General features: G+C 39.1%; 2 protein-coding genes across 8 annotated transcripts; both read right to left on the bottom strand.

Annotated features, from left to right (window-relative positions):
- Positions 1 to 32,476: 32,476 nt before the first annotated feature.
- Positions 32,477 to 55,481, bottom strand: LOC118247965 (Y+L amino acid transporter 2-like). 7 transcript variants are annotated; one of them, XM_035546437.2, is made up of 12 exons: positions 54,889 to 55,188; positions 54,725 to 54,811; positions 51,239 to 51,310; positions 47,377 to 47,894; positions 44,259 to 44,384; positions 41,658 to 41,802; positions 40,590 to 40,713; positions 39,674 to 39,777; positions 39,233 to 39,329; positions 37,742 to 37,891; positions 35,963 to 36,146; positions 32,491 to 35,251 (listed from the first exon to the last, which is right to left on the bottom strand). In XM_035546437.2, the coding sequence occupies exons 4-12, from the start codon at positions 47,876 to 47,878 to the stop codon at positions 35,160 to 35,162; spliced, it is 1,524 nt and encodes a 507-aa protein (XP_035402330.1). In that variant the 5' UTR covers positions 47,879 to 47,894; positions 51,239 to 51,310; positions 54,725 to 54,811; positions 54,889 to 55,188; the 3' UTR covers positions 32,491 to 35,159. The 7 variants fall into 7 exon arrangements, with proteins under 7 accessions (XP_035402329.1, XP_035402328.1, XP_035402327.1 ...); XM_035546438.2 differs by having other exon boundaries at positions 54,725 to 54,768; XM_035546436.2 differs by lacking the exon at positions 54,725 to 54,811 and having other exon boundaries at positions 32,477 to 35,251; positions 51,239 to 51,313.
- A 6,385-nt stretch (positions 55,482 to 61,866) lies between these two features.
- On the bottom strand, positions 61,867 to 84,675 carry RIPK2 (receptor interacting serine/threonine kinase 2). The gene is made up of 11 exons (XM_035546238.2): positions 84,376 to 84,675; positions 81,269 to 81,422; positions 79,561 to 79,716; positions 77,172 to 77,329; positions 73,827 to 73,876; positions 73,331 to 73,492; positions 70,134 to 70,219; positions 69,887 to 69,976; positions 69,145 to 69,250; positions 63,833 to 64,012; positions 61,867 to 62,671 (listed from the first exon to the last, which is right to left on the bottom strand). Exons 1-11 carry the CDS (start codon positions 84,561 to 84,563, stop codon positions 62,346 to 62,348), a joined length of 1,656 nt encoding a protein of 551 aa, XP_035402131.1. The 5' UTR covers positions 84,564 to 84,675; the 3' UTR covers positions 61,867 to 62,345.
- Between the last annotated feature and the right edge of the window lie 26,032 nt (positions 84,676 to 110,707).

Raw genomic sequence — 110,707 nt, 5'->3', positions numbered from 1 at the left:
CATGGAGTTTCTCTGGAAATAGTATTCTGCATAGACTGCTGGAGTTATAATTGATTAGATACTTCTCCCGGAAATAAAATGTTATGTTCCCTTGAAATTCTACATGTTAGTCTGGTTTTCTCAAATGTCTTAGTTAGATTGTTTGCTTATGTTTGTTTGTTTTATGGGGACTTATTTTGAGTCCATGATTGTATCAGGATAAATTATGTTTTCTTCAGATGTAACTTTGTCAGTAAAAAGGGATTTAACGCTAAGGAAACAACTAGAGAGAGGGGAATAAAACGTACCAATCCATAGCAAACATTTCCTCCCATATAGAATCAGTAAGCATATTTTAAAGGGATTTATTTACATTTCCTGTTCTGTTCACTTCTATTACAGATTCAGGCAGTTATTGGGTGCTAGGTATATTCCAGTTCTTTACATTTTAAATCATACTAACCAATTAGCCAGTTTAAAGTTCCTGTATTTCACTAAAACCCATTATTCTACAATTGGTAATAAAATTACACATTTGTGCATAATTTTTAAAGTCAATTGAATTTAAAATATCTTTTCCCAAGTATTAAGTGATACTGGAAAATATGTGGAACACCACTTTTTTGTTAATCACAAAGTTATTTTTAACAACATTTTTACCATCATTTTCCTCGTGATCAACTCGAGTGATAATTTAGTATGTTTAGTACCAGCTTGACACTGCAGAATTCCTGAAAATCCTGTGGGCGTATAGGATGGAAGCATCAGAGCAGGGGACTGGTGTCCCAAGCCATGATACATGACATGGAACAAAAGGTCTGTGTCCTCTTCAGCAGATGCAGAATGATCAGTGAGTAACTGAAGAAGGCAACAAATGCACAGAAGGCAACGTGCAACCTGCACATTGTAATGTGGCATGAGAAACAAGGAAAATGCCTGCAACATGTTGGTAAGATTCCTGTGCTTCCACCCACTGCAATATGAGATTAAAGTTCAACCTGGGTAGCAAATAGAGCTGGAAAGCTTCAGATGTCACTACAGGAGTATGATCAACTCTCTGTCCTGATAAATAATGCAGTATCTCAGTGCTGGAGCTCACCCAGTCCAGTTGTCTCATTGATAACAAACTTGTTCCTTGTAACATTAAATGACTGAAAAATGTATGAACTGCAAGGCCCGGTAAGCTACAGTGTAGTGAAACTACAAGATGAGCAAAGTTTGCTGGAAGCCTGTGGCACTGTGCCTAAAGTACTGAAGAAAGACAAAGAGAGATTAGGAAGGCCTGAGGTTATTTGCTGTTAAGCAAATTTATTTGCTTGTTAAGCAAGATGGCAACTAGGAAATCTAACTGTAAAACAAGTCTCTGCCTTTCCGAGGAGAAAAAATAAAGACAGAGGAATCTCAATCAAGAACTTCTGTTCGGATGCAACAGATCCTGCCAAAAAGTTGAGATTCTTGCCAAGAGGGACAAAGAAAAGGCACTGGAACAAGCTTAAAGGAGGGGGTGTGACAGGTTTCTGGGGTCTTTTAGTCTCCTGTTGAATAAGTCTTTTAAATGGTTTTCTTCAGAAGTTTCAAAGTGCTGATAAAGTAATACTTGCTTGGAGAATAAAGATGCAGCAAGGTCTGTGCCAAAGATTTCTTTTAATAGTACAGAGGAATTGACGGGAGGGTCTTACTGCCTTTTTTCTTTTCAGAGAGAAATTTGCCTGAATATCTCAAAAGGGGTCAACATAGTGTTCTGGGCTGTCAGGAAATGAGAAGAATGGTGCAAGGTCAAAACTCTCAGCCAGTGATAGACTACATAGCTGTGATAACATCATTAGCACACAGAAGAAAATATTACTGAATGCAGACTGCTTTGACAGATGGAGAAAGCCTGGAAGATATGACATGACAGACAGATAGAGGCATAAATGATCTCTGGAAAATGCCACACTTGGAAGAGATTAACCACCCGGAGTCTGCTGGTGATGTCAGTCTTCCAGGCATTTAGGATGAGAGCTCATAGATCTAACCCTCCATGCAAGCATGTAATGTTTTATGCTGTGTATTACTGGAAAAAAGTCAATCAAGATAATATTTTGCAAGACAATTTGCTACTTAGGTAGGCATTAGATGGTAGCAAGGTAATTAGGGTTTTTGCTACTTGACTTTAGATAAACTGGAAGAATTGTTGCAGAACCTTCTCCCAAGTTGGTTGACTGTTAGGGAGTTTGGGGACACCAGTTTCCTAAGACAGGAACGCTGGCATGAAAACCTGCTAGTATAGATACTTGTAAAAACCTGTTAAATTAGAAGAAAAATAATCAAATTACAAGTACCCAGAGAGAAGGATGAATAAAAATGCAGAGAAAGCACTTGCACTTAATTGTGAATATAACTCCAGATGTTTCAATTATAGATGTTACAGCTTTGTCAGTCTCCTGTGCAGAACCAAGTGGCAGCTATTGCGTTGTTCTCATGACCACGGCTAAAATGCATGGGGACAGCTGGCTGCAGTTGTACCCAGCAGGGTGGAGAGGAGCCAGTCTGCTCCAGACTGCCAAATCACCTACGGTCAGACTCTGCACCAATTGTCGCAGAAGGATGGGTATTCCTTATCGTCTTTCGATATTTGGAGGGCTTTGTTAATTGTTTTGCCACAATGGGAAGTACATCTCACATATGTTTGAAAGATAATATTGTTGGGAGGGAGAATAGCTAGCAGGGATTTAATTACCAGTGAGTGGGACTGGGAAGGGGCTAGATGTCAGAAAAGAATTACGGAAAGGAGCAGGTATCATCCAGTGCTTGAAAGATTAGTGAGAAGTGGTCAGGCCAGAATTTACAGACTGTGGAAACTGTAATAGTTGATGGTTCAAACAAATGTGTGGAATTAAGCATCTTGCAAGGTGTGTATCAAATTTTGTGACATAACCCTGAGTAAGGCAAAAGACATATATTCAAAACTGCCATAGATTTGTTTGCAAGAATAATTTTTCGGGGTGGGGGGGCATATCTGTGTCAAGACAGATGTTATGGCGTGTTCTAGACCTGGTCCATAAACTTGACCAATTTAATCCCTAAGGCCCTAAGGCAACTGTTTCAGTAGCAGAACAAGTGAATCTTTTGGACAGGTTGTATTGCACTTTGGGTTTGTGAGCTGCTCTGCTGTTAGTATATATAGAAAAATATATTAGTATAATATAATTATATATTAGTATATATAGAAAAATAGTAGTATATAGTTAGTATAAAAATAGTATATAAATAAAAATAAAAAATATAGAAAAATAAAAAATATAGAAAAATAGTATATATAGAAAAATACACTTGGGAAGTATGTGGAAGTTATTTTAGATTGCTCTACGAAAGACATTGTCAGTTGCATACTGTGGCATCTCTGTTTTATTTGACCAAGACCAGACCAACTGTATGTTCTAAGACTAAATTAGAATAAATTACCAGTTCATGCAAGTCTACCTTTGTTCTTGTAACTATCACCTTCGTTTGTCCTCTGTGTTTATTATGTGCATTATTGTGCCTAGATATATTTAATCTATGTTTTTATTAGTTCTAACATAAAACTAAGCCTAGCTGGCTAAAGAATTCATAGAAAATATTCAATATATGGATTATTCTACTAATACAAGCACACTGTTTCTGTCCAAGCAGTCAGAGAGCTATGAGTCTTTTCTAGATGTAACTGTAACTTTAATCATCTTTGGTAACAAGCACAAGACGCTTGCTGTATGCTTTCTGTTTGTAAGTTAAAAAAAAGAGTCATTTCAGTGTTGATGTACACAGATGAACATTTGCCCTTCCAATTTTAGGTTATTTTTTGTATTGTGTTAAGGAAAAAGAGCAATGACAAAACATTCTGCACAGAAACATGAATTATTCAAACATATTCTGTGGCTGATCTGAAATACAAAATGCTGCAGTGCAGGAGCAGGTTCAGAAACAATAGAGTGAAAGTGACTGTAGACTCCTGTTACTTAAAACTTGGACCAGTGACTTTCTTTTAATCATTTTGCTATCAAACAGTCTCTAAAATATGCTTGCAACTATGCCAAAATTGTGACACTTCTAGGTCACAGAAGCAAGGTGAAGCAGTTCTCTTGTGGTATTATCCCCCTGATACATTTGCAATCGTGTTCTTCAGATAGGCATTATGGAGAATGTATATTTGCTCCTCATTTGATATTTACCCTTCACCTTTGTGGTAGCGCACAGTATGTTTTACTTTGCTATAAGAGCAATGTGATACTGAATGTCCATTCTGTAAAAACTAGATTCTCCATGAAAAGAACAGAACATTTAACAGACTTGACCCTCAGCACTGGAAAATGCCCTCACAGAGCCTGCTGGTGGAATTCTGGTGTAATGTCCATGCCTGCTGTGGGGCCCTGCCCATCTCTGTAGGCTCCACGATGGATGTTGCTCAGCACCTGGCCTGCATGAAGTGCAAGCATGCTTCCACTCTGTGACAACATTCCAGTAAAGATACATTCCTCACACAACTAATAGTTTAATAGTTCTCATCTCTCTCTTTTTTTATTTTTTTTTTCAAAAGTCTTATTCTGTAATCCCATCAAAGCTTAATGATAATCTTAATGTTAACAACTAATAGTGCTACTTTCTATCATATATCCCTGTCTATCATGTATCCAGATGCATATTTGTTTTGAGGGAAGCAATTCTGTAATTGTTTATTAGGAAAGGCTTCCTGTTACCTGAGACCTTTTCTTATAAAAAAATATGTTAGGACATGGGTTTTCATTTGTAAATCAATATTTATTTTTTTTAAGGAGTAGAACTTCCCTACTGCCAGTTCTGCTAGGTCTTTCTCTGTGTTTGTTATTTTATCAAAGTCCACCTCCTGAAGGCAAATTATTTTCTGTCCTCTTTCCTGAAAAAAATCTGAAAAATATGATTCAATCACATATCTGATGCACAAAAACTCTGTCAAATGTAACTCCTTACATAAAAATGATTTTCAGCTGCATATGTGGTGTTCCTCATAATTTCTTAAATACTTAGGCTAGCTCTATTGTGTTGCTGTAATTTCTCTTAGACATAACACCAGGATGCAAAGAGCATTTTCAATAAAGGCAACAACGTACTGCTTGCTCCTGACAGTGTCCAGTGCAGGCTTCATGCCACCTTCTCAGAGTCAGCTCTGCACACTGCATAGAGGGCTGAGGCTTGTCATGGGGCAAGCTGGAAAAAGAATAACATGCTTGTAAAGATGTCACAATTGCGGTTGAATTCATCATGAACCTAATGTTTTTCCATTCTTCTTTTATGAAACAGAGTGTGCCCAGTCGCTCCTGAGCCTGCCTGTTATGGAAGTCAGGTTGCACCTCTCAGGAACAGTGGCAAATCCCTGGGGTGGCATGATGCTCTACAAGGGCAAGGGGAAGATTGTGAGAGAAGCAAACTGGTCAAGGCTAGCATGTATCAAACTGTGAGGGATCTGGAGATTATAAAGGGAGTTACCAATGGTTTTCAAATGAGGACAGAAACCCAGCTGAAATTCTTCAGTTATGATAGGCTACAGCATAATGTCCTCCAACTTTTTATTTTTTTTTGCTGTGACTTCTGTATTCCTCCCTCCTTTAATCTATTCCAAATGCAGCTGTCATCAGCATCCTAATGCATTTGCTGTTTCACACATTTCTTTGAATCACACTTTTCTTGTGTTGCCCAAATGGGAAGTGAAGGAGAGTGGGAGAGAAACATCAAAACAATGGTGTCAAGTACTGAAAGATCTTGCATTCAGAAATAGCTCTTAAAGGTAGTTAGTTGAAAAGGAAAGCATAAGACTTCAGTCACTGAATGGGGCAATGTAATTACTTACAGGGTCTCAGAGTCATGGTTGGTTTTCTTTTCTGTTTTTCCTGTTATCTGCCACAGCTATTTGTAGCATTTTATTTCTGACTGCATTCTTACAAGAACAATGCGTGCCAGCGTGTTTGGGCAGCTCCTACCATCCTGGAGCCTTGGTTCTGATTAGGCCTTTCGACTTGTTCTGTAAACCAAATTCAGTGAGAATGTGAAAAAGAAAAAGAAGACTGTATGATCAAAATATTTTGGTGAGAAGTACAATTGCTGCTGATACGGCATTTCACTAATCCTCGTAACCACTTACATGGCAGTAAATCTCACTTTTAGTGTAGCTGAGACTGGCAGTGCGTTTTTGATTCCGTTGCAAGATGGTCATAATGTCAGTCTCTATTTTTAATCTGACACTCTCATTTCCGAAGCTAACCGATAATAATTAAAAGTGACAAATGCATTTTTCTTTCACTCTGTTCAGTGACTTACAGCTATGTCACCAAATGGGAAATGCAATTGCTGAAAATTAGTGGAAGTCATTTTTCATCCTACCCAAAACCCGTCATATATTTATTTCAAACCTTCTGCCTTTCCTTCGTTCTGGCATCAAAGAAAACCCATCAAAAGAACCATACAAAAGGTTTTATCCCTTTAAATGTTAGATTTCTAAAATTTAAGAATAGCACAGTACCCACTGACAATTCAATTATAGCTACACCCCCTTAGCAACAACACTTTGACCACACTTTACGGTGGTATATGAATGTGCCTTATTAAGTCACACTGTTTTAATTGTCACAGCTTTTAACTGCTTCATATCTGTAACAGACAAAATACTGCAAGAATTGTGGAGTTTGTGTAGTGAAACAAAAGGTGGGGCCAGGCCACAGTGGAATATATGAATAGCAGAGCCAGAAGGGAATTCATATAATTTATGCAAGTATGAGTTTAAAAAATGACAAAATCCGGTCAAAAAAATCAAACCAGTGAAAAACTATTGCAGAAACTTTAGGAAAGACAAGAGGGGTTTCTGTTGCATCCCAAATTTATTGTCAGGCTTTTCATAAGACTCCTAGACATTACTTTTTTCATTCTGTTTGTCACACCGGCTTTTGCTTTGTGTCCTGTCTTGGACCACAGAAATGGTGTGCAGTTTGCACTTAGTTTTACATGTGTTTGAAGACAGAATGGGATCTGATCTGCGAGGTGACTTGGCAACATTTTTTGAAGCAGATGCCAGTAATAACTGTACTTGTAGCTAGTTTGTTTTCCTAAAGAAAGTATGTAGTGTGCTAGATGGGCATTTTTAAGGACCAATTTGAGAAAACATGTAGCTAAAAGCACATAAATAAGTAAGTACTGACTATATGTTTTCCTATCTGAGAATAAATGGATTATTCCACAATCCACTGAGGTACAGTTTACCTTTCTCTTTTTTTTTCTTTCTTTTTTTTTTTTTTTCCCCTAAGCTCTCTTTCTCTCACTCTGTTTGACTTCCTTGCATGTGGGGTAAAGGATTATTTCTCTGAGTGTGTGATTATTCTTCTCTCATTACTGTAAATAGAATGGGAGTTTGTATAAGACGTGTTGTATTTCCCGGATTCAAATGCAATTGTTTCTCTTTACCTCACATTAGACAAAAGACATAATGTGTTATAGCTTCAAGCACAGATTTTGAGAGTAAACACAGATCTTTTGGTGGGAACTGCTCAGGGCCACAACGTCCTTCCTGCTGTCACATGAAAGAAGGAGCTATAACAAGGTAAAATTTGGGTCCATATATTGTCTGGTTCCCTCTTTAGATCCACACAGTAAAAAGTTCCATCAGAATTTCTCACAGAAGAGTCCTACATACTTTTTTTTTTTAAAGTCATGAGTATGTCTGATGTATTTTTAATATTTTTGTTTTTTATTTGCACTAAATCCTTCAAATCTCAAAGCAGCATGACATGGCCTGTTAAAACCAAACAAATTGCCTGTCCCAATATTGTTATCATATTCAGTATCAGACATGAGAAGTGGTGAATGCACCTAAACCACATTATCAGTAAGACAAAGGAAACTCAGTAGACAGTATTCACTCAGCTCACATGTTTTTGAAACAGAAGTCAGACCAGGGCACCAGGCCATCTGCAATAGCTGTGATCAGTCACAGACAGAAAGCTTAGAAAAAGCGGGTCCTTAGAAACTTTCAGGTCAGTAATACATAAGGACACCAGTCTGTCAAAATTAGCTGTTTCACCACTGAAAATCTTGATTTTTGTTGGCAGATTGTAGAGCAAAATTAAACATTTGGCCACCTCCTACTCATGACTGAAATCTGTGCTTTCATTTATGTAGTTTTTCTGTCTTTAGAGTCTTCAGCTGTGGAAGTGCAAACAATTTTGAAAAAAAGTGGAAGAGAAATAAGAAACCCTGCCCTGAATGGACGATATGATTTTTGCATTAAATCTGCATGAGTAATACAGTGAGGGTAAAATTAGATGTAAAAATCAAAACTGGCAAAATGAATCCACCGAACAGTAAGGCTTGCTTCACCTCAACAGCTATGTCTGAAGGCAAACTAACAATTATTTTGTTGGAAAAAAATGGGGAATTCAAGTGTAATAGATATTTAATAATAAAGCTTCTAAAAGGCTTATGTATTGTTAATACATAAGATGTTATGTATTGTCCCAGTATCTTCATCACTCTGTTCTTTGTCTTGTCACTTGACTACTGAATTATGCTGGCTTTGAAGGAGGGGGTCGTGTTTTCTTCTTTCTTTGTAGGGCATCTAGTACCACTACACCTTAGTTTGGATTGTAATCCTGGGGAATACTACAATATGAAGACGTATTTATAATACTTTTCTAAATGAATAAGCAGCATTCAGTACCAGATAAAAGCAGATGCTGTCACACCCCCCAGACTGTATTTATCTCAGTAGTCAAATACAGTTTGCTAGTGACCAGACATACTGATTTTCATCTTCAAATAATATTTTTGGATGAATGCATGATGAAAATAAAATCATCCAGCTCCTCATTGGGATTGTGTGAAAATCTATCGGGACAAGTTAACGTGAATAATCGGCACAGAAGCAGACATGGCTTGTAATTTGGCATGTTCTTAAGTGGCTTAGTTTCTCTGCTACAACTTTGTTTGGGGATCAGTGCTCAGTAATACGTATAGGGCTCTGCATTTGCTTGAAAAGCCCCATGTTACATTACTGAAACAACAGGCAAAAGGCTGATAATAGCTTTATTCAACCTTGCTGAAAATGTTAAGACTAGTAACAATAAAGGATTAACTGTTCTACACGCTGGCCAACTGGCCTTTGCTTATTACAGAAAACAATTGCAAGTATTTAGCATTTCAGGACATATAAACCAGAATTACTCAGGGATGCAGGATATGAATATATAGTCCTGGTGCTTCCACACTGTTTGTGGAATGGCAGAAATGCACATTCTTTTAGTCAATTTTGGTAACCTCACCTTGGAAAATTAGACATTATAGAAATTTCTATTTTGCTTTCATGCATTCAGGTGAAACTGATGAAATGGTTTGAAATTTTCTGAAACTCCAGGTACTCTTAGGCAGGATTTAGTCTTGCTTGTTTTGAACTGGCCTGGCAGGGTAAGGAAGGTCCAAGGTTCTGCAGCTGGTGTTGCCCACCTGAGACAGGACTCAGGGATGACTTCCAGCTGTTGCTTGCAGAACCCAATTAGGCTGAATGTGCATCCATGGAGCTGGATCCATGGCTGGTTTGCTTACTGCAGGTATATCAGCTGGTTTAATTAAAAAAAAATAAAAATGAGTGTTGCCTTATGCAGCTCTTCTGTGGAGCACATGCATTGGTAAGTGAGCAAAGGACTTGTAGCACATTGTAATATGAAGAACACAGAGGCTGTTTATTTGTACCTGTAGTCGTTGTGGATTCCTGAACAGCTCATGCTTGTAAATTCTACGTTTAAAATAAGACGTAAAATAAATCATGGCCTGGAGAAGGAAAAAAAACCAACCAAACAAAAAAAAACAACAATGCTTTTTTTTTCTTTAGTTTCATTTTCGTGATTTTTTTTTCTGAGCTTGAATCCTTAGTTACAATTAAAATCACTTATTTTGTTATTTCTTAATATGAAAAGCAGATTTCCTGTTGTGTTTAGTTGATTGATTATATGTATTTGTGTATTTATCTCCCAAAAATTGCTTTATCTAATCTGATCTAATTTGTTGTTGCTCTTAAGCTATGTTCTTTATTTAAAAAAAAAAAAGAAGTTTCCACTCACTCTCAGCTGTTCATGACTTTGGTTTAAATACTTGAAGAAAATTATACATGATACTGTTTTAATTTTAGAAGTCAAGTATAGTCTCCCCCTCTCTTCTGCTTTTAAACTTCTTTTTTTTTTAAAAAAATCTCTCCAGTCCCCTTCTCTGACCCTTCTTCCCTTAGACTGTGAGCATGTGAAAAGTTGTGTTCAGGTCACTTCTATTAAATTCTTTTTTTTTTTTTTCTATTAAATTATTTCCTGCAGAACTTCTTTTTACTAATACCTTTCCTTTATTTGCTGTTATTCATCCTGATTTATCTAACATACAATTTAGAAATACTTCAGTTGAGAACAAGAAAACTTCGACAAGTTAGGAAATTATTTCTTTTCTCTTAGCAGAATGGAATTGTGCATGTCATTTCAGGTACAAGGAAAACCTACAGGACTCTTCATTTCTGATGAAACTCTTCCTGCAAGGTTTAAAAAACAATCCTTGCAGATCCACCAGCCAAAATGTTGCCTCTTCTCCTATGGCATTACCAATGTCAGCAATGGATTATCATCCTCACAAGGACAGAACGGTCTTGTCACAAATAGTGGCAGATGATGACAGAGCTTTTTGAGGAAAAAAAACATAGGTTTTCATACAGGAAAAGCAATATATTTCCATAACTTTCATCTCAGAAGTTGCTGAGATATAATCTATATATCTGGCATCCATGTATATAATCTATTGACTTCATAATTTCTTGGGATTGCTTACAGACTGAAGAGCTGAGGGCTTGGCTTTCTATTATATCCACAGTGCCTGATACCCACTCCCTGGAAGCCAGAGAGCTGTGCTCATAGCACTTCTGGTATTTGCAGACTAGCAGTTCCGAAGTTATTTTAACAAGTATTCAGTTGTGATACTGGGATAGCGTTACGCCAGCAAGTAGTTGGTATGATTGCCTGTAGAATCATTTCTGAATATCTCTTTCTGGAGTATGTGGCTCTTTTTTCTTTGAGCTATACAAATGCTCTGTTGTCTACGTTTAGGATCTTCAGAGTTTTCAGGGGGTCTCTTTCTCTATTTTTGATTTGAGAAAACCAGTAGGGCTCCTGTTACTAGCTTGCATTGCAAGCACTGCAATATTCTGATTAAAAGCTTTCTATCATGTGAGAGGAGGAAAAAAAAAAAAAAGTACTGCAGATGCCCAGGCTAAATTCATCAAATCTATGAGGAAAAGAGAAAGAATGCTTTGCTGAGGCTGGGATCACATGTCCTGTACTGCCAGTGTCCTAATCCAAGGCAAACTGAAATGTTTCATAGCATCAATGAAAGCCATCACAGTGCTTGGGGCAATGAGGCATCAAGCCAACACCTTCTGAATCACTTTTTCTATGGCAATCCGTTTGTGCTATAATAACAGCACTTCCCCATTTAGAGGGACACAGCAATATTTTTACAGATGTCCTCACTGGTCATTTTATTTTTGAAAATTGAGCTGCAGACTGCAACAGCAAGTGCACCAAAAATATTCCCTTATATACCACCCATTCCTGGTGTTTGGGACTCAGCCCCAAACAGCTCAGCTGCCTTGTCACATCAGATCATCAGAAGGCATTTTGACATCATTTAGCCTCTGACCTTTGATTTCACTCTCAATAAGCAGAAAACCAAACATACCCCACAGAACACTGAGGAAAATAGAAGCTGCGACTGTGTCATTCTAAAACGAATCCCTATCTACAGATGAGACATTTCCCTGCTTTCACACAATAGATGCTTTTATTTATTACTATCGAGATTGGAGCCAAACAGAACAATCTCTCTCTGTATACAGATACTCTTTTAAATTGTTAGTGGGTTTTAAAATTGTTAATTAGCTGATCTGTGATTAATATGACTCAAATAACTGGAAAATCTCATAGTCTCATGATCACAGGGCTTTTCAACTGACTGGTCTACAAGTGCTGCTCACCCACCTCATAAGTACAATGGTGTTTTGCACAGAAAGAAAAAAGTAAAATAAGACGTACTGGTCAAATTGACAGTGCTTGCTTATACTTGCTGTTTAAACCAAATTACCATACTTGCTAATTAAAACACTCCCTTAGCTTCTTCAGCCAAAAAATATACTAATTGCAAAACTGAATAGATTATTTTAAAGCAGCAGAGATTTCTATTTCATTTCCAAGTTTCTCAGGTCATACTGAAGCACCTTGCTCGCAATGGAGGTCCTGCTCCAGAACATACATTATTGTCTGTATTTTGTGTATGTTTTGTTACATGAGAAAGTCCTTCAGCTCCCTGGTGTCAGTCAACATACCTTTGTTTTCAACATGTAGTCATTGTTATTAAAATTAGGTTCATATGTATTCTCTGTAACAACATACAAATGACAGTAGCATGTCTTGCTCCAGTCACTCTGTATGTCAAATCCCTGTTTTCCCTTCAGAGGCTTGTGCTGAACTGCTAACACTCCTCCTTTTCCTTCCCTCTCCTTCCTCTGAAGAAACAAAGCCAACCCTTGACCCCAGCTGAGCTGCTAAGCTGGCCAGCTGGGGAGCAGGCCGCTGTGAGAAGCCTTTCTTACCAGTCAGTCAATTTGTTGTTTCATGCAAGTCAGCTGAGTCCAGCTTAAATCACCAAATCTGTGGTTGGTAGTAACTGGTGTTAAGCAAACACTTTTTTAAAAACGTGAATCCAGACCTTCGTTTGGTAAAAACAGTTGGTGTCTGATTGATTCCTTGAAACATCATCCACTGAGAATAGGTATCAAGCTGGGGACAGAGGGCAGTGGAAAATCTGATGTGCAAATACAGCTGAGACACCGAGTGGTAAATTACAGTTTCATAACAGAACTACCAACTACCACTAGGATACAACTTAATCTGTTTAATTAAATCAGCTGACAAGTATAATAATACAAAATATGTGCTTAAGGTGATAAAAGTCACCTTTGCTAGAAAGATCATGTGAGAAATACTGCCAAAACTTCATTTATATATGTAGAACTGAGGGGTGTTATAAAAATTATGTCCAGATCAGATTTGTTGGTCTAAGCAGCTTCATTTTTGTAAGGATTCTCAGTATGAGCAGCCTCTGAGTCTTACTCTCTATCAGGCTTGCAAAACATGCTGTTGTTGAATTTGCTACAATATTACTTTACTGATTCTCAATTTTAATGCTTTGCCAAATACCTGGAAAGAAAGCATGCGTGTGGCTAAGACATCTTCTGTCATTACAGAAAAATAAAATGATATATCCAGACAGACAACTGGAAATTGGTGTATTTTTGCTCTCCTCATAGTCTGTGGTGGCCAGACTTTATGTCTGGTCTGGTCTGAAAGCAGGGTAACCATGTAAGTGAAGTGCCTTGTCTGTGCAACGCCCTCCAGAAGACCTTACTTGCAGGAGCACCACACTGCTGTAATGAAAAAGTTTCCCACAGCCAGGTAGGAACCTGATACCAACGAATTGTCTGCATTCATCAACAGAGCCTGACCATAAGTTGTATTTGAAACAAGCAATATAATTTAACTGATGGATGCACCGTTGCACAATCTGCTCATGGCCAGAAGCAGGAATGAGATGGCAACTGCACAAATACCAATAGCTAAAGCTGTTAAGGTACAAATGTTTTCAGATTTTAGTCCACTGGGCTTATTTCAGTAGAATTTGTGTTGATACCAACAGACTCATTAAAATTAAGGTAGCAGAAGGTGTAACACAGAAGGTTGTTCTGCAATTATTACTGCTAATTCATTATAAAACAGAAAAATGATGAATTTTGAGACTGGGGCCACATTCCACTGCAGGCCCTCTTTTTATTGTATCAGCAGTAGGTTTCCACCAAGGTCTCAGACCGGGTTTAACATTCCTGTCATCAGGTGCCACGTTATGACACAACAGTCTGAACAGCCTCTGCTTGAAAAAAAGCAAAAACGTTAATCTTGTTTTTGTCAAAAGCCAGAGGGAATTCATTATTGTGGCTTGGTTACATAAGAGAGAGCAGCACAGTTGTGTTATTATAAGTGCATTGCAATGGGCAAGGAGAAATTACCTTGTACATTAATTGTTTTAATGCATGTCATTTAAGAGAGCTTGTATATAAACAGATTTTAGCTAATAAAGGAGAGAGAAATTTTGTCATGTTGCCTGGCCTGAATTAGATTATTTATCATGGTTTAAATATATAAATGGTCATAAAACTTAATGATACACAGTAAAAGTTTATTACATTATAAAATTATGAATTAATTTTATTTCTATAACTATTAAACGACTGTTCACCTTGTGGATGTTCAGTATTAAGAATGTAATTTTGAGATACTAAAAAGCAAAAATATTGATATTTTGTTAGTTTATTTTTTTAAGAGCATCTATAATCAAATCTTTGTTGAGAATTATATAAATTTTAACACAAAATTTACCAAAATAGTTTTGAATTGAAATTTTACATCTGCAGACTTTCCATTACTGTAATGAGTTGATTTGATTCCTTCATTCTGGATGTCATTTTGAATACAAGATTTTGGAATTTTAATGCATTATTTTATAGGTCTGGTTGCTAAGTGGGCATATTTCAGATTACAAATGAACTCAGTTGACACTTCATTCTTGTGAAGGAAAGCTGTTACCAAAATAATTTGTTAAGATGATTACATGAACAGAGAATGAAAAACATAAGCAGAAAATCCAACAGGAATTCTTCAGAAAAAAAAAAAAAAAAAAGAGTTTGAATTTTCCAGAGGTCACATCTGCTGCCCACAGACTGGTCAATGAATTGGCTAAAAATATTTTTATTATTTTTTTAACGGATCTGACCTTTCTGCTTTCTTAAATATGGTGAAATAAGGTCATGTCTTCTATCTGTCTGATTTGATGCTGGATTCCTTGGTCCAGAAGAGGCCCTGCTGAAGCCTGTGGTAGCTTTGTCCATGACATGCTACCAAGGGATGCCAGTAAGGGCTACCAAAGGGCACCTTCTAAACTGAAATCAAGTCCATAGACATTTAAAGCAGGAGTCTGCTTTTAAAAAATATTTTGATACATTTTCATACCAATATAGATATTTTTTAAGCTTTAGCTTTCTAAAGTTTAAGGAACCATAAAATGTTTCAAGATGACATTTCTTGAGTTTCTTTGGAAGATTCAGAAATGTACAGCACTCCGGTTGTTCTCTGTTAATAGGAAGACATTTAGGATGGAGTTTTCAGGAGCACATAAATGACTTCTTTTTTTTTACTCTGAGCCAGTTATTTGCTTAGGCACCTCTGAGGACACTCCATGGTGACTGTGGTTTTGTACATGCTTTCTTATGCCATTGTGCAGCTTTAAGAGTGACGTGTAAATGACCTCTGGATATGTGTATTCACATAGTACACCATTCAAAAACAGTCTTATTTAGGTAACTTATAAATGACCAAAATCTGTAATTCACAAAATATGCATCAGTAGAGAAATAGGCAAAAAAGCAAGAAATAGCAGTGTTATTTTAAGAAATCAGAAGGCTTTTCTTGTAACATGCTCGTGACTTTAGCAGTTCTTGATCCTCTTGAGAAATGCCGAGTAGTTTATATGAACCCGCTGGTGCAGTTAGCTCAGTACTCTGTGAGAATATGTGAGAGCTACTAATAGGTGCAGAAAGAATGGCTGTACGTGCAGAGAGGTCAACAGGCCCTCTGCTGATGGTTATCCAAGGGGGAACAGAGCACAGGTTCAGTAGCCATAGAGGCTGCTGAGGCTACATGAGGCAAGACTGTGGTTAAATTTCATAGTTTTATACAAACAACCATACTTAAATGTTTCAAATCCACTAAGTTAGATTCTGGGGAACTCTCACTATACGTTTTTTGGGTGAGGTAGACATTCCAGTTGTTTGTAGATGGTGTGAACATTGGAGAGCGGAAAGAAAAGCGTGGTGGTTAAATTATAGATATTTAAGATTTGAGGCATCTATCTAAGAAGTCTATCATAACTAAAAGAACATTCCTTTCAACTGAAAGCCAGCAAACTGTAATCATTTTCAACTCCCAATTTCTGAGCTAAGATAATACTTGATATACCTCTCCTAATGGCTCCACTAAAACTCATCTCCCCACATTGTCCCACTATCCACCATTTGGTTCCCTCTTAGACTTCTGGCAGGTAACAAACTAGTTAAGGAGTCTGTCCCTCCCAGGGATGTATAACTGTTAACTTGTTAACATTAAAATTATTGTTTTCCTTCACTTTTTTTTTTTTTTTTTTTTTTTCCTGAAACAGTGTACAGGTCTTTGCAACCACTTGGGAGAGAACATGGGATCAGATGTTTTTAATGTAGTTCTTTTTTCAGGAGAACCGTAAAGTCTGAAAAAATAAATGAGACGCTAGAGATTTAGCAAGCATGGGTGTGGTGGAGCCTATAAACAACTTTGAAACAAAAATGGGAAATGAAAATGAGCTCCTTACAGTTCAGAGTATTATGTAAAGAGGAACATGATCAACAACAGAGGTTACTGTACCTGAAGAAGAGAAAAGAAACCCCTAGAGGGAAACTAAAGGCAGCTATTCTGTGGAGGAAAACTAATGCACAAAACATTGTGAGCTTTCTCACTGATCAGTTCTCTGTCTTTTCAGGACTGCTCAGACTGTGTTTGGGAGCTCAGGACTCATGTCTTAAATACCCTGAAAAAAAGAATGAAATAGTCTTTCAAATACAGTAGGCAATGCACATCTCAAAAGCTTTTCTTTTAAGCTCCCTGCCTTTTTGTAGTGTATCACTGAAACAAGTGTTTTTGATCCTTTAGACAAATCCTCTCCTTATACCTCTGACAAACCCATGAATTGCTTCTCCCTCCACTGCTGAGTACAACTACACCTGTGCAGAAGGTGACACTTAGCAGCTGCGCATTTATGCTGGAATTCAGTTGTCTACTTGTTATGACTGTCCTTTAAAGAAGGGTGAAGAATGAATGTGTGGATAAAACCCTGATGGATTCAAATGGATGTTTGAAAATATGTGTGAAGATCATCCCCCACATACCTCTTTAAATAGGCCCCACATGCCTCTCTAAATAGGCAGTTTAGTCAAGGAAATAGACACTTGAGGAACAGTTCTCCATTACTCATTAAAGGTATTTTAGCAAACATCAATGAAATAAATTTGACATGGTAGTGTCAGCTGTACCTTTAGCAGGTCAAGCATTTAACAAAATAAACTAATCTGCATGTGTGAAAAAGTCATCAGGTCCAGAAGCAACTGAAGTTTATAACATATGCTGAAACGTGAAATTAAATTTATACATTTTATAACAGAAATTATGTGAAAACAGTGGTTAAAAATAAACTTTTAAAAATTTCTGTTCCTGATCCATAATTAGTAAGACTATTATTATTATTATTTTCTGTACGATCTTGGATGGAGGTTCTAATGCTGCCCCAGAAATCTCTCTCACTGACCAAGCCATGAGGCATTTCCTTCCATCTCCTTCACCAGATCCCTTTGATCTGCATCGGGTTTCTAAGACCCACTCATTTTTTTCTTCACGTACCTCTAGCCAAAATATTTGCATGCCTTTTATTTCCTTCCTTTTCCCTTCCCCCACAGTGTACTTATTCAAGCACTCCCAAGAGGCAGCCTCTCTTGGCAGCCTTATTTTGCTCATGTCCTTTTTCACTCTATGCTTGTGTTCTCCCCTGTCTTTGTTTGTCAAATGATCTCCTCTTGTTACAGACAAGTTTTCTTTCTCTTCTGTTTTCTCATCAAAAAGATACTCCTGGCAGATGCCAACCCTTGAAAGCAGAAGTAAAAAGAAACCTGGACGCCAATGTGTTCAACTGTATATCCTCTCTGTTTGGTTAAGTTTGGTATTCAAATTAATTGAACATTTTTCCACAAGTAATTCCAGTTTAATTCAAGAGTTTATTTGCCATTTTGGTGCCATTGGTTGAATATATCTCTCTGTTCTTGCCTTACTCTGAATTTAATTTTTCAATTTCTGAATTTAATTTTTTAATTCAGTTGGTTGTATATGTCTTCTGAAACCACAAATTCACCCACCCCTGCCCCACTCACTGCCTCCTCCACTTTCTGTCTGAGTTACAGCTCGGCTGGCTGGAGTACGATTTGGAGTGCTCTCTTCTGCTCTCTCTGAGCCATTTATCTAAAATAAAAAAGCCCACAGTTCTTGGTTTATTTTAGATTTATGCACCGCTTATAGAAAGACAAAAAATATGTACTGATTGACTGTGTCACATGGAGAATAACGATGGTGGTGCTGTTGTTATGACAGCCTACAACCACAATCAAGACAAAGTTTGCTGGTGGAGGAAGAATTATCTTTTATTAGATCAGCTTGTATCACAGGGAAAATTCAACAAGTTTTTCAGCAAAGCTAAGTACAAGTTGAGATCGTTGTCTTCTAGTATATTAGCTGTGTCTCAGACCATTTCAAAGACAAAGTAGCTGACGTTTTTGAGAGAAAGAGGGAGGAAGAAACAGAGAGGAAGAGGAGACTGAGGAGACATCAGGAGGGGAAGGGAGATTTTAATCTAACAAAATCCCTGTCTCTGAGTCCATAGTGTTTGTTATCAAGCAGATTTGTGAAAGCACCCATTTTTTTCTTTAGAAAGAAATGTTGTAGGATTCCTTGAGGAGCAGGACCAAGACACCCAAAATAAAATGCAGTGACTATTTTCTTAGAAGTACTCCGTCCTTGATAACTGGTTGCTTCTGTACTTTACAGCTTGTAAATGCTAGCTGTTTCTGGTGCACAGTAGTTGCTTCGTTTCACCTGTGTAGCTGAGAGCGTTTGATGCAGTTGATGAAACGTGAAAATCCCCAGAAGTACAGGTATAGGATCGAGGGCTGGTGGTTGTTCTTTGTTAAGTGGTTTTTAATATGGTAGTGGAGAGATGTTGGTTACATTTTGTACTCAGGAAGGGCCTAAATATGTTTAGTTTGTTTTGGCCACAGGCAGCTTGCCTTTCATAATGTGAAAGTGAGGTTGGGGCCTATGTAATTAGAAGGGTTGTTCTGGAGAGCAGAATTTCAAAATCGGATTGCCTTCTAATAAATCTTTCAATGATTGCCTGCATGTAATTTCCAGTATGTGGAATTGCAAGTGAGAAGGATGTGTAAGAGTTTGATGATATTCTGCTCCCACTACATTATTTCAACATTGTGTGTACCCAACAGTTTATCTTGTTTTACTTCTTGTATATATTAATACATACTAACAAAAAGGACCTGTCCTTGCCTTTTAAAAAACAGGCCCTAACAGCAAGAAAAGAGAATAAATGATGCTAACATTAGCTTTTGTAAGGCCTGCGTCATCATGCATTGAGTATGTTGATTGCACTATAGTTAAAACATTTATGCAACTGGATTGAATCACTCTGTGGGGGAGGATTTGCTAATACTGTTGCATTTAACCTACTCCCTTAATCTTTCTGTTTAGTTATGATCCTGACATGATGTTTAGTGTATGATTGTTGTTAACATTGGTTAACCTCATCTACATCTTGACTTTTTTTACTTGTTACTTATGGACATTCTTGGTGACTACTGTCAATGTTGAAATACAATGTCTGAACTGTTTAAGTTAACAGCCCACACTATCCTATTCACCGTAAGGAATCCAATCTGTGTCTAAATAACCAGAGAATTGTACATAGTGCTTTGGCCTTTTCCAAGAAAGTCATTGTTGATTTGGATAATGATTTATAACTCAGTTATCTTTGGTTTATCTTAAGCTGTCCCATGATGTCGCTTGCTGTTGCAGCCAAAAATATTCCCTAAATTCTCATTTTTCAAACCTCCAGATATGTATCCTGCCCTTATGGGATCAAATTATCCGCAAGAGGGGAGTCTTTATAGTTTCATTTTACACATAGTAAAGGTGGGTGGCTTACCTTTGTGATGCTTTTAACATCAGTATTAAACTGAGTAATTGTAAAAATACTAGTACTAAACCATGGAGGATTTATTGAAGTGATGCTATAGTTACTTTTTCTTTGGTTTGTGTGATCTCAAAACTTCTTCCTGCTCTCCTTTGATGTTGCTTACTACATTACGGAGAACATTATTTATTTGACTTGACAAAAGTCAGTGCATGGCAGAAAATACCTTACACCTTTTTTGTAGTTTTTGTGAACAATCCACATGCCAACAGTGAATAGAAGATGCACAGAACTGTGTGTGCACATAGTCACAGAATCACTGATGTCAGCAGGGATCTCTGGAGATCATCTAGCCCACCTTTGTAGTTCTTACATTTTCCTTGCTCTGAATATTGAACTCCTTATTATACTCCATTTTTGTACAGGATGTTTCACACCAGTTTCATGCACTGTGTTTATTGTGTAGCATCCCTTGCCCAGCTCATGCTTCCCCTTGCACCTTAATGGTCTGGCTGGAAAATGACAGTTACTCTAGTTCTGCGCTGGGTGGTAACTTCTGGTGCAACTTTGAAAGCCATTAATTTTATTTTCTCATTTTGTCTATCTTTAAAATGAGATCACCACTGTTGTATTGTTTAACATTTCTGTTGCTATGATATGGTTAACCTTAAAATTATAAATACTGCAAGCACCGTTGCATTTCTTCAAATTTTATTGTCATGTGTTTTTATTTTTATTTTTAAGAGACATATTATTATGAATCTCAGATAAATTAAAATGCTTGAAGAAAAAAAAAAAAAAAAGAAAACAACTTCCAAACACGAGTTATTGGCTCAGGAAAATAAAACTAATAGAAAATACTGTAAATCTTAGCCTTTGAAGCCACTACTTAAGTCCAGGTTTTGGAGGCTTGAATGGAGGCGTAATTCTTCAATGTTTGGGGATGACAGTGTTTTATAAGAGAACTTCTACAAAGCTCTAGTATCCCATAATGGAACATAGAGAAAAGATCTAGCAGTTATGTCACAAATGACAGTGAAACTCGGACCCATTGTGTGACATCTCAGGGAAGGACCTTGGGAACCTCTGGTTTCTGATCCCAGGAACTTCCAGCTTGGGGCTGAGTTTGGGCAGCACTTTTTCCAGAGGATATATTGGTTAAAAATTTAGAGTGGTAAAGAGGATCTAAGTCACAGGACAGACCATGGATTTGGGAAGATGAAGAAATAACTTATTCACAGGGAAATAATATAAGAATAATAACAGTAAAGAAGCATGGGAAATCGTAGCAGTTCTTAATCTGTAGTACTTCCTGACCTTGAAACTGGATCACTCTGCTTCTCACCAGAAGTTAGCCACATCCAAATCAACTCATGCCCTGGAATTTTCATATCTTGTACAGGGGCAGTATGTTCTCCAAAATCTTTCCTTTATTTATTTATTTTTTTTTTCATCCTACACTAATGTAAGAAATATAGAAAAGCCTGAGGAATTTAGCAATGGTATTGTAGTGTGCAAGTATTCTCAGCAGTTAGGGAACACTAATATAAGAATAAAAGCTCTTATGACATGTGCTTTATAGTCTGATTTCAAAATACGGAGCAGATTTTTTGGTGGTTTTTGTTTGTTTGTTTGTTTCCCAAATTGCTTCTTGTGTCATCACAAAGCTTCACATAGCATTTTCTATATTTTCCATCTGGCTCTGTCCAGAGTTCTTTCATTCCTTCCAAGTGGAGACATACATTTTTTGAAAACCATCTGTAAAGATAATGCTGTATATTTAACACAGCATATAACATGACAGTAATTCATAACGCTTTTTGGAAGACTAAACAGTCTCTAGAAATCAGCAGCCCCTGAGCTTATAGATGTAGAGTCCATCCCAAGTGCCCAACAGTGTGAGACTTTTGAGGGTCCTCTTTATCCTCTGAAAGCACAGAGCTCAGGGCTTGGGCTCCCGCTGCAGGCATTGCTTAGGCATTGCCAGATGCCAGCCTTGCCAAATATCCCAGACCATGTGGGATTTCCCATATGGCATAGCCAGGTCCCGTGCAGGACACAGCTCCTGAACCCACCCATCCAGCACTCTCCGGAGGACATGGGGCTCAGTACGTGGGACATGCAGCTGCCCCGTGGAGCTGCTGGGAAGGACCGCTGTGGTTTGTCCATCTGCCCTGCACCGGCCCTCTGCCAGCATTGTGCCCAAAAGCGCTGTGATGGCCCTTCCCAGGACAACACAGGGCTGTTTCTGCTGAGAGTTTGGCTGCCCGTGCAGGAATATCTTCTCTAGCAAGTTGTCACATGCAATTGCCATGGGCCCCAGAGCACTGCTGCACTGGTGAGGCTTTTTCTTGCACTGATGTAGTGAAATGGCTGGTGCAGGTACATCAGTCAGGGGTTCAAACTCTTCAGCAACCCTGATTGGTGCAGCTGCATTGATGGTTATTGTCTGAGATTTACAGGTAGAAAATAGTAGGGCAAACACTTAATCTTGTTCTTTTGCCAATAGTTTTTTTTAATGCATCATTTAGCTTAGTGACAAGGTACAATTTCTTGTACCTTGTACAAGATTTTTTTTTTCCCCTCTTCCTGATTTATATTTTTCTTTGGGCTCTGGAAGTCATTTCTGAGTATGTCTGAGTGATTATTTCCTACCTCATATATATTAAAAAAAAAAAAAGTTTAACTCCAGTTGACCCATATAGTGCTATAAAGTATTTGGATTTTTAATTTATAAAAGAACTTTTGTTCCATGTTTAAAAATAATGGAATATATAGATTTGTTGTTATCTGAGTAACTGAGTACTGTCCAATTCTTCTCTAGTAAAGCAAAAGCTAAAAGCTATTTATTTTAGTGGGAGTTACACTAGTATTTCCTTTATTAAAAGGGGAAATTAGTAATAACGATTAATTAGAAAATGGAATATTAATCAGTAGTGTTTAAAGAGATGACATACAAATAGCCATATAGCAATTACCGTAAAAAAAAAAAAGTGGAGGTTTCTTCATTATATTGTTTTTCATGTCTCCAGATGTAGAATACACATATTCAAGTATGAGTTGAATTTGGAGCAAAGAAACTGCAAAACATCCTTGGTGACAAGATACCAAGGTAAGGTTTTCATTACAGAAACAAAATTTTCAGACATTCTTAGACCCAATTTGAACTTTGTTCATAATATAATGGGGAGGAGACAGACATATTAAATGCTAATGTACATACCATTTTATTTGTTTTAAGTAAGCATATTCAGCTTATTTAATGGAGATTCACCAATTTCAATCACCGTAAATCTTAACAGTCCTATTTAGCATCCGTTGCTTGGAAAAATCTCTCTAAAAGTAGAAACCCTACAGTGTGCTGCATAAACACAGTATTATGAACTGATTACCTAAAGAACACCAGTGTAAAACCTTTAAAGACATAGTAAGCCAAGGAAAACTTGTTCAGTGTGCTTTAGGGGAAAGTGGTGACTCAGAGCCTGACTTCCAGCAGTATTCATGTACAGATCCATACACCTCCATGTGAAAGTCCTCTACTCTTCTTTCTTAATCAAGCAAGTCTGTATTGCACCCACCAGTGTTACTGCTAGGTATGCCAGTCACAGGCTTTCAGAGAGCTTTTATGGCTTGTGCACATACAGCTTCAAATCTGTTGCATCATAAACTCTTCTGGGTACTTAACCAGTTGCCCTATTTATGCTCACAGACTGCTCAGACTAATGTCAATGTCTGAATATATAAAACTAATCCTGTTTTCTCCGTCACCTTATTTTTTGGATACCAGGAAATTAGATTCTGTGTGTCTGACAAGTAGGAAGTTCTTGTCTGCACATTACAGCATGGCAAAGAAAGTCAGAGAGGTAAGTCATTTGTCAAGGACGCACCAGGAGACAGTGAGATAGCTGGGAAGAGCTATTTTCTGCTGCTGAGCCTCTGTGCTTTAACCCCAGGATCGTACAAATGAACGCAGGCAGAAACCTGACCTGAAAATAGCAGATTTTCAGTTAAGATCACTAATGAGGATTTTAATTAGTTGAGTAAGCCAGTGTCAATACAACCAGTAAACCGAACTCCATGACCTAGCAGCCTACTTCTTCCTGAAGGAAGCTGTATTCTAGACGAGTGTGAATCAGGCCTTTTAGCTATTTTTTACCATTTATTGGCACAAGTCTTGCTTCATTAACTTTTTTTCTTTCTTTCTTTTTTTTTTTAATTCATTTAAGTAGCATTGTTCTATTTGGGGTGTAGATCCATTCTGAATGTGCTCACCTGGATGAGGGCGGCCAGTGATTTCCATCAAGGGCCACGTGGCTCACTCCTGGGACCTTGCTAGCCCAGTGTCATCTTCTCACATGGTAGCTGGGCTTTCCCTGCCCACCTCTCTCCAGTCTGCTGGCTTGAACTGCAGTTAACCCCCCTCTGCTGCAAGGGGAACACGCAGCACTCTGCCAGTGCTGGTGCCAGTGCTCCTCCACAAAACTGCTGAAAGTTTTCTGTTCCCCAGATCTGGCAACAACTGAAATAAACTTTCCAGCAAACCCCTCACCCCAGTACCTGATTTTTTTTTTTCTTCATATTTTCTGTTGTGAAAGTCTTGGCAGTAGTTGTGCAATCGCAGCTTTGAATGTATCTAGACATATTCTGTGATGCAACAGGGCTTCTCTATGCTTTTGAAGCAGCATACTCACTGGTGGAAACAGATTGCTCAGTTGGGGCAATTTGTTAGTGCCATGGTGTGAAGTCAGGGTTACAGCAAGTCAGGGACACTTTCTAGCTGAATGTTTGTCAATATACAATGAAACGGTGAACTTTTGGACTTGTGTCTAGTTTAGGATGACTGTGAGTGTTACACACAATAGTTTTGCACCAGTCAGTAGTAACCACAAGTGCAATACAATGTGAAACATTGAACAGATTTCCAGATCCTAGAGAGTTTATTAACATAGGAGATAGTAACATGGAAGATAGGGAGGAGGAAGGCTGAAGTATGGCGGGATGGAGAATTGTGTGACAGCTGGCCATGATCAGGACAGCAGCAAGGAGGAATGAAGAAGAAACAAAGGATAAACAGGTAAAGAAGTTTCATTGCAAACTGCCTAGTAAGGGAGGAGAACAGCCAGAGAGAAAAGGCAATTTAGAAAGGAGAAGACAGCACCACTTTGATGGACTCTGCTGGATGAGCTGCAGAATGTTCCTGTGATGACTGCACTGAAAAAGCTCTGCTAGCCTGGGAATGCACTGTATAAAATGGTCGCAGGACAGAGCTAGTGCTGGTAGCAAGATTTGTTTCATCATTGGTATTCGCTGCCTTCCTCAGTAACTATGCAGGAATAGCCCCCAGACAAATGGAGTCTGCACGGGGCTAAGAAAGGCCTGCTGGTGGAAATGATGTGTTGGTGAGGGCTATCAGAGGCCTTCGCCACTCTCTGGCAAATCTGCACTTTGTACAAGTTCCTGTAAGAAGTAAATATAGTGCAGACAGAAAAGCACATAGAGAAGTGGATCCACTCTAGAGACTTATTTCAGTACCACTGTCTTACTTATTCCAGTACCACAGACTGTCTCTTCCATGATGATTTGGAGATGAGGTTCTCTGTCAGGAGCAGATTTGATCCTGCCATGGAGATGAACTCCTTGGGTCTGGTTGAAGTCCTTTTTACCCATTTTCAATGACTCCATGGCATGGTCTCTATTATAAAAAAATATCAGTGATGCTTCAATTCTTGAAGCCTGAAGAAGTTACACATAAATGCAGTTCCATTTGGCTAATGATACACTCATGACAGTTGTTTATGCAGATCTGCAAGCAGATTTTGCTTAAATAGTTATTTTACTCTAGTCTCTAAATATATCTACTTCTGTAGATCCTGGGCAACTTCCATCCTGTATTTTAAAGGATGGCACAGCTGAAATCTGTTTTGAAACATGTTTATTAAGAGGGTTTGCCTGTGAATAATGGTTCTAGCTTAAATTCTCACTCTGCCTTCATCTAAACTGTGTAGGAAATCACAAAGGTTATGATCCCACAGGTTGCTGTCTCTCTTTCTTGCAACAGCTCTCGGGTCTGAGAATACAGAGCAAAATTGTCTGATGATAAAGAAAAAAAGATTAGATTTAAATCAGAGCAAAATGACTACTAACTAAAGCTTAATTAACATAGCCAATAAAGGACTACAGGTACAGACACTAAGTCAATAATTTTTTAAAACCTTTCAGAAGGTTTCTAGGTGCTATTGGAAATGAAAAGCTAAATGCACAAGAGATGCTACAAGCAACAAAAGATGAAAAAGTAAAAGAAGCAAATTACTTCTTCATCTCTAAGTTAGGTTATTAAGTGGCAATACAGCAGTGTCAATTTGTATGAACTTCTGCCATTTATAGCAGAAGAGAACGTGGTTCTATTTTTACCCAGCATCGGTGGTGTTCTGGTAATTCAAAAATATCGGAGATCCAAATAATTTTCTAACTCAGTAACTTTGTTTCCACCCTTTTACCTGAGTTCAGAGTGAATGACAGAAAATAATAATAAAAAAAATCTTTGCTGCTCACCATTAAAAACTTTAAGTAAATTCTGTGAAAATTACTAGATTTATTTTTCATGTTTGAAACTTTCTGCAGTGGCAGGGTATTTCTGCAGAAGGAGTGGCAGCTTCTAATGGCACATGTAAACGTGCTTTGCAGGGGCAAGAAGCTTGCATACATGTCCAGGATTTATGCACCTTGCTAAACATAACCCACAAACTTTTGGGGCCTATTTAGCCTTTTTTAGAACCATCCAGAGCCTTTTCTAGAGCCTTCTTTCACCTCCCACCTCATCCCTCCTTTCTTGGGGAAGCTCAAATCAGTTGGTTTTGAGTTTTCCTTGCATTGTGGCGCTTTCCTCCTGAATCACTAGCTCAGGTCTCAGACCACTCTCTTCATTATTTGGAAAGCTGCAAGGAAGTTAAATCACTGCGAGGAGGCCTATAACATCCACCAGACATCTCTTCAGTGCAGAGGACTACAGTTACTGCTGCAAGTGCTGAGGCGGAGCTGCCTCCTGAAAATATGCTTGGGTCAAATTTTCAGCTCTAAAAACATTGGTTTGATTTTTGGCCCATTTCTTATATGCTCAAAGGTACTGGTTTGATTTCAGACTGTGTTCTAATTCTTACCACACTCACCCAGCTATCGCTGAGTAGATTCTTTTTGTAAAAGGTAAAGACATTCTATGAAAGCAATATGGGTTTGAAGAAGAAATGTGCTTCTTCTTTTAAGAGTGTATCCTCTTTATTCTTAAAATGGAACTGTCTGAGCTTCCTTGATTGTAAAGCTATAATGACAACTAAAAGGGAGTTAGTAGGTACCCGTTATAATGAACAATCTGCATGGGCACCAAAGCTGCAATTATAATTTGCAGGTTAAGTGATCACACCACAGAAAATCTAGGAACATAATGAAGAATTTGTTCAAACTTAATTAGTGCAAGTCATTACAACAATTGTGAGGGGGAGGAGGAGGAGAAGAAGGCAATGAAAATAAATTGCTGTCCTTAAAGTTGTATAGTGTATATTAACTCTCAAATGAATCTAACTGTGGCAGTGAAAAGGTAAAAAAAAAAAAAAAAAAAAAAAGTGTTGTGGTTTAGGCCGGCTGGCAGCCAAACACCACACAGCCATTCGCTCACCCTCCCCCCTCCCTCTCTGGGATGTGGGAGAGAAACGGGAAAGTGAAGCCTGTGAGTTGAGATAAAGACAGTTTATTAAGACAGGAAAAAATAATAACAATAATAATAATAATAGTATTAATAATAATAATGTGTACGAAATAAGTGATGCACAATGCAATTGCTCACTACCCGCTGACCGATGCCCGGCCTATCCCCGAGCAGCCGGCCCCCCCTCCACCCCTATATATTGTTCAGCATGACGTCAGATGGTATGGAATACCCCTTTGGCCAGTTTGGGTCAGCTGTCCTGGGTCTGTCCCCTCCCAGCTCCTGCTGCATCCCTAGCCTGCTCGCTAGCAGGACAGAGCAAGAAGCCGAAAAGTCCTTGGCTTGGTGTAAGCACTGCTCTACAACAACCAAAACATCAGCATGTTATCAGCACTCTTCTCGTCCCAATCCAAAACACAGCACCCTACCAGCTACTAGGAGGAAAATTAACTCTGTCTTAACTGAAACCAGGACAAAAAGAGAGAGAGAGAGAAAGATTAGGAAAAAATAACAAAGAAAAGAAATTGAAAAGAAGAAATAAACTGTTGGTATATGAAGGGAAAAAGGGGAAAAACCTGTTTCCTTAAATCTTTGTATGTTTTCTGCTAGTATAGCTGCTGCAGAAAGGCTGGTATTGTTCCTGCACACAGAGTGCTGATTTCTTCCCTGGTTCCACATCAGCTCCTTTACTGTTGGCTCTCTGTGCATTTCCATTGCAGCATTTGGAAGGACTTGAACGAAGGAGGTGAAGGGCAGTGATGAGAAGATAGGGCCAGAAGTGGCCATTAGCCAGAGCTGGGAACAGCAGGGCGATCACAGCTGCAGTCTGACTTTCCTCTCTCTGACTTTCATAATTAATATGATTATTAAAATCTGTTTATTTCTAGCTTTAAACCGTTCCACGTTTTTAGTTACATCCTAACTTGACTCTTCTGATTCTGTAGTATTTTCTGCTTTTACTCTCCTTTCATTACTGACCATTGGAAGGAAAGATAATAAAAAGAGAAAGGCTTAGGAAAAATGCCTATTTTGGTTATTAAAAAAACAAACAAAAAAGTTAATTACAAATCTCCATTGACTGTAATAGTTTTTAACCACTGTGAATTGGTCAGACCAATTCTTGCTATATTGATATATAAGAATCAGTTAACACTGCTCACCCCTAAGCTGAAATAGTGTTACTGTGAGAGTATGTTTGTCTGAACAAGGCTGGAATAGTTCCAGTAAAGCTGGTATGAGTTTTAACAATATCTGTGTTGTGTTTCTTTGCAGGTTGCATCCAACAGTATGGCAGCATATTTCTTACAATGACTCACTAAACCAGATACTTCATGTAGTCAGCTTCTGAAATGCCTTAAATAAAGCCAAAATAAATTGTTTTCTAGATCCTCTTCTTTGTTCCACATTCCCACAGCTTAAACCTGTTTTGGCAGCCATTTATTCCATGACTAGTCCCACAGGCAGCAGCTAGATTACTTGTGAAGCCATTTGTAAATGTTTTCTGCATTCAAAGTCAAAACGTTTACTTATGTTGCCTTGATAAATTGTAGGAGCACAAGTCTATCTAACAGAGGAGAGGGGATAAATCTCAGTCACGTTTGTCCTTATGATTCCCCGTCTTGGGGCAGTTTGGTCTTAACTGTTTTCTAGCATTCTGTCTTTTAGGGGAATAAACCTATGCCTTATTTGTTCAAGGTACTCAGCTGACTTTCTTGGCATAGAATCTTATTGTGGAAGAAAATAATAGCTGCTTGTTGAACAGAATCAATATCTTAATTCTTATAACTCCAGAGAGAGTTCATCTTTCCACTTCTTATTCTCTGCTGCTCCTGAGCTGCCAGAAAGAGGAGGTTTACAGCAATATCTAAGGCTGGTCAGACCCTGGGCTCTGAAAGTTTGTTGTCCAGATTCTTACCTGGAACAAGAATGAACCCTCGATTTCTTGCTCTGTTCATTCACACCTTCAGCCATGAGGTAAATTATAGGATATTTTCCATGTATATTTTGGGTCAACTGGAATTGCTGCAGCATCAGTAACTTCCTCCTCAGATCCGTGTAAGTCCATGCCTGAACGTGGGTCCCACAGAAGAAGGAAGAGACAAAGCTTGTGCAGTGAAAAGGTGTAAGATGACTCTGTCATAACTAGCACAAGTGCTGTTAGCCAAGTCTAGCGAGCAACCTAACAGGGTTCAGAAACCACACAGCTGGCAAACAAGGGCATGAATGGAAGGTGGGAAGACTGTCAAGTCTGCTACTACTTACTCATTTCTGGGGAAGAATAGCTGAGACATATGGAGTGAGGTCAATAGGCCAGCATGTGTCTCTACCATCCAGATCTGTAACAAAACTACAACTAATACAGCTGCTCTGTCTGAGAGGAAAATAAGCACAGTGAAGAAAGGAATATGAATCACCCACACCTTTCTGTACTTGCTACCTTTTGCTAGCAACTGTTTGTAGGGATCTTGCCCCTTCTATGTATACCCTTGTAACCATTACTGGCAGGAGCTAATTCAGAGCACCTTAATGTATCGACAGAACTACTGGCAGCAGGTGGGTGTCATAAACTTGTCAGCAGCTGAGATGAAAGGTAAGGATAGCTTGATATTCCACTAAGTGGGCAGAGCTAGGGAATTACTCTAGAAGGTAGTTAAAGCAGAATTTAATCCAACTATGATATGGAAAAACAGTATATGTATACATTCATATATATAAAACAAAAGCTAGAGCTGACCATGTAGTGATATCACTTTGGCAGAAGGTCTGCAGACAACTGATTTGAACTAAGTGCTGTATTTTCTGAAGAGTGGCTTTATAAATAGGTCTTCACTACCAAACAGCAGACAGACTAGAAGATTTCACAGGTTTTATTTGAAAAAAAAAAATGAAAAAGGGGAAGTCTGAGGTCAGAGAATGTCCCCAATATTCAAACAGAACTTTTTTTTTTTCATTTCCACGAAAGAGTTAATTTATTAGCTATTATTAACTTTATTATTTATATTTAATGTGGAAGTTCCAAAAAGGATGTTCATCATTCTTTTGAATTAGGTATTTATATATGGTATTATATACTGGAAATAGTATTAGAAAAAATCTTTCTTCTAATTCAAGCACAAAGACAATCCTATAAGGAGATGGGAATGTTTGGACTTTAACCTCGTCTTGATCTGAATTTGCAGCAGGCTGTTATACAGCATCACTCAGAACGTGTAGCTGACGTTCTTCACTGGAGCTAAGCCTGTCCTTCTTAGGACTGTTGCTGTGGGCACGGATATATACGCACCGCTCTGATTCTGCTGCCCTGAACACGTCTCAAAATCATGTTCTCTCCTTTTCATGAGAGCATCAAGCAAAGGACATCTCCCTCTTGTGGAGGAAAATGTAACACCACTGGAAATTTTAAATTCTGCTTCAGAGGCCACACACACGTTGAGCCAGAACGAACCTAGCTCCTAAGACAGCAAGAGAGGTGAATTTATTTGTAGCTTTCCTTTTTATGATGGTGTGGTATGGGCAAGAGCAAAAAAAAGTATCATCATCCTAACAAGGATGTTTTGATTCAAACTTATACTGCATCATTACAAGCAGGTTCTGAACTTTTTCTTTTGCACTACAGTAAAAGCATATCTAAACAGGTCAGGCATTTTGTTCTGCAGCTTATCTTTGAACTTATGGTTATTACCAGAAAATTTGCCTTTCTTCTGTTTATAAACAGCTCTTTGCACTTCCACTGTAAAGATGAAGGATTTAGTACAACTTTGAACCGGTGCATATTCCTTTCTTTATTCTGGTTTCTGCATGTAGGTAGTGAGTGTTCTTAAACAACCTTTTTCATCCCCGCCCCTCCACCCCCCAAACACCGAGTCATTTCTACTGTGTTTTTACTGTAGCATGAAACAGATAATTTCTATGTATTTTTTCTGTTAGGAGAGGATTGATTCATGATCATTTGCTTTAATGTTGACCTCTCCTGTTTCAAAATCATGGTCACATAAAACAAATTCCACATGTTTCCTTTGGCTATAATACTGACCTTTGTAGGTAGTTAATAACCAAATAATTTAGTAGTCCACTCAAGTATTGTGCCTTTCAGAGACATACATTACGTTAAGTGTGTGTTCCTGAATAAGCACTTCTAAATTTCTTGTGGTTATAATTCAGGCTCCCTGATATACAAGACAGAGAAATTACATGGCATCTTGTTCAGTATTGCACTTTATTTTGTTTATTCCCTCAGTCAACTTTCTTTTTCATTTGTAGAGCTTTTGAGCTGCAGGCCACCATGAGGTCTGCCCTCAGTCTCCTCTTCTCTGGCCTGAACAAACCAAGGGACCTCAGCCGCTACTCATGCGTCTTCCCCTCTAGACCCTTCACCATCTTTGCAGCCCTCCTTTGGACATTCTCTAACAGTTTTATATCCTTCTTATTGTTGCACCCAAAACTGCACGCAGTGCCCAAGGTGAGGCTGCTCAGCGCAGAGCAGAGCAGGACAATGCCTTCCCTCACCCGGCTGGCGGTGCTGGGCCTGAGGCACCCCAGGGCAGGGTCGGCCCTCCTGGCTGCCAGGGTACACGTAATTCAAATTCAACTTGCTGTCAACCAGAACCCCCAGATCCCTTTCCACAGGGCTGCTCCCCAGCCTCTTGTACCACAGTCTGTACGTACAGCCAAGGTTGCCCCGTCCCAGGTGCAGAATACAGCATGGGGCAACCCTGGTACAGACAGGGAAGCTAGGGGAAAGAAAGAACTGGAATTTCATTGCTCTCCTGATAAACCAACTTACAAGAGGTACGGTAGAGCAAGTTTCACTTGCAATACTATTTTTTATGCTTTAAAACCAGACAACTATTGCATTTGCCAAGGATCAAATGTTGATTTATTTAAATACTTCAGCATCTAAGACTTGGCTTTAGATATTTGAAAATAACTTACATATATTATTTGAAAGGAGTGAAAAATCAACAAACATGAACATTTTTGAGATTCCAATGTCCATACATAATTTCAATAACATTATTCACATTTATAGCTTTGCATCTGACTACTGATATTCTTCAACATGTCTCCTGTCCTGAAAGAAAGAAAATGGAGACTTGCATGTTATGCTCAGAAAGTTAACAGATTCATGCAAAAACAGATTTTTGGCAAAAAAAACACAGGAAGAAGCTTATCAGCTCAGAATTCTCTATGGAAATGGTCTTAGTTCATAGACTTTATTACACTACCTTTGGTATCTGCTATCTGTTACCACCTGATACATCACCTCATTTGTCTCAAATCACTTGGTAGCTTTGGTCCTGTTAAGAATAACTTCAGAGGATGGTGCAGTGCTGTCCTGGTATGACACATAGCTCAGCACTAAGCACAGCTTTGAACTCTGTGGAGACAAAGACTGTCAGGTTTTGTTTGGTACTGACTTGTAGGGTTTGTACTCTCTGTGTGCTCTGATAAAGTCTGAGATCTCGACTCTATTATTAACCGACGCCTTTAAAAATGAGGTGAAAATGCAGTATTTCTGTAAAACTGTACAGCAGGATCAACATAGTGCTATACTGTAACAGAGGCACTTGTGTACACGTATGTGGGAGTGTTCTGAGCTGGGCAAGCTAAATCACACCCTTTTCCTCTTCATGTTTTGTGACTGTGATACTAAAGTGATTTTTAGTGCATAAAAGTCATAGCTTCCAAAAAGCAAAACATGCAGCTCTAATAGCTTCATGTTTACCTTAGTTTAGTGCATTTTTATCATTTGTACTCTGAATCAAAAGAAGTCCCACCACAACTGCCATAATGGATGGCATAGAAACGCAAATAGAAGGTTTCACAGGAGACCTGTCAGCACGCACAGAGCTGGAGATGCATGGAATTATCATAAGGCAAACGACCTTACATTGCATGGAAGGAATGAAGAGAGGTTTCAGAGGCAACAATCGCCTTCTTCCCTATTCCATTCCTCTTTCTCAGGGCAGACATAAATAAAAGACAATGCTAGAAGTTACAGGGATTTGTATAAGACTAAAAAAGTACCTTACTTGGGATTAATTAAATAGGAATGATAACATTAAAATCAGAAACAATATATGTTACATTCAAATATAATTACAGAAAGAAGTATGACTTGCCAACAAGAATAACAAATGGTGTTAAATATCAGCGAATATCAGATTAGAAATGGACCATCCATTTTTGTGGCCTAGGTGGCAAAGTTGATTGTCTTTTTTTCTTTCCTGCGACAGTTATTTTCTCTTCCATTGGAGGCAGCTAATTAGGACTGGTTTCACATTCTGTGTGCCAAACTGAAAAACGTTCAAGAGATTGAATGTAGTTCTTCATTGTCCTTTTATTTCATGACATTTGCTGGTGAACGCACTCGTCCAACTGTGCGATGGGCATCTGAACGATGTGAAGAGCTGGCAGCTGGTGCAGGAGGCTCTCTGTGCTGAAGAGCAGAGCTGCAGGTTGCTGTGCCAGCAGGAACTGGTGAGGCCAGTCCTGGGCAACCTGCATTTGGTGGCCCTGCTTGAGCAGAGGGATGGACCAGGAGACTTCCAGAGGCCAACATCAACAATTCTGTGACTGCGATAGATCAGCCTGCAGGGTTGGGCAGTGACTTAAGGGATTTTCTAAAGATCAATAGATTTTAATTTCGCCTTATGATTTCTTTAAATAAGTTCTACTATGCAAAAAAAAATGTGATTTATGGGGCCACACTTGATCTTGATACTTCTAGGCAAGCAGTGGACACTATGGGAATGTGTTTTCCCCAGATATACTCTAGTCGAAACATGGCTAAGTCCCTTACAACACTCTGCTCCACAGCAGGTTTTTCTGCTAGAAAGCAAAAATACTTCAATTACAACACTGTCATTTGTTTATTGAAAATACTGCTTCTGCAAAAGGGTAATGAATGTGGGATACCACCAAACGAAAATTTCTCACAAAACTTAAATGACTGAAAACTTTCATTTTCTCCATTTGGTACCATATATATGGTGGGAATTATGCATTAGAATAGTCTAATGCTAATGCTACAATGATTCAAAGCATGTCTATCAGTATTAACTATATGTTTTTTACTTTGGCTAAGAATTTAATGATATTATTAGAAGTACATTACGGTTTCTACTTCCCAACTCAGGTTTTGAATCTTGCAATATTTGGTTTGATTTTTGTTATATTTGTCAATTTATTTGTTAGGATTCTGATGGGACTTAATACTTTTCATTACACTTTTGCAATTAACCTAATACTTAACACTTATCTACTGATAAATAGTTGTTCATAAGGTGCTTTGTAGTTTCAAAATGTTACTCGATAACTGTTAACAGACATATTTTTTTTAGTTTTAAATTGTAAAACAGAGGATGGCAAGTGGTTTATAAAACAAGCACAAATTAGTCAACATCAAACTGATGCATAGGACAATTGCTAGTGCTTTAGTTTAACTGAGGATACAGGAAGGACTTCAGGTTATAAAAAATGCTCCAGATAGGACGTGTCAAGGTGCAACTCTCAATGTCAAGGTGCAGCTCTATTTGCTCTTGGCTCCTGTAGGTTCCATGTCTATGTCCAGGTCTGACAGCGCACAGAAGAAGAGCAGTTGAACACATTTTGTTGTTTTAACTGTAACACAGAACAAAAATGTGTAGCTGAGACAAAGTTATAATATCTTAGACATATATGTCAATTTTGAAGTATTGGAAAGAACTACGCAGATCTTAGGAAAATCTTAAAAGAACATTAATGAAATGTATTAAACATATGTAATGAATAGATTAATGCAAAAAAATCAATAATTATACAGTAAGTCTTTCTTATTTGGACCGATATTTCCATCAAACTGTCAGATTGACATCTGAGTTCAAAGTGAATAAAGATATTAAAATATTGCTTTTCAAGATCGCCTGAACTTGAGAGGTAGAAGCTAGCCTTCAGGCCAGTAATCATTATTTCATAATTTAAGAAAACACACACTCTTCTGACTCAGATATTCCACTCCTTGAGCAGGAAACGGTGTCCTGGTATTTCTGCCTTCCAAGGTATCAAACTGCATGCATTTATTCTTCGCAATCCTACAGGGCTGTTATTGAGCCAACATTTTGAAATGGCTTAACACCACCAATGGCCATATTACATCCACATACTGGACTGTTTTGTACATTTATGCATAGCGTTGTTTTCAGGGTCGTGTGAAGAAGCAAATGATTTCAGACAAGCTGTGCACAGCATAGCAAAACTTCATAGGGAAAAAAGAATTTAGGAAAAATTATTCTTTCTTCTGACCAAGCATTCAGAATTCTGGCACAGTGACTAAGACAAGATGGTATTGCTTACCGGAAAGCCACTGCAGACATCTAGGTCTTTTTTCAAATGGCAGGTAGACTCCCAAATAATATGCAGGAATGCCTGAGAGGGCAATACCAATGCCAATAAGGGAATTGATTGTGTCGCTGTAGAGAGGAACTATGACTAGGAAAAGGGAACATAAACAGTATATGATAGGGAAGAAGAGGTTCAGCTGTGGAGACAAAAAAGAAAAAAAAGTATTAAAAAATCAACATTTAATAAAAGAAACAGTAAATATTCTATTGGAAAAAATGTCAAGTTTTGCAGATTAAAATTAGACAAGTCATTAATAAAAATATAATTAGTGACTACATGACTACTATGTGCTGTCTATATCTTTTGAATGGTTACAGTCAGTAGTCAGTATTATGATAGTGTATGCTGCTGAGAGCCTCTTGTTTGGTACATGCCTGTGTATCTGACCATTTGCGGGTTTTCAGACCTGTACAAGCACAGTTCCCTTGCACATTAGTGAGAGACTAATCTTTGAAAGCAGTACTTTAATAATAAAGTAATGGGTAATTTTCCCTCTAACTTCAATTGCAATTTTTTTTATTGTAAATTTGAAATAGAACAAACTCAGCTGGGCTTTCAGTCACCATTTTGATTCCACAAAACCTAATGGCTGATTTATAACCATTTTGCTGGGGTACTTAGCAATTATATCACAAATAAAGGAAATTGCAATAACTTCTTTATGAAATTTGTTTTCACTAGAATATTTTTCACTGGTTGCAGTAATAAGCCTCCTCAAGAGTCCAGAAGATGGCATTTGAATACTAGCTGAAATCTGGACCGTATACTGGTAGAAATATTTCTTTTTCCTTATAAAAGTTAAAAATGCAGTAGGTGTTTAGCATACTTAACTCCTTTGTTTGAACGATGTTTTTTATAATCAGGATATTGCACTTAAACAGAAAAAAGTGCTGGTAAAGACAGCATGAGAGGTTAGGAAGACAGAGTAACAAGGAAGAAATATTTAGAAAGGCTTGAAAAGATTTGATGTTCATTTGGATTTTTCATAATTTTGCTGCATCGCTGCAGGGCTGAGATGCAGGTCATGAAGCCAGGAGAGCGCAGTGAAGCAGGAGCCAGCATGTAGCTTTGTGTGCCTGGGGAAAGCTTTAGGCGCCCATCCCTGCTTCCCTGGGTTCCTGGATTAAACTAGAAACAAACTGTATGTGTATTTTATTTTTGTGCTGGCTCCCTCTCCTAACTGTTAGCCAGATGCTGTTCTGCAGGCAGTTATTAAGCTAGCATTTCACTGCCTATGACCTATACAGCAGGAGGACTGAATGCCTATTATTCAAGCTTTTGAACTTCTGCATGAGCAGAATTTGGGATGTTTATGGGCTTTGGAGGGATTCTTGCTGAATTTGTAAGTTTGAGCAGAGTGTGAACTTCCCTGGAGCCCCCATCACATACTGAGGTTTCCTGTGAACAAAACCTTAAGGACCAAGAACGGGCCAAGAACCCCAAATATTTATTTAGTCTATTTATACTGAAAAGTCAGATTACATTTTAATGAAAAAAAAAAAAAGAAACTGAAAATATCATTTCAACCTCACAGAGTATCAGAACAAATGTTCTTGTGCAAACTCAGATAAGTTTTGCTCCTTTATTTCTTATCTTGTATGCTAACAGGATTTCTATGGCTGAAATAAATAATCTATAACATAACAAGTAATATTACAGTTCTGGTAGCATGGGTAACATAAACATGTGCATTAGCTGACTGTCGCAGCTTATTTCCTCTCATTTACTTACTTTAATAGGCCGTGGCCTATGTGGCTGCGTATATCGCAGATATATTAGCCCTGCAATAGACAGACCCACGAAGAGCCAGTAGTTGAAACAGTAGTAGTTAATGAGGAGGAAAACATCTTCCACGAGGAGATAAAGCAAAGTCATTAAGCCCTAGAGATAATAAAAGAAAGACTTTTTAATGGGAAAATAAATACATGTCATCTAAAATAAAGAGGTAGTAAAGTTGTAAAAGGACCCGTTTCAAACACATTTAGCTGTTTAGCGTCTTTGTCGGCCACATGGACAATGGGATTGAGTGCACCCGCAGCAAGTTTGCCAATGACACCAAGCTGTGTGGTGCTGGAGAGGATTGCTAAGAAGCCTTCTGCAGGCAACAGCTTACTTTGCTCTTCTGGTTGTCTTCAGTTTGAAAACTAGCTTTTAATTTAGTTTGTCTTTTGGAGGCACTCACAATGCACTCAGATTGAAACTGTTAGAGTAAATTCTGTGGTATGCAGGTATGCTATATACTCTGCATGGAAAGGGTAAAATGAAACCTAAAATAGCAGAAATTTAATGCCTGCTTTTACAAACACGAGGAACAGAAGTATACAGTCTTCTTTTGATGCACAGAAGAAAAAAAATCCACTGGGAAAAAGGGGAATGGTGGTGTACTAAGGGAGTACACGGCTCATCATACTAGTGCAAATAGAATTTATCCAAGAAGAGTATCCATAACAAGACAATAACTATTAATAAATTATCTGGTGTCAAACAGGACCAGTATGATACTTTATATAACACAGGGCAAGGGGAGATACCAAATAAAATAGATGTTCAAATAAAAAACAATGAAACACTCTTGAATGATTCCACTTTCTCTGCCTGTGCATATCCTCCCCCCGTTTTAATCTACTAGGTTTATGGATTATTTATTAAAATCATTTGCACTAATTCTGTGGGCCACACTCCCTCGCTTTTGTGTTGCAAGATTTATTTGTATTGTGAGAGCAGGAAAATGTAAATACGGATATGGGCATCCAACCATATGTATTTAAATTTAAATGCTTTAGCCAAGTGTTATAACTACAGCCCTAGAAAATCAGCCTACTAGAGGGTCTGTGAGATTTTCCTGTCATTTTCTTCTCCCACGGACACTCTGAAGATGCACATAAAGACTTAACTCCTGTCTACGTGTTACAAAGAGCCAATCTCTAAGTAGCGCTTCTGTTGTTAATTCTGACTACGTGTACAAACAGAGTGCACATAAATGTGAATCAGGCAATTCTCTTTCCACTGAAGAAAATTCACCAGACAAAGTAACACCTCCCCACCTCTACCATAAATGAGTTTTAAAAATCGTGACCATTCGAGGAAGATCTCCCCATCCACCTCAGGAGAAGGCAGGGAGCAGTGTAGGGCAGGGAGGAGGTGGAGCAGTTCCCAGGGCTGCATCCCCAGGGCTGCATCCCCAGCAAACCACGCCAGGCACTGGGCCAGGCTTTCACTTACATTAAAGAGAAGAGCAGGGACTGGTGTGAAACACTTTATATGAATTAAGCTCAGACTGTCCGGAAGGTGTCCTTCTCTGGCTCCAACATAAAAAAGCCTAAAAAAGACCAAAACCAAAACCACCACAAACAACAAAAACACACACACACACAAAACCGAGACAGTTAGCTGAGGAATATCTTATTGCTTTTTGACAAAGACAACGTTAATTATTGTATTACTCTATTGTAAATGCTGCTTTTTTCTCTGGTGCCTTTAGTTTATCAGCTGGTGCTGATCATCGAGTGCTGGCACGAGATAACATGCCAGATCATAACAATCCCTCCAGCATAAACGAACAGTTCACCATGGCAAAAATTGTCACTTTTACAATGTAAAGAATTCAGATTAATAACAAATGATTAATTTTCAATTATTTTAAATACATCTTACATTTCGTACCTAGATGCTGCAATTATTGAAGAGTTTAACCCACTGTAGCAGGACATGGCCACAGCTATAGGAATTATCCACTTAGCATAACTAAGGGTTTCACTGCCAAACGTCTGCAATGGAAAAAGAAAACAATAGTGAGGCCCATTACATTAAACATATGGACAATCCTGGAAAGCTCTTATGAGAACACACCAGCCCAAATATAGTGTCACAGCCATTGCTTTTCTCTAACACTGGCAATGACTAGGAAAACTAGAAATTGGAAAAAATGATCAATATAAAAATAAAAATGACAGATAAATTAAAAAAGGGATTTTAAAAAAAAGTTTAGCTGAGATCAAGTTAATGAGATGAAGATGTATTGATTACAGTGTAATCTGACAAATCCTGTTTTCATTAATCCATGACTTATAATTGTACTTTTGTATAAAATATTGAAAAGGTTTTTTTTAAAAAAAAGCATTTCACTGCATATTTTTGTGTTGAAAATACTGCTGCAGTCCTACAGCACTCAAAATCACCCAGTGTACATTAGAATGATGAAACAAACAAACAAACAAACAAAACTCCACGCCCAAATCCTGGTTCTTAAATTACCCAGATTTGCCATAGCTCTTCCTCTGCTTGGCTTTAGTGAAAGCATCTTTTATAGTGAAGTACTGTAAGATGCAGGATTTACAAAGTATAAAATAGGATTTTAAAAGAGCAGATTTATTGGATATGAACTTTATGTGCAACTTCTAGTATACCAGGACTCCTATACATACACACATACAAATTAAAACAAAGCAAAAATCATCAGCATAGAAATATTTTAATTGTTTTCCTAATAAGTATGCTACCTGAGATTCTTCCACAGGGGAAGAGTATGGAGCTTACTTACATACAGTAACTTTTGTTTTCATCACTTTATTTAACTTACGACAGCCACTGCATCACTTGTGAGGAGAGCTGACATGTCCAGCACTACATAGTATGCTATATTCGTCATCAAGTAAATAATAGTCACAATAGGCATGGAAATTGCAATAGAAAGTGGTAAATTCCTGCAAAAGGAAAATGGCAAAATTATTCCATGTTCTTTAAATTTAAATAGAAGATTGTTCCCAAATTCAAACGTTTGTAAATGTATACCTCCATCACTTTTGTGCAATCTAACCTTTTCTAATCATGAGGTTACAAAATAAAGTGCAGCCATGTGTAGAACAATTCCATAAGCAGCTTAGTTGGCTGCTTGTGGGTCTGTCATAAGCTTTGGAGAAAAATTGTGCATTTGTATCTGTAAACTATAAACTGCCTTTTATATAAAGCAGTGTAAGAGAGCACTTAAACAATGAGATTAATATGCACGCTTAGGTGTTTTATTGATCATAGGATTTTTTCCTGACTCATAACCTTTGCACGTCCCAAAACAAGGTGGACTATATCAGTGGGGTGGACATCCCTACAGACAGGAGCAGATGGCATTTCCAGTTCTACTGTGGACTTTTTTCATTTCTCAGTTAACTTTTCGTCTTTAGCAAAATTAAACATTTCCCCATAAACAGTTAAGCTGAATTTCACATGATAAAACAGTCATAAACTTAACAGAGTTTTACTCTATTGGTGGCAAAAGCAGTCTTGGAAAATGAAGTAATTGTTTTGTCTGACTGAGAAGAAGTGGGAGGTTTTAGAAGGCTGGGTAGACCCACATTTTTCTCTGCTTTTAGCAGAGATTTGTTCTCCTCCTGCTTTAAAAATTCTGGCCCAAAGCGTAAGGTGTAAAATACGTAAGTGTAGGAAAATGATTTATTAGTGTGATACAATCGGTGAGAGATGACAACAATTCACAAGAGTTCTCGCGCTTACTAGTACTTTTGGAAATTAGAGTTTTTGTAGAGAAAATGGTTGGAATAACTTTCATTAGAAACAAATAGAAAGCTGCTTGTCCTGCAATCACCTGCCTTAGCAGAACACTTTCCAGAGCTCTGAAAGCAGAACATGCATTTACCTCTCAGGATTCTGCATTTCCTCGGTGACATAATTCAGGGTGTCCCACCCCGAGTAGGAAAAGAGGGCAGAGTACAGAGCCAGTGCAATCATTCCCGGGTTTGTTGCTGAGCCCTCGAAGGGAGCTCTCAGGTTTTCTGTTTCTCCTGTACAAAGAGCAGATACCAATTACCTATTACACATCAAAGGTTATGACCTAGAAGGACACTACACTAAACGTCTCACCTGCCCCCCAAATAAAACCCATTCATTCCTGGTTTCATTACTATACCTAAAAGTTGCATTTTTACTTGACAGATAGGAGAGTAATACAGACATTCAGACAGCAACTCTAATGGGGAGACAGCAGAACATGTTTTCCCATGTTTGTTATTTGTCACTTGTGAAATTCTACCAGAACTCACAGCTTCCCCTGCCTGGCACCGACCCCTAGCCTACCAAAGGAGGGTGATGTGCTGAAGTGGCATTATGCCCTCTCAGCCAGGGAGAAATGGTTGGGAAACCCAATTTCAATTCCTGAATCTGTCTCACATTTCCTGCTCTCCTAACCATGCCTTTATTATCACCAGATGAATTGGTGGCCAATGGAGCGAGAACTTCTTGGGACACCATTCTCAGTAGGATGCTCTCTCCCACAAAGCTGCTCCCTAAAATTAAGAGAAGACACGGGAAAATCTTTCCTTTCAAAATTCTCCTCTAGTTTAGTTCAATCAGATGAGACAACAACCTGCATAAAGTTGCAAAATAGAAGAAATGTTCATGAAACTGCATGAATCTTCACGGCAGTCCTGAAAAGAGGAAGAAAGGCCTGTCTGAATTTGCAGAGGAAAACGAACTATCTAACGTAAATGGAAGTGGGTTTAGGTATTAAGGAAGGCAGAAATACACTGAAACCTCTATTAGGGAAGAAAGTAAGGTCTTTGCTATAAAATGAAGAAACTTCACCATGTGGTTAAATTAAGGAATATACTGATACCACAAAAGCAATGCAGTCGTTGAAGAACAGTAAATACCAGTCTTTCACATTCATAATAAAGTCTTTTTCTCTGGAGACTGCAAGAATAGAGGAAGGTGAACCTACATGATCCAAACATGCTTCAGCAACATGGCTGAAGAAAATGGTAGGAAGGAACAAATAAAGGAAAAATCCAATAGGATCAAGAAAAGCTTTCTAACTGTCTAACCTTCTCAAAATCAGATATGTTCACAGTGGTTTTTTTTTTTTTCTTTTAAAGAGGTGTATCTGAGCACGTCAGAAGGAGTATGGCAAAGCTAAAATGTGACAATTGTTCTTTCAGTTGAATCACAGAATCACAGACTGAAGCAGCTGTTGAGTTTAAAAGAGGGCATTGACCTGATCACAACTTCCTCCAGAAGTCTAGATCATTTCTCCTCCCAGTCCTTGCTGTATTTAAGTGCTTGGTTCTGTTCAGACAGAGTAGAGATGAGACCTTTACCACTATTACAAGCCCTGAGCATTTTGCAGTCCTTGAAAGATGACTTCCTCTTTGCCTTTTTCCCTCCTGACCCCAGGTATCAGCGTAAAGGAACCAACCTCAGGACTGCGTTCATTTATTCAGTTTTCATTAGACTTTTCATTAGGCAACTGACATGCACCACTATGGCTAAAGAAACAAACAAACAAAACCAATCAACCAACCAAAACCCTTCCCTTAAAGTCTGGTGTAGCTTTACAGTATAGTAATTGGAGCCAAGGAAAGAAGAAGGCCAGAAAATACAGGAAAACAATCACTCTTGTTAGGTTTTACAAGCTAGTTTCTGCAGAAGAAAAAGACAGTTCCTAAACCAAAGAGAGAAAACCATCTCTATTTTAACTGAATAAAGACACAATGGCTATTTAGGGATTTCATGGGAAAGGAAAATGAAAAAGAAACCTTAGTAACTAAGCAACAGAGCTGGAGTTGGAAGAGACTTCACTGCACCAGATCCCAAACTAATAAAATCAAATCTGTTGTCATATGCAAAGATCAGAAGTAGCACTGGAATAAACGATCATTTTGCTGTTATGTAAATACAGTTCAGCCCAGTTACTGCTCATAAAAGATGGCTCATCCATCCTGTGATGCCTTATGATACCACAGTGATTCACAGGAGCGCAGTATTACAGTTTTGTCCCCTGTTTCTAGGAACGAACACACCCTCTCACCACTGAGCAGGGGCTCGTTACTGTAGCTGGAGAAAAGACCAAGTTCCTTCTTCCTCTGATATCTGCCATGCTGCAGTGCCCCAGAAGAAGGAGTAACACTAGTCTACTAATTTTAAGTAGCATGAGACTGAGACATCGAGGCTAACTTTAATCTGGTTAACACCAAACTGATGTTAATTCAGCTGCTATCTGCTATTCAGCCTTGCAATGCAGGACTTGATGTGCGCTGGTTTGCCACAGTAAGGACAGAAGAATAATTAAACTCCAGTGCCTAGTGAGCCATAAAATTCCTCTAATCTTACTATGACAGACAACTTTTTTAGAATAAATAATACTTTGTATGCAAGTCTTATAGAGTCTGATCTTCCTGAATGGATTTTGAAATTCATCTATGGTTCATTTTTAAGAATTCAAGTAAATGAAAAATATTCTTACCTTTACCAATTTTGTAAAGACCAACAGCTATCACCAAGATAAGAGCCATAACTTTCGCATATGTGAAAACATCTTGTACGCGGGTTCCCCACTTCACATTCACACAATTAATAAATGTTAAGGAACCTGTAGGGAAACGTAATATGCATGAGAAGAGCGCAATGTGTTTGGCATCACTATTTCAAATACTTCCTTCCAGAGAGCACCCTTCTTTCAAGAAATACAACAGAATCAATGTCAATATTTCAGGACCACCTAGATTTATGAAGATGAATGACATACCTGTGATGCTTACTCCATTACAATAGGTAGGAAGAAAACACCTGATTTTGAATTTTAGGATAACTCCTGTTCCTTTTAAATAATCTTTAAACCTTTAAATTTTCTTAAAGTCAACAGAGTTGCTCACATGTAGATGTGATTTCTTTATATCCATTTTTTGCACTGAAGTTCTCCTTGCTGATTCAAGCTCTAGTTGCATACAGAGTAAGGACAACTTCTGCACCAAGGAGTTTGGCTGCTGTTTGCAGGACACTGAGCTGAGCTGTGTCAGTGTGCTCTCACTGTGCCCATGGATTAGGAGCTGAGCCACTCATGCTTTGAGCCCAGGCCTGAAGGTTACAGAACTACTTAGAGAGTTCTCTCAAGCATTAATTTTGACAGTATCTAATGGAAATAATTGAGAAGTTTGGTTGCAGAGATTGGGTGTTGTCAACTTGTTCTCCTTTCCTCCTCCTGCCGTATTCTTTGCATCCAGCTTTGCTGCACAAGTTAGACCCAAGGAGCAGATAAAACACTGTGAGGAGCACTGTGTACCGTAGTGCTGCCCACCTGCTGGTGTGCCCACCTGATCTTCTAGCACCCACTCAGCATCACAGGCAGCTCATATCCCTGTCCACTCTGTAACTCAGAACAGAGACAGGTGTGCATTTGGTATCAGGTATGAAGCCCAGCTGCTGGAGAAAAAAAAAAAATTGTAGCACGGACAGTTCAGGTTCCTTTCAAGCACAGATCAGAATGGGCTATTTCTTCTCCAGCACGCTTCTTGGTCTTTACTTCTGTTTCTTTGACCTGCCTATCATCTGCACTTCAGTTTTGAAAAAAATGTAAATGCTTAAAATGAAAACCACTTAGAAGCCTTTCTTTATAGTAAGGAAATTAGCATTCAACTGCAGATGCTCATAGGACTTTTGTCTTCATTGTCACGAGCAACTCTGCATATTTGACTGGGTGTCCAGCCAGCTGTCAAAGTAATGATGCACCTAACTATTTATGGCATCGGGACCTGATGTGCCCTCACTATTTCCTATTAACATATCAACGTTGTGCAATAGGGACAAATTTTATTTTTATTCTGGTGTTAAAAACCCCAAGAGGTTACATAATAATTGTTCCTGCTCAGTGTCAGGTTTGAATATAAGTTAAACTTGTCTGTAAATAAAGGACTGCTGTAAATCTTGCTCTAGTAAATGTGGCATAGACATTGAAATATGTTTTATGCTCTGTAATTAAAAAAAAAATCTGTTTTCAATAACTTAATAACATACGTCTCATTTAAAAATAAAGTAATATATACCGGTAACTGCTAGAACTGGAGCAAATATTTCTTAAAAAGGATAGAATATGTGTTGACTGAAGTTTTTAAAACTGAACATTTATGCATTATTTGTGATGTTATAAAGTGCTATTTGAAACACTGCAAGGGGTACATTTACTGCATATGTATGTAACACAACATGTATTATGCGCTTCAGTGTCTTTAAATTCAAGGCAGCAGGATCTTGCCATAAGATTCCCAGTAAATCATACAATGTATAGATGTAAATGTTCTCTGCACTGTGTTGGTGAGGTGCCAACTAAATCTACTGCTCCTGAGCCTTATCAAAATTGTTCAAGCTAGTAATAAGCTTGCTGATACTGCATATTGCAGTCAATATAATAAACTGTAATTTTCCGAGCATTCTGGGCTGCTACCCAAAATGCTGGTTGTAGGCCTGGTCAGTAGTGAGGCAGCTAATTTTCTGTATGAGAAAGCAGCAGCTGCCAGCCACACCTGGTACATGAGCTCATGGAAATCAGAGGTACTAGAGTACACCACAGATGATTCACATGAAGACTACAGCAAGAATAACCAAAAAAAAAAAAAAAAAAAAAAGCTTAAAGAAACATCAGTATTTGAAGACTGGTTTTCTTAAGTGACTTCAAGAGAGGCATGCAGAATACTGGGGAAATTATTTTTGGTCTAATAAATAACTGCTTTCCTGTGCAAGTGGAGACTTTCAGCTGATTAAAGTTTTTTTTTGGAAAAGCGTTAGTTGCCTTTTAGAGTGTGGAGTGGCCACGATGGTCTCAAGTTATATCATGGAGCCTTCTTCAGAAGCTAACTTCTTCTGTACCATGCTGGTGAGAGTCGGGGCTACAGAGAGAACACCTTTGCAGAACTGTCAGTATACATTATACTAACTTAAGTTAAAATTACCCATCCCTTTAGAAGTTTTTGTTGTTATACAATTTAAGCCATTTTAAAAAAGATCACGCTATAGCACATTGGGGAGGGGAAGGGAAGGGAAAGGGAGGGGAGGGGAGGGGAGGGGAAGGATGACCTATCTTGACAAATACAAATCTTATGGCAAAGAATTTGAGTACAGTCCATCTACTGGAGGATAGACTTGTAATGCTTACCCCTGTGTTTAACGAAATCAACTCTGAGGAGTATGTGATTGCTACTCAATATTTCCTGAGACAAAACTCATATTAGGCAGAATATTTTTTTTAATTTCATATGGGTTTTAAATTTTTTACTCATCTTAAATGATTTGCAAGAAATAGGGGAGAGAGGACATAGACTATGTGTGGGCTGCAAATTAGACCCATGATTCACAGAGATATGTTTAATCAGTAGCTACAATTTTCCTCAACTTGTTGGAATTCTCCTCTTCCCTCTAATAATCTCAGCCTCAAATAAAATACAAAACAAAAAGCATATGAGTTCCTCAGAATATGTTCTACGGAGGCAATAATTGTTTTCATGAAAGATAAAGGCATAGAAATTGTGAAAAATATCTCTGTGCACCTACAATTATAATCCTTATTTTCTAGCAATCATAACTTTACTTACAAATACAAGCAGCTGCAATCAACCTGACTGCATCATATGGTGGCTCACAATGAGGAAAAATTGGTTGAACAATATAGTTAGCAAATGTGATTGCTATCACTGCCTGAGTTGTTGGTTCAATAATTAGCAAAGAAGACCACAGTCTGATGAAGGCCACAAAGGCACCAAATGCTTCCAGGATGTAGGCATAGCTGGCTCCAGATTTAACAATGGATGTTCCCAATTCAGCGTAACACAAAGCTCCAAACAGTGAAAACATTCCGCCAAGAGCCCAGATGATTAGAGAGAGTCCGTAGGAAGCACTGTACATTAAAACCCCTCTGGGAGATACAAATATCCCAGAGCCAATCATGTTCCCGACAATTAAAGAAACTCCATTTAGTAATGTAATTTCTTTTTTCATCTGCATTTTATCACTTGTGTCTGCCATATCGTCCATTTCAGCTTTTCCAGTCTTGGACTTGGATTTTTTATTGCAGCATATTCGCCAGGGCGCCGGCATCTTCAACTACCATTACCTGAAAACAAGAGGAGAGGACATCTTTTGTAAAGCATGTGGCATCAGAGACTCGAGTAAGATAATTACTGTACAAGGCACAAATGGTACAAAGAACAATTGTTTTGCCTGCTTTCGTCTTGTAGTCCAGGAATCACATACTAGTGGATCTTCTTACCTTTCACCCTTGCGTACCTTTTTAATGGATGAGTGAGAGGTCACTGTCCTTGGTCACAGACCCTGTAACTTTCCTTTCTTCATTTCACATTCCTGAAATTGAACTCTGAGTTCACCTTTGTCATTTGTATTGACTTGTAAGTCTACATGATGCTACTGAAGTAATCTTAGGGAAGAAAGAGACACTCTTCCTCTGGAAACATGCTCTAATAGAACTGAAGTGTCCCACACAGGTATACCTCTCCCTAAATTATGCTGATAGCCCAGGAAGAACTTTGTTTCGTTATTCAAATATATATATATATATATATATATATATATATATAAATCAAATCATATACATCTGAAAATAATCTACTGAAGAACACAGGAAAAAGAAAAAAAAAAAAGATACTCAAAAGCTCCAACTTCAGGTGGTTAATGTTAATGTATGAGGATGAGGAAAAGAGCTTGAGCTGTTTGTTCCAAGAGATGAGATTACAGCTGCAGTGAATAATGCATCTTGTTTAGTTATTAACCTCACTTGACTTCTGGGCGAAAGCCACTCGCATGCACAGGGATTGAATTTTGAACACCCTGTTCCTGGAACACTTTCATACAAGGGAGCCCAATATAACATGTTTGTGAGAGCTTCCAGCACCACTGCTCACAGGGCAAGATCCAAATACAGCAGGAGCTGGGGAAAACTACCCAACTGTGTAGCTGCAGAGAGAAATCAGCCTTGTGCACACATCACACCCCTCGGGGGCTGCAGTGGTGAGGGATGGGATGGGGAAGGGAAGGGTAACAGCCTGGATGGCAGTGATTGTCCCCTGACTACACCCATTCTTGGGTCAGGTTTACTGATACCAATGCTTGCTTAGAACAATGACTTTTTTTGGTGCCTGTCTCAAGAGAAATTAATTTCTCCTTCCTTTCCCCTCCCTCACTCCAAAGCACTTCCAAAGAAAACTTCCTCAAAATCTTATGAGATAAAGCAAAGCTGTGTGTGTAGTGCAGAACAAAACTCTTCCACAGGACACTGGCTGGAAATATTTGATTACAAATATGTTGTTAAAATGTGGATCAATAGCCATTAAAAAAAAATCCTAAACTTCCTGAAAATTTTGCTTTCCTTTGTAATGTATGTCTGTTTTAGCTGCCCTGAATAATTTATAATGATGCATTCCTTTATAGCTTTTGTTTGGGTGCAACTCCTTTGCCCCATCCCTGGAGGTGTTCAAGACCAGGTAGGATGAGGCCCTGAACAACCTGATCTAGTGGGTGACATCCCTGCCCTTGGCTGTCACCGCATTTGAAAATATATCTGAATATATATTTGAATATATATCCAATATATATTTGGCTTGGGTTGGAAGGGACCTCAAAGATATATTCATTCTGTTATTCTATGAACTCAGTCTCCTAGTTGATCAAATAACTAATGAGGCCTGATGAGGATTAAAGATTAAAAGATGTCAAACTCTCTTTAAAGATTAAATGCTTTCCTCATCCCAAATGTATTTCTCTAACCGCAGAAGCACTGGGGGAACAATGAAGTAAAATTAAATATTAATTTTTGCCATAGGTGTTCAAACGTGACAGCTGAGTCTTCCACCCTGTGCTGACCTTTTCTTCACACACAGGTGACTCCTTTTACTTTTCACTTTGTCCCTTGAAGAATAAAAAACATCACCTTGGTCTGGGGGAGAAATTTCAGGCATCAAATACACTAGTCATGTTCCCCTTAAAATTCCTAATGAGCATACCCAGTTTCTTACCACTGACACAAGTTTTCTGATGGTGGGAAAAAAAAGAGGGAAAAAGGAGGAGAGGAGAGGGAGAGGAGAAGTACTATTTCCAGAAGCTCCTGTCTCTGTTTCTGTTCTCCATGGCTACACAAGATGTTGGCAGGAGCCCTGTCCTGTGACTGCAGCTGTCTGGACAGCCCATCAGGACAGCAACACACTGGAACTTCAGGCAGAGTTTGGTTTAACTCTCAAAATCCACTATTTGGCAGCAGACTTGGTATAAAATCACCTTGTGCTTTTTCTGCCTGATCTGGGCTTTATATATACATTTTTTTCCTGGGTCATTCACAGCTCTGAGTCTAAGCCAAAATGCACAAGTGTGGCCACAGCTCAAAGGGAATCAGAATTTGAAATGCAGCTGTTCCTGAGATGATCTGAGCGTGGAGCTATGCAAGTAGAGTGATCAAACCAGCGGCTATCTGTTTTCCTGAAATGAAGTCTCATTGATAATTGAGATAAAGTTGTTTGCCTGTAAAGTAAGACACATAATGCAATTGATAGGTTGTCAGTAGTACAGGTAACTTGCGTGCATGATATCAAACCTGAACTTTGATGCTTAGTTAAAGATTAAATTATTTTTTTCAGTAACAATGTTCTGCATATTTTTCTTCTCTTGTGCTAGCAAAAGATTATTTCAGATCTCTAAAAATGTGTAACCAGAGCTGCGCAGGGAAATATTTCTTTCATAAATAAGTGACCTTGGATAAAAACATTTTGAAAGAAAAAAATTAGAACAAGAAACAGTTCAAACTTCTGTACTTTGAGAAATGCCACATTAGCAAAACTTTTAACCAGACACTAAGTTCACAAATAGGAACAGCCTGAGAATCAAAGGATAAGAGATTCAGTTTCCATAACAAAGAGGTGTGACTTTACTGTGCTTGAGTTCCCCAATTTATGTCAGCTGAAAATCTGCAAGAAAGTAGCTCCTTAAGGACAAAGCCTTTTGGGGAGCCTTGCTCCCTCCCTACTCCAAGTTGCAGTATTCCCACTAGCTTTTACAGTGCACTGGTCTCATTCAGTGAGGTCATGATATTGAAGTTTTTCCTTCTTATTTTCCTTCTTTAGGACTATGTCTTCCTTAAATAAACAAGGTTTTACTTAGGATTCATACTAGTTCCCAGCAAAGTCTTCAAGATATTAAGAAAATTAGGAACTGGTTTCCTGTACAAATCTTCCTGTATTATAGCAGAAGAATTATGACGCTTCTGTCACAAGTGCAAAGATTGTAACTGCTGTTACAATCCAGAGAATGGCAAAAACATTTGAAGGGGTGCCATGGTCTATTGCCATGGTCTAATCCTCTCCCATATTTATAGCTTCTGTTATTTTATTCCTACCAACCCTGACCCACAGTCTTGTCTTCTGCCCTGCCATACTATCATTAATGTCACTTCACCTTCATGTGTCATGTACTCTTCATCCTGTTGTCTCCCCCTCTTGGGACCATCATTACTGCTTCTGCCTTGAGCTGCTGAGCAGAAAAGCTTACATTAAGACTCACGGGTCAAACATGATTCTGTTCACTGTCACTTAGGCATCCCTGTAGGTGATATTTCAAGGCACATAATCCAAGATAAAGCCAGTACTAGCTAATGCCTGGGAGGGCTTTCACAATGGAGACACCCATCACAGCTGTAACAAGTTGACTTCTTACATGGGGTGGCCATATTCAGTTGCAAAAACCTTCATTATAACAGGCAACAAGTCCTTACAGTAAATCCTTTAGCAGACAGGAAATCAGAATGGCTTCCTAAGAGTGCCATTCTGAGATTTAATTTATGCAGTAATTAAAAAAGGGAGGTTCTTTCCATTCTGACATTTCTCTTTAACATGTCTGAAAGTGCAAAAACTAACTTTATTGCAATAAGAAAACTTTATGACATCGAAAATATATGTACAGGTATTTCAGTCACTCTTGTGTTTGAAGTCTGAAATGCAGGACATAAAAGCTTCATGGCATGAAGGGAAGTCCCTGCTCTATGGGCCCCCATGGACTGTGGAAATCAGAGGCTCAGACAGGTATGAACATGCTGATGTGCCTCAGAGGCTTCAGCAGGCAAGTGAAACAGCTGCAAACACTTGCCTGTGCCTTGCGCTGGCAAGTGATCTCTACCACAGAACTCCAAAATCCTGTCTGCATGCACGTCCTGTTCTTTCTTAGGAGCTCCCTTGACAAACTGAAGAAAATTTTCCTCTTGGAGAAAAAGCAGAAAGCCTTGAGCATACATAGGCATCATGGCCTTGAATTGTTTGCAGTCTCATGTTTACCTCCCAGCTGTATTTTACAGAATCACAGAAGGGTTAAGGTTGGCAGGGGCCTCTGGAGGCCACCTGGTCCAACCCTCCTGCTCAAGCAAGGCCACCCAGAGCTGCTTGCTCAGGACCATGTCCAGGAGCCTTTTGAATATCTCCAAGGAGGGAGACTCCACAACCTCTCTGAAAAAAAAAAAAGAGCACAACAACTATCTGTACAAAAAGCAGCAGAAAGGAAATTGTAGACTGTCAGCTGGAAAGTTAAGAAAAATGATACCATAAAGGGATAATTCTTAACAGTTTTTTTTTTGTTTGTTTGTTTTTTTTTCCCTCCAGTCACCACCAGAAGTCATGTAAAAGTGAAGAAAGAAGGGACAGCTTACTAATAGTTGAGAACCAAAGCTGAACTAAAGCCAGTTCTTCCATAAATTATCTCAGGACTGGTTTGGCAGGGTAGCATTTTCTCAAACACTTCCCCATCCTTCAGGGATCTACCGCCTAATGAGTGACTGCCTCTTTCTTGAGAAGGTAATTAACCTTTGCCAAAAGATTGAGCAAGGCTTGGTCAGGGGTTATGGAAGTGTGACGTCTAAAGGACCGCTCACAGAGACTTCCCGAGGGACTGAGCTGCTTCTATTCATTAGGCTGCTTTGAAATTCCCGGCTTTTAGTTGAAGAAATACTAGGAGATAGCTTAGAGGATCTCTTTCGAAGGCCAACATAGTTCCCCTTAACAGATTCCTTTACAAAAGGAGGGCATTTAGAAGGTCATATCCTATCAATGACACTGGAAACATGCCAGGCATCAAATTTACTACTTAATGTTATTTCAAATAACTTCATGATCTATTAATTACTTGATTATCTACTGCCATGTAATTTTTCAATAATGAAAGTCTGCTATACTATCAATAAACATAGCAAACTCAAGCCAGGCAATAAAACTGGAAAAAAAAAAGCTTTCCTAGTTTCAGTTAGATAATGAATGATGTTAAAGAGATCTAAAAACAAAATCTAGAATATTTTAAATATGTCTACATTATAAGCCAATATATGTGTAGAAAGACATTAAAAAAAAATCGTGAGGTCACAGTATCTTCTTCAAGTACACTCTATTTTTTTCTTGTGTGTAGTAGAATGATCAAAAATGAAGAAAACACAACAAAATAACATAAAAAATACAAAATATATTAAAAAAGCAACCAACCAAATGAAAAAAAAAAAACAACCAACATATACCTTTGTATTAATAGCTACCATGGAATGAAATCAGATGAGCCTGAAGTTTTCAACATGACCAAAAATGTGTGGATCGAACTTTAAAACACTGTTTCTAGGCATGAACTTCAGCAAATCTTAAAGGGAATATTCATGATAAGTAACACTGTCGAACATTTTCCAGTGTGAGAGAAGATGAAGCAAAAAAAACCCAACATTATGCATTACGAAGGAACAGCATGAAATACAAAAGCAATAGAAAAAAAATCCACTTTGACCTCCTCTGAAGAAAACATCCCACTTAGTAGGAAGTGATCAGCTTTCCTTTTGGTTTTTAAATGTTATGTTTATAAAAATATTTGATGAATTAATGCTTCAAATGCTCCAGCCACATTAGCGTGCTCAGAGGCTGATTTTCCCAGATGAGGAACCTGCTCCACCCCCAGTACTCCATTCCCACCCCAAAGCAAGGCATGGAGGATATTTGAGAGAGAAGCTACTCTAGTCCAAATCTAAGAAAGAGATGAAAAGAGAAAGCGGCAGCTTACGTTTGTTTCCTTCAGCAGAGAGGCTACTGTAATTGAATAGGGACTGCCTACCGCTGCTCTACATAAGCACACATCTGTTTCACCAGGGCAGTGTAGTTATTCCTAGTATGAATAGCCTCTTCTCGCACTCTCAGTTTAGCCTTGAGCTGCTATTTTTATTATGGTATTACGTGAACACTAAAATCAATGAGAGCTTTCAAGAAAGAAGATCCCAGACTCTCCTGGAACGTGGTTTCTCCAAACAACCTCAACTGAGGTCATTAGCAGGCAGAAGACAGCTTGCAGATCAGCTGCTCTCTATTCCTTAGAAAGTCGTGACAGAAATAAGACAACAAGGAAGGTGAAAGACCAACCAACCAACCCAAATAAAAACAAAACCCCTTCATCCACGTGCCACTGAAGACAAGAACAACAGTTTCCCAGACATTAACAGTAAGTGAATGCAGTCTAATTCCCTCCTGTTAATTTAGAAAGGCACGATGAGACTTGTTTCAAACACCATGCACAAAGAATACATTTATTCTTGTTGGATGAGTTGGCAAAATAGAAGGATATTCAGAGGAGTAATGTTAATGGTAGCTAATTGAAAAACCTAGGTATTATTTCATTTCAAACAACTTAATGTTTACCTGTGCACTTTTTGTTATGTTTTCTTTAATTCTATTCATTATTAAATTATTTAACAACTCCGTTACTTTTCTTAACCATAAAATTATGTAACTGTGGACTTTCTGTAATATTTCTGAAATAATTTCTGACAAGATGCATGATACACAAAACATGCTAATCTGATGTAAAGTTCTTATTTAAATTAAATAAACATTAAAAAAGGATAAAAAATAAGTAAAGACTGAAACAACTTACCCAATGTATTCACCTTTGTCTTCTGAAACAATATATTGCCCTCCCTTTTGGAAAAAAAAGGAGCCAGTACGATATGCAGCACAGTATCTACCGAAATAGGTAAAACCTCAGAAAATAAAGTCTTCTGGGCAGATCATATAGTTAATGAATGCAAGAACACTAACCTGGAATTTTTGTTTTCCATGAACAACAAGACCAATAGTAAGGCATGGATTTGTATTCGTGTGTCAAAGGGCATTTGGAAGGAGCTGATCCGGCAGATCAAGAGTCTTCAGTCGCTGGACTGAGTTGAAGCACCAGATAACAGGACTTAATCAGAATGGGCTACTAATCCAGAGAGGAAAGTGAACTAATTGAATTCAAACACAGATATCCCTCCAGTCAGCCTCGGTAATCCGACTGGAAAACGAGCAGGAGAGCTGCATCGTGCTGCACGTTTCCTTCTGTAACCCACAGTGACACAAAGGAAAAATACTAACAACCCAAACCTTTCTATCCTAGGTCAGTGCTCCTCCTATTTCTTCCTTTTAAAGTAACATCTTGTAAAAACATGCTTTCTGAGATAGACTGAGAGAGGTCTGCAGTTAATGTTTACATGGAAATGGCTGTTTTCTTTTTTTAAACACTATTAAACGCAGGTACACGATAAGTATTTTGAATAAACAGCCTCCAAGTTATTTTATTTTTTATCTGTGAAGAAGTTATTTATCCCTGAAAGCTCTCTCAGTCTGCATGGAAAGATTGCACAACTTCAGCTGCCTGCAAGCCTGTGGTTCTGTACATTATAATACATCAAAACACACTTTGGCAACAGAACTGTTTTGCAGGCATGTTATTCTCTGCTGGGAGAGCCAAGAGGCTGAGTGCCACATTCTTTAACCAGAGACTCAGTCATCTTAAATTTTTTTTGCTCTCATCTGGGCAGCGTTAACAGACTATAGCCTAAAAAGCACGTCTGCAATCCTATTTTCAAGAATGCATACTTACTTTCACTCTGAAATTTGAACTTGAATTTGTCACGTTTCTCAGTTTGGGCACTGGACTGGCTTTTGTGTGCTACGCTGAGGACCTTTGTCATCAGGCATTTGCCCCCTCTTAGAGCTGGCGAGCACCTTTACACTGTTCATATACCCACCCCTTGAGCCAGCTTCAGTCCACTGCTTTAGTTCGGTAGAGGCTGCATGTTGGAACATGAAACAAAATGTTGTCTTCATTAATGCTTCCTGTATTATTATTGGCCTGACCCTAATGGTTACGTTGTATTTGACATTTCCCACAAATTTAGAGCAACAGCACACAGATCAACATTGAGCAATCACTAAGCACGCAGCCTGCATGAAAAACATTTCTTTCTCAGACATTTCCACTGTGAACACAAATTCTAGGTCCTTTGCTATGGACGATTACCCTTACCTTGCATTTTAAGTAAGTATAGGTAACATAAAGGAAGTCTCATTCAGTTCTTCATAACATTTTTCTTATTCATTTTAAAAGCCAAGCAGAATATAACTAGTCCTTCAGCAATGAGGATTCCCCTCATTCCAATTTACTGCACATAGCAATTCTTCTCTGTGTTGTAGCTACGCATATACACAGTTGCTTGTGGAGCAGCAAAGGGAAGTATACTTGCCTGAAAAGGCTGTGACATCCTCTGGTTTCTTGCTTACACTTCTATTTCTGCTCAGGAAGGCTTTTTATACTCTGCACTGCAAGCAAGAGCACTCCAGCTATTTCTAGAGCCCTCTTCATTCATACCACTGCCCTGATGCAGCTAACAGCATAGCCAAGCCACTGCCAACTCCTCTTCTTCCTCCTATTTCCTACCTCTGTCCCCTTCCTCCTATTCCCACCAAGCATCTTGGTGTTTCAGGCAGCATAGATCCCCACAGTCCTTGTCTACAACAGATGCACTTACAGTTAACCCAAATTGAAAAGATGATGTCCTCTGCCATTAGCTGCCATTAACAAAGCAACATCGGGACAATATTTGTGTTGACTTGGTAAACAGATCTTTATATAAAGTTCATACAGGACAGAGCATAGCATACAGAGCTCTGCCAACTGCATTAACTCAAGGTGTGGGAGCAGAACATGAGGATCAGCAAGGAACACGAGGATCAGCAAACTCTGTGGCTGGTCAGAATCACATCACAGAATCATTGCATGGCTCGGGTTGGAAGGGACCTTAAAGATCATCCAACTCCCACCCCCCTGCCATAGGCAGGGATGCCATCCACTAGATCAGGTCGGCCAAGGCCACATCTGGCCTGGCCTTGAACACCTCCAGGGATGGGGCATCCACAACTTTTCTGGGCAACCTGTGCCAGTGCCTCACCAACCTCACAGTAAAGAATTTCCTTCTATTGTCTAGTCTAAAACTCCACTTTAGTTTAAGACCATTCCCCCTTGTCCTATAATTATCTACCTGAGTCCTCCCATCTTTTTTATAAGACCCCTTAAAGTATGGAAAGGTCACAATGAGGCCTCCCCAGAGCCCTCTCTTCTCCAGGCTGAACATCCCCAGCTCTCTCACCCTTTCTTTGTACAAGAGGTGCTCCTTGATCATCTTTGTGGCCCTCCTCTAGAGCCATTCTAACAGACCCTTCTTGTGCTGGGGGCCCCAGACCTGGATGCAGCACTCCAAGTGGGGCCTCACGAGGGCAGAGCAGAGGTGGACAATCACCTCCCTCCACCTGCTCTGTTGATGCAGTCCAGGACACAGCTGGCCTTCTGGGCTGCAAGTGCACACTGCTGGCTTATGTCGAGCCTTTTGTCCACCAGAACCCCCAAGTCCTTCTCTGCAGGGCTGCTCTCAATGAGTTCTTCTCCCAGTCTGTACTCATGTCCAGGACTGCCCCGACGCAACTGCAGCACCTTGCACTTGTCCTTGTTGAACCTCATTAGGTTCACATGGGCCCACTTCTCCAGCCTGTTCAGGTCCTTCTGAATGGCATCTCGTACTTCTTTGGCATCAACTGCACCACTCAGCTTGGTGCCATCTGCAAACTTGCTGAGGGTACACTCAATCCCATTGTCTATGTCATTGATGAAGATATTGAAAAGCACTGGTCCCAAGCCAGACCCTTGAGGGACACCGCTCATCACTGGTCTCCACCTGGACATAGAGCCATTGACTGCCACTCTCTGGGTGCAGTCACTGAGCCAATTCCTTATCCACCTGCTAGCCCACACTTCAAATCCAAATCTTTCCAATTTAGAGATTAGAATGTTGTATGGGACCGTATCAAAGGCCTTACGGTGTGTTAATGATGCAGCAACAGCTGCAGGACTGACCTCTGGTTGGGCTTGCTCCTCATTATATGGATGCAACAGTTTATATTGGCAGAAGCACAGACTATTTATGAAGTTTTTTTTTTTTTGTTTTTTTTTTAAGCACATCATGAATACCAGATGGATTCTGGGTGCTGTGAATGAAGACAAGTATAGTAAAGATGGTGAAAAATAACCAGAGAGGATGTTAGGAAAAGATTCTTCATTGAGAAGGTGGTTGGGCACTGGAATAGGCTCCCCAGGGAAGTGGTCATGGCCTGGAGCTTGTTCAAGTTCAAGAAGCACTTGGACAATGCTCTCAGACACAAAGTCTGATTTTTGGGTGGTCCTGTGTGGAGCCAGGAGTTGGACTTGATGCTTGTTGGTCCCTTCCATCTCAGGATATTCTGTGATTCTAATAACACAAGGTATTCATTAAAGTGAAAATTGAAGATGATTGCAGATAGTTGAAGCAGTTACAATACTAAAGGGTTAGGTGCTCATATGGTATATGAAATATAATGGTAAGGAGTACAAAAATAATTTGTCTTTTGTTTCCTTCTTTTCCAATGTACATATAAAAAGGCTGTCCAAGAGCTATTACAACTCAGAGGAAAGCTCTGATTGTCAGCAAGAGTAGTGTTCTGAAACATCAGCAGCATTCCTCCTTGGGAGTGAGAAAGCTGAAAAATCTCTTAGGAATTACTAGTGAAGAGGTAAGGAGTGCACAGAATACTGTCTTGTAATGGCAGAGTGTGTGCGTGTAAATAAAGAAATCAGCTAGCTTTTCAAGCAGTAGTCTTCCTGAGTGCTTGCAACCATTTTACGCACAGACCAGGGTCCCACTGAGCACGACTGTACCAAACACACCAGACTTGGACTTCCTGGTGAAGCTGTGCACGAACTGCATGACTGTGCCTGGCTCTTGGGCCAGCCCTGTACATGCTGCCGCAGTCAAAATCAGCGCCGTGTTCCAGCTGCACAGAAACTGTTCCTCTTTCACGGGAATGAAACAACAGAATCGTCAGAGGCAAACACTGACTCATTAACTTTCATGTCTAATCGTCACTTCCATACACCCTTCAAACACCCTCCACGGCTCAGGCACAGACTTCACCTCCCTTTCCCCATGCCTACCCCAAAGCTTTCTCCTTACCCTCCTTCTGTATCCCTCTAGTCCACAGTGTGGCTGCCCCCTCCTCTACCTCACTCTTGATGAAATCTGCACATGCCTAATGTGTTGGAGAAGGCAGGTTGATGGATCCTGCTTCCTCAGGGAGGAGGGCTCATGGTCCAAGGAAAGAGGAGGGAGATAGAAAACAGCTCAATAAGTGGCCTCAGGACTTCTTTGGAGTGCTGAGCTTTGGCCAGAACAACACTCACGAATTTATAGATGCACATATATTTAGGATTTGGGGTAGAAAAATACTTTTTCTGCAGCTTTGCCACCTCCAGGTGATTGCACATTAAGGGGTCAGCCCACAGCGATTACAGGAGCATGGCAGCCCTGTTCCTGAATCTGATGCTGTAAGCCAGACCTATCGTTATTATTATTAACTGACTCCAACCCTATTCCCTACTGACAGGCAATGGGCAGAAGCAGGAAGAGACCTCAGAAAGCAGCAGGACACTCTTTTCACTCAGCTGTGTGTCCTACCAGTGGGTCCGCATCTTCCATGTCTAACATTTCCTTTGCATTATGAAGAGATTGGAGGGAGGGCAACTAACACAGTCGGTTGGCAGTACCTGGAATGGCTTTAGGATCTGTCCCATCCATTCTCCAGGGCTCCATCCATACACAGAATACCTGGGAATCAGCAGCTCACCAAGTGCTGACAGAAAAGCTGCATCAGGCATACAGGAAAGCTGCAGAGCATGTCAGAGGCAAGTAAGTACATAGGTACAGCAGTAGTACCAAGAAGAAGCAAGAGCACAAATCACAAATCTGGAACAGAGCCTGCCAGCTTGCACACAGACAGTTGCGTTTTTTTTTTTAATTATTATTTATTTTTAAGTCCTGCTGACATTATCATGTATTGTGCACAGCATGGAGAGCTATGAAGCACAGCATCTCTCATATGCTCAAGTTTTGCAGGGGCAAAGCATTGTGCCATTGATCCAAGCCAGAGGTTGCAATCATTTGCAGGAGGCATTCACACTGTTTTTTTGGAGGGGGGAGAAATGGGAAGGAGGTACAGACGCTGACCCCTCCAGCTGTGTAGATGTGAGACATTAGGTGATACATGGCAGGACAATGAGCACTCTGGATTATTTTTGGCATAACAGGACTGCTTTTATCTTCTTACACATAATTTAAAATAACAAACTTTGCAACTCATGCAGACCCTACTACAAGCACAATGTACCAACTCGTAAAAAGGTACTGACAAAAAAGCTTCTGTTTTTCTAGTTACTAAAGCTGCAATTCAGGAAAGCTCTTAATACACACCAGACTTTAGATTTTTCTAACCAGCAGGATTTTGCTACCTTCCACGATACAAATCTTTCTTTGGGCACTAGTAATAATGAGAAAATATGGCTGAGAGTGTGATGTGCAACGAAACGAGCAGGTCTGGCACCGAACTCCAACTGGCAAGGCTGGTAGCATTCCTCAGAGCCTGTTCTTGCTAGACATCATCAGGTCAGCTCTACAAAAAAGCACACCCATTCACTGCACTATTAACCTGTTCTCAGCTATCTAGCTAGAATTTTACAGTCTTCAGAAGGAAGCATGATAAAATGTAAACTCACAGCTTATGCCAAAAACTTACTTAAAAAACTGCAAAACTTCATTTCCATCCAATAGTTTATATATCATACTCTTGTGATTAATTTCACAAAGTTAAGATAAATATTGAAAAAAACTGTAAGCTAATGGCAACCAATAACGCTGAAAACACTGAGGCTTGAATCATACTGAAATGGAGCAGATCTCATACCTCCATCGATTTACAAACAGCCATCATTTAGGACCTCTCATTTATCTGCTCCTTTTTGAGGCAGCATGGGTAGATTTCAGCTTTCTTGCACCAGAAGCTTGGATTTTCCCAGATTTTATAGTAGTGACAGTATTTGAAATTATTTATTAGTACCTGTAAAAATCATTTGCCTGTGCTGTGTTCTGGCAAATTAAAATCATTTTATTTTACAGGATTTAAAGCCACCAAAGTAATGAGTTTTAAATAAATAAATAATAAAACCAACACATACCTTTTGCTCTCAGGTTGCCCCACTTGTGTCTCAACATGTTAGCACCATCCTTGAGACATAAAAGGTTAGCAGAGATGTTGTCCAGAGAACGTTAAGGTAGCTCAGGGTACCGCATTTTCCCCTCAACATCTAAGCACTTTGCTTCTGCTGCCACACTGGAGAGGCTCACGCACATTACTTCCAGCCTGCCAGTGCAGTGCATGTTTGATCTTTGTATATAACCAAACTACTGCTTGTCATGTAAATATGAAAAATAAAATTGAATTAGAAGTTTGATCCAGCAGCATGAACAAGAAGTATGTACACAAAACTGTGACTATAAGCGAGGCTATAACTGAGGGTTCCCTTGTACAAGCTGGATGTGGATCTTATCATACTCTAATTTCAAGGGGAATTTAAGCGGGTGTAACCAAATAATATAAGGTTAGAGCTCCACCCTTTCTAGTGTATCAATTCTTAGGACAATGATGATCAGCATGAGGTCGTCTTCACCCTGGGGCTCCTCTTTGGATTCACACTCTTCTTATGCAGTGGTCTGAAGTGCTTACCCTGGCAACAAAATAGGGAAAACAAAACAATAATAGAAATCCTGTGAAAATACAGTGTAAACTTCCACCCACCTACCACTCCTCACAGGTATCTTGGGAGGAATACTCAGTATAGCTGGAAGAAGGAAATTTATTTACAAACACAGCATGCAAGCCTGAAAATAGAGCACCTAGTTTTTTTTCCCCGTCTACAGGAAAAATCAGGTGAAGGGAAGACAACTAATACCAAGTTGAGATAAGTTGTCTCAGTCCTGTGCAATGGTAGGAAAAGCTATGTATAAACACAAAATATGATACGTATAAGCACAAAATATGTAAAACAGGGATCATTTAATGATTTTACTTTGTCACGTATAAACAAAACACTTGTATGAATTCAGTCAACAAGTGTCAAGTGTTTGGCTTTCTGGCTGCACTCCAACTGATTCAATTGGTAAATCACCAAATGCAGCCTAGATGAAAAGTCTAGTGTCTTTTCTGAGACTCTACAAAGGTGTAGTAAAGACAAAGCAGTACAGATATAAAACTTCTAAATAGAAACAATGGTTGTGTATTAAGAAATATTCACAGGGCTTCAAAAAAAACAAACAGATTTAAAGATGCAGTCTTAGAGAATTAGATACAATGTCTGGATAAGGTTGAAGTCCTAGCTGTTTGTTGTCTTTCAACTTTTGTATTATAATTCTGGCAAATTCCTCTCCGTGGCTATCTGAGGTATCGAGTAGTTGTCGGACTTTTGATGTCCTTGTAGGTTTGGTGCTTATAAGTTCATAGTCTTCTTTCATGAGTAAAAATCTTGATAGAAGAGCATCCAGTGACTGATTCAAACATGCTTCGGTCATCTGATCAATAATTTCTTCTCTTTTACTTTGGATCCATTGATGAGCTACATTCTGTTGCATTGTTTCCAAAACAAAATCTGAGATCATGGAGGATTAAAAAAAAAGAAAAAAAGATTAATATTTTAACACTTCGTGTTAATAAATAGTGCCATAAAACAAAGAATGAGCTGAGAAAGAGCTGGTAAAAAGTGTTTGTTTTTTTTTTTGGTCAGATATTCACTTGATTATTATCTTACATTCCACGTTTAAAATGTGATAGTTGCCAAATTTCCTGGTTAGAATATAATTTTTATTCCAAATCACAGAATAATTTAAGTTGGAAGGAACCCTCACCTTGTCTAATGTTCTACTCAAAGCTACCCAAAGATAAGTCAGGTGTCTCAGGGCCTCCTCTGGGTGAATTTTGAGCATCTCCAAAAATGAAACTTCTATAGACTTAGGCAAACTGTTCTAGTGTTTGACCCAACTTGGTAATAAAAAGAGAGAGGTGCTAACTTAGCTTCAGTAAAAATCCCCCTAGGAAGTGTACTGAAAAAGCCTGTGTAGCTTCCAGCATATATTCCTCAAGTTGAGGATTTATACAGTGAAAAGGTACAGATCCTCATATTCCTAGGAGTCCCCCACCACAGTGGATCCAAGATTCTGCGTAGAAGGCTGTAGAAAGCTTTCTCCCTTCCCTTGACATTTTTCAATTGTTTCTGGTTTACTCTCAGAAAGTAATTTTTAAGTGAATGCTTCCAGATAACCCACTCACAGTCTCAGTCAATGTGTTTTCCAGTCTCAAGTGCCCACAGTAATCATAACTACTCTTAGTGCTATATGGATGAGAACCCCTACGTTGGTAAATGCCTGCCCCACACCTGTCTGTGAATTAAACTCTAGCTAACATTTTTTTTTTTGTATTCTGCTGGATTGCAGCACTGCTACAGCAGTAGGAGAAAGGAAAAATAACATTAGTAAAGAGAATGCTCCCAAGGCAGCAGGAATTAAGTTTGCTTAAAATGAAAGGAAAAAAGTTAGGAACTACAGGTACATCTACTACGCCACAATTTACATTATTTTTACTTACTCTGTCATAGAAGGCTACAAGGGCAGAATCACTTGCATTCTTAATTTGCAGCATGCTTTGTTTGCATTTTACAGATGAACAACAGTTCCGGTTTCCAATTCATATGCGCATATATTCAATATTAGGACACTTACTATGGGACTTGGAATTAAACCAGTGTTTGCTATACCTGAAGGAATTGGTGATGTCCGCAGCATAGATGATGAGGAATTTGAGGGAACTGAAATACTCTTGTCAGATGAGGGAAGATAACTATATGGATGCACAAAAAGTTTGGCACTTTGAGTTACGGAGAGATTTTCATCCACGCTCTGACAGCTGAGAGAGTGTAGACTACCAGAATCTCCATCTTAGGAAAGAAGAAAAAAAGCTGTAATAGTTCTGCATTCATTATGCTTGTAAAATACAATATTTAGAGCAATTCTATAACACAAATTGTAAACAACCTAACATCATTTCAAATACAGCAACATTATTCCTTCAACTCAGCTTCTCAGCACATTTCTCTCCCTTGTCTTTTACCAGGGCTTGATCGTGTTTTTGGGGGTCTTGTTTTATTTTAAAAGAACACAGAGAATAAATCCAGTAGATGTGAACTGTCAAAGCTCTGATGGACAGAAATTTGATGTGGGGACTAGAAGAACAAAACAATTCCTGAAGTGTTTGCAAAGAGGTGCGAGTCAGCATGAAAGCTGACTAATTTATTTTTATGAAGTTTGGTAGTGTAACAAAGGTGGAAAGATTAAAAATGATTCAGGTGGAGGGAAAGAACATGAAGACCAATGAATACATTCAGTGGGATGTGAATGGAAGGTTTTGGTAGTCTGATGAAACAGCATATGATATCAAGAAAGCTTTGTGTAAACTTTATGAAAAAAGGGAAAGAAGGATTTTTATCAGGTGGGGAACATAGTAGTTTCTACTTTTAGGATTTTAATAGCAGAAAAAAGATGATGATTGATACAAAAGCAGTAGTTGGAGAGAAGAGATGACAAACAGCTGATCAGAAACAAATTACAGGGCATATACCCAATTCTGTACATAGTTTTCATTACAGACTTTCACAGTCTCATTTGACAAAAAGCTTTGGCTATGTTAACTAAGAAACACAGATACTGATATAAGAATCAGGAGAGCATCTCATGACAATAAGATGTCGCTCCATGCACTATTTGGGATTTATGGGTACATGACAAATGTGGGATTCTGAAGGTGTATGCTTAGATGGCAATGTTGACTTGCCGCTGTGAAGAGCAGGAATACGAAAACGTGAAAAAAATATACACGAATTATTTAAACAGAACTAAAACTCATGATTCTAAATGGACTAGAATTCATAGTAGCTACTATTTTATTTCGTGGAAGGCAAAGAAAGTAAGCAGGGCAGAACTATGTACTGTGATGCGGTATTATCTGCTGCATGAATGAGAAATGATAAGGAGAGAACTGGTGTGAGAAAAGAAACTTTAGAAAAGGATTTTAAAAAGTTCTGCAGGGCTAGATTGTTCTAGATCTCTAGGCACACACAGATCTCTAGTAACAGTAGAGACAAAACTACTGGAACTGTACACCAGTATGAGAGAATGACCCTGACCAGCGACCATAGCATAAAAAAAAAGAAACATGCTAATGAAGTTTGCCAATGTCATTCAGAAAGAACAGGCTAACCCAGGTTATTCAGAAAGAACCTAGTTGACAAAGAAGTAAAAGAAGTGGAAATTCAGTAGCACAAAATATGAAATCTAGCTTCAAGCAGTGCCTGGTGATTTGCAATTGACATGAGGGGAAAAAAAAAAAGGTAAATTATTCTGTAACAAAGGATAATGTGAGAAAAGAAATTCTAAGATATATTAAGCAAAGGTTTTATTTCAGACAGAAAACAGTTGTTACACCTCTTTTATAATATTAAATACAGAGGTCTGGTAGCTGCCTTAGTTCAGTAATTTAAGTTAGAAGATGCACAGCAAGGACTAGCAGGATACAATGACAATGAAGTATCTTATTTTACAAAAGGACTTCAAAAGTGTTTATCCTGTTTATCTAGTAAAACAAAGTGTAGTAAGAGATTACTCTACATTGGAAATAAAATGGGAAAAGAGGGAAAGAACTATTTAAACCTAAAGCAATACTCAAGAACAAATGTGTATAAGCTGACTAGAAAAAAGGCTATTGAGCAAAGTAATAACATACACTTTTACTGGCAACTTGATTGGTTTATAAACGTTGTTCTATGAAACGAATGCCTGCAATTATAAAAGAATGAACTTGATGGCCCAGGAGGTACTTTCTAGACACAGTACTAAACTTAACTGATGTACAGATAGATCTTCAGATTCTAAAGAGTGACTAAGAAGTTGTAGGTGGAAAAATAATTTCCTTTTCAGAACATACCAGTGCAGAAGCAAGTCATAAAATGAGATGTTGCTCCCATCAGCATCCATTTATATGGATGTATGGTTTGAAGGCATAATATAATTCTAGAATATAGAAAAGGCCCCACTTGGAAGGGACCTTCAAAGATCATCAAGTCCAACTGCCAGACTAACCAAGGCTAACCATAAGTTAAAGCACATGAATGAAGGCATTGTCCAAAAATCTCTTGAACGCTGACAGGTATGGGGTATCAAGCACCTCTCTAGGAAGCCTCTTCCAGTTTTTGACCACCCTCAAGGTAAAGATTTTTTTTTTTTTTAATTAGAACCACTCTCAACCTTCCCCTGGTTCAGCTTTGTGCCTTTCCCACTCATCCTGTCATCGGCTCACAGACAGAAGAGACCAGCAGCCCCCTTCCCTCTCCACTTCCCTTCCTCAGGAAGTTGCAGAGAGCAATGAGATCACATCTTGGCCTCCTTTTCTCATGACTAAACAACCCAAGTGTCCTTAACCTCTCCTCAAAGGACTTGCCTTCCTGCCCTTCTACCAGCTTTGTTGCCCTTCTCTGGATGTTCAAGTACCTTAACATCCTTTTAATATATGTGAGCACATTCATTAAATGCAATATAAAACCTCATTTCTGAAAGGAAGAAATACCATGTTCCCAAACATACTCAGTAGAATCCTAGAACAACAGATGAATTCCTTGAATGAAATAAAAGCAAGACGTGCTTAGATTTGGAGTTAACATGCTTGCCTGAACATGAGCTGGCAGTGTGCCCAGGTGGCCAAGAAGGCCAATGGCATCCTGACTTGTATCAGGAACAGTGTGGCCAGCAGGACCAGGGAGGTGATCGTGCCCCTGTACTCTGCTCTGGTGAGGCCGCACCTCGAGTGCTGTGTTCAGTTTTGGGTCCCTCACTTCAAGAAGGACATTGAGGCCCTGGAGCGTGTCCAGAGAAGAGCTGCGAAGCTGGTGAAGGGCCTGGAAGACAAGTCCTATGAGGAGCAGCTGAGGGAACTGGGGGTGTTTGGTCTGCAGAAGAGGAGGCTCAGGGGAGACCTCATTGCTCTCTACAACTACATGAAAGGAAGGTGTGGGGAGCTGGGGGTCAGCCGCTTCTCACAGATAACTAGTGATAGGACTAGAGGGAATGGCCTCAGGGGAGGTTCAGGTTGGAAATGAGGAGACATTTCTTCTCAGAAAGAGCAGTCGGGCATTGGAATGAGTTGCCTAAGGAGGTGGTGGAGTCACCGTCCCTGGGGGTGTTTAAGGAAAGGTTGGACGTGGTGCTTAGGGACATGGTTTAGTGGGTGACACTGGTGGTAGGGGGATGGTTGGACCAGATGATCTTGGAGGTCTTTTCCAACCTTAATGACTCTAATGATTCAAAGCATTGCTTCATAAAATGTCTAAAAAATGTTTCATTGTTGTGCTGGGCCTTGCAAAAACTCAGACTTATGTAAATTACAAATCTGAAAGCATTTGTATGCTATAAAATTCAGAAAAAGGCAAAGCTACAAAATAGTTGGAATGTTACTAATGGGCTGCAAACAAGACTGTGACAGCGAGCTATCTGCTGATAACAACAGGGATATAATGGTACCACTTCGGCAACAGTACTTGAAACAAATCAAGCAACAGTTAAATGCACAGAGTAGACAACAGGTCCTGGCTTTTTTTTTTCCTGGTGATCAAATTTTACAAATTCCAAGTTATATTTTTATTGGATTTGATGTCGCAAGCATGAATTTGTTGTTTTCTTAGAAAACAAATTTTTCAGGACAGACCATAGCTATCTGTCTGCTTACAGTGTCCAGAATAAGAAGGACAGCAGACCTGGGTCCTAGCAAAATAATTTAACAAATGATGTAATAATATCTTCTGTGACTTCTCACAAAGAATTGAATGAAAGAATGAAAATTATGTAAAGAAATTCATATATTTCTTCTAGTCAGCACGTGCGTCAACAAGATCTTGTCACCTCTATCAAAATACATTGGGTTTGAACAGCCATTGTCACAATTCCATTTATTCTAATTGCTGTTAGAAAATAGGGGTTTTGTAGACACAGGCATTACAGTTTCTCCACACACATACAGCAACATCTAAGCAGTAACTCTATAAAGGACCACCAACTGATCAGTCAGTTTAATTGTACCATCACAGTCAATGATCTCCACAGGAAGATTTGGCAACTTTTAATAAAAAACAGCAGCAACAAGGGCTGACATTTACCATTATGGTCAAGCATTGAAATGGGCTGCCCAGGAAAGCAGTGGAGTCCCCATTCCTGAAGGTATTTAAGAGACTTATCGACATGGCACTAAGGGACATGGGTCTTGGTAGAATATCTCCAGTTTTGCAGTGTCCCAGCACACCTTTTGATGCTCTATAACAATACAGTTAATTGTCTTGTCTGCTTTAATACCAATGGTCCCTGCAAAGCCAAAGGATGCCCCATTCTTTTGGAATATAAGTTTACATTCTTTCAAAACTTAAATGCAGTTTTAATTTCATAATGTATTGCTATTCCATCTGAGTCCCAGAGCTTTTTTCTGGCTTCTGATGTCAGCAAAACCTCAAAACTGAGTTTTGCCTAGGAATTTTGCCAACTTTTATTTGTCAGAGGTGATAAATACAAAAGATATGTGCAGACACTTTTGCAAGCCAATCTCTTTAATAAAGCCTTTTTACTGATTGAATGAGAAATGATCTAGAGGTTGGGCTGTATTAGAAACTTTCAGTTTACTCAGCTTTAAGAACACCTCACAATATTTAGCCTTTTTATATTTAGAAATACTTCACAAATGATTAACTAAACTGCCAAGATGACAGATGACAAACTGACAAGCAAATGCTATTGCTGCGCTCATGGCCCTGAATAGGAAAACTAACGCTGTGAGGATTTGTCAAGTGACAGGAACATAAAATCAGAGCTAAAATACATTAGTTTTTCAGCCAGAATACTAAGTTGACAGCAATAAAACACATCTCTTTTCTGATATAAACAGATATCCAATAACCTACTATGCAAATGCAATGTCAGAAAGGGAGCATAAAGCTGTGATGGCAAATTAAGTTTATATGAAGTCATGAGTACCTACCTGATGAGAGGATATTACACTTGGGAATAGACTTGAGTCTTGATATATCTGGAGAGATGCTTCGAAGGGGAAGTGCATCACAGTGTATGGAGGCAGAACACGTTTCCTGAAACGATTCCAGTTATATAATGAACATTAATACATTTAATAAATAAATGCACATTAAATAAATAAAAAGATGCAATGATTTACCAAGTACTTCCCCATCACTGTCTTTTCCCTATTTTCTAAATACTCAATAGACAGCACAATTAGAATATACTGAGACAAAAGAAATATACGTAACCTTAATGCTTGTGTTTTTCCAAGGCAGAAAGCAATTTTGTGCATGAGTTTAACTATTAGTAAGAATCAAAAGAAGTAGCACTAAGAACCAAAATTTACAAACAAATCCATATGACCCTATGTAAGCAAGCTGCACAGAGGTGTAAGGAAGCAGAAGACAATCACTTGCAGACGCTGTGTGCTGGATTCCTCCTGGAGCAGATAGCTGCTTTTTCCACACTTTCAGGATACACCAAATGTACCCTTCTTATTTCTGCTTATTGAGCCTTTCCTATCTTCACTTATATGGCTGTGCACGTGATGCATCCCAGCTCAGCCAATACATTTTCTGACTGCACAAGAAAGTAAACTGCAAAACCATCCCCCCTTACTAAGATATCCGCCTTTGAAGCTCTCAGGATTTTTAATGATGTTGACATACCAGGGAAGGTCCAAATTCAACGTGCAAAATATTTACCTCTTGGGGATTCAGAGGTATATTTAGAGATGTTTTCTCCACATCTGTTTTCTTTCCAGTCTTGTGAATACATTGCGATTCATACTGTGACTGAAAGAGACGTTTTTACTTATATTAAATTTTTGATCTGTTTAAGCTTGATAATGGACTAATTGAATAATAAAGAACATTATATTTCGTTCAGCAAAGAAAAGCAGAAGTTGCCAATTTATTTTACCAGCTCACGACTGTAACAAAAGCTACTTACCTTTGATCTCTTTAAGAGAATTACTGCTTCCAGCATTGCTATTTCATCAAACGTTCTCAGGACTGGTTCAAGGTCTATTAAACACTCTAAACAGAGAAACAATGATTTGATGTGGAAGTTGTTTTCATATTGCTAAAACTACTTTCTTATATTTGCAAAACTAATTTGTTTATTAATACATACTACTCATGTTATTAAATAGAATTTTCTTGCTTTCACCTGTTACAACAGTTTTGCATCACTAAAACCAACCCTGATCTGGCCACCTCAGCAGCTTGGATCCAGGACTGTGCCAGACTCCAAGTCTTGCATTCCTGGAATGGACAGATTGATGGATTTGCTGTATTTCAAGACAGACCCAACAAGCTTGATCTGCTAAATGGGACCAAAAGGTGCAAGACCTCAGAATGTGTTGCTCTACTCCCATTCCAATAATGGTGCAAAGAATTATGAGGAAAATAAAAAATTCAAACAACAAAACCCCACAGCAATATCCAGAAGAGAAGCTGCAATGGAGGACCAGAGGAAATGGTGATAGTCAAAGCACTGACCTACCACATCCAGTGAATCCAAGTAATAGCATTTGTATGCTCACCAAAGGCAGTAAATCACAGATGCTAACATCATCTGTCTGCATAGGGAGCCACATGACAATTCAGTAAGCAAGTGACAACATGTGCAATGCTCCCTTGTCTTTCAATGCTGAAAGATTTGTGAAACTAAGTGTTTCAAATTTGAGGATGACTATTATACAAACATCTCTTTGAGACTGGGCAAGTATAACAAAATGTCAGTGAAGGATGACAGCACGTAACTACTGCATTTCTATAAATTCCACTGATTCAGCAAAACACATTTACTGTACTAGAAATCCATTACACTGCATTCTTATTAATGTATTTTTAATTTATTATAGTTTTACCACACTCCTTCCACATTAACTTTTTTTCACCGCCAGCTTCAAGACACTAATTCAGTAGTGGGATTCTTGTTCGCTTGCATCAGCTAACACAGAGTCTAGAGGTTTGGCATGCCATTTTCCACACTGAGGTACTAGGATTGTTAATCTTTATTGATTTTAATTAAACTGCAGGTTTCAAGACTGCAGAATCAACAAAATTACAGATCTGCATAGAAACAGGACGATAAATCCTTGTCCCTTTTTAATGTGGGGAACAGTTAGGTTAACCAAGCTTTTCTATTTAAAGTTTATTTTAAAAAGTAGGGTTTGGGTGTTTTTTTTTTTTTTCCTGTTTTATGGTAATTGCAAAATTTCCCAATCAGTGAGCTTTACTTCCCTTAATCTTGCAACGGTTTTGTAACTTCCTCTTTCTTTTTATGATAGTAAAGTAGAGGAAAAGCAATGCATGTTTCCTTCAAAGACCATCTTATTACAGGCGCTGCACTAATAACAGAGCAGAAGACAGCTCACGCTGTAGTCATATCCTAGGTAATTATCCCTTCTGTGTGACCACAGACATTGGCTACTATTTTATTTTTGGGTATGTGACAGAGGAAAGCAAGAATATCTACGTAAATGCTATGATCTATCTATTTTTTTTGATTTTAGAAAATATTATAAATTGGTTTATTTAGTTGGAAAAAAACATCCACAATTTAAAATCATACAAGCCAGACTCACACCAAAATAAACTAAGCTTTCATAATGTTCTTAATGCAAAGACAAAAATGGTTCTAAAAAGGACATGTAATTCATTTTGGAACGTAAACTTTGAAAATAAAGATGCTCAATCTGTTTGTCTGTGTGTCCATTTTTTTTTCAGCCAAACTGATCCATAAAAGTGAAGTTATGGACATTTCTTTTTGAGCTGTCTGAACAGTAATTTTCCAATACTTTCCAATTCAAAGGAATTATGTCTATAAAGGTTTTAAAAATAACAAACTTCTGTTCATCGAATCTTCAAGTGAAACATTAAGATTGCTGTCCTGCTTGTAAAATAAAATAAAAAATTAGAAAAAATAAATAAATTGGTATTTCAGGTAGGAGTCATTGCATTTTCAAGCTAAGCAGTGAGAAACTCAAAATAAAGGATTGCTTAATCCAGAGCTCTCTGTGCTGTTTTACACTTGAATACTTTTAGTAACTCTCATATTGTACTTCTTTTGTCTCTCCAATGTGATATAGCATTCCCTACATAATTAGGATTGCATTTTCAAAAGGAGTAGGGAGGGACTTTTTAAAGCACACTCAAATTAAACAAGCACAGCTGGGCAGCTGTGTGAACCACTGCTAGCTTCACTATGCTGATATATGTGACTACACCAACCCGCTCATGACTTTCAGCTAACTCTCATGGATTACCTTTATGTAACGGCCAAACAAGAGGCAAAAGTCACCAAAAAAAATAGGCAGCTTTTCATGTAAGGGAGAAATTGGTATGGGGAGTAAATCTGGACCCAACATACAACAAGTATGCCAGTTACGCATGACAAACCCAGGGCTGCTATATCAAAACAAAACTAATTCAGTTCATATGCCATGCCACACTAATCTCTGCAAGCTTGCTCTTCGATCTTAGGCTCTGTAATTCTTCTGTAATTTGCTGTAAAAAGGCTACAAGTATCTATATTTAATCTCATGTACAAAAAGCTAAACAAAGGAAATATGAAAAGAGAACGCTACATGTGTGGCATCAACCCGCTCCTTCTGAATCTGGGAGGTGGAACAATCAAAGATAAAGTCCCAGTGAAAAAGATTTATACATGCAAACACAAGGTGAAGTCACTACAGCTCATCTGATGAGCAATGATTTGCTGGTATGTTTGTAGGCTGGCTTACAAATCCCACAGTATTCACACTACTATTTTACCTTTCCCCCCCCCCTTCCTGTGAATAAAAAAATTAAAAGGAAGTCTTCCCTTCAAAATAAACTGAAAAAAAAGCACAAGTAGTAATCTATGCTACTTTTTCTACAGGGAAATTAGAGACAGCAAATGCAGGAGACTCCAACTAACAACTTAATTTTATTGCACACACAGCTCCATTCCCAAAGATTTGTTTATAGGCATAATGAAAGCAGACAAGTATTTTATCCCATGCAACGTGACTGTGCAGATGCATCTTTTGTCATCTTTACCATTTCCCTCTCGAGACTATAACCTTGCTCTGTTAGTGCCATGTGAGACAGAAATCTGCCACTTTAAAAATATTTCCTCATTACTCAAGATAAACTTACTTAAGAATGATGGTCTTTCATCCGGGTTTTGTGCCCATCCACTTACTATCAATCTTATGACGAAAGCTCGATGAGGAATGTCCATTGATAAACTTTCTTCACTTAAGTCTAGTCGCTGTCCTTGTGACACACTATACATTATCTGCAAGGGGTTTATAACTTCTGTCAAAATAGACATCGTGCATTCATTAGAAATATATGCAACATAAATAGCTTACTATAGGAGGGATAGTTTAGATTGCAGCCATAGTATTTACAGTTCACCAAAATAAGGCTATGCGTTTTTTGTTTTAAAAACAAAAGTATTTTGAATTTATCAATCAACAGTGTAATTTGAAAAACAACACAAGGAGAGCCTAATCTGTAACTCAATTCTTCAACATGATCACAAACTGGATTATTACAAAGTAACCCCTAAAATGCTTAAGCTCCCAGGTATCAGGTTTAGCCTTTACACAAGGCCAGAAAAATAAATTACAGGAAAAGATGGCCTTACCTTCAAATGGCTGTTTCCTTGACATCACTTCCCACATAATAATTGCGTAACTGTTTAAAGTGTAAAAAGTATGGAAGATATTATTTTAGATTGCTGACATTGATAAAACAATGTACTCAGCCTAGCATTTTATTAGAAATGTTTCACTAATACGATCCTGCATGGCACAAACTGGTCTGCTTGCTGAAAAATACAGTGATGCCCCAAACTTACGCAAACTAGCAGGAATTCTAATCAATGACTTCAGCTGGAACTAGTCAATAATTTTGAAGTACAGAAAAGCTACAGGGCATCTAAGCTCCTCTTCCAAATCTGTATTAGCTCTGCTCTATGTTGTGAATTACGTATGTGCAGTTTAAATCTCAGCATGTAAACCTAACTTCAGCAGTATGGTGCCTTCCCAGTCCTGATGGCCACTCTGATGTCCCCACAGGGAGCAGGGTGCAGCAGACAGGATGGCTCTCACCATGCCTGTCCCAACAGAAACTCAAGAGTCAGGTAAGATATGGACTTGCACCAGGAGACATACCCCAGCTTCTCCCACAGACATGTATACTTTCAACTTATGTAATCATCTCTGCAAGAAGAGATGCCACTTAGGACATTCACTTTATGAAAGAGACTTTTGGGAAGACCTTGCCCAGAGAGGCAGTGGAGTCTCCTCCTTGGAGACTTTCAAAAGCTGCCTGAATGTGGTGCTGGGCACCCTGCTCTGGGTGTCCCTACTTGGACACGGGTGGGACCTGATGTCTCCAGAGGTCCCTGCCAGCCTCAGCCACTTTGTGAAGACCATTCTGAATGACAGACAGGCAACAGACTGAACATACATCTGCTCACTCAAACCAGTGACATTCTTTTCCATTCACATTAACAGGAATGGAGGTGGCCCAGTGCATACAAATCTGCTCCATCTTTAGCAGACTAGTCACTCTCTTCAGTCATCAGGACATATTAATATAAAGGTAATTCTAAAGAAGTTTTTAACTTAAATTAGATTACTTAAGTGCAACACTGACTTAAGTTATATAAAAAAATCAGTGCAGATAAAGCAAACAAAAAACTAAAAATAATGTAAAGAAAACAGATCTGGCTTTCTGTATAAGAATAGGAACTTGGCATGACGAATAAATCTAGCAGTTCTAAGCCTGAAGTGAGTAAGCAGTGAGTATTTTTGCTCAAGAGTGTCATTTCCAATGTCAAACATTATAAAGCTACCTTCTCAACCAAAGTTTCTCATTGTGTTTAAAAATTGATTGTAAACATTTATTTAAAAAAATGTAGATCTGAAATTGTAAAGTTTAATATTTAAAAAATTTAATCCAATTTCCATTGAAGCCATTTTACAAAAATCATAAGAAAAAATGATACAATGCAAAGAATTATGTTTTTCTTAAGTAAACATTCTTTTTAACTACTGAAGTAACTTTACACAAAGATAGCATCTTCCTAGATCACCAAGAAGTACCAAATTTTGCATGCGGGCTACATTTAACTTCCCAGAAACATTAAACAAATTAACAACTGCCAACTAGGCAAAAATGAAAAAAATTAAGTCAGAATGAAATAACTGAAGCTTAAAATCAATCATTTAAACTAAGCTTTCCTAACTACTTATTCCATTCACAGTATTTTGTTTTCAATGTTAATAATAATTTCAATAACTTTTAATAAGAACAGTCCTTGTTAGAAAGGCTGCTTTTGATGCATTCCTGAGAAATTCATGCAGGCTGATTTATTTGGCATGGCAAATTATTACTTGTAAAAATTAATACGGCTTGGATGCTTTTTCTTTAAACAATTCGTTTCTTTAGAAAGATCATAAATTAGCTTTAATATCTCACCAACATTGTTTTATCCTCTGTAGTCTGTTAATCAGACACCCAACCTTTCATTCAATTTGGAATCTCTCTATAATTAAAGATTATTCTCTCTGTTCTGTAACACCACAGCATACCACTTCTTGCTGATACTCCCTTTACTGTATTCATGTTCTCCTTTCTTATTTCTGCTTCACAGCACCTCCTTCCGACCCTGGTCACTGGTCTTTGTGTGTGATATTTCTGGTGGTCATTTCCTCCACTGTCTCTCTACCCCTACATTTTCCTGCCTTGAACTTCCATCTGTTTTCGCTGTACTTCCTTAGTTTCTTTTCTCTCTCCTCAATAATCTCCATTTCCTTCTTGATTTAACAGTTTTCTAAGATCTACTTACCTTTTCTCTCTTATTTTCTCCCATTCGTTGTTCTTCTACACGCAACTTTTTTTCCTAACATTTATCTTCCTCATCTCCACTCACTCATTAATACAAAATCCATACTTTCAAATCCTCTAAAAGCAGAAGCCATAACTTCACACTGCTACTTCTTTCTCCATAATACATTGGTATTCCTTTTCAATGTCTACCTAGTCCACACTTTCTCCTCAAAGGGTGAGGAAAGCAGAATGTCAAAGAACTTCGTGTGCTCTTCAAAAGTAAAAGGATAATTAAAAGAAATAATGGTCTCTCTGGATGTCAGTGAGTCCCTCTGAGGCTGATTTATCTTCCACCAAAACACAACCCTGTCACAGACAGCTGAAATTGAAGATGGTAGAGCGCAACACAGATGGACTTTGTCACAGTGATACGCCTCTTCATACCTCCTAAATCTCCATCTGTGTATGATAATTCCCTCCACAATTGCTCAAATAACCTTTGAGCTCTGTGAACCTCTTCAAATTAGCTGATCATAACTCTAATATCCTAACAGCCATTTCTGTTCTTATACAGGTAGCCACCACTCTGCTACTTTCAGCTATAACTCAGAACTGACTGAAGCAAATCTACCTGAACATTGATAAAGTAAGCTACTCCTTAAGTAGATCTCTATTTGGAGATAGTGAGAGACAGGAGATCTCTAAACTTCCTCCAACCCCATTACCCTGTTTTTCCTAACCCCTTCCAAAAAAAAAAATTTTTTTTTCTTCTTTCCCCCCAGTACATTCTGCAATTATGTTAATTGATGCACACAAATTACAAAGGCGTGTGAAGCAAGGTAACAGTGAACAGTTTTTTCCTCCCCACATTCCCTGTATGTATACACTCTCATTCAAAGGAACCAGTCTCCTCTGTCTCTTTTCACAGTTCTAGTTTAAGCTCTGGAGTATTATACTTCTCACAGTGTTTCCTAGAGAAATGGGTAATCAACAACTCCAGCTACCAATTGATTCTTTTTTCCTGATTCATTTTGCTTAGACTCTTTCAACATCATTGAAAATAATAAAATTGCTGAAAACATGTTAAAACCTAATTTCAGCAACTCAGATTTGATTCAGATTGGAAAGTCCCCTTGAGGACAGCACGGGTTACCTGTAGATATCGTGTTTCACACTTGCCCGGGTTTTCTGACTGGGATTGTAATCTTCAGGTGGCATGTAGATGATGGTCCCTCCTTCTGGCAAGGAAGTTTCGCTGCGTGATTGCGACATGGATATGACACGCCATTTTGACATGCCAAAATCTGCAATCTGGAAAGGACAGAGCAGTTGTTCTAAGAACTGGATTTATCTGTTAACCCTTGTTACAAATTCCTCAAATACACCTGAAGGAACAGCTTGTTTAAAATCCTTAACCTGACACATAAAAAGTATGTGTTTGTCTTAACAACAGGAAACACCCGCTCCAGTGCAGAAAACATTCCCAGTTCATGACTCACACTATTCCTACAGCACTGCCCTGTCCTGTTGTTCTTTTAAGGATGGATTCACATACTCTGTGGCTGGGGTATCTATGGTGGAAGCCTGTCCTATATGAAAATCACTTTCTTTCACAGAAAATAAGCAAACCAAAAGACACTGAGTACTTCCAGCTCACTGGCTGTCTAGAATGCACAAAGTTAATAAGGATCATAATAGCTCTATGCAACTTAGCCTGCACATATCCTGGGACAATTGCTCTTACAAAACAATTTTAGGACAGCCCACCTCATCCCCAAAACTATGAAGCATTAATCTCAGATTAACTAATTTGGTATTCTGAAATTCTGTGCTGCAAGAAATCACCAAATATTTTGTTTACCGTGACCTCTGGGGCCATCCCAAAATAGTCTCCTTGTCCCTTCCTACAGAGTTTACAGTACAACTACATCAAGAATTAACTGACTTAGTTAACATTCCCAGACATCCACCAGGCAGGAGCAGGACGTCAGACGAGATTACAGGCAGGGAGATGCACAGTCAGAAGAACAGGCCTTCTGGTGGAGCTGCAGTGTCCAACATGCAAGGGAGAAATATATGTATGTAGGCAGCAATGACCTCTGGACTTGCTCAGCATTTGTATCAGAGCAAAGTAATTTTCAGAGATGCCTGTGTGAGCAATTGATGTAATAGAAATAAGCTTTCTGGAGAGTATAAACAATACCCTTGTTTTCTTTACACCTCATGCACTGAATCTTTCCTTGCTGTTACAGGTCAGGTTATCTTGTTCATTCAGTAGATCTGATACAGTCAGAAGCACTCTATGAATGGTGTTGCTTTTATACACGTACAATACTTTTTCTGTTTAGCACATGCGATTTCCTTCCTTGCAATTCCTGCCAGCTGTCCTAAATCAGAGAACTGTGCTACAGCCCAAAAAACCTTCCTTCCTATTACTCTAGCAAAGCAACTGTTTATATGCGGTCAGGCAGTGAACCAGACCGCACCAGTGCTGCTAGAGTATAAAAAAACAAAAGCGTGGATTACTTGGGCCAGTTCCCAGTCAGGTTTATCAGGAAGCTCTAGAGATGGTGACACTAGCAGAGCTGAGTGGGAGGAGGTATGAGCTGCTGAGGGCGTGAGTGAAGGGAATGCTGCGTAAGCTGCCTTGCTGCCAAGGAAAATGTCTTTGCAACGGAGAAAGAAGAAATCAGCACTGCATCCTTGATCTTTGCTCAAATGACCAACAGAAAGATTAATCTCACGTTAACTGAAGCAGTAGCCATTCAAGATTAAATTAGGTGTAAGATACCTCTTATTTCTCGTGTACATGAGTAGTACATTCTACCAATGTAAAAAACAGAGGATCTGAAGGGAAAACAAAGCTTACATTTTTATTTCATTAACAGAAGACCTCTTGCAATTAAAGAATCACCTAACCATTTTGTCAGAAGTACTTTTAATCTCTTTTTCACATCATGGCAATGATATTTTAAAAGACAGAATTCAAGTTTTAAACCCATTACTTCTTCACGTATGTTTGCTTGTTCTAGCAGCTTTGAAAGAGCCATCTCAGCATGTCCAAATTTTGAAGTTGTTTTACATGTTCTTATACTACACTAATAAAATAAACATGCATATTGAATGATAAGCATCAAATGGTGTTAACATTAGAGTTTGTTTTTTCTGACCTCTAGAACTAACTTGCCTGAGCATCTCAGACAGGAAAACTTTCTATTTTCTACTCAGAAAGGGCCAGACAGAGCTACTTGTGGGAGGCTGTCATCAGAAAGTGTCGCCGCTATTGAGTAACACTGCTATAGCGGAAGCAGCCCATATTCTGGAGTTCTGGTCTTTGTTTAGATGGATCAAAAATCCACACTTGAACAAAACAGAGCTTTCCAAAGAATTTCTAAGTTCTGTCTGAAAAGATAAAAATCAAACATCTGGCATACAGCTATGTCCCTTCTCTGTGGTGACAACCCCAGTCTTCTCCAGCTACAGTAATTAAACACTTTGGCTCATTCTGGATGCTGAGAAACATAAGAATTAAATAACTCTACCTTGACATGAAACTCATCATCCAGCAAAATATTCTGGGTTTTCAAGTCATGGTGCAGCAATGGAGGATTCATGTTGTGCAAATAGTTTACTCCCAAAGCAATTTCATAAAGAATGCGGTATCTCAGGCACCAGGGAACGTCGGGATACATATCTTTCTGCCAAAATAAAACCACAAAACCAGAATATAATCCTCTGTTCTGATCTGACAAGATAACACAAAGGCTTTCATAATAATAAGAAAGTGAGTTGGACAAGCAGTAATCTTTTAAAACATATATTACATTAACTGCACATTGATACTGGCTAGCTGTTAAAACAAATACATAAATATTAATCACGCATGTTATGATGTTATACTTCCAATCCCCTAACATTCATACAGTTCATGACTGCTATACATAATTTGTATAGGACATTTACCGTATTACTCATAATTACTCATATGGAAATATGAGTTACAGATGAACTATATGAAATCTGTAAACCATGGTCTATGAGTACTGCACAAAGAAAGACATGAATCATACCTGCTACTGACACTGGGGAAATAAAAAAGCGGTGAAACTAACCACAAAACACTACTTTTAGAAATATAAGTACAACAACAAAAAATCAGGGAAACTCAAATCTTAAAAGTTACCTTAACACTATTGTATTTGTGTCAAATACAGAGATGAGCTCTTTAAGGCATAGGCAGGTATTGATTAAGGGTACAGAAGAGACTGCAGTGCTATTGATACACAGCTACAGTAGCTTTACATTAGCTTGGACCAACCTCGTAACAAGTCTTACGAGGAGCGGCTGAGGGAGCTGGGATTGTTCAGCCTGGAGAAGAGAAGGCTCAGGGGCAACCTTACTGCTCTCTATAGGTACCTTAAAGGAGGCTGTAGAGAGGTGGGGGTTGGTCTATTCTCCCACGTGCCTGGTGACAGGACGAGGGGGAATGGGCTAAAGTTGCGCCAGGGGAGGTTTAGGTTGGATGTTAGGAAGTACTTCTTTACTGAAAGGGTTGTTAGGCATTGGAATGGGCTGCCCAGGGAAGTGGTTGAGTCGCCATCCCTGGAGGTCTTTAAAAGACGTTTAGATTTAGAGCTTAGTGATATGGTTTAGTGGAGGACTTGTTAGTGTTAGGTCAGAGGTTAGACTAGGTGATCTTGGAGGTCTCTTCCAACCTAGACGATTCTGTGATTCTGTGAACCTAATTGCAGCAGCTGAGAGTTCAGCACAGGAGAACTTACTCCTGAGAGTAAGACCTGGTAGAAATATTTGTTTAGATTAGCAATATTTGACTTCTATAAATGTTATTTTAAAAAGAAAAAAAAGTTTCAAATTCAGTAAACAGTCGTCTTTTTGTGATATTTACACTGCCAACAGCTCTGAAAGCCAGATTAAAGTAAGCACAAGTATTTCAGCTTCTAATTACAGAACAACAGAGATGTTAAAAGTGATCGTACACAATAATTCATCATTTAGCCTGTTATAGATTACAACATTACAGGAAAAAGTGCGATACAAATAAAGTCTACTGAGATTTGTTGCCCTTTGGGGGTACAGAAAGTCTATATGAGCAACATAAACTACCAGTGACTGTCCTTTAATTTGAAGTATTATTAATAATAAACTTTACTATACTACTCCCCTTAAGTATGGAAATCACAGTCTATTTAAAACAATCAGGGACGATTTAACGACTTTGAGTGCACTTACCCCATGTAAAAGCTCGTTTAGTGATCCATTAGTCATGTACTCCGTTACTATCCCAAGAAATTCAGGCTCATTGCAAATTCCCAAAATCGGCAGAATGTAGCTAAACCTGGCTTTGTGCAATATCTCTGCTTCTTTTAGAAGGTGATTTCTATCACTTAAATAAAAAGAAAATAAAAGAAAATAAAGAAGGTTAACATACCATTACTAGGAAACTAAGCAAATGTAAGGCTCCCTACATTCTGTTTAAAAAGCTATGTATCTATATGCAGCACCACCACCTTTCAGTACTTTTTCCTACCACATTGCACTTTGGTAACAAGATGCTTGCTATAAGACAACTCAGAATCTGCAAATACCAAACAACTTCCCTAGTTTTGCTGTTCTACACAAGTATCTCTATTTGCACAACACATTTCAACCATGTTTCCAGTAAATAAGAATACCATCAGAACTCCAACTGGCACCATCCTGAGCAACCAGAACAGCAACAACCAACTGCACCTGTCCTGTTTTACTGTCCATCTTCAAACACTATGTGTCCACTATGGCCCACTATTTATCTCCTACAGAGCGGAGATTTTAATACTTGTCTCGTGATTTTCCAGTATTTTAACTTAGAGGACACTGGTGTGCACTAAAATAGTACTGGTTAAAGGGATACGCCTTCACTTTCTGAAGGAAAAGGAAGGACCAGCTATGTTATGTTTTCATGTAAATTGTTCCTTTCAATTCAGCTCCTGCTTTGAATTGCCCTCTGCAAAAAAAACCAACAAAACAAAACACTTTGATTGCACGGGGAGCAGAGAGAGACCAACACCTGAATTTGGTGGTATGAATGCCCTTTGTTATTGTCAAATCTCCTCATAAGCGTGAATTTGATGCATCATTACAACTTCAGACCTTGCAGCATACAGTATGTGAAGGTCAAGTCATATTAAAAAATAAGTATGCCTTTATCCCCGAAAATTGAAAAGATTTTTTTTGCGTGCTTTGTATTTCAAATCATATTATATCTCAAATTGTATATTATAACTCAGAAAGCATATATCTCAAATATCCCACAGTGAGGATACTCAGACCATGAAGGAGTCTAAGCAAAAAAAATAAGATTTAGACTTTACACCAATGGGGACTGGTACAGGTACAAGTACATCTGCAAGATAACCAAACATGGGACTTTTACAGCACATCTAAGACTGAGCCTTTGGATGTGAGCCAGCCTGATTCAGCAGCTGTACAGCTGAGCTTGGGGCAAGGCGGCATCCAAGCCAAGTCCATGCCCATCAGGACTCAGCACAGCGCCGTATCGACCTGGCGATACAGCTCCCAGGTGAGAGCTGCTTTGTGTCCATCCAGCTCAGAGCACAGACCTATGGGTCTAGAGGAATGTGGACTGCTCAGTGTAGATGTAGTCCTCGCAAAGAAAAGGCCTCCAGAGTATATGGGGAAAAATGGAAGCCTAGAGAACTAAAGCCTGCTGCTTTTATGACAGCAAAAGTTAGAATTTAGTGGTATGTTAAATTAAGGCTAGTTGTTGGTCCTTGTTTCTGAGACGGAAAAAAACTTCTGTTTTGGAAAACTCTAGGTAGTGATCAAAGTAAAAAGGCAGTCTTCAGGAAAAGCATGGGACAAAACGCATGGCTCCTTCCCTCCCTCTAGTAAAAAATAGGTTTGAGAAAAATTAGGGGTTTTCCCAGACCACGAGGCACATCTGCATGGGATTCTGCTGTAACCGGGAAAGGAGTTGCAACACGCGGAGGTTTATTCCTGCGCCTGTAAGTCACTTCACCTTTGTCTGCTCCACACCAGAGGGGCATTGAGCAATGCCTAAACCAGCAGGAGCCCACAGCGGCTCCCAGGCTGCCTTGCTGTTGGGCAGGTCACACACCAAATTCTGCGATACACAGCACAGGCTTCCTGGTTGGAAGGATTAACTGCACTGTCAACTCTCCGGTCTTCCGTTTTCACGGCAGCTTTTTGAGGATGGTATGTTATATTGCCTACAGTACAACCCACAAGTTACTTGCTGCAGAGACTTAGAGCAGGTTTACTGCAGCTTTTGGTTATTCTGATAATATTTCTGAGCTTTGCATAGTATAAGGTTGTTAACTGGGTTGTTTTGATTACCCTGGCTGCCCTTTTTGTCAAGTTTTCACAGGTTAGATGTCACAGTAATCTAAATCCTAGCAAGGCTAAAAATAATATTTACTGTTTTCTCCCAAGTGAGTTCAGAGAACAAAACACTGCATTTCTGATTTGTGGGGATTTAAGAAGACATTTACATTAATGAAAATGAAACCAGTAAACTTAACAACAGCACAATGCTTCTGCTTAAAAACATAACTGAGACTTCGCTTCATTCTGGCAAGATTTCAGAGATAAAGCCTGTGTATTACACACACCTGGGGAATAAATTGTTCTAAGCCATCCAACCTCTTATTTTATATTCTAGCATATTGGGTCACAGGATTAGAAGTCTTCTGGGCTAGCTTGTAACCCTTCCAAAAACCAAACCCAAAAAACTTGTGAACGGAGGAACAGCTGACACATTTTTACACCCGTGTCCTGCTGGTTTAAGCGTGCAAGCCCACAAGCACACACGTACACCCGCGTGTCTCAGCTGCCTATCTGCCTCACACCGGATCAAAGAAACCTGAAGCAGTAAAGATGAAAGACACCTACAGAAGAAACAGGAGGCAACACCCTAAGGAGAGGCAAACTAGCATCGATATGGTAAAAAATTGGCATTATAGAGAGCGAAGGAGGCATAGATGGCTGTAAAGCTGCTCCCTCCTGCTGGGGTGACAGCTCGGCAATAAACGTGCTGCCACTTGACCCCCAGGAAAAGGGAACGCGATCGCTACCAGCTGACGAACTAGTGAAAACCAGCACTATGCGGGGGTCTGTACACCTGGTATTTAAGATTACGGCGAGACTTGGGGCAAAACCACCACCACCCCCTTCGGCACCCCAAAAGGAAGAAGCACCGGGGCCGCCCCACGTCCCCCCACCGCCCGCGCTGAGGCGGCCCCGCCTGCCACCCCGTGTCCCCCCGGACCCTCCCCAGACCTCCCCAGCCCCCGGCACCCCCCTGCCCGCCCCGCTACCTGTCCAGCAGCGGCCCCTGCAGGCACTTGAGGGCCACCGGGACCCTCCAGTCGGCGTGCCGGGCGGCCGACACGGTGCCGTAGGCGCCGCGGCTGAGGAAGCGCAGGTCGGGCAGCTTGCTGGAGGGGACGGCGGGCAGGGAGCAGCTGATGGCGCCCGCCCGGCCGCCGCCCTCCCCGCCGCTCATCCTCGGCCGGTTCCAGGGCCGGGGCCGGCTCCGTGCTGCTCGTAGGTCCCCGCGGTGCCGGGGGCGGCCACGCCGTGTCTGGGCCGGGCGCTTGCGGAGCCCACAGCGCCCCAGCCCGGCCGCCCCGACTCGTCTCGCCGTCCTTCCCCGCCTCTCCCCACACCCCAGCCCGCCTCCCCGCCAGCCCCCGCACCCGCCGAGGAGCGGCTTCCCCAAGGACAGCGGTCAGGCCCCTCCGCGGCTGTCCCGCGGGGATTTATCGCGACAGCGGCGATACAAGGAGAGGCATTGCCGAAATTTCCAGAAGGCGATCGCCGGCCCTGCCCGCGCGGCCCGAGCTGCCTGCTCAGCCGATGGGTTTGAGGTAACCTGACGTGAGGGTTAGTGGGAAGGTGCTGCACGGCCCGGCACCGAGTCACGTTTTTCGTTAAAAGTGATTTATTTCGGAGTTAGAAGTCTGTGGCTTTCCACAAAGGAGAGGCAGTTTCACAGCCACCCTTCCAAACAGGGTGAGCGGAGGTGAACAGAGACGATGCCTCGCCTTAACGTGTATGGACCTTGGGCTGTTTGTGGCTTTCACCTTCCCTCTTCTCGCCACGTAGTGGGTAGGGAGCAGAGAATGAGGGAAAGAAGCCAAGTTTTCAGGCTGTGATATTGGGTGATACGTCACAGCGTGCGGCTGGAGGCATGACAATTATTTTTCAGTTCTCTGTTTAGGCCTAGAGCCCATAGAGTTGTAGAATCACAGAACAGCTTGGGTTGGAAGGGACCTTAAAGATCGCCCATTTCCAACCCCCTGCCATGGGCAGGGACACCTCCCTCCAGGCCAGGTTGCCCAAAGCCCCATCCAACTTGGCCTTGAACACATCCAGGGATGGGGATCCACAGCTTCTCTGGGCAACCTGTGCCAAAAAGCAAATAAAGCAAGTCCTGAAGTGTCCTGTTTTCAGCTTTCATTTGGTCTGTATCCTTCAGGCACACTAGATGATTACGCAGAAGTATAATTTCGATGCAATGTTTGCAATACAGAGATTTTAGACATTAATATAAATATATGCTTTTCTGTATTTACCATGTCAGTAGTTCTATTTGTCATCCTGTTTTGGCTTTGTTATATAGGAGATTTTGTTTCCTTAAGAAAATAACATGCAATGGACATACACAATGAGCATGTGCTACAAAACCCCTCTGTAACTCCATACGTGTGGTATTTCCCATTAAGAGATTATGATTATCACTATACTAAAACTTTTTAAGATACCGTATGAAAACAGGATGAGTAACGGGAGTAAGTAGCTAGTTGCTGCTTTCTACAGGTCCTCGGGAATTTTGTCAGAGCTTGAAGACAAACTTGCCAGTAAGGGTGGAAGGGGAAGAGGAATCCTGTGATTCACGTTCTGTGACTGTAGCACTGTGGTGAGCTGCCTGTTTTGTTGACACTCTAAAACAGAAGTTTGAAGAAGATAAACTGGTGACTTGGAGTTCCCAAAACAAGAGGCTGGCTACCAAGGGAAAAATCAGAGTAAAATATCGCTGCTTCTGGAAACCCCCTTCTTTTTCCTTTAGTAAATTTAGATTCATTTTGTCAGATAACTTAAATGACATCATAATCGGCTTAAATTTTCATCAAGTGAAGTGACATAAATTGCAGCTAAAATACAAAGTAATTCCAAAAAAATCTTAAATCATTCCTTTGAAATTCTGCCGAAACTGTTAATGATTGTAAAACTCAAATACATTGTGTATCAATTGAAGTTTTGTCTGTGATGTCCTGATTTTTAGATTAACAGTGCAATTGTCTTTAAATCTATGTTGTAATGGCTTACAGGAAAGCTGTGTAACAATACCTGTTGACTTTCTGTTTCCAACCATAAATCGGTTCATGGCCTTGTGCCTGAAAGACTTTCATTATGCTCAGTCACAATACATGCAGTTGATTTTCCTTTTAATCACTCAGTTTTAACCACTGTTGAGAAATACCTTTATAGTTGTTTTTCTCAATCAATACAAGACCTAACTTGTTTCAGCAGTTTATCACATGTAAAAAATTTTTAACTTTTTTGTTTGTTTGTTTCCTGTGCTACTGATTTTTAGTTTAAATCCCTTTGGTATCTCTAAATGTAATCAGGGTCCCTTTTTGCAATAAATGCCAAGTGACCGCCAGGAAAAATCTTCAGCAGATTTAAGGATAATCAGTAACTGCCTGCTGGACTCCAATTAGCTTCTCCTCTTTGAATATGCTGAAGATTGAGAAAATAAGCATTGTCGTGTAAACTTCCACATATCTGCTTATGCAACCATAGCAGCACTTCAGACTTTGCTTGTGCAGGACATACAACTCCCATCAGTGATGAGTGTGCGATGGACTTACCCAGCACGTGGTCTTAGAGAAGAAAAGCGTGATGGGACTGGACTTCTGGAGGTAATGTGTGTTGAAGCTGCTTGTGCCAGTCCAATTTGCGTATCCCCATCGAATGTTAGTGGGATGCAGTGCTCACTAGAAGAAGCTTGACCACATCTCTCTCTAAGCACTGGTATTTTCTACCCCAGTACACTGGAACCATGTGAAGTATTTAAATCTGTAGGAAGTTCTAGAGCAGCAAGCAAGTAAACATTCTGGGTAAATTTTGATTGTTTCTATCTGAACAACCCCAGGATAAAGGAGGTCAGGATTTAGGTCCTGAGCATGGGACCGGGGAGGAAAAGTAGGTTGGTGCTTTACTCCTGTTCCTGGGGCTGGCTGTCAAAACAGCTTTGCTTGTTATTGCAGAGGCCCTTAGCAAACACAAGCCCATTAAACTGTGATTTGAAAACGTGCAGTTGGCAATAGGAAGATGCATAAATAATAAAAAAACTGCTAATAAAAACAACTGCTAGTATATGTGATAATAACCTTTTAATATGTTATTTATGCAGTAACCTTTTTTTTTTTTGTAGCCTAATTAAGTCTACACTGTTTCTGACAGTGCTGCTGCCACATTTGAATGAGGTGATGTAATTCGTAATTCACCATCTGTCTCATTGTGTCAGGTGATAAATGACCTGGTGCAGCAAGCTGTGCCTTTCCCATTGCTTGTTATCTAATGGACATAATAATAAAAAGGTACTCCGTGGTACTAAAAGAGAAGTTTCAAAATCCTTCACTGTGACTATAGATAGGGTACCTCTTCACGTGGGCTTCGCAGGGTAGATCAGGTGTTTGATAAAACTGAAGCTTTTGTTAAATACTGTTTCTAAATGATAGAATATTTAGGCCATGGAGCAAAGAAGCAGCTGCCTCTTGGTTTCTTCTTTGAGTTTTTAACTGGCTGATTATTTGTGAGAATTCCCATTGATCATTTGCATTCTGAAGAAGTCTTTGGTCTGCCTCGCTTCTTCACATGGGAATTTCCACATAGATAGTGAGATAAGTGCAGGTCCAGAACAAAAAGGGTATTTTTATTGTAATTTTCCTTATACCGTGATCAGTGTTGTAATAAACGTAATTCTCTGTCGTGAATTTAAGAAGTATTGACCTTCCTTTTTGTTGTTGTTGTTGTTTTTGTTTTTTAATGACTACCTTTTTTTTGGTGGTATTTACAGGTACTTTGCAAATAGGATAATGGCAGGATTTAAGTGGCAGGGTTTTTGCAAGTAGGATTTTATGGCAGGATTTAAAATGGCAGGCCCAGGAAAACGGAGTTGTTATCTGGCCCACAAAGTCTGGGGAGGATTGTATAGCAAGCTGCTGTATTTTTAGCAAGGTTGTAAAAAAAAAGTAAATGGTAAATGATTAAAATCATATAGCAGAAATGGCTATGTCATATGAAGATAATTGAACACTTACTCGGGTCACTAATGCAATTTTCTGTGAACATGTAACATTTAATATCCATTATCATGATTTATTGCATATGACTCACCTGAGGACAGGAAAATGCTAATCTTAAGTACACTAATCTGTATCACTTAGATAAAACTATTTAGATGAGTATATGAAGTAACAGAGAAGTGTGACAGTAGTTAGAACATGGACTTCTGTATTTCGCTGTTATATCTCTCATAGAACTTTACTATATTTTGACCATTGGATTTAAGCATGACAGACCTCATTACCTATTAAATATTCTGAAACATTTGAGGAACAGATGCTATTTTTCTCTTAACTACTCACAGATCCTGAATTTTATATGTATATTTAGAGTTGAATAAAGGATTATGTTTTAGAAAATGTTTTCATTCAGTAATAGCAGCATCTTTGTCCTTGCTTTTTGTGGTGTTTACAAGCTTTTAAATGAAAATAGAATGCTTATTTAACAAGCTTTTAAATGAAAAGAGAATGTGTATTTGTTTTATAATAGGTTCGTTTAAGGAGTATTTTCTCTTCAAAGTATTTATGAATATTTTGTATTATCCACATACGAAGAATAAAGGAGTTTGATATTGACTTCTTCAACTGTACTTGTTCTTATCAGTGAGAAATTGTTTCCAGTCCTGATATCTTCCAAAACAAAATGTTGTGTGTTCAGCTTCTGGCTGGGATCGCTTTGCCTGCTGTCACCCTGGCAATATAGTGGTACACATGCACAGATCCCTGGTTAATGAGCACTGCAACGGGGGAGCACCGTGGAAACCCATACCTTTTGCAATCACCTGTGTGGTTTCAGACCAGCCTTCACTCGTCCTTGCTAGCACGTGCCAGACATAAGCTGGGCTGTGCCTGAATGGCAGAACATCTGAATTCTTTTGGAAGTTATTGCATATTGTTTTAAGTGATTGTTTACACAATTTTACATGAAGAGATCTGCATGAAAGTACATGTACCCAGCTATTGCAACATGTCGATACTACCTAGCTGACTGAGCAAAGGGGCAGAGCTGTTCTGAGCTTTTCTAGCAGTTTGGAGGGAGGGAGCCCTTGGGAGAACAATACTTCTGAGTCATCCATTACTTCCATGCTGTGCTTCAGCAGCGATGGTGCCCATATGGTGATGACAAGTCCCAGGTATAACGTCAGGATAAACTCAGGAGCTGTCTTGAAGATAAATGATATTTCTTTTCAGCACTATTAGTTTGAAAAAGCCACCCCACTCTTGAATCATTTTGCTGATTTGTTTGTTTATTTTGCTATTATCACCTAGATTTCCTTTTTCTCCTGTTGCTTGTGGGATCTGTCCAGTTTTATGATGCCAGCCCTCTTCCTAGTCTTCCTAGCCACCTGCTCTGCATGAACCCACTGAAGCCTTCTGTGTGGAAATGATGCAGAGACAAAAGCTTGGTAGAGAAGCAGGAAGGGAAAGAGGGGAAGATTTGATGTATTCTGCTTTGACACAGTAACACTGTGGTAATTCCTTCTATGTAGCCTTTTCAGCATGTGCTGTGTTGGATTCTCCAAGGCCAAATGGAGCCCAGGTCTCCTCATAACTGCACCCATGGTAATAAATGCAACATGCCCTGGGCCGTTCCTTAACACCAAGGCCAGCTCATGTGGGATGACTTTTACCCATCCACAACAGAGAACCTGCACCAAAAAGGTCTGTTAAGAACAGTTCCTGGCTCTTAACACCTGAAGCATGGGGATTGCTTAGGAGAATGGTATTTCTTGTGAGCCACAAGGGATTATTGTAACAGATCAATCTTCTGGCAGCAGTCTGAGTGCCTGGGAGCATTCCTTGACACCTCTGAATTTACTAACACAAGTAATCCATGCTAATCTGGTCTCCGACATTCAGGATCATTCTATGATCGTTACTTAGGTGGTGTATATCCTCAGGTGCTTCAACTTCTGCCCCTCTGCCTCTGGGTTTTAACCTTTATTATGATTTTCAGTCTCAAATGCCAGTGTTCTTGATGTTTCACACAAAAGGTGGCTAAAAAATGAATAATGATATAAGCCAATAGTGAACTGGAAAATTTACTTTCAGCAGTTCCTTGGAACAAAATTTGTGTCTTTTTTCCTCCTTTTCTCTCTTTTAAAATCCAAACTATTACACAAGTGCTGGAAACTTGATGCAAAACACTGTCTCGAGTGCCAAAAATCTCCCAGGTCGGTAATTACAGTTTCCAGAAGTACATAATCTGTTGGAGCTCTGTCCTGCCACTTGGGAAGCTACAGTTCTCTCCAAATAGCTGTCAAGCTGTCAGTCATGACAGAATCATCAAGGATAACATTCATTACTTTACTGCAAGACTGGAGAAGTCCAAAAAATCAAGTGGGTGCGTAGAACAAGGTGGTGAAGTAGGGGCTGAAAATATTAAACATTTGCATTTACTTTCTTTGCATTCTGTGTTGGCCCTTCAATAAGGGTAAAAAATTGTCATGTTTATTTGACAATGAACCTATGCACCTTGAAATCAAATTAAGATGCAGCTTATCGGTACCTGAAATTAGAATTGAGCATGTTTAGTGCTGTACAAGACTGAATTCTTAATAGAAGCATCCACCCCCATTCCCAGCTCCAGGTTTGAAACTCTTCAGGCTTTGAGCACGTTCAAATCTTGTCCAAGTTCTACAATTCTGAATCATTTCCAATATGTCCTTTTTCACTTAATGAATTGTTATTTTACTTATATAAAACTAATGGTAATGCTAACACCTCCTCTCCTCTCCTCTCCTCTCCTCTCCTCTCCTCTCCTCTCCTCTCCTCTCCTCTCCTCTCCTCTCCTCTCCTCTCCTCTCCTCTCCTCTCCTCTCCTCTCCTCTCCTCCTCTCATTTTTTTCTTTTCTCATTTTCTCTTCTCCACCTTGCCTTGCCTTGCCTTGAGACATAAAGTCTCTGATGTTTGTTGACTACAACATTCCTCAGCATTCCCTGATAATCCAAGCCTTAGTCATCTTGTTAGTAGGTGCAGTTCGTTCTCGTTCATTTAAGAGCAGGTGATTCCTGATGACTATTCTACTGCAGGTCTATGGCTTTTAGAAATGATACCTATGTACCATTATGCTGAGGAATTTATAGTAAGGCAAAGTGAATCAACTGTATTAATCATTTCCTTGGTTTTCAGGCATAAACACATGGCCCTCTTTTCCTGTTTGTATACTTAATTAGCATGTATCATCTGGGAATATGTAAGGCATATTTTCATCATAAATATAATAGTATGGGAGAGGTTAAATTCAAGGAAAAGATCTTAACAACAAAAATGAAGAGGGAATATATTCATGAAAAGCACATATATAAAGCAGATATTAACTTGGGACCCCATTTATCAATCCCCATACACAGAGTACCAAACTCATGTTCTACAAGTTCAAATTGCCTGAAAGTTTAGGTATGTGCATGACCCTTTGCCAAGTCCCCTGGCCAGGGCACGTGGGGATCTTGTGTAGGGGTCTTCCACCAGCTGACACTTGGCCAGCATGTGGAATGCCCACAGGGATCTAACAGACCTGGAGTTACCAGAGCTGACCATCATACAGGGACATATGGCAGACAGGCTGGGATGGTAGTTTGGATGGGGCAGAAAGACATTTTTTTTTCAGTTTGGGCATGCATTTGAAATGATTTGTAAATAAAGGTCTTTCTCTGGAGTACAATTGAGAAAACTAGACATGTCAACATAATACACTCTTAATTGCCAGTGGCCAAATGTGGTGTTGTCATCTCGGATGAAATATATGAAAAGAAGGCACCCCAACAATGGCTCCTAAGAGTTAACACCCTCACAGCTTTAAGTCATCCAGAAGATTTCTGCTGAATTGGCTGAATTCAGACATGCATAAGTGAAAGGTTTTTCACTGTACTCAATGAGACATCAGTGTGAATAAGCTCAGACCTTCCATGGTGTAGCACAATAAAACCAGAAGTCATTTTGCTGCTTTTTAAATATAGTTTATGGTTAAAAAAAAAAAAAAAAAAAAAAAAACCAAACAACTTTTAGTAGAGTTTTCATTAAAATGAAGATTTACCACACTATAATTGAAAAGAAATTTTCTGAAGTTTACAGATTGTTCTGAATTTTCCTTGTGGGTAACAAGACCCAATGTCTATGTCAGAATGCCCAAATATACTTTTATATTAGAAAGAAACTTTTCAAAGATCTAGGTTTGCTCCAGAGCTTCTTCCAGCAGTCATTCTGGATGCTCTTTGTTTGAATTATCTTAGGTATATTTACAAACTTCTGAACTGATCATGGAAATTCCTTCAATAACAGACCCTCTTTTTGATAAAAGACCCATGTACTTCATTCCTTTTCCAATGTAAGGAATTTGGACAAGAAAACACAGTCCTCCCCCCCCCAATTTAGACTGCTTTTTAAACTGTTTGAATTTTCAGGTAATGCTCATCATCTCAATAGAACTGCATACAAGTTTTCCACTGCAGCCTTTCTAATGTGCTTATTGCGTGCTTCACGTGCCACCTTGTGGTCTTTAATGGGAAAGAAATTTTGTCAGGTTCAGTAAACTGCAGGTATGTTCCTATGTAAATATTTTCAATAAATAAAAACCTCTACTGTAGGGCCATATCTCAGCAAATTTCTGAGAAAATAAATTTATGAAAGTGTTCTAAAGAATGAGTTTTAAGAGCATCAACTCAAAATTAGTTTATAACACGACCTTCAAAATGACAGAATTTATGTTGTGGAAATTGTGGCGTACATATAAACAAAACAAAGACAGAATGCCAGAGGAAGTATGTAGGATAAGAATCCTTTTCATCCTCAGCATAAAAGCATCAATAAAATATTGTAGATGCTGGCCAAGAAAACAACTGAGATTTACACAGTAGTATTGACATTCTGGGAACTAGTCTGAAGAAGCTCGTTCACAGATTCACAGAATGGTTGAGGTCGGAAGGGACCTCTGGAGATCATCTGGTCCAATCCCCTGCTTAAGCAGGGCCAACTGGATCTGCTTGCCCAGGACCATGTCCAGGCAGCTTTTGAAGATCTCCAAGTAGGGAGGCTCCACGGCCTCTCTGGGCAATCTTTGCCAGTACTCCCACCACCCACGGAACAGAAGAAGTGCTTCCAGATGTTTAGATGGAACCTCTCATGTTCCTATTTTTGTCCTTTGCCTCTTGTCCTGGCACTGAGCTCCACTGAAAAGGGCATGGCTCCATCTTCTTTGTGTCCTCCCTTCAGGTATTTATAGACCTCTTCCTTCCAGAGCCTTACTCTTGCTCTTCTATAATTTGCTGTTTTATGAGCTGTGTCTGCTTGACCACTGTCAGCCTCCTCAGTACCTGAGCAACCTATAGTCTTTTGAAAAAAGTGGTCATTCAACATTTTTGGAGCACTGGTTGAGACTGTATTTTTATTGTCACTGAGTAGAGGCCTGCTTCTAAGCTTTTGGATACATTTGCAGCAGCTCTGTTTCAGTGTCTTGCAAAGCATAAATAAGTCAGATGATTTATTGCTTTATTGATGGAAATGGCCAGAGCACTTAGAGAAGGTATCTGCTCTCACAGCTAAGGCTACAGCACTAACATGTAAGCAGCAAGGCCAGTAAGGAGGAAATGGCACTTTTAAGTGCAGAAATAAAAATAGTAATAGAGAACTGAAGAAGCTGGGGAATTTTAGTAGAAGTTCTGTCATGTTGTGGTTATGGGCATTGGGAGGGGAGTGAAGAACGAAACAAAGAACAGATTATGAAAATGATGTGGATTCAATAAGAACCATAAATAACCACCGGGGTTTATTGTATCCCTGACTACTGGTCTTTACCCTCCTGCTGTCTAGTGACGTCTTCTCAGCCTTGTAAAAAGCCAGGCTTATGGCTCTAGTCAGGTGAGTGCTTATGTGCATGATTAATCACAGAATCATAGAATGGCTTGGGTTGGAAGGGACCGTAATGATCATCTAGTTCCAACCCCCCTGCCACAGGCAGGGACACCACCCACTAGATCAGGTTGCCCAGGGCCTTGTCCACCCTGGCCTTGAACACTTCCAGGTTTGGGGCATTCACAGCTTCTCTGGGCAACCTGTTCCAGTGCCTCACCACGCTCCGAGTGAAGAATTTCCTCCTAACCTCTAATCTAAATCTCCCCTCTTTTAGTTTAAAACCGTTCCCCCTTGTCCTGTCATTATCTGAGCAAAAAGTTGCTCTCCGTCTTTTTTATAAGCCCCCTTTAAGTACTGAAAAGCTGTGATAAGGTCACCCTAGAGCCTTCTCTTCTTTAGGTTGAACAGCCCCAGCTCTCTCAACCTGTCTTCGTAGAAGAGGTGTTCCAGCCCCTTGATCATCTTTGTAGCCCTCCTCTGGACTCACTCTAACAGGTCCATGTCTTTCTTGTGCTGGGGGCCCCAGACCTGGATGCAGCACTCCAAGTGGAGCCTCACAAGGGGGACAATCACCTCCCTCAACCTGCTGGCCACTCCTCTGTTGATGTAGCCCAGGATGCAGTTGGCCTTCTGGGCTGCAAGCGCTCACTGCCGGATCGTGTTGGGCTTTTCATCCACCAGAACTGCCAAGTCCTTCTTTGCAGGGCTGCTCTCATTGAGTTCTTCTCCCAGTCTGTACTCATGTCTGGGATTGCCCCGACCCAGGTGCAGCACAAACCCTTCCACAAGGGTTTGCAGCACAAACCCTTCCCTGGAGGTGCTCAAGGCCAGGCTGGATGGGGCTTTGGGCAACCTGGTCTGGTGGGAGTGGGGTTGGAATTAGATGGTCTTAAAGGTACCTTCCAACTCAAACCTTCCTATGATTCTATGATTCTATTTGAAGTCTATACAACTGGTACTGTCATTATGTGTCTTCTTTTCCAGTTAGTGGGAACTTCACCGGACTATGATTGTCATAGCACAGAAGGCATCAGCAGGGGTTTCATGGCAATACACTGTGGCAGTTAACAATGATCACCACTCGATGTCACTATTGCCATTCAGATTTATATTTGAAAAAACTTGGTTAGCTGTGGTTTAATATTACTGAGAACGTGAATGTGACATTGCAGATGACCAGCATTACACATCTTTTCAAACAGCTGTATAAATAATAAGCTTTATTAAAACATTCTTGGGCATATTTTCTTCTGCATGTTCCTCAAGTACTCACAGGACAAACATAATCGTATGTTGTGATCTGCATTTCCTATTTTTCATAGAATCCCTTTAAAATGTAGGAAATCTAATTTAAAGTGCCATATGTATTACAAGTTTATCATTAGATGTTTTTACTTACCATTATATATTTAGTGATTACCCCTCTTACACACAAACACATTTTAAGAGCTCCTACAATATTTTACTTTTCACAGAGCTGTTGCAGATTTAAGTTTTCATGGACATTTTACAGTGATAGAGAAGAACGCATGAGTTTTTGAGGAGCAGATGGACAAAATTATTATCTTAGAACATTATTTCCCAAAGATATTTATTAATAACTGTATTTGTACTTTAAAATGTGAAAAGAAATTTAAAAATAAATGCTTGGTTTTTTTTTTTGCCCCTTTTTTTTTTTAAATCCTGGTATAGTATCTACTTTGTATTTGTTCATGAAAGGAAAACCAATGTACACAGGTAGAAGATACACCTTTTAAATTATTTGGGTCATATTCTATATTCCTTAACTTCAGACCAGTACAGAGAGCTCAAGTGGCAAGAAAGGGATTGAAGAGGTGTCCTTCAGTGTACTTATGCAGGTGGAACCCTGCAAACCTAGGGAGCAAGTGCTTGAGAGACAGAGACATTTAGGCATGATGCAGAGAATCATGGGCTACAAAGGGTGAAGACATTTGAGAGAAAAATACATTTTTCTCAGTCAGGTGTCTCACTTGGTTTGTTCAGCCCAGAGCAGAGCAGGCTGAGGGGAGGCCTCATGGCGGCCTGCAGCTCCCTCACGAGGGGAGCGGAGGGGCAGGCGCTGAGCTCTGCTCTCTGGGGACAGCAACAGGACCGGAGGGAACGGCATGGAGCTGGGACAGGGGAGGGTCAGGCTGGGTGATAGGGAAAGGTTCAGCACCTAGAGGGTGGTCGGGCACTGGGACAGGCTCCCCAGGGCAGTGGTCATGGCACCAAGCTGCCGGAGCTCAAGAAGTGTTTGGACAATGCTCTCAGACATGGTCTGATTTTTGGGTGGTCCTGTGTGGAGCCAGAAGTTTGACTCAGTGGTCCTTGTGGGTACCTTCCAACTTAACATATTCTATGATTCTGAAATTTTATGATTCTATGATTTTTATGGCCTCTTCAGAAAATGCATGAAGTCTTGAGGAGCAGTCACCTGTCAGTACAATTTGTTCTCTCAGCATAGCTCAGGCTCCTGGGAACCTTATTTAGCTCTGTCCTTCTCCTCCCCTTAGTGCCAAAGCTTGTACGAGAAAGCTTGAGATGCCTTTGCTAAAGAAGACATACCCTGAAGAGTGAGAACTTTTTTTTTTTTTTCTGCATTTTCCATCTTCTTACTGGCAGAACAGCAGAAGAAGAACAGCCGCTGAGGGAAAGGTGTTAAGTACTGTGGTGGTTTCATGAAACGTCTCTTGAAGGACAAGTCTTCCTGATGAGAAACATGGTAAAAATCAATGTTCTTCTGCCTCTCCAGATGCCTGGAAAAGAGGAGTGCTTTAAAATTAGAAGTCAGATGAGGACCCCTTGAAACTCAGGTGGATCTGAGCCTTGCAGCAGAGAACAAGTGTGTGTGGCTGTGTACTTCACCCATGTAATGAGAGTCCTATAGACATATAAGACTGTATAACCACTGTAGTTGTCTTACAGCAGTCTTCCCATAAGTAGGTATGGAATTGGCAGGACCTTTTCTGCTCCAAACCATTTTACCCAGGATGAACAAAACAGACACACGATGAAGATATTGCCCAAGGATCATCACATGGGTGGGCTGTGATTAGGCAGTCCTGAAATGCTGAATTGTTGTGCTTTTCTACCATCAAACTAATTTAGAATAGCTATTTGTGGATATCTTCGGCAGACATCTGCCTCTGCCTCTGAAGGCTCATACATCATGTAGATGACAGATCCAGTCCTGGAGCACTGATTTCCGGCAATTCGTTTCCAACAGATGAGCCACTTCTTTTTCATCCCTCACTCTTCCCTCTCTGGCTGGTGAGTCACAGCTCAGCCTTGATGTCGCTTGTATGGACAGATCTTGCTTTTATTGGAAAAGCTGGGCTTCTCTTCCCTAATCATATCCCACATGCAGAATTTTCATTAATCACTGCCCTTCTACAAAATGAAAACGAGACTCACCATGAACCAGCAAGATCTGATAATTCTTATTAATAAGCATTTGTCTCAAGATACTTTTTGACAGCTCTACTTTTAATGCAACCAGGAAAGTGCTGAGTAAGCTTACAGTGACAGTGTCTTAGCTTTGCACACTATTCCACATCTGTCAGCCAGAAGAACATAACTAAGCTACTGACACAATGCTCAGGCAAGCAACTTTTTACAACTGAAGCACTCACGATGATTTATTATGGGGTTATATTTCTTGCTTTGAAACTATATATGCATGTAAAAAATCACATTTGGATTATATAATGCTGCTCCAGGTGAACATCAGAATACCCCTTTGGAGTCCAATTTTTAAATGAAATCTCTAATTTTTTTCTTTGCCCTGCAATAAAACAGCAGAACTCCCTGAATATTGTGAATAAGTGGTATTTTGAGTTAAATGATGAATCTGCCATTTTGGAAACCACAAGTCTGACCTGATTTTCAGGATGCTGTTAATAGAAATAAGTGAAAGTTTCCTGTTGTTGACAAAAAAATACAGTGTGTGGGCACTGCCCATACTACATCATTTTATGAAGTATCACATTTTCCAGGGGTGCAAAGAGAGTTTGAACATGTCAATGAGTTAGATCCCTCTTTAGCGCAAAGGAAATGCCTCTAGTCATACCACAGACTTTCTTCCAGCGATTTTATAGCACCAAAAACTTTAATGAATTGGCACCAGGCCCTCAAAAGTGCTACTTTATGAAATGGTTCTTTAAGGGATCACGTATATGCTAATCCTATAATGAATTCAGGAGTATTTTTAGGAGCTGCTCTCACATGAGCAGTTATTGCCATGACAGCATGTTCTTAAATATTATAAAATTTTGCAGATTATAAAAAATATTAATGATTTCTTATTATCTCTCCAGCAGCCAAACTGTCTCAGGAGGGTCAATTGAATTTGTGCAGAGGCTAAGCTGGTAAATAGTGTATACCTAGAAACTGCAAGACATGGATTTTCAGTTCAGATCCTGTGGCCTGTAAGCCCTCAGCTTAATTTTTCTGTTTGCAGGCAGAAGGATTTTAAAATAACGTGGATATGTGTATAGAAAGTAATATTTTGGCAAACCATGTTATATAACACACAATACCTATAAACAGAAAATATTCGTTACATGAAATTTAAGAACTGGAAGATTGGAAAAAGTCTGTCTACATTCTTTCTTTCTTTCTTTCTTTTTCTTTTTCTTTCTTTCTTTCTCTTTCTTTCTTTCTTTCTTTCTTTTTCTTCCTCCCTCCCTCCCTTCCTCCCTCCCTCCCTCCCTTCCTTCCTTCCTTCCTTCCTTCCTTCCTTCCTTCCTTCCTTCCTTCCTTCCTTCCTTCCTTCCTTCTCTCTCTCCCTCCCCCTCCCTTTCCTCCCTGCATCCATCCCTTCCATCTTTCCTTTTTTTCCCCAGTGTTCCTCCCTTCCTTCTTTCCTCTTTTTTTTTTCTTTTCCCCAGTGTCCCTCCCTTCCTTCTTTCCTTTATTTTCCTCCCTTATGGATAAAGGAGATAATGCCACATCTCTCACTTCCAGCGTCAGTCTCCCTGCTCCTTGCATCACCAGAGGAAAAAGGCCGAAGCACTGGGGCCCTGTGCTGATGCAGGTGCCGTGCTGGGCCAATTTTAGTGCAGCAGGGAGCTCAGATCCCTGCACCACACTCCACTTTTCTGGCACAGCTGTGCTGCAAGCCTGTGAGCTCATGCTTATGCATTAACAAAGCAGCTGAGCAAGCAGTCAATATCCCTGTGATGAACCTGTCAGGAGGGGAAGACAGGGCATGCTTCTAGCCTGGCAGGGTTTGGCTGCTGTGGCAAAGTGGCAGGGCTGGGAGATGCTTACCTTGCACCGGGCAAGACCCAGCCCATCAATGGCCCCTGCTGCAGCGACGCTCCCAATTAAGCAGTGTCTCACTGCGGCCATCTCACGCTGGAGCCAGTTCCTGCCAGTGAGCAAAACTGCATGACCCAAAGTGACACTTCTGATGGAGCACCATCCTGAATTACCATGCGAGTGTACCCACGAGGGAGGAAGGCTGTGGGGAGGTTTTGTGATGGCCATGAACTCCGTTATAAAGTAAATTTTGTAAGTACCAAGATTTATCAATACAGGTTCATGGATAGATTCCTTCCTTTGCTAGCAATGTATATTTCACAGAGATTGCTACATTTTAATTAGGCCAAATATATCCTACTAGAAAAAATATGTGTGGTGGACAGGTATTTCTAGCTTTACAGATGAAAAAGTGAACCTTAGTAATTATAGCTTAAAGTTACTGATCATAAAATTTTTGGGTTACATTATAATCAGCATTTTTACATGGCTGTTTTATGACATTTTATTGTATAATCAGAAAGGGAAAAATAATGCAGACATACAAACACAGGGACACAAACTTGCATTCATATGCTTTCTTCAAAGATAAAGCAATGCCTACACGTAAGCTAAAAATCCTTATGGCTAACTTCTGTCAACATTTCACAGAATCAAAGAATCCCAGGGTGGCTGAGGCTGTCAGGGACCTTTGGAGGCCACCTGGTGCCACCCCTGCTCAAGCAGGGACACCCAGAGCTGCTTGCTCAGGACCACGTCCACGCGGCTTCTGAAGGTCCTGGGAGAGGAGACCCCACAGCCTCTGGGCAGCCTGTGCCAGGGCTGTCACCTGCACAGTAAAGAAGCATTTCCTGATGTTTGGACAGAACTTCTTGTGTTCCAGTTTGTGCCCATTGCCTACTGCCACTGGGCAGCATTGCAAAGAGCCTGGCTCTTGCCTCTTTGCACCCTCCCTTCAGGTATTTATATACATTGATAAGATCCCCCAAAAGCTTCCTCTTTTCCAGGCTAAACAGTCCCAGCTCTCTCAGCCTCTCTTGATAGGAGAGATGCTCCATTGCCTTCTTCACCTTGGTGGCCCTTCATTGGACTCTCTCCAGTATGTCCAGGTCTCTCTTGCACTGGGGGGCCCAGAACTGGACCTACTACTCCAGGTGCATCCTTACCAATGCTGAGCAGAGGGGAAGGATCACCTCTCTCGGCCTGCTGGTAATACTTTGCCTCATGCAGCCAAGAATATTATTAGCCTTCTTAGCATCACATTGCTGCCTCATGTGCATGTTTATAGCGTCTCAATCTTTTTGTGAAATACTTTGACCTCTTTACTACAAATATCTTTTTCTTGGGCTTTATAGTTTAAGTTTTGCATGATAATTCCCATCACAGTGTTCTAATAACAGTCATGACAATCTCCTCCTTAATATTTCAGATACTAAAATTTATTACAGAGTTTTAATACTGTACAGTAAATTCTTTTATGTTTAGTTGACTGTACTGCATATGCTACATTTCAGCCACCTTTTATACTTGTTGCTCTGAATCACAGATGCCTTAGGAGATCTGGTCACATACACTTTCATGATTTAATGTACATTTCAAAGTTCTTGCTTTGGTTTAAATCCAAGTTTGTTTTTAATTATTTTGTAAATGTATTTTTCTCATTTGTAGATACAATATCAAACTTCAGTTCAAAAGGCTTGTATCCAGCTCCCCCTTTTCCAGCTGAAAGTGTGTTTTGGTCAGATGTATCACAAGATCACTAAAACTGCAACTACAATAAGCAAAAGCTAATAAATATATCCCTCTCACTTCCTCAGTATGTCCTATAGACTATATTTAAATGAAGCATAAACCCTAAGACATACTCCGAAGGAGGTTATTAATGAACTTATTAATACAGTGCTCTGTTTCTTATTGAGGTGTTTAGATGTCACAAAAGAAAATGCAGTTGTGTTGTTCTATATGCACACTAACTTGAAGAAAAGAGGATTTATGCCCTGAAAAGTTTTCAGTCCAAGTGAACAAGAGGAAGGGCAAGCAGAGGTTGATTTTTGGCTGTGCTAGCTCAGGTTGACCTGCTGTGAGCTGAAATGATTGCTGAAGAGACAACAGGGCATGCTGCTGCCTAACCTGGCATTAACACGACTAGACAGCACGTTTGCAAACACAGCATCCTTTATCTTAATAGGTCTTTCCAGGCTTCTCAAGCTAACAAACAGGGCTGAGCATCTCACAGTTTCCACCTGTCAAGACAGATGTAGTGTTTGAGATGGAAGATGGAGGCTGTGAGGAGCTGTGACCCTTGTTGTGCTTTTGCACCCTGGCTGGACACCCAACACCATGTCTTTGTGTAGCGCCCGGCTCAACAGGCAATCTGTGTACAATTTACAGCCTTTCAGTTTATGAAAACACCACTCTCCTGTAGTGAGTAATTACTTTGAATAGCACAACTCCTGCAGCAATTCATTTACAAATCCATATTGCCTCGGTTTTGTTTTTCCTGCATATATTTTCCATAGTTGATTCTAGGAGAAAGTGCAACCTAAACTATAACTCTTTCTAATTAAATAATAATAATAATAATAAAAATGTGTGTCTTACTCATAAGCTCAGATTAGGTATACAAGTATGAATTCAGCTGCAGAGAAAACAAAACAAAAACAACAACAACAAAAAAACAAACCACAGTTTATATAAGGTATTATCAAAAAAGTAAGAGATCAAAAAAGTTATGGTAATAGAAGATGGGCACACTGGGGCCTTTTGCTCTGCTATTATGTGTGTTTCCACAATATATCACAGTGGAGAAAATGCTGTGTGCGATCAGAGCAGAGGTGTAAGGAATGAAGGCCATGCCATGCTTTCTCTGAAAATAAGTTCTACCTGACTGGTAGGCATGCTGTGAAGCTTAATTAAAGTTTGTAAAGCACATCAAAATCCTTGGATAAAAGGCATAGTACTATGAACTTAGAAATTTTTGGTTTCCAGCACTACGGAGTAGAACACTGAAGTAAAAATGCTTTTGCCTTGACACGCCATCCTTGGCTTGGTTAGCACTGTGTATGTGGATTTGTCCACAGGGAGATACTAGGGGCCTGTGATGTTTTGGTTTTATTACGATTTGTGTGGAAGACAATAGTATCATCTTTGGTTTTATTACCATTTGTAGTGATACGTAAAGTATTGGTGGCATGAAATAGCACAGAAACCTTCTCTTTGAGTTTAAAATATAATATGTATTTACTCCTTTTTTTTTTTTCATATTCTCTTTTCTTACCTTGTCATTGAAATAGATAATCAGTGTTGCTATTCAGAAGGAAGTTCATACTATGCTGCAGCAACTTCTCAGATGTATATATTCGAGCTCATTTTAAATATTCTCATTTTCCTTTTCTGCATATGTTTTCAAAAGCCCGTGCTGCAGGGAAGTTGCAGACAGTACACAGCCATGACTGAAGCCTTGTTTGTTTCTGTTTTTATAAACAAATCATACAACTCTGAGTGTAAATAGGTAGTCCCATGTGCATCAATCTGGCTGTGAAAATTCTGCATATAACAAAAAGCTTGGTGTGAGTGTTAATATTCTATGACTCATCCCTATGCAAACTTTGAAATGCTCAACCTTGGAAATCATTCTGTTCAGTTAAGCCCATGTTTCATTATTATTTCTGGGGACAAAAACCCTTGTGATTTTAGTTTTTAAGTATTGACGAATTGTATCTCACAATACCTGGCTGCTTAAAACAGCTCAAACAGGGTTTAAACAACTTCAATTAGGAGTTACATGCATCTCTTAAGTAATTTTAGATAATTATTTTCTATATAGCTGTATTTCTATATTGGTAAAGATAATGTCTCTGAATGCACTAGTTTCACAGAGACAAAATTAAAAAAAATTTTTTAAGAGCTATTATATCTGATGGATCATGACATTATAGTCCCTGACTGTGATGGTATGACATACAAGTAAATTTTTCTTGGTGTCTTGTTCATTCAGGAAGCAATTATATTACTGAAATTCATTGTATTCAAAAAAAAATCTATAAATATTAGGAAAATCAGCTATCATTGTAATCTTCTTCTTTGTAGTTGCCTTTCTTTTTTAATTTTCATAATTTTCGTCTTTCTCTTGTCTTGAGAGTTGTGTCAAATAATACTTCAGTTAATCTCTACTTAGCAGAGATACAGGTGTCTAACTGCTGTTCCTTGTAGCCTACGGATAAAATGTAAACTGGTGCCAAGGACTGTGTTTATGTCAAGTGTTTGGACCTGTAAGTGTTCTAAGTGGGTGCATAATAATAATACCTGGTGATACAGAGCAAAGAGCAAATCTTTCAATTTATTTGTTACTTTGTTGATGTTTGACTTAATGCCTTCTGTCCTCTCTAATGTATGGAGAAACACATTTTCAACCAATGACACTTTTAAACAGAACCTATTTTTTTTGTCAGAAATAGCCACTAATTTATGTACTATTTTTGCCCTGTTGTTTATGCTCTGAAAGCAATCTTGTATCTGTTAAATTAGTTATACCTTTTGTACATTAATTTCTTCATTTCTTCCTGTTCTTACTCTTGCTGTAGTGTCTTGTTAAAAATATTAAAGTATATTTTGCATAAAGTATATTTAGTAGAGTATATTATTCACTCTTCTGTTTTAAAAAGGCTCATAAATTTCATTGAACTCTTGGCCAGTTATATGGAATCAGTCATGATATTTCTCCATGGAAAGAGTGTGACTCCATGTTTGAAAAACATTTTTTTTTTTTAAATTTAAAAGTTGTTGTTATGTTGAAACATTTTATATCTTATATTAATCCCTCTGCTCTCCAATCAGATATTTTTAAAAAAAGAAGTTCCAGAAAAGATGGCAAGGTAATTATCCTGAAATACCATATTTCAACTGACAAATCATATCAAGCAGGCACTAAAACCTGACGTAAAACAAAGTAAAAAGGGGCAAAGAGGTATAGTTCTTGATAAGCTATGCTTACGGGTTAATTCTTATCTATATCATTTTGGATGATTACTTCACTTGATGGTCTTCAAGTGAAGATCCCTTGCAAATATGAAACAACAACGTAAGAAGATCTTTAATACAATTGAGGAAAGGTCTGGATTTCCAGTCCCAGGTCTTGTTCCATCAGACGTATACTTTTTTTTTTTTTTAATTTTTATACCTTTATAAAACTACTCAGATGCATGTATGCAGCATTAAGATGGAAAGTCCCTGTTATTAGAATGTTTCATTTATAGCCTCTAAAATCAACTGGGATCTACAATGCTGCCAACTTTTATCTAAGTATGGAAGTTTCACTTTAATCCCATTATTGCTTGTACTGAAATCAGGTATGACCATAAGAGTCAGGAAAATTCATTTCTACCTTTTTCTGAAGATTTCCAGTATTCTTATGTTCATCTAACAGTTTCATTCTAGTGAACTTTTTCATAAAAGTGTTGGTATAGCTGCTTCTCTGCCTTTTAAGTATTGCTGTATCTTTCTTGGTTCCCTGTTAAGTCAGTGCATGCAGAGTCTCCAGTAAAGTGTGACTCAGAGCAGATGCCTCATGAAGTTGCCTTAGGTTAGTTGAAAAAATAATCTTAATTATAAATGTTTTCTCCCTAGACCTTGTCCTGTTAGGAGTTGTCATTCTCAGAAGTAGTATCACAGTGACAGAACATCAAGTTTCCTAATTAATATAAATCAGAGGTCTATCTAACTACACTTATATATGTCAGCTGAGACTGTGATCTCTCATCTTTACTTTCATGCTCTCTTCTTTCTTTTTACTTTAGAATCAATAAATGAACTTGGAGAAATTTCTTCCTTGCTTAGCAAGTGTAGTTTCTGCAAGTCACTAAGACTACTCAAGGTGTAAATCAAAGTCCGGATGACCACCTTTAAAATAATGGCCAAAGATCATAAAAAGCTTCCACAAACTCAAACTGGTATGCACATGTAGATATAAATGCCAGGAAAGAAATAGATTAGAGTAGAAAAGAGTATCCTGAAGTTACATAAAAAACAATGGACAGCATCAGAGAGTCCATCAGTGACAATTCTGGTGCTTCCGATCAAGCTTCTAAGTAAATCTTTTGGTCTCTTATTTTGTACTGTGCCTTAATTTAGCATCCTCCCCAGAGCACTGTTTGTTTCAGTATTTTTATCTTACCTTTTCAAAATTCCTTAGGATCAATGATACCATTAGCTCTGTACATGTTTTCATTCTTTTATTTTACCGTGTTTTCTTCCCAGTACTTGTCTTCTTGTATTACTTGCCATTTCCAGCATTTGCCGTGTTTTACTATCTTGTCGCTTGTTAGGCAGCTCACATTTCCAGTATTTGTCATTTTCTTTTGCATTTAATTTCAATATTTGTGACATGTCTTTTATTCTTCCCATGAGTCATAATTCATTTGCTCCCAGTGCTTCTCCAAATGGCTGCAGGATAGATTCATGCATAATGTGGAAGGTTGCAAAGTCCAGAGAAATGGCCCACTGTTCTTATTAGACTACATCTTCTTGATTTTAACTGAAAGGCAGAGAGGAACAGAATAATTTAATGCATTATACGATGCAGCTTTCTGACTTAGACTAACAGTAAATTATTGTCACTGGACAGTATTTCTTGAAACACTTCTCATGTTTTTCAGAAAGACCTGGCAAGGATTTGGTATCTGAATATGTTCAGTAATGATTTTCAGAATACTCATATGCCATTATTCTGCATTGTTAATAAAAGGCAACACTTTAACATACTTTTTCCTTTGTGCACATTAGCACATTTCCTTTGTGCACATTAGCAAATTGAGTGCATACAATCAAGTATACAAGATTTTCTGTTTTCTACAGAAAGAAAATGGGGGGATCCTAGTGTATAAATAACACGTATTACTATACAGTGCATTGCTCCAAAGCTATATTTTGTGGTGTTTCATATGTGTAACATATCTTACATGCTTAGAATTTAGAGAGAAATCTAATTTGAATGGATCACAAATGGAGAGAATTTACAGTGGAAAAGACTATCTGTGTATTTTATAAAAATCCTTAGCTCCTATATAGTGTTTTCTTATCTAAATCTCTAAATGCTACACAGAAGATGCAAATAGCACTATTACCGTCTTGTAGATAGTAATAGTGGAAGAACTTGTCAATTAATTGTCAATTATTAGAACTTCTCAATTACTTCCAATGGTCTTCTCACTGAATGGTTAAATTGTGCTGGTGATTTTTTTATTGGTGCCTTTTGTTTAACTCTGTTTTCTTGTGCTTCTGCTGCAAGAGGGTTGCTCTCACCATCCTCTTTGGTAGACTGATGAAGTACAGATACCAGGAAGGTTTTCCTAATGTCCAAACTTGTGGTTGTTGCGCTACCTCATTTCACAAGACAGTCTGATCCAATGTCCTGAACACAACAGCGTGGTACAAGGAAGCCTTTCATTCTTCGTCCAGGATCTGGCTGGGCAGGGATGTCAGGGCAATTCATTTATTCTCTTACAGATCTCAGAGTACAGAGGCAGTAAACCAACCAGCTAGAAAATATAAACAAATGTTTAACAGTGTCATTTTTTCTGCTGTTTCTTTCAACAATTTTTCATCTCCAACGTTCATATCTTTCATCTAAAGCCAGGTAGCAGCATTGGACTCTCTTTACAACTGCTCAAGCACCCACTCACTACTCAAAAGGTAAAGGACAAGGACTGTTAGCAAAGAGCAGGAGGACATAGACATCCCCAGTGCTGTTGAGGACCCAGTTTTCTGAAAGGGGTCAATAATTGATTGTGCACCATGCACAGTGAACAGGAGATGGGGTTTTGGATACTGCATGGTGAACCGTGCACGGTTTCAGTTTCTTAGGTTACTACCCTGTTAGCCTCACTGTGTTGGTGTTTCGTCTCAATGCTGCAGAGGGGGGAATGTCTGACAGCTTCAGGCATCAGCCTACTGCTCCCTCTGCCAGCACTGCTGCTTCCCTAATTCCAGAAGACCCTCCTGCATTCTTGAATACATCCCTCCAGTGTAGTCTTTTCCCTTCTTTATATTCACTCTGGAATAGAAAGCAAGCAAGAATCCACTCTCTGTGTCTCAGGTGATCTGTTTTCTTCTTGTTTTACTCTCTTCTCTTGAACCATTTATTCTTACATCAAAACACATGAGAGAGGCTGCAGTCTTTGGGATGATACATGTTTGAACTCCAGAATATCTGCTTTTTTTTTTCTGCTCCCATACTTAGGAAAAAAAAAAACAACAAACAATAACAACAACAAAACAACAAACCTTCAGGCTGCCAGGCCTCATATATAGCACAATTTTCACATTTGCTTTTACTTCATTTTCAGAAAAATTTCTAAGTACCAGTAGATGTCACTGCAGTCAAAACGAAGTTCCTGGGGGATTTTTCACTGTGAATAAAATTGCTTTCCTAAGATAAACCATTTCCATGATAAACCATTGTTATTTCTAATACTACTCCCAATTTTTTAATTTGGCAGATCAAATCCCCAAGAGGATGAAATATGCCTCAGGAAGGAATTCAGGATTAAAGTATAGGTTTTTAACTTATCCTGAAAGTCAAATGGTTAGAAATTTCTCAGCAAAATGTGTTTTCAACTGAAAAAATAAACTGATTCATTGAAATAATCTTTTGAAGCATGATGGCTCTAATGATTTTTTTTTTCTGTATATAAAACCCTAATTCCTCCAGTATACAGTAGAGTTTCTCTTCAACATTAGGAAAAGAGATCCAAGGCCAAAACAATTCAAACTCCTGTGATTAAAGTATATGTTTGAAACACTGAGGACTGAGTGATATGGGTGATTCTTCCTTGTTTTATAACCAGTACTTGAACTGATCTCATGGAACAGGAGAAAAGGAGAAGCCTCAGCAGTATCAGGTGAAAGAGTATCTTTCTCTTTCAATGCAGACTGTGATACTTTTAGGAAGAAGAACACTTTATGGAAAAGGGTAATATCATAGTTAAGACTGAAAGCTATATATTTAGGTTCTCTTTGCAGTTCTGCCAATGACTTTTTATTTGATATTGAGAACTTATTACCTCCATACTGCATTTTTCTCATCTTTAAAATGAGGATAATATTACCTCCCTACCTCAAAGGAATGTGACAAAGATGAATTTATTAACTATTTTAAAGGAACATGAGATCTCAAAGGACCATATAAGTGCAAGACACTGCTGATTCTCCCACTCCTGTGTTACAAAAGACTTAAGTTAAGCAAGATCTCAGTGAAAAAATCTTTTTCATTTCCCACTGCGAATTTTTGTGCAGTTTTGATTTTTTGATTTTTGATATTTTTTTTTTGGGGGGTGCATGCATATAATACTTTGAAATTGCATTACGGCATTTCAAAGTTTTTAGTAAAACAAGACAGACCTATCTATCCCATAATAAGTAATATCTCAGGAACAGGCACACTAGAGATCAAAATATCTTCTGAAGGCTCTGGTCTATCTGAATATGCCAAAGAATTTGAGCTTCTCTCTTTTTTTTTTTTTTTTTTTTTCTGTCTGCATTTAACTTTATGTATTTACCTTTCTGAAACAGCCATTCGACTAGACTTATCTAGTCTTATCTATCACTAGAGTGGTAGGTTTTAGGCAAATGCCTAAACCATGCTGTTGAGTAAATCTCTGTTTCTCCCAGTCATTCCTATTGGGGATACTCCACTTCACATAGATAAGTATGTATCCACTTGGAAACAATGTAAGGGATGGTGACTTAATAGTCCAGAGAGCAGAAAACCTGCAGGGTATGTAAGAGCATGAGGTTCAGATCCATGGGATGAACTGAGTAAAGCAAGAACATCATGGTTGGATTCTTACTCCCATATGGCTGCCTGAAAATCTTTTAAGGTCAGTGAACATCTGTCTTCCATCTGAGTTTGACCAGAAAACCTTGTTCTTTAAAAGTAATGAGTGGTACTTTTCTACTTTGACACATCAACAGTTTCTGACAATTATTTCATCACAAAATTGTCTGCCAGTTTTTCTTCAAACTTAATCTGCAACAACAACAATAACAACAAAAAAAGCTCAGTGTTAGAACATATAGGGATTGCTTTGCTAAACAAAAAGGAACATTTGTTTAACTAATTCTCTCTATTGCCCAGTATCATCTAAGTTAGAAGTTCCTGGTATGTGGGTAGGGAGTCGTCATGGAATTCTATTAAACATTAAAAATGATGAATGCATCATTTTTGTTTGACTGTATTTTTGTGATCTGCAGGCACTTTCCTCCAGGGATCTGTTTTTCAGTTAGAAGATATGAACCATACCCATTGCAGCAGAGAAAATGCTGAGTGAACAGGGATATATTCCATGGACAGCAATGTGGCTTTTTGCTGGCAGTACTTTATTGTGTTACGTGCCTCACGACATAGCGGTGCAAAACTATGGACACTGAGGGAAGAAAAGCATTAGGCAGAACAACATGAAATACAGAGTAACTGTGGGATTCACACAAGTGAATATTTGATTCTTAAACTTAAGTCATATTTCTATTGGCTATGAAATTAGACTGTTGCTAGAATTAGGCTAGAGGAAAAAGTACAATACAAAACACACCTAGTCATGGGAAAAGTGAAAAAAGATGTTACTGCAGAGAGCAGTAGGTGTAATAACAGATACTGTGCATAAGGTCAGATGCAGCAGCAGCAGCAGTCAAAGTGTTGGTGTTGGAAGGCGTTGGAAAAGCACTGGAACTACAGAAACCGTAGTTGGCTCTGCACCATCTCCTGTCTTCTCAGCAGAAGGAACATTTGCTCCTGCCAATATAAAATAGGTCCTACAGTGGTTCTAAGACAAAACAGCACTCATGAATTACAATGAAAGTCACCTAAAAATCCAGCTTGAAGCAAATGAGTGAACAGTTTTCCTGGAGGCTATTCTACGATTGCTTGAAGTCACCAAAAAGATTTTCACAGAGTTCAGCAGGTGCTGAATAAGGCCCTTAGCAGAAAGGAAGATATGATTCTGTTTTATGGGCTTCAATAAAATTGCAGCCAAAGAAATATAGTAGCTAGTGGGTTATAATAGCTTAATAATGGTGTCTTACTTTGCAATTGGAGAAGGTTGTGAATGCAGCCTCCCAGATGTGATTGCCCCAAAGATACAGCTGGGTGGACACTATAAATGTACATATGTACCCTATTGTTTT

The sequence above is a fragment of the Cygnus atratus genome, chromosome 2, assembly GCF_013377495.2.
Source record: "Cygnus atratus isolate AKBS03 ecotype Queensland, Australia chromosome 2, CAtr_DNAZoo_HiC_assembly, whole genome shotgun sequence".
Lineage (NCBI taxonomy): Eukaryota > Metazoa > Chordata > Aves > Anseriformes > Anatidae > Cygnus > Cygnus atratus.
Note: the sequence above shows the minus strand (reverse complement) of the source record. Positions and strands in the feature narration are given on the sequence as shown.

Excerpts from the sequence above, each read along its gene's own strand:
- LOC118247965 (XM_035546434.2), bottom strand. The coding sequence starts at position 47,878 with ATGCCGGCGCCCTGGCGAATATGCTGCAATAAAAAATCCAAGTCCAAG. Across the intron at positions 41,803-44,258 it reads TCTTTACAAAATTGGTAAAG|GAGAAACAGAAAACCTGAGA; the intron begins GTAAGAATATTT and ends CTCTTTGTACAG. Across the intron at positions 35,252-35,962 it reads ATGTCTGCAGTGGCTTTCCG|TTAAAACAACAAAATGTGTT; the intron begins GTAAGCAATACC and ends TCTGTGTTACAG.
- RIPK2 (XM_035546238.2), bottom strand. The coding sequence starts at position 84,563 with ATGAGCGGCGGGGAGGGCGGCGGCCGGGCGGGCGCCATCAGCTGCTCC. Across the intron at positions 81,423-84,375 it reads CAGGGGCCGCTGCTGGACAG|TGATAGAAATCACCTTCTAA; the intron begins GTAGCGGGGCGG and ends TTTTTATTTAAG. Across the intron at positions 77,330-79,560 it reads ATGATGAGTTTCATGTCAAG|ATTGCAGATTTTGGCATGTC; the intron begins GTAGAGTTATTT and ends TGTCCTTTCCAG.